This window comes from Bos javanicus, chromosome 29 (genome assembly GCF_032452875.1).
Source record: "Bos javanicus breed banteng chromosome 29, ARS-OSU_banteng_1.0, whole genome shotgun sequence".
Taxonomy (NCBI): domain Eukaryota; kingdom Metazoa; phylum Chordata; class Mammalia; order Artiodactyla; family Bovidae; genus Bos; species Bos javanicus.
In genome coordinates, this window is record NC_083896.1 from 22,775,381 (window position 1) to 22,919,559 (window position 144,179).

At 38.8% G+C, this 144,179-nt stretch overlaps 1 protein-coding gene and 1 long non-coding RNA gene across 6 annotated transcripts; one reads left to right on the forward strand and one right to left on the reverse strand.

The window, feature by feature from the left end:
• Window positions 1-4,464: 4,464 nt before the first annotated feature.
• ANO5 (anoctamin 5) lies at window positions 4,465-91,170 on the reverse strand. 4 transcript variants are annotated; one of them, XM_061406199.1, is made up of 22 exons: window positions 90,061-91,170; window positions 80,407-80,450; window positions 76,555-76,602; window positions 69,860-69,901; window positions 66,904-67,017; window positions 60,111-60,179; window positions 58,361-58,645; window positions 52,066-52,179; window positions 46,905-47,020; window positions 40,487-40,621; window positions 39,194-39,299; window positions 39,036-39,096; window positions 28,561-28,712; window positions 26,458-26,532; window positions 24,458-24,680; window positions 22,171-22,340; window positions 20,881-20,978; window positions 17,086-17,216; window positions 14,732-14,937; window positions 12,927-13,105; window positions 11,146-11,251; window positions 4,465-5,048 (listed from the first exon to the last, which is right to left on the reverse strand). In XM_061406199.1, exons 1-22 carry the CDS (start codon window positions 90,779-90,781, stop codon window positions 4,818-4,820), a joined length of 3,426 nt encoding a protein of 1,141 aa, XP_061262183.1. In that variant the 5' UTR covers window positions 90,782-91,170; the 3' UTR covers window positions 4,465-4,817. The 4 variants fall into 4 exon arrangements, with proteins under 4 accessions (XP_061262183.1, XP_061262182.1, XP_061262185.1 ...); XM_061406198.1 differs by having other exon boundaries at window positions 39,194-39,302; XM_061406201.1 differs by lacking the exon at window positions 69,860-69,901.
• On the forward strand, window positions 90,101-111,258 carry LOC133241107 (uncharacterized). Of its 2 annotated transcripts, XR_009734519.1 has the most exons (3): window positions 90,101-90,188; window positions 93,701-93,898; window positions 110,679-111,258. It is a non-coding gene; the product is annotated as an uncharacterized LOC133241107 (long non-coding RNA). The 2 variants fall into 2 exon arrangements; XR_009734518.1 differs by lacking the exon at window positions 93,701-93,898 and having other exon boundaries at window positions 110,684-111,258.
• The last annotated feature ends 32,921 nt before the right edge of the window (window positions 111,259-144,179 follow it).

Sequence of the window (144,179 nt, forward strand, 5' to 3'; positions counted from 1 at the left end):
TTTATTGTAATTCATACAGTCAAAGGCTTTGGCATAGTCAATAAAGCAGAAATAGATGTTTTTCGGGAACTCTCTTGCTTTTTCCATGATCCAGTGGATGTTGGCAATTTGATCTCTGGTTCCTCTGCCTTTTCTAAAACCAGCTTGAACATCAGGAAGTTCACAGTTCACATATTGCTGAAGCCTAGCTTGGAGAATTTTGAGCATTACTTTACTAGTGTGTGAGATGAGTGCAATTGTGTGGTAGTTTGAGCATTCTTTGGCATTGCCTTTCTTTGGGATTGGAATGAAAACTGACCTTTTCCTGTCCTGTGGCCACTGCTGAGTTTTCCAAATTTTTTTTGCTGGCATATTGAGTGCAGCACTTTCACAGCATCATCTTGAAGGATTTGAAATAGCTCACCTGGAATTCCATCACCTCCACTAGCTTTGTTCATAGTGATGCTTTCTAAGGCCCACTTGACTTCACATTCCAGGATGTCTGGCTCTAGGTGAGTGATCACACCATCGTGATTATCTGAGTCGTGAAGATCTTTTTTGTACAGTTCTTCTGTGTATTCTTTCCATCTCTTCTTAATATCTTCTGCTTCTGTTAGGCCATACCATTTCTGTCCTTTATCGAGCTCATCTTTGCCTGAAATGTTCCTTTGGTATCTCTTATTTTCTTGAAGAGATCCCTAGTCTTTCCCATTGTGTTGTTTTCCTCCATTTCTTTGCATTGATCGCTGAAGAAGGCTTTCTTATCTCTTCTTGCTATTCTTTGGAACTCTGCATTCAGATGTTTTGTATCTTTCCTTTTCTCCCTTGCGTTTTGCTTCTCTTCACAGCTATTTGTAAGGCCTCCCCAGACAGCCATTTTGCTGTTTTGCATTTCTTTGCTATGGGAATGGCCTTGATCCCTGTCTCCTGTACAATGTCACGAACCTCATTCCATAGTTCATCAGGCACTCTATCTATCAGATCTAGGCCCTTAAATCTATTTCTCCCTTCCACTGTATAATCATAAGGGATTTGATTTAGGTCATACCTGAATGGTCTAGTGGTTTTCCCTACTTTCTTCAATTTAAGTCTGAATTTGGCAATAAGGAGTTCATGGTTTGAGCCACAGTCAGCTCCTGGTCTTGTTTTTGTTGACTCAATAGAGCTTCTCCATCTTTGGCTGCAAAGAATATAATCAATCTGATTTCAGTGTTGACCATCTGGTGATGTCCATGTATAAAGTCTTCTCTTGTGTTGTTCGAAGGGGGTGTTTGTTATGACCAGTGCATTTTCCTGGCAAAACTCTATTAGTCTTGCCCTGCTTCATTCCGTATTCCAAGGCCAAATTTGCCTGTTACTCCAGGTGTTTCTTGACTTCCTACTTTTGCATTCCAGTCCCCTATAATGAAAAGGACATCTTTTTTTTGGGTGTTAGTTCTAAAAGCTCTTGTAGGTCTTCATAGAACCGTTCAACTTCAGCTTCTTCAGAGTTACTGGTTGGGGCATAGACTTGGATTACTGTGATATTGAATGGTTTGCCTTGGAAACGAACAGAGATCATTCTGTTGTTTTTGAGATTGCATCCAAGTACTGCACTTCGGACTCTATTGTTGACCATGATGGCCACTCCATTTCTTCTGAGGGATTCCTGTCCGCAGTACACAAAGTTTCATAAGCAAAGAGCTCTTCATAAAGAAAGAACTCTTAGCTCCTTCCTCCTCTTAGCCTCCTGTTTATCTTCTTTTTTCTTTTCCTTGATAATTTGCTTGATGGCTTAGTTAAAAGAAAACTGTTAAAGTCAAGGGATCATAAAATATAGCAAAAATAAGAGAGCATTCCATTTCTTAAGTTCCCACCCCCTTCTTGATGGGTTCCTGTAAAAGTAATGTTTTGAAGTGGATTCTGCTTCTTTTGTGCAAAGAAAAACTGATGAAGGCAAGGATTTGAGATGACATTTGAAGAGTTGTTTAAAAAAAATTTTTTTTTTAAATTTTGTACTTAATGTTATTTTGAATAAAATCTCAAATGATTTCTGGGACATTTATGAAAAAAATAAAACAGCTATGGGTTTGAGTGAATGATAAAAACATCTGCCATGCTGATAAATATCAACCTGCATTTGGTAGTTAGATGCTCAATTCAGCCCTCTCACAATAACTAATGGGTCTTCTGTGGCAAACTGAGAGGAAACCCGAGTTCCTCACCTCAGCTCAAGAAGAGGACTGACTACCATTTTGCACCTTAAAAGGAGCCCCTAGAGCTTCATGGCAACTTGAGAGGAAAGCCGAGTTTCTCCCTGCTACTGGAGAAGAATCCCGAATTCCCCACCTCCACTCTAGATGAGGCCTGATTCCCCTGCAGCGACGTGAGTGGAATCCCGAGTTCCCCGTCACAACTCGAGAGGAACCCCTAATTTCCTGCCACATCTTGAGAGGAACCCCGACTTCCCTGCTGCAACTCGAGAGGAACCTTGAGTTTCCCCTCACAGCTCAAGGAGGACCAACTCCCTGCTGCAACACAAGAGGAACCCTGATGTCTCCCTCACAACTCGAGAGGAGGACCGACTCCCCTGTTGCAAATCGAGACAGATAAGACAAATCTATCTGAACCAATTTGGCATCAGATTCTGTTTATTTTTTGGCTTCGGATTTAGTTTATTTTTTAGGAAAGTGACCGATACTTGTATTTCCTTTTAAAATGTGAGAAATTTCTTGGTAGAAAACTGAAAGGTGAGTACAAAGCATTTTAAAAGGAAAACATCTACCTCATAGGAACTATTTACTTACCTTAAAAACTACTTCCTCCCTTGTTGGTTTCTCTGTACATCCTAGAAACTCAACACTTGAGTTGGTTTCAGATTGCAGTGTTACAGATAACCTTGTGAATTAAATGTGTCTTTACTTATAACCTAGCTCTGCAAACACTCTTCAGCCATAATAATTAAAGCTCATATACAAGAAACCAATTTCCATGCTCTTCCTTATTTTTATTAGCACCCAGGAAGGAAGCAATATGAGCTGTACAAAATGTACACCACTGCAAGAACAGAGTTTGATTTGACAGAGAACTGCATCTGTGGCTAATTTCATAGAATCACTAACTGGTTCTCTCAAGCAGGAAAATACATCTCTTCCACAAGTGAAATCATTCTTCAATAATGAGAACATTTAAAATTATGCAAAACTACTCATAAAATCTACCTACTACCAATTACTGCCCATAGTGGGGTAACCATCTCATGGTTTTATAAAATTCATAATCTTCAGTTTTAAATGCTTAATACTGATCATTAGTTAATATTACCTTCCATATACTTAATATTGGAAATTTTATAAAAAATATTAGAATCAAATCATGAAATGCTACTTTGAAAAAAATCTTAAATGGTTTCTTGTTTTGTGTGCAATTACAGAACACTATTCTTTTGAAACTGAAGTGTAATTTGAAACTAGAGGTTCAAATGTTGTATAATGAAACATCTCTCTATAGTGTTTAAAATACATAGTAAGTATTTTTAAGAGAAAGAAGAACAAAAACTGGAGTACCTGTGCCATAGGCTAAAGCATTAGAGAAGTAATTCAATGAACATACTTTTTTTTTTCCACTTAGCTGTCAAATCCATCACTGCATTCTTACTTGGTTGATCCACATTTGGTGTTAACTCTGTGATTGATGTTAAACTAACAATTCCTCTGAAAGAAGCTCACATCTGAGATGTTACATCATCAAATCAACAGCACAACCACATTGTGTGGGTCAAAGGCACTGAACATTGTACAGCAGTGCATCAATAGAAAAAGTTGTAAACCCATTAAAAGACTTGAGACTGCTTTAAACAATGAGATACAGTTTCATAAATGACCTGTACCTAACTTATAGGAATAGTTAATGCTCAGATTCACTTCATGATGCAAAATAGGCATTGTGGATGAAAAATGGTTTTTAAAAATATTTCAGCGATTTTTTAGACTGAAGTCAGTAAGTTAATCAATATACATTGTCTTGCATTCTTAAACTATTAAGAAGACATAATCACTTCACTATATCTTTCATTTACTTAAAGACCTGAAATAATCTAACACCTTCTTAATGCTATTTCCCAGATAAGACGATTCAGTCTTAAAACCACTGCTACCAAAGTGTTATATTTAAAGAACTGAGTTATTAGTCCTTGGCTGAAATCCAGTCTCTTTAAAAATCAATTTTGTGTTCACCAGGAAGTACTATCTGGAATTTTGATGGAGGTTTACCTTATTCAGGATGATTTCAGAACAAAGCTCTGCCATGATATCTATCCAGTATTTTTAATATGTAAGTTTTCCTATCTTATCTGATTTTGGTTTTTCATCTGCATAGTCTAAAATGGCAGGATATATATATATATATATATGGCTCAGTAGACCTCTTCACTTCTACTCTTTTCGTCCCAATACTTTCTCTGATAGGGTAGAGATATAACACAACCCAAAAGAAAGAAGACCATGAAAATGTGCACATTCACTGGAAGGTGATAGGAGAGCCCACGTCCAGTGTTTAATTCCAAACTGCAACATCCCATGATTTTCCAATATTCTGATTTCACACATACATTTAACAATTATTTATAGAATCCCAGAAACAATATCTAGGGAGGGTCCAGCCAGTGAAGTAGACGGGTGTTCTTCCAACTTCCATGAAGCTGTACAAAGGCCTCCATAAAAGTGTACAAAAATCTGAGTTTAAAAAAAAAAAAAAAAGAAGAAGAAAGGGTAAAAGACACACGGCTTCTGGCTTCTGACTCCAAATCCAGATAAACTGTGAACCCAGACAGTCAACCAACCACTTGCTCATTGTGTTAATTAGGGTGTTGATTCAGCCAGATTTGCTTGGTTTTCCTTAATAGTGAAATGCTTGGCAAAATCAGTAGAAGAAGCAGAATTCAACCTCAAGTTCTCTTTTAGTTTGTTAAGTTCAAAGTCATGGAGAATCTTGACAGTCATTAACTTTTCTCGCTTGACTCTTTCCAGAACATCTTTTGGAACATCAGGGATCATCCAGGCCAAAAAAAATTTAATTAAAAACACAACATGCTAGAGGAAACATAAAAGAAAATCAGAGACACTGTTTAGCTATCAAATGTTCAGCAAAATGTCCTTACAAATCATTTCATTCATTCAATAAACTGTGCTTGACACAGTAGATAGAAGGTAAAGCAAGAAGATTTAGTCCTTGGTCTTGGAACTTTCCTATAAATCCAACATTAAGCAAATAAATAAATATATACTGCTGCTGCTGCTGCTAAGTCGCTTTAGTCGTGTCCGACTCTGTGCGACCCCATAGACGGCAGCCCACCAGGCTCCCCCGTCGCTGGGATTCTCCAGGCAAGAACACTGGAGTGAGTTGCCATTTCCTTCTCCAAGGCATGAAAGTGAAAAGTGAAAGTGAAGTCACTCAGTCGTGTCTGACTCTTAGCGACCCCATGGACTGCAGCCCACCAGGCTCCTCCATCCATGGGACTTTTCAGGCAAGAGTACTGGTGTGGGGTGCCATTGCCTTCTCTGAAATATATACTAAAATATGTAATTACAGAGATTCCAGTTGAACTTGGTTACTGAATATACTCTTCATCTATGCTTCCTCCTGAAAACCTAATCAAATATTTGTAAAGAAATTAATAAATTGTATTGTTCACAAAGAAACAAAAAAAAAGGAGCAAACAGTGAAAACAGACTGGAGAGTGAAGAAAGCTGGCACTTAAATTTGCAATTGATGATACCGTGATGGTAGAAACCAAGACAAAAGCTAATTTTGTCTTGAATCAAAAAAGTCAGGAAAGATGGTGCTAAGGACTGTGAATTCATAGTGTGGGTGGAGTTAAAAATAAGAGGATTATTTAAAAATCTGTAAAGGGGCAGATGAATTTTCAGAACCTCTCTCTCATCTACATTTGAGTATTACTTCTTTCCAACCCCCACCCGACCGCAACTGAGTGCTTTATTTTCTGCAGAAATTAAAACAGAAAGCTGTGCACTCAGAGGCAGCAGAGATGGCAGAAGATGAAGGTGCGGCATCATACTGAAGATAGGACAACTCAGTGAAGTTCAGCATTCTAAATCACGAGATCTCGAATCCCTCCTTCCCTTCTTGGCTTTCAACACAACCACGAAATAGCTCAACAAGCAGGAGGTGGAATGATTTATTTTTCCTCCAGAAAATATACCTAATCAGAGAAATTAGAATTATAGATATCAAAATTTTATAGGTCTCAAATGAAAAGGCCCCTTTTTCAGCCTATAGTGAAACCCACCCAAAATGATCTTCCTCTTGTATACACACAAAGCTCATGACCAGGTATCACTGTTTCGCTCTTAAATACGAGCAGATTTCCAAGAACAATCAAATACATAAGGAAGACTAACATGGAAGAGTAAGACGGAAATGGACAAACAGGATCTATTGTCCATTTAGGATATCTAAGAGGACATAGAGAGAATCATGGGAATGACAGACAGTAGCATAACAAGACAAAGACACAAACTGGACTATTGATAAGAGAGAAAATAAATGATAATTAGAATTTCAAAACAGTTGTTAACATCTGAATAAGAAAAGTCTCAAAAAGATAGGACAGAGAAAAGAAGGAAATTATCAAAGAAATAATACAAGCAAATTGTCTCAAAGGCTAATAACATTTGCAGATCCAAGGACTTTAGTGAGTGTCCAAAACAATGAATATTGGACAATATCACATGACTTTCTGGTGAAGTTTCATGAAAGAAGGTCTAGTGAGAGAATCCTCAAAATTTACTGACATATAAACAATCATAAACCAAGACTGGAAAATTAGAATGGTATTGTATCTTTATAGCAACACTGGAAGCTGACAAAAAACAGACCAATGTCTTAAAATTTCAGGAATATTTAAATAAAGTTGATTCAAAATTTTTCAGGGAAAATGACTTCTCCTCTTGAATACTATACCAATTAACTATCTATGAGAAAAAGAAGAAATTTTAATATTCAAGTTCTCAAAAATTGCCCATTTTCCTCAGAAAACTAATAAAAGATGTGCTTAATCTAAATAAACTAGTAATCCAAGAATGGGAAAAACATAGATTGAAGAAAATACTGTATTTAATATAAGAAAAGTTAAACTCCCAGAATGATGGTGAGTCAGAACCTGTAATGAAAATCATAAATAAACAAAAACAAAAATTCAAAAGAATTCTTTTTGTAATTTACCAGGCTGAAAGGTGATCTAAAACACTGATGGAAAATGTGGGATGAGGGTGACAAATTCGTAAAGAACTGAGAGGGGTAGAGATTTAAATTATATACATAACCTCAATAAAAATAAAATCAAACAAAAACTGATTGGAATTTGCATTTTCTTGCCTTAGACTTACCTAGCCTAATATTGGCCTTTACTAACAGGACTGGAAAGGTCAGTTTTCATTCCAATCCCAAAGAAAGGCAATGCCAAAGAATGCTCAAACTACTGCACAATTGCACTCATCTCACACGCTAGTAAAGTAATGCTCAAAATTCTCCAAGCCAGGCTTCAGCAATATGTGAACCGTGAACTTCCAGATGTTCAAACTGGTTTTAGAAAAGGCAGAGGAACCAGAAATCAAATTGCCAACAAATTGCCAAAAGCAAGAGAGTTCCAGAAAAACATCTATTTCTGCTTTATTGACTACGCCAAAGCCTTTGACTGTGTGGATCACAATAAACTGTGGAAAGTTCTGAAAGAGACGGGAATACCAGACCACCTGACCTGCCTCTTGAGAAACCTGTATGCAGGTCAGGAAGCAACAGTTAGAACTGGACATGGAACAACAGACTGGTTCCAAGTAGGAAAAGGAGTACGTCGAGGCTGTATATTGTCACCCTGCTTATTTAACATATGCAGAGTACATCATGAGAAACGCTGGGCTGGAAGAAACACAAGCTGGAATCAAGATTGCTGGGAGAAATATCAATAACCTCAGATATGCCTATGACACCACCCTTATGGCAGAAAGTGAAGAGGAACTCAAAACCTCTTGATGAAAGTGAAAGAGGAGAGTGAAAAAGTTGGCTTAAAGCTCAACATTCAGAAAACAAAGATCATGGCATCCGGCCCCGTCACTTCATGGAAAATAGATGGGGAAACAGTGGAAACAGTGTCAGACTTTCTTTTTCTGGGCTCCAAAATCACTGCAGATGGTGACTGCAGCCATGAAATTAAAAGACGCTTACTCCTTTGGAAGGAAAGTTATGACAAACCTAGATAGCATATTCAAAAGCAGAGACATTACTTGGCCAACAAAGGTCCGTCTAGTCAAGGCTATGGTTTTTCCTGTGGTCATGTATGGATGTGAGAGTTGGACTGTGAAGAAGGCTGAGCACCGAAGAATTGATGCTTTTGAACTGTGGTGTTGGAGAAGACTCTTGAGAGTCCCTTGGACTACAAGGAGATCCAAGCAGTCCATTCTGAAGGAGATCAGCCCTGGGATTTCTTTGGAAGGAATGATGCTAAAGCTGAAACTCCAGTACTTTGGCCACCTCATGCGAAGAATTGACTCATTGGAAAAGACTCTGATGCTGGGAGGGATTGGGGGCAGGAGGAGAAGGGGACAACAGAGGATGAGATGGCTTGATGGCATCACTGACTCGATGGACGTGAGTCTGGGTGAACTCCGGGAGTTGGTGATGGACAGGGAGGCCTGGCGTGCTGTGATTCATGGGGTTGCAAAGAGTCGGACACAACTGAGCGACTGAACTGAACTGAACTGAATGCTCAAAATCCTTCAAGCTAGGCTTCAGCAGTATGTGAACTGAGAACACCTGGAACCAGATGGAGTGTGAAATCAAGCTGGACTTAGGAAGCATTACTATGAACAAAGCTAGTGGAGGTGATGGAATTCTAGCTGAGCTATTTCAAATCCTAAAAGATGATGCTGTTAAAGTGCTGCAGTCAATATGCCAGCAAATTTGGAAAACTCAGCAGTGGCCACAAGACTGGAAAAGGTCAGTTTCACTCCAATTCCAAAGAAGGGCAACGCCAAAGACTGTTCAAACTACCACACAATTGCACTCATTTTACACGTTAGTAAGGTAATACTCAAAATCCTTTAAGCTAGGCTTCAACAGGATGTTAACCAAGAACTTCCAGATGTTCAAGTTGGATTTAGAAAAGGCAGGGGAACCAAGATCAAATTGCCAACATCCATATGCAAAAGAATTCCGGAAAAACATCTACTTCTGTTTCATTGACTATGTTAAAGCCTTTTACTGTGTGGATCACAACGAACTGTGAACAATTCTTAAAGAGATGGGAATAGCAGACCACCTCACCTGCCTCCTGAGAAACCTGTATGCAGGTCAAATAGCAACTGTTAGAATCAGAAATGGGACAATGGACTGGTTCAAAATTGGAAAAGGAATACATCAAGGCTGTATATATATTGTCACCCTGCTTATTTAATTTCTATGCTGGGTATATCATGGAAAATGCTAGGCTGGATGACTCACAAGCTGGAATCAAGAGCCAGGAGATATATCAATAACCTTAGATATGCAGATGACACCACCCTAATGACAGAAAGCAAAGAGGAACTAAAGAACCTCTTGATTAAGGTGCAAGAGGAGAGTGAAAAAGCTGGCTTAAAACTCAACATTCAAAAAACACTAAGATAATGGCATCCAGTCCTATTACTTCATGGCAAATAGATGGGGGTGGGGTGGGGAACAGTGGAAACAGTGACAGACTGGGCTTCAAAAACTGCAGACGGTGATTCCAGCCAGGAAATTAAAAGACACTCGCTCCTTGGAAGAAAAGCTGTGACAAACCTAGACAGCATATTAAAAAGAAGAGACATCACTTTGCCAACAAAAGTCCCATTAGTCAAAGCTATGATACTTCCAGTAGTCATGTACTGATATGAGAGTTGGACCATTAAGAAGGCTGAGCATCGTAGAATGATGCCTTCGAATTGTGGTGTTGGGAGAAGGCTCTTGAGAGTCCACTGGAGTGCAAGGAGATCAAACCAGTCAATCCTAAAGGCAATCAATCCTGAATATTAATTGGAAGGACTGACACCGAAACTGAAGCTCCAATACTTTCACCACCTAATGCGAAGAGCTGACTCATTTGAAAAGACCCCGATGCTGGGAAAGATTGAAGGCAGGAGGAGAAGGGGCAACAGAGGATGAAATGGTTGCCTGGCATCACCGACTTGATGGACATGTGTTTGAGCAAACTCCGGAAGACAGTGAAAGACAGGGAAGCCTGTTGTGCTGCCATCCATGGGGATGGCAGAGTCGCAAAGAGTCAGACACAACTTAGCAACTGAACACCACCACCAACAATCAAGTGAATAAGTGCCTTATATTTCTTAGTTGTTTAGTCGCTAAGTCGTGTCCAACTCTTTTGTGACCTCATGGGCTGCAGCCTGCCAGACTCCTCACTCCATGGGTTGCCACTACTTCTACTCGATGGGTTGTTACTTACTTCTCCCGAGGATCTTCCCAACCCATGGATCGAACCTGCATCTCCTGCATTTGCAGGCAGGTTCTTTACCACTGAGCCACCATGGAAGCCCTACATTTATTTATCTCTGCCTTATAGGCCTTAATGTCTCATGATTTGTGGTCCTCGGTTTAAACCTTGGTCAAACACCCTCTCTGTATTGGTTCTCTTGTCTTATATCCATAATCATACTAGCTATTCTACAAGAAAGGAAATGTAATGCAGTGGGAAGAATGGAGGTTTGGCAGTGAGATATCTGGCACTGAAACTCAGCTTTAATATTAGCTGATTATCTTTAAACCAACTACTTAATTTTGCTGACTGTGAGATTTATTTGTCAAGGGTGAATAATACAGCTGAACGTAGAAAGTTATTATTATAGCTTCTGGAACTGGTACATAACAGGTGTTTGGTAAAATTGGTGGATCCTCTGACCTCAAGGGAAGAGATCTTAATTTTTCTTTTCTGTGACCTTGGTATCTTCAACAATAGCAAGGAATAACAGGCAATTGCTGTACTTAAACTATTCCTAACTTACTTTTTATGACAACAAATACTTCCTTCAAAACACTCTAGTGAGATAATGCTAATTTTCTGCTCAACAGATACTCTTAGAAATATATGCCTGAAGGGTGAAAAGAGACTTACTGGCATGAAAGTTAAGAAAGGCTTACCTCCATGATTATGATGAAGGTCATCTTGGCAGCAAGGACGTGCCAGAACTGAATATTATGAGCATATTTGTCCTCACTGTCAGGAGGATTTCTGTAATCTCTGTATCTGAAAAAATGGAAGTCAATGCAAAAAATAAGCTACAACTACAAACAAAGAGACTTAGTATAAATTCATATTGTTTCTTGTAAGAGATCCTTTTAGTTGACCACAAAAGTCAAGTCAAAGGAAAATAACTGCTATTACCAAACATTTATTTTCCCTATACAGATAACAATCATAGCCATATGCTTCTAATGTATAGTATAGATGTAGCAGGAGACACAAGTGAAACTTCTCTCTTGCCATGAAGACAAGTTTCTCAGGAGTTAGCTAACTTTGCTCTTTTCATTCCCTTTCTTCCTATTCCTTAACAACTCAGTTCTACCATCACTCCACTGACACCAACTGTCTCTGGTCATTAAATTGAAGGAAAATTTTAATTCACATCTTATTTTATGTCTGTGAAGAACAGAACTTGACACTGTTGATCATTCTCATTTTCTTGAAACTCTGTTTTCTTTTGGTTTACAGGACACTGCATTGTTTTCGTGTTACTTATTATCCTTTGGGGGTTTCCCTGGTGTTCAATTTGTGAATTCATTTTTTTTTTCTATAATGTGTCTAGATATTGATGTTCTTCAAAGATTCAGTCCAGCTAGGAAGTGATGGCATCAAGAAATCTGACACTCGTTACGATTCTTCTCTATATAAATATGGAACAGGACTTCCCTAGTGGTCCAGTGGTTGGGAGTCTACCTCATCCATGGGGATACAGATTCTGTCCCTGGTGTGGGAGGATACCATGTGCCTCACGGAGGCTAAGCCTGTGTGCCCAACTACTCAGCTAGCCGCCTAGGGCCCGTGCTCTGCAACAAGAGAAGCCACTGCAGTGAGAAGCCGCCAAAGCTAGCCACTAAGCCCCACCTGCCACAACTGGAGCAAGCCCGCGGGCAGCCAACAATAAATAAAAAATATGGAATATAAAAAGGTTTTTGTCTACCTATGTTGCAGGTAGACAAAAACAGATATTGCTGTTTTTATTGGAATCCCAGATGAAGCAGTTGGTTTAAGGTTTAAGTTGATGTACCATACGTGTGTGTGTGTGTGTGTGTGTACACATATATATACACACACACACACATATATTATACACACACATGTATATACACACATGCATATATATACACACACACACACACATATGTGTGTATATATGTATAAATGATCTTTAAATCCTAAAGTAAAAAGATCCACACAGTTCATGAGACACAGAGTATGAAAAGAGCAGGTTTACAAATCCAATTTCACACTCCCTGCATCGAAGAAACCTTTCAAATGGGATGGCTAATGAACCAACTATATTGTTCTTTCTCTCTTCCTCTCTCTCTGTTTGAGGACACAGAGTTAAATTCAAGTAGGTTGAATGCACATATAATATGACCATGCTGTGTGATCTATAGACATGAAAGCTTGAATCAAGGGGACATTTGCTGGAGAAAATTTTTCCAATAAATTTAGAAAATAAGAAGCAATTCAAAAGTGACATTATCTTTACTGATAGTATTCTTTTACTTTTGAGTATTCTACTTTTTTCAAATCAGAACCATACAATGTATGAATTTTAGAACTGATGTACTTTATCCAAGATTTTTACTGCCCCAAGTAAATTTTTGTTAAGACATGAAGAAAACAGAGAACTTAAGAAATACATTTAAAAAGCAAAATGAAAACAAGAGAAAACCTGCAAGTGTTGTAGTCTCGTTTTTCCGAAGGTACAGTGTTGTTTGGAAAATCAGCTATGAGGAATACTGATAGGCTGTTATTGATATACCCACTCATAGGCCAACTTTCGTTTACTGAGTAGGCGTAGTGGTAAACTAAACGGGGAACCATATCCGACGTAAATGCAACAATAACAGCCTAAAGGACAAAGCAAGAAGAAAATCATGAGCTAATAAAGCAATTTTATGAAAGTCTAATTTGTATATCGTTCAGATCTTTGTGCCTTAAGGATGCAAAATTACTAGTATGCTATTACTAATCATGTTAACATATGAGTCTTTGACCTAAAACGTAAAATAGTTCATGTATGGTGTATGATCAGTGTTACAAGATTTCACAGCTAGAAAGAGTTACACTGAAAATTTAACCTCACTGTTTGTTTCCAAAAACACCATACCTGTATCTGTCTCTTTCCATCTTGCCTTGCTATTTCTTACATTTCTTACTATTTCATAATACAGTTCTCTCTTTAACCAAATTTAACTTGCCTGGATCAATTTCATAAGACAGGACCGACTCTGTGTGTGTGTGTCAGGGGGTGTATGGGGAATGAGGAATGGAGAAACAGAAGACCATGTACTGGTAAATTTCCCAGAGTTCAGTGCAATTAATTTCAGTATTTGATTCCGTAGGAATGCTATTTTCCCATCTTTTCCTAAGCTCTGGAATAGTGTAAATCTCATGTTTCCTTTGGGTAAGATGAGTCAATTTAAAATCATTTTGCTCTGCCTTTTAGTGATAGATTTTAAAAATATTTTAATATTGCTCCTGTAGCTACTGGTACATTCTCTGTTTTATATCACTTACTGAGCACATTTTGGCAGTTTTCTTTTCTAAAAAAGTGACAATTTCAAACAGATTTTAAAATGTATTAGAATGAATATATATATATAGCATTTTTATAACTTTCTCACCTCATTCTTTTTTGAGATTGTCAGAATTTTGTTTATCTTTTCAATGAACCAACTCTTGGTTTATTTAGCAATTATGTTACCTTTTATTTATTTTCTAATGTGATTATTTCTGCATATACCTTTATTCTTTCTTTCTTACCACTTTCTGTTGATTAGTTTTACATTTTTTCTTAGTTTCATATAACAGGCTCAGTTCATACTTTCCTTCTTTTCCACAATAAAAGCATTTATTGGTATATACTTTTTATAAATGTGGTTTTAGCTGATTTGTATGAGTTTTCATTTTAATTAAGTTCTCCTTGTAATTTCAATTTTATTTCTTCTTTGTGCAATAAGCTTTCTTGGAAGCATGAATATTAAGTGGCTGAATTTTTGGCTATCTTATTATCAAATTCATTTTTTATACTATTATCGTACATGAATATGCATTGTAAAATTTCAGCTTTTGGGAATTCAGTTTTATTATCATTTTTAATAAGTGCTCCATAAAAATAACAGGTAAATGTTATATATTCTATTTGTACTACATAACTTGATGTTTAATCAAGCTTTAATTGTATTACTTAGGTTCCTTACACCACTACTTATTTTCTGTCTACTCTGTCACATGGTATGGGTATCATGGCATTTTAATAAGCATGATTTACAATTTTCCTTATATTTCTAAGAGTTTGCATGTCACAGATTTATCTGTGTTGTTTAGCACATATAAGATTAGGGATGTTTTATCTTTAGGAAGGTCACCAAGATGAAATCAATGTACATACTGAGTTAAACATTATTCACAATCTCCCCATCTCCAAGAAAAAAAATCATCAAGTAGAGTTTCCACTTAAATAGGTCTACTTACATTAGTTGCAACAGAAAGGACAGCCATTCCGTAAAGAATATCTTGCCAAACACCTATGCTATGAGCCTTAGCAGCTACAGGTCTCCTGTACTGAGTCGTAAGCTTCCAGGCATCCACTCGAATCTCTATTATGTTATTCAAGAGCGCGAGAAGAGGGGCCAAAGGAAAAGAGGCCACAAATAACGTAACAAATCCAAACTGGATAACTGTGGGGAGAAAAGAGAAATTCACAAACTCATCATTGTGGAGGGGAAAAGGGGGAACAGTCGGCCTAACTCCCACCACTTCCTTCATTTTGAAGGGATCTACACCAGCAAAACACTCCAGGCCTCCTTCCAGCTGCCTTCTTCCCCTTTCCGAGATTGCTTGCTAGAATAGGACGGAGAAATTAGCCATGCACAGCTCAGTTCTATCCCTGCTGCTTCTTTTAAGATCTGCTTGTCTGAAGAAAGCATCTATTCTTATTAGATAAGATAAGATAGTCTTCTTATTCATAAAACACAGTCTTTTATTATTATGGCCTATGCTTAGGTCTGCTAGTCTAGTATTTATATTGGTATTGGCACATCTGTGGGGTAATCAAGCTTTCTATTTTGCTAACCTATGTACCTTATAAGATCAGAAATAATCACTGACTCATTTGTATGTTCTGAGTATATAAAAGTACTCAACTATAAGCCTTATGAATGAATGTATTATTTAAGATTTGAAAATGTTAATAGAGGAGAAGGTAGTATAAACAAGATATTTGAGAGTAAATCAGAAAATGAACCACATAAACATCAGAAATATATATATAAGTTGCATGTGGTCAAAGGAAATACAGATATCCTAGAATGAGGTATTTTTTAAGGTCCCAGTCCTCTATACTAACTTGACATCTTTCTAAATATGTTTTACTCTCTTTCCTCACTAAGGCTTAACACCTACATAAGCTGGCTTATTTCTCTATGTTTCTTCTTTTGTTTCCATCAGTGCTTGGGGTAAAAGAATCCACGTGGCTGGCAGACTGTACTTCCCACAGGAGAGAACCAAAAAACAATAAGACAAAGATGACTTTCCATTGTAGGAAAAAAGAAAAAGAAATCTTCCACTAGTCCTCTATTTTTAGATAGATCTTGAGTGTTTCTGGATTTCAGCATTTCTCATAATACTTTCTGATTAGCATCAGTCTTTCCATCTACTAATCCAAGAGAACAAACTGCCTCCTTCCTAACTTCTCTACTGAACCGAGAAACAGAAAATGAAGGTGAAGTATTATGCAGAAACAGCTTGAATTTCTAGGTTCAAATCTCAGATCTTTACTTATAATCTCTGTGGCCCACGGCAAATAACTTCTCCAAGCTTCAGTATTCTTTCAAATAAAACGCAGTGAATAATGACTGTTCTGTAGAATGTTTTAAGATTAGAGATACAGTATGTAAAACAATCAGAATAAATTAACTCTTAATTGTGTCTCAATAATTAATCTTGTTATGAAACACTGATTTCATCTTTTACTTTCAGTTATAACCTCTGACACATTTGTGCAAAAATTCACTTGAAACATACACAATTATTTAAAAATCACAGCCTTATGACTCCACAAATCAAGGACTGCCTAGTTTTATAACTGTAGACATCTTCCTATTTGCCCAAATATACCTATTTTAATTCAGGTATCATATGTACATATTTCAGTGGAGAATCAGTAACAAATTCAGGTCATCTCATTTATTCTACCATGACTTTCATGGGCCACGAAAATAAGCTGGGAAAACTGTCCTCTTTAATTTCACCAAAACAGCAGAGAAGGTCATTTGAGAGGAAACACTCTGAGTAGATTCCACAATCAGTCCTGGGGTTCTCTCTCTTAAAATTTCACCCCAAACTCTCTTCAATCCTTAGAATATTTTATGCGTTTCTTATGTCCGCTTTGGGTTTCCCTTGCATATCTACTTTTAGCTTCATTCTTTTCAGCCTGAAAAAAGGATATACACTAAATGTATGTCAGACTCTAGTAATGTTTTTCATTGTATTCCCTCTATGAGCAATCACCAAGGCAAAAAAAAAAAAAAAGCAGAAAGCTAAACTATTTTGAGACAAGTATTAAAAAGTGATCCTTACTTAATTTTGTTCAACAATACTAACATTAAGTTGATAGGAAAAATATCTCTGAGATTGCTGTTTTGAAACTAAATTTCATCCTGCATTATATTTGGGGAAGACAGAAATACTGAGCCAATATTTTTCATTCACTGTCCAATGATTTATTGAACACCTACTATGTGCAAGGTAGGAAGAAATATTAAGAGATGAAAAACACTTATTTTACTTAGCTTCTTTCAAGTTTCAAGGCAGAGGTTGAAAATTACCTGTTTCCAAATACTCATAGAATAACTCAAGAGAACCAAAAGTTTCAAGGTCATGATCCTGCTCCCATCGACTGTATAGCTTTTCAGAGTTGGTTCGGGCTTTTCGGCGTCTCCACCAATTCAGAACCAAGCTGTTGGAAGTGGTAAAAGTAAACATGAAATAGGACTTAAGAGAAAGGGGTCAGAGAATCACAGTATTAGATCTAAAAAATGGAGGTGAGGGAGGGCAAGTAAGTTTAGATCACAGAACAAGTAGAGCGAGACATGACTGCAACTAAAGTCCAAGTCAAAATCTAGTGCTCTGTTCACATCTACTTGCTAAGGATGAAAGATCTTTATTTGGATGATAAAGAAAGTAAGACAAGCCTGCCTCTGCAGGGTAATGTATTTACTCAGAGACAGCTCTTTAAAGAGCACATGGAGGAGAGGTCACCACAGGACTGTTTTTATGTATTTAATTCACTGACCTTAACGATGTTGTGATACTAAGGCCACTTGGGGGAATGAGAAATGGGTTACAATAGAAAATGTATGACAAGGGAATACAGAAGTTTATCTAACACATGACAATAAATATAATAATCCTAAATAAGATATTACCTAAATCAATTCTCTATATAAATATATAAGAATATATACATTATATATATATATAATTTAATATATCATGATATAATTAAGAAAAGACTTTTTCAAAATTAAAAACTCAATCCATGTAACACATCACATTAACACATTTAAGGAGAAAAGTATAAAATCATAGTGACTAATGCAGAAAAATGCATTTGATGTATTTCAACAACCTATGAAAACCTATTTATGATAGAAAAGAAGAAAAAGAAGAAAATTGCCTCAGTCTGATCAAAAGCATCTGCCAAAATCGTGAGCTAAACATAATTCTTAACAGGGAAAAATTAGCAGAATTCCCCTTAGAATTAAGATCAAAATAAGAGTGTATATTATAACATTCAAGACTTTATTGGAGATCTTAGCCAAACAATAAAATGAAAAAGAAAAGTCAAAAGAACTGGAAATGAAAGAGAAATCTATGATTACAAATAGTAATGTGAATGGACTGCTTGCCTAAAAAACTCAAATGAAGATAGACAAAAATTATTACAAATAATAAGCGTTTATCAATATATTGCATTCCTATATACATCCTCAGCGATCAATGCAAAGAAATAGAGGAAAACAACAGAATGGGAAAGGCTAGAGATGTCTTCAAGAACACTAGAGATACCAAGGGAACATTTCATGCAAAGATGGGCTCGATAAAGGACAGAAATGGTATGGACCTAACAAAAGCAGAAGATATTAAGAAGAGGTGGCAAGACTACACAGAAGAACTGTACAAAAAAGATCTTCATGACCCAGATAATCACCATGGTGTGATCATTCAACTAGAGCTAGACATCCTAGAATGTGAAGTCAAGTGGGCCTTAGAAAGCATCACTATGAACAAAGCTAGTGGAGGTGATGGAATTCCAGTTGAGTTATTTCAAATCCTGAAAGATGGTGCTGTGAAAGTGCTGCACTCAATATGCCAGCAAATTTGGAAACTCAGCAGTGGCCACAGGACTGGAAAAGGTCAGTTTTCACTAATCCCAAAGAAAGACAATGCCAAAGAATGCTCAAACTACTGCACAATTGCACTCATCTCACACACTAGTAAAGTAATGCTCAAAATTCTCCAAGCCAGGCTTCAGCAATACATGAACCGTGAACTTCCAGATGTTCAAGCTGGTTTTAGAAAAGGCAGAGGAACCAGAGATCAAATTGCCAACATCTGCTGGATCATCAAAAAAGCAAGAGAGTTCCAGAAAAACATCTATTTCTGTTTTACTGACTATGCCAAAGCCTTTGACTGTGTGGATCACAATAAACTGTGGAAAATTCTGAAAGAGATGGGAATATCAGATCACCTGACCGGCCTCTTGAGAACCTATATGCAGGTCAGGAAGCTTGGGGCTAGAGCACTGGGACGACCCAGAGGGATGGTACGGGGAGGGAGGAGGGAGGAGGGTTCAGGATGGGGAACACATATATACCAGTGGCGGATTCATTTTGATATTTGGCAAAACTAATACAATTATGTAAAGTTTAAAAATAAAATTAAAAAAAAAAAAGAATTGGACATGGAACAACAGACTGGTTCCAAATAGGAAAAGGAGTACGTCAAGGCTGTATATTGTCACCCTGTTTATTTAACTTATACGCAGAGTACATCATGAGAAATGCTGGACTGGAAGAAGCACAGCTGGAATCAAGATTGCTGGGAGAAATATCAATAACCTCAGATATGCAGATAACACCACCCTTATGGCAGAAAGTGAAGAGGAACTAAAAAGCCTCTTGATGAAAGTGAAAGAGGAGAGTGAAAAAGTTGGCTTAAAGCTCAACATACAGAAAACTAAGATCATGGCATGTGGTCCCACCACTTCATGGCAGATAGATGGGGAAACAGTGGCAGACTTATTTTTTTGGGCTCCAAAATCACTGCAGATGGTGATTGCAGCCATGAAAATAAAAGACGCTTACTCCTTGGAAGGAAAGTTATGACCAACCTAGATATAGGTTGAAAAGCAGAGATGTATTGAAAAGCAGAGATACTACTTTGCCAACAAAGGCCCGTCTAGTCAAGGCTATGGTTTTCCTGTGGTCATGTATGAATGTGAGAGTTGGACTGTGAAGAAAGCTGAGCGCTGAAGAATTGATGCCTTTGAACTGTGGTGTTGGATAAGACTCTTGAGAGTCCCTCGGACTGCAAGGAGATCCAAACAGTCCATCCTAAAGGAGATCAGCCCTGGGTGTTCATTGGAAGGACGGATGCTGAAGCTGAAACTCCAATACTTTGGCCACCTCATGCGAAGAGTTGACTCATTGGAAAAGAGTCTGATGCTGGGAGGGATTGGGGGCAGGAGGAGAAGGGGACAACAGAGGATGAGATGGCTGGATGGCATCTCTGACTTGATGGACGTGAGTTTTAGTGAACTCCGGGAGTTGGTGATGGACAGGGAGGCCTGGCATGCTGCGGTTCATGGGATTGCAAGAGTTGGACATGACTGAGCAACTGAACTGAACTGAACAATAGACACTACACTTTCCTTTACCACAATCCGGTGTCGGTAGATTGACTTACTGTGGGCAGGCAATTGGACCTGAGTTTGGTTCAGTAACAGATGTGTCCACGACACACAGATATCTTCAAAGAGTTTGACTTCCAGTAATTTTGAGAAATAAAATGCAACTATAGAATAATTTACAGGGCATATAACATTTAGATTCCCCAGTGAAATATTCACAGGAGACAGGGATAATTATCTTTCCCTAAACTACACTCAAGCAAACAGAGATGCATATTTAAAAGTCTGTATTACCTTTATATACATTTGACTGTTGATTAAAAGTGGAATAGCACTTAACATGTATATTACCCCATGTAAAATAGATGACCAGTGCAAATTCAATGCAAGAAGCAGGGCACTCAAAGCCAATGCTCCGGGACAATCCAGAGGGATTTGGTGGGGAGGGAGGTGGAAGGGGATTTCAGGATAGGGGGAAACATGTGCACCCGTGGCTGGTTCATGTTGATGTATGGCAAAAACCACCACAATATTATAAATATCCTCCAATTAAATAAATATTTTTTTAAAGTGAATTTTTTGTTGTTGTTGCTATTGACTTAGACATTAGCTAACAAAGGCACCATGATAATCAAAGAATTCCACCTTCTTTCAGAGGAAATCTCTCATGGTTACTTAAATCAAGACAAAACTTGTAAATCATACATACGGATAAATGGCCTCTTTAATGTTTCCAAAGATTTGTTTCCCAGTCATTATGATGGTCAACTGGGTTGTCAGTTCTACTAGGCAGCCTGCAGGATCACACTAGCAGGAAGAAAAAGGAGAAAAATTAAGTGAATGATGAAAGATGGACTTCTGCAACAAAAGAAATCTCAAACCAGAAGGTGAGAATCTGAAGATTTGCACTGGAACAGATATTAAATGATACAAAGGGATATTCAGGTCCAAGTTTCAAGCATGATCACAGTGGTGGTGGTGGTAATTTAGTCGCTAAGTCATGTCCGACTCTTGAGACCCCATGGACTGTGCCTGCCAGGTTCCTCTGTCCATGGGGATTCTCTGGGCAAGAATACCGAAGTGGGTTGCCATTTCCTTCTCCAGGGGATCTGCCCCACCCAGGAATCAAACCCAGGTCTCCTGCATTGCAGGCAGATTCTTTATCGACAGAGCTACTAAGGGAAGCTAGTAGATTCAGCTGTGAAATACGTTAAAACACACACACACACACACACACACACACACACACACGTTTCTGGGCCTTATTCTTAGAAAATTCCGAATCTTCCTATCTGTGTTAGGGCCGGAAGTTGTTATTTTCTTCATGTGATCTGGTTGCAAGCCAGATTTGGAAATCACTGAGCGGGTCTAATTCTACACCCATGCGGGGAGCCCTTTCTGCTGTACCTCCAGGAAGTTACCATTCATCCTTTGCTGGGAGCCTTCAGGAATATAGAACTTACTTATTCCAGTTCATAGCTCATATTTTATATCAAACAATGGGTACAATACAACTGTCTTTCCCCAAATAAACTGGAGAGTCTATCAGATAGCAGGATTCTAAGACCAATATGCTCCATGGACAGAGTCAGTATCTCACACTTTTCTTGAAACTTGATAAAATTTGAGTAAGTGTGGGGCACACCAAAAGGTACTGGATTAACAGTGAGCTGCCGCTGCTGCTGCTAAGTCACTTCAGTCGTGTCCGACTCTGTGTGACCCCAGAGATAGCAGCCCACCAGGCTCCCCCGTCCCTGGGATTCTCCAGGCAAGAACACTGGAGTGGGTTGCCATTTCCTTCTCCAATGCATGAAAGTGAAAAGGGAATGTGAAGTCGCTCAGTCGTGTCCGACTCTGTGTGACCCCATAGACGGCAGCCCACCAGGCTCCTCCGTCCATGGGATCCTCCAGGCAAGAGTACTGGAGTGGGGTGCCATTGCCCTCTCCCTAACAGTGACCTACTGAAGCCATAAATATTACCTCTCTAGAGAATTCTTACCTCTTCACTTCTCCACACACCAAACAAATATGTGTATTTTCCAGGATATCCCACAAATTTCCCTTTAAAGAACGCTACGTAGAAGCAGGATGAATAATAATTTACAAACTGAAACAGGAACATTTTCAAGGTAAGACTGCTCTCATACTCCTGGTGAGTCCGAGGAATTTCTGATTTAAAAAAAAACAAACAACAAAAACAAGGTTTAATAACACACCTTCCTGTTTCTTCTTAAAGTGTTTTACTCCCTGGGACAAGTGGATAGCTAGTCATATTACTCACAGTCTACTGAAATGCTCCCCACTCAGTTCATAACTGACCAATATTAAGTAGCCATGGATGTGTACTAAACTTTCCAGAACCAGCATTGCATTAATCTCATCACCAGAGAAGCCTGGGAAGCCATCATTAGTATGTTTAGAGGGGTGAAATACTTGCCTAGGGACACACAGTCAGAATACAGAATTCAAACCCTTATCAAACTGAAGCGCCTCCTGCTCATCTCCGTGATTCCCAGGATATCTGTGTGTGTGTCTGTGTGTGTCACTCAGTCATGTCCAACTCTGCAACCCCATGGACTGTAGCCCACCAGGCTCCTTTGTCCAAGGGATTCTCCAGGCAAGAGTATTGGAGTGGGTTGCCATTTCTGTCTACATATCACTACATGATATCCTGTAAATATTTCAGATCTCTCTTGTCTGTTTCCAATCCAGTTTAAACAAAGTAAATCATATAAAGGGCAGAGGGTGATTTCCACATTGAATTGTGCTTCCCTCTCATGAATTAAATGGGTTTATCAATTTTTAAAATAATGTCATGCAAACAGTGGCAGCGATAGTACACATTTCCCCTCTCCTTCATTTAAAGTGGATTATCATGATCTATCACTTAATGAACTCCAAAGATAAGAAAATGTTAAGAGTCTCTTCACACCACAGGAGAACAGCATGAGCCGTGAAAGAGTAAGGGACCATGTTTTTCTGAGATGGTATCTTCCAGGGGTATGAGCTGATCCAGCCAAAACCATGACATGTTCAGCAACATGGAAATGGTAACACATATTCTAAAGACACAGATAACTCCTCCACTTTACTAAAATTTAGTTGCATTCCTACAAAATCTCTAATGTGAGTACAGGTGATGAAAGCTAAGGTATTTTTAGGTGCTTGGGTTTTAGGTGCTTATACACACACACACACACACACATATGTATACACACATATATGTATACACACATATGTATACACACATATACACACATATATGTATACACACATATGTATACACATATACGTATACACACATATATGTATACACACATATGTATACACACATATATGTATACACACATACACACACACACACTGTTGTGAACTCCAAATTTGAAAAGAATATTTAATGGCAGTGACTTCCCAGTGTTTACCCTGCTGCTGCTGCTAAGTCACTTCAGTCGTGTCCAACTCTGTGCGACCCCATAGATAGCAGCCCACCAGGCTCCTATGTCCCTGGGGTTCTCCAGGCAAGAACACTGGAGTGGGCTGCTATTTCCTTCTCCAGTGTTTACCCTACTGCTGAGTAAATACTGTGCTGCCTTTTTTGTTACCATTGGTCCAAGGACAGTGCACAGATTTGGAGAAGAGGCAGAAGCTCTTGGAGAGTGCAGTCACAGAAGAAGCTGAGGCAGGAGCTAAGTCTCTGATCTCATCTCCGGCTTGCTGGGGGCAAGGGCAGGAAAACCCTGTGCTACTCTCCCCAACTGACCCTCCCATTCCACCTGGGACCTCTTTACCTTCCCTCATGGCTTTAGGAGAAATTTTCACAAGAACATAATCCAGGTCTTAAGAAATGGCAACTGAAAAGAAAAGCACTAACTTTTAGATTTATTCAGGAGGACCTGATTGATCTGCTTTTCTGACACAGGCTTTCAAAATTCAACACCTTCCAAAAGCCATATACAAGAAATAAAAATTATCTGTGTCTTGAGAAATGTGTGAGGATTTTATTTAGGCTTCAATTAATCCCATCAAGGAAGGATTAAGGCAAGAATATGCAAAGAAGATCTACAGAGGCCTAATTCCTTTTAGTTCTTCTTCCTGCTTCCATTATAATAGGCCTGAATGTAGCTGTTAGGGAATCCTGAAGTACCAGGCTATGCGTCTACCTGTAGAGCAAAACTGTCTTGAAATGTGCTTTGAAAAGTGAACTCCCTGGGGGCTGATCCAGAATGAAGGTGTAACATTGGCAGGAATTCTTTTTCAGAGTCATACTAATGATTTGGCCAGCTTACCCATTTTTGTAATCCAGGCAGATATCTTTTCATAAAAGAAATTCAAGATCAAGATGACAATAAAGTTCAAGCACGATCCAGAGAGAGATGTGGTTATCTGGGGAGTGAGGAAACTTTTGACATGCTTTAAGGATGCTTCACTTTCCATGAAGCTAGCAAATGTAGCAAAGACTGACAGGCGGTATACAATCACAGCTACCATACACGCGACAACCAGAGCCATCTGGGGGAGGGAAACAAAAACCGGTCACTCTGGTCTCTGTATCTGTGCGACACATACATAGCTGAAACACACTCTTCTCTTCAGCTCATATATTAAGTTTAGCAGATCTGATGTGGAGAGCAAGCCAACCAGTTCCTCTCACTACTGTTGTTGTTTAGTTGCTCAGTCATGTCCAACTCTTGCGATCTCATAGATTGTAGCCCACCAGGCTCCTCTGTCCATGGGATTTCCCAGGCAAGAATACTGGGTTGCCATTTCCTTCTCCAGGGGATCTTCCTGACCCAGGGATCAAACCCACATCTCCTGCTTGGCAGGCGGATTCTTTACCGCTGAGCCACCAAGGAAGCCCCCTCTCACTGTAGATGGTATAAATGGCAGGAAATGAAAACTAGGAAAGTAAAAAGGTTAGAGATAAGGCATATGGTAGCAGCTGAGTAAGTAGAAAATAGAAAAGTACTCATTGCTTATCCTCTAAGTCCACCCTCTTGAACAAGTTGGAAAATTAGCCAGCAAGCCAGCATCTGACTGTGGCCTTACCTGTTTCTGGGTAGCCCTCTAAGATTTTTCCTTTTTTTGCATTTTTAAAAGATTATAAAGAAGAAGACAATTATGTGTAAGAGACTATTTGTGGCCCACAAAACCTATAATATGTCCTTTACAGCAAATGTTTGGCAACCTCTGCTTTAGTTAAATATGTATTGTGAAGATTACATACTTCCTCAAGAAAAATATGTTTAAAAATTCAATTTTATTTCCCCTTACAATATTGCCATTAGCAGTCTGATATGCCTGGTAGTTCAGATATTTGTATAGATCCAGTATAAATTTTATAGCTTCCCATACTGCAAAATCACAAAGATCTTTATAACAATGATTGGAGAATTTTATTGTGAAAGTTGAGGAACTGAATAAAATTAAATGAGTACTAGAAATAAATGACAGTGATCTTACCACACTCTAGAATATTTTTCATTTAGTGTCCCCAATTGATTATAACCCCTTTTAATTCTATCATCTTTCCTAAAATGATTGTTATATCATCTAGGAAAATACATATTTAAATAGAAAAACCAAGCCTTTAATAAAAAAGGTTAAAGATTAAAAAAATTATGGGACAACATGGAGTAGAGAGGTTAATCAATAGTCTACAATTGCCAATTATTTATACTTCAACAGGCTAACATCTCAGAGAGTAACTTTGTCTGTTTCCTAAAATTAAAGGTTAACTGTAAGAGGGCATAGATTTGGAAAGGGAAGGCAGGAAATAGATTATGAAGATGGAGGAAGCTATTAGGTAAAAGACATGGAGAAAATCTGACTCCCTAACAATGGGATATACTAATTAAATTCTTTAAGTAGAAGATGTAACATTTTCTTCCATTATTTTGGCAAGAGAATGAACCTTAATGGTATTGTATAGATACTCTAGATGGGCATAAAGACAAATTAATAATTTTAAAAAAAATTACCAAATAGCTCAAATTGTTTATTATACTGTTCTGATTTCAAGTTATCAACGAAGAGCTGGGGGAGGAGGAGGAATAGGCTTTAATATAAAGCACCTTTCTCTCCCCACAACTCTTTTTCCAAGGTTTAATTATGACACATCCATGTAAATTACAGTTTATTTTATGTAAGTGCTCCATTCAAGATAAAAACAAAATACCGTGGAGGGGGAGGGAAGAGAGGGACGCGGGCCATTGCAGATGAAACTGTTGAAGTGACCCCAATATGATCTGAAATCAAATAGATGACAACGGTTTTAAAGAATGCTCACCCATAATGTCACTGTGACTCCCGATAAAATGTACCATGGAAGACGGCTACATAGAGGCAAGTAAGGTTCCATCTCCTGTAATTTTGAAGAAATCACAGCAAAATTAAAAATCTACCGTCAGAGTCGGGCTTCCAAGCCATAGTCAAAACCACAAAGCCCAGTTCAAGGCGCTCAGAATCAGTGGATTCACCGTAGCTCGTGGGAAGCTGTATGCTAGTAGTGGGTCCTTACGTTTAGGTAGAAACCTTTAAGGCTCCTAGATGGAATGTTCTACAAATGATAAGACTTTATAAGATATACATTATTTCCTGAGTGTTGAATTCTAGTGGTATTTAGGGCAACACAGACAGGAAAAACAAAGCCAAACCTGAAGGCTGCTGCTCAAGTGGATATGCTTTAATGACGCTAACATTTTCTAACTGAGTTAAACTGAATTGGGCAGGCTGCCCAAGAGCTCTACTGAACTTCAGGATGTCTGTGCATACATCTGATGATGTACATGTGTGTATCCAATGTTTGTGTGTTTGTATGTGTGTGCATATTTGTGTGTACACTTGTGTGGGTTTTCACGCATGTATGTGCATGTTCCTAACAGACTCAAATGTAAGAGGTTAGGTTGTGCTTTACGATTGAAGAAGCACTGCAATGAAGTTAAAAACAAAAACCTCATTTCCAAAACCATTAAAGCTAAGTGAAGTAGATGATTCACAGTGAACTAATACATATGTTTTTTTAACTGGTTTCAAATGTAAACATTTGAATACATCTTGGTTTCAATACATCTTGGTTTTAGGTCAATAGTTTTTGGCAAAGCCAACTGAACTGCTTTTATATTCTTTTCCTATCCCATGAAGTATGAACAGATATACATCAAATCATTATTAGGATAATATTTCTTTTAATATATTTCAATTAATTTCAAATTATTAATATATTTTCTGAGGTGATTTTTCTCTTCATTCATTTACTAAATTTTTTGTATTGTTTCAAAGAGATTTAATAAATCTTTAGTGAATGCCTGAACTGTGAGGATTTTGAGTGTTATACATAAGCATAGTGTCCTGAACAGAGTAGGGAACTGTACTGAAGAGATTTTAGAGGCTTTCTAGTCTCCCTTTAATATCATCAGGTAACATGGTGATTATAGAGTATGGCAAGGTAAGAACTCTAAGAATATGCGCCAAGAGTTACAAAGTACCTTTCATTTTCACATGAAACAAACATGAGTTAACAAGAAGTCAAAAAACTCAATTAACAACATACAGCCAGTTTGCCAGTTATCCCCAAATCTAGACTTTCCTTTCTAGACACCGGTGCAATTATCTTCCCATTACAGTCAATTAGTATGGAACAGATGGATAAACTTTGGTCTAATAAAGCAATCAATCATAAGCTCCTTACCTTAATACAATACCATTTTAATTTTCACACATTAACTTAGTATCATTTCCATATATGTGTGTGTGTTTCATATATATATATATACATACAAATTTATATATAAAGTCCACAACACACTATTTTCCATTTCATTTTATTTCCCTTAGCACTAAAACCAGGTATTCTATGTATGATGGCTTGGATCTGCTTCAAAATAATTGCAGGCGGCAAAAGCGGTAAAGAGCCTGCCTGCCAACGCAGGAGACACAGGAGACGCAGGTTCAGTCCCTGAGTCGGGAAGATCGTCTGGTGGAGGGCATGGCAACCCACTCCAGTATTCTTGCCTGGAAAATCCCACGGACAGAGGAGCCTGGTGGGCTACAGTCCACAGGATCACACAGAGTTGGACGTGACTGAAGTGATTTAGCACACACTCACGCATGCTCACTCTAGTGGCGGGGGGGGTGGGTGTGTAAAAGAAAAAAGTGCCCATGAATTAATAATCATTGAAGCTGGGTGATGACTCCGTCCTGGGACTCATTACTCTTTTCTACCTACTTTTTCATGTGTTCAAAATGCATATTAGAATCAAGTAAATAAGTTTATGTGATTTATATGTTGGAGAATATTCATATTTAACAGCAGATTAAAATACACATCATTGAGAGGCCACCCACAGTGTGTCCACTGAAATACACTGCCTATGTCAGTTTCCTAATATACCTGAGTCACTGCATTCAGTTTCCTTTTGGTACACATAGCTTCAAATTCAGGTCTTAGCTGGAGCTGCTGCTGCTCCTCTTCAAAGTCTACCAGGTCCCACTCATATTCCAGTCTGGCTTGTCGTCGCTTCCAAAACTCCAAAAACAATGTGACTATGGGCAAAGAAATATATAAAAACAAATGTAATAAGGAGATAGCACAATAAATGAATAAGAAGTCAGTACCTGGGTTTTCTTTCCTTTAGAAAAAACATTTTGGTTGTATGATGGTTATTCTGTTACTATTATGTTTGATGATAAAATTATAATACTATGAATTTTAGTATAATACTACAAAATAGTATTAAAATAACTCTATATATATAAATACAAATTAGTTTCTTAGACAAACACAGAAAAACTTTTTTAGGCACACTATTCTCTTTCTGCATTCAGATAACTTGAAATAATATTTGAATGTGACATTTTACTATCACCTTGATTTTGTTTACATGTGTTTTACTGAAATCATTCAAGCAACAGTACCACTTTCTCAGGTTTAGGGAAATTTAAGAAAGATATAAGAGCCATTTCACAGCACAATATCTTTCTTTGTGCCTCTCCTCTGTCTACACCTGTTGGTCTGTCTCTCTCTGTATATGAAAGTGAAGTCGCTCAGTCGTGTCCGACTCTTTGCGACCCTATGGACTGTAGGTCACCAGGCTCCTCTGTCCATGGAATTTTCCAGGCAAGTGTACTGGACTGGATTGCCATTTCCTTCTCCAGGGGATCTTCTTGACCCAGTGATCGAACCCGGGTCTCCGGCAATGCAGGCAGACACTTTACTGTCTGAGCTACCAGGGAAGCACCTGGTATATAATGTATATATTATACATATATACTATATATGTATATATCTATATTATATATACTATATACTATATATGTATATACTATATGTACATATACTACATACTATATATGTATAATATATAGTATTATATATAGTATAATATACAATATATATAGTTTTTTAAATAAACTATCACTTAAAGAATAATATATTTACAGAAAAGCACACACACATGATCAGCACCCCCAGAAACTCTCCCTTAGCACCCTAAGGCATAGATGTAACTGGTAAAACACACACAAACACAGCAGTTTCTTTAACCATTTGTCTATCAATGGACATTTAGGCTCTTTCCACTCCACACCTTGGTTAATGTATTAATAGAGAGTGTTGCAGTGAATATAGGAATGCTAACATCTCTTTGAGATCCTGATTTCAATTATTTTGGGTAAATACCCAGAACTGGGATTGCTGCATCACATGGCAGTTCTACTTTTAATTTTCCACACTGTTTTCCAGTTGTACCATTTAGCACTCCCATCCATAGTATATAGGACTTCATTATAATTCTCAACATCTCATTAACATGCCTTTTTTTTTATTTTGGTAACAGTCATCCTGACAGGTATGATATACCATCTCATTGTGGTTTGATTTGCATTTCCCTGAGAACTAGACATTAAGTTTTTTTTTTTTTTTCCTTCATGTTATCTGTTGGCCATTTGTATAACTTCTTTGGAGAAATGCCTATCCAAGTTCTTTGTCCATTTTTAAATCAGGTTATTCTTTTTTTTTCTTTCTTACTATTAAGCTATAAGAGTTCCTACCATTGAGCTACAAGAGTTCCTCATATATATTAGAGATTAACCCCCTATCAGAAACATGGTTTGCAAATATTTTCTGCCTTTCCCTGGGTTGCCTTTGAAATTTGTTGATTGTTATCTCTGCTGTTCAGAAGTGTTTTAGTTTGATGTACTCTGGCTTATTTTGTTTGTTTCTGTTGCCTGGACTTTGGTGTCATCTGCGTGAAATCGTTTCCAAGTCCAATGTGATAAAGATTTTCCTTATGTTTTCTTCTAGGAGTTTTACACTTTCAGGTCTTACGTTTAAGTCTAATCCATTTTGAATTGACTTTTGTGGTGGTATAAGATGTGAATGAGGGGCTTTCCAGGTGGTGTTAGTGGTAAAGAACCTGCCTGCCAATGCAGAAGATGTAAGCAACATGGGTTCAGTGCCTGGGTCAGGAAGATCCACTGGAGGAGGTCATGGCACCTGCTCCAGTATTCTTGCCTGGAGAATCCCATGGACAGAGGAGCCTGGCGGGCTACAGTCCATGGGGTCACAAAGAGTCTGACATGACTGAAGTGACTTGGCACGCACGCACACAAAACGCAAATGAAAAATGTTGTCTGTCACATCAGTAAACAAAGCACATTTCTGCCGTCAAGCCACCATAACCATCCAGATGATAAGCCTTGAGCAAACTCAGAATAGGAAAGAACAGAATACTGACTACTATAGAGTTAAGAAGTGAACCGAAGCAATGAGTGTGCATGCACAACTCAGTTGTCTGACTCTTTGCCACCCCATGGACTGTATGTAGCCCACCAGGGTCCTCTGTCCATGGAATTTTCCAGGTAAGAATACTGGAGTATGTTGCCATTTCCTTCTCCAGTGGATCTCCCCAACCCAGAAATCGAACCCACTTCTCTTATTTTTTTCTGCATTGGTAGGTGGGTTCTTTACCAGCTGAGTCACCAGACAAGAGAGCCAAGGTGCATGTCAAAGGAATGATTTCAGTGAATCCAAACTCTTGCATCTTCCTATATATAGAAAAGTACTAAATTCACTAATTTGATATATATTGCTTTCTTTAATTAACAGTAATCTTGGCTATTATAAACAGTGCTGCGATGAACATTGGGGTACATGTGTCTCTTTCCCTTCTGGTTTCCTCAGCATGTATGCCCAGCAGTGGGGTTGCTGGATCATAAGGCAGTTCTATTTCCAGTTTTTTAAGGAATCTCCACACTGTTCTCCATAGTGGCTGAACTAGTTTGCATTCCCACCAACAGTGTAAGAGGGTTCCCTTTTCTCCACACCCTCTCCAGCATTTATTATTTGTAGACTTTTGGATCGCAGCCATTCTGACTGGTGTGAAATGGTACCTCATAGTGGTTTTGATTTGCATTTCTCTGATAATGAATGATGTTGAGCATCTTTTCATGTGTTTGTTAGCCATCTGTATGTCTTCTTTGGAGAAATGTCTATTTAGTTCTTTGGCCCATTTTTTGATTGGGTCGTTTATTTTTCTGGAGTTGAGCTGTAGGAGTTGCTTGTATATTTTTGAGATTAGTTGTTTGTCCATTGCTTCATTTGCTATTATTTCTCCCATTCTGAAGGCTGTCTTTTCACCTTGCTAATAGTTTCCTTTGATGTGCAGAAGCTTTTAAGGTTAATTAGGAAAAGAGACACTGATGTATAGAACAGTCTTATGGACTCTGTGGGAGAGGGAGAGGGTGGGAAGATTTGGGAGAATGGCAATGAAACATGTAAAATATCATGTAGGAAACGAGATGCCAGTCCAGGTCCGATGCACGATGCTGGATGCTTGGGGCTGGTGCACTGGGACGGCCCAGAGGGATGGTATGGGGAGGGAGGAGGGAGGAGGGTTCAGGATGGGGAACACATGTATACCTGTGGCGGATTCATTTTGATATTTGGCAAAACTAATACAATTATGTAAAGTTTAAAAATAAAATAAAATTAGAAAAAACAAAACAACAACAACAACAACAAAAAACCCCAGTAATCTATTGATGTACCGACTACCTGGTCTTTCTTGCAAAACTCCTTTTCACCTGGTTCCTCCCTTATCTCTTTGGAGCAGTCCCTCAGAGCTATCTGAGAGTCTGCCTCCCAGGCTTGAAGTCCTCAGAAAGTCTGCTAAATGAAAAATAATTCTCAACTTTTAGGTTGTGAATTTTTTTCAGCTGACAAAGATGAGGATCTAATGTCATTCTTTTGCATGTCAATATCCTGTTTTCCCAGCACCACTGGAAGACTATACTTTCTTCATTTTGCTTTCTTGGAAATCCTGTTGAAAATTAGTTAACCATATACAAAGGGCTTTATTTCTGAACTCCATTCTGTTTCATTGGTCTGTATGTCCATCTTTATGTCAGTACCATACGGTTTTGACTGCTGTAGCAAACAAACAGTTTCTAACTGGTTTTCTGCCCAGAGCTAAATGCAGAAGCAGCAGACACAAACACCCATCTTCCAATATTTCCTTGAAAGAGATTAACTTGCAAACTTTAAAAGCTGATGCCTTAGGGTCCAACTTCTAAACAGCCTGCATCCAGGTGCTGACTAAGATCTTCCCATTTGGGACCCTGATGGGTCTTGTCACAGCCCCAAAGACTGGGAGCCACTGAGAACGAAGGAGGCAGCTTGGCCAATCACAGGCCCCACTTTTAAGGCTAGGAGAGGTAGTTATTTTACGTAATGCACAGAAATCAACACAAAGAGGCAAGCTAAATGAAAAAAACAGAGGAAGAGGTTCCAAGAAAAAGAACAAGACAAACAAACTTCAAAAAAAGACTTTAATGAAATGAAGACAAGTGATTTACTTGACAAAGAGTTCGAAATAAGGGTCATAAACATGCTTACTGAGGTACAGAGGACAATGCATGAATAAAGTGAGACTGTGAACAGAGACAGAAAATATAAGAAAGTAATAAAGAGAAATCAAGAGTATTATCAAGAGCATTAAACAGAGCTGAAGAACACAAGACTTTTATGGCAAAACTCAACAGGAGTGTTTGGCAGCTTACTAGATCAAACTGAGAAAGAATCAGCCAACTCCAAGAAAAGGAAGTAGAAGTCATCCAGTCAGAGGAGCAAAAATGAATTAAATAAAAATGGAAAATGATTTTTAAAAAGTGAAGTTAGCTTAAAGGATTTATGGGACAATGTCAGGCAGATAAGCATTTGCATTAGAGGAGGTCCCAGAAAGAGAAGAGCGAGAGAGAGAACATATTCAAATAATGGGTAAAAACTTCTCTTAACATAGGGGGAAAAAACCAAATATCAGATCTAGGAAACCCACTGAGTTCCAAAAAAAGATGGAAACAAAGAGAAACACACTGAGACACATTATAATTAAAACGTCACAAGTTAAAGACAAAGAGAGAATTTTATAAGCAGGAAGAGAAAACCAAGTTATGTACAAGGCAACACTTACAAGACTTTTAGCAGGCCAGAAGGGAGCAGCACATAGTTGAAATACTGGGAAAAAACAAAACAAAACCTGAGGATCGAGAATACTCTACCTAGAAAGTTTTCCAGACAAGTAAAAGTGGAAAGTTTATCACGACTAGAGTGGCTTTTGAAGAAATGTTAAAGGGACCTCTTTAAACTAAAATGAAAACGTATGAAAGTATAAATGTCACTGGTAAAGGTAGATATCCAGTTAAATTTAAAATACTCTAATGTTATAATGGTGGTGGATAAATCACTTGGAAATCTATTATGAAGGTTAAAAAGCAAAAGTAGTAAAAAATAACTCTACAACAAAATTGTGTAACTATAATAATTGGTTATATACAATATAATAATTGGTAAAGGATACACTAAGAAGATGTAAACTGCAACATCAAAACATAAAACAGGACAGAAAGTAAAATTATAGAGCTTTATATGTATTTAAAATTAATTTGTCTTAGCTTGCAATAGAATGATATAATTACAAGATGTTTTACCCCTTTGTAATCACACAGCAAAAACCCATAAAAGACATGCAAAAGATAAAGGAATCTGAGCATAACATTACAGACAATTATCACACCCCCAAAGAAGGAGGCAACAGAGGAAGAAAGGAACAAAGCAATTACAAAACAATTAACAAAACTGTTGCTGCAGAACTCAACTCCACCATTCTCCAGTTGTTTGGCATTTGAAGCAAACTGGAAAGGTGAAAAAGTTCTATAAGTGGGTGCCTCATGAGCTGACCACAAATCAAAAAAATTGCCATTTTGAAGTGTCATCTTCTCTTGTCCTATGCAACAATAATGAACCATTTCTCGATCAGATGGTGACATGTGAAAAAAAGTGAATTTTGTACAATTCAGTGACTGGTCTGAGAAGAAGTGCCAAAGCATTTCCCGAAGCCAAGCCTGCACCAAAAAAAAGGTCACGGTCACTGTTTGGTGGTCTGCTGCCCATCTGATCCACTACAGCTTTCTGAATCCCAGAGAAACCATTGTATCTGAGAATTATGCTCAGCACATCGATGAGACGCACCAAAAACTACACTTGCAGCCAGTATTGGTCAACAGAAAAAGGCCAATTCTTCTCTATGACAATGCTTGACTGAATGTGACACAATTAACACTTCAAAAGTTGAACACATAGGGCTATGAAGTCTCATCTGCCATATTCACCTGACCTCTTGCCAACCGACTACCACTTCTTCAAGCATCTCAACAACTTTTTGCAGGCAAAATGCTTCCATAACCAGCAGGCAGTAGAAAATGCTTTCCAAGAGTTCATCAAAATCTGAAGCATGAATTTTTACACTACAGGAATAAACAGTCTTATTTCTTGTTGGCAAAATGTGTTGATTGTAATGGTTCCTATTTGATTAATAAAGATGTGTTTGAACCTAGTTATAATGATTTAAAATTCACTGTCCAAAATTGCCATTACTTTTTCACTAAATTACTTTTACTGTTAAGCTAAAAGGACTTAACAGGCACTTACAGTGCATTCCATCCAACAGTAGCAGGATAAATATTCTTCTAAGAAGGCAATGGCACCCCACTCCAATACTCTTGCCTGGAAAATCCCATGGACGGAGGAGCCTGGTGGGCTGCAGTCCATGGGGTCGCTAAGAGCCGGACACAACTGAGCGACTTCACTTTCACTTTTCACTTTCATGCATTGGAGAAGGAAATGGCAACCCACTCCAGTGTTCTTGCCTGGAGAATCCCAGGGACGGGGGAGCCTGGTGGGCTGCCATCTATGTCGGACACGACTGAAGCAACTTAGCCGCAAGTGCACATGGAATGTTCTCCAGAAAAGGTCATATATTGCCATCACAAAACAAGTCAATAAATTTCAAAAGTTTGAAATAATATCAAGTATCTTTTCTGACCATAATGGTTTAAAACTAGAATTATATGAAAAATAAAAACTGGAAAATTCACAAATATATGGAGAATAAAGGGCATGCTACTGAACAAACAATGGGCCTTAGGAAAATGAAAAGAGAAATCAACAAATATCTTGAGACAAATTAAACTAGACATACAATATACAAAAACTTATGGGATACACCAGAGGCAGTTCTAGGAGAGAAGTTCAGAGGCATAAATGTCTTCATTAAGAAACAAGAAAAAGCTAAAATAAACAAGCCGACTTTAGACCTTAAGGAACTAGAAAAAGAAGAACAAGCAAAGGTAGTTGAAGTAAGGAAATAACAAAGACCACTAGAGTGTAAATAAACAAAATAGGGACAAAAGACAACAGAAAAGATCAATAAAAAGATAAATAAAATAAAAACCTTTAGCCATAATTACCAAGAAAAAAGAAAGATAAGGTTCAAATAAATAAAATTAGAAATTAAATAGGGGACATGCCCCTGAGGCAGTTGGTGATGCCTCACCGGCTTGACGGACATGAGCCTGAGCAAGCTCCGGGAGTTGGTGACAGACAGGGAAGCCTGGCGTCCTGCAGTTCATGGGGTCTCAAAGAGTCAGACAAGACTGAGCGACTGAACTGAACTGATGCACCTGGTATGACAGAAATACTAAGGATCGTAACAGACTACTATGAACAATTATATGGCAACAAAGTGGATATCCTAGAAGAAATGGATAAAGTCCTAGAAACATACAACCTACTGAAACCGAATCATGAACAAACAGAAAATATTAAGGATATCAAATCAGTAATTAAAAACTTCCCCACAAATGGAAGTCCAGGCCTCAAAGCTTTAATGGTGAATTCTATAATATAGGTAAAGAAGAAATAATCCTTCTCAAATTCTTCCAGAATCTAGAAGGGGAAAGAAACCTTCCAAACTCATTTTATGAGGCATCATTACCCTTACACCAAAGTCAAACAAAGACAATACAAGTAAAGAAAATTACACTTGATGAATGTAGATACAAAGAACCTTAACAAAACAGTAGCAAATCAAATTCAGCAATATATTAAAAGAATCATACACCATGATCAAATAAGATTTATTCCAGGGATATAAGGATAGTTCAGTACCCATAAATCGATCAACAGGGTATATCATATTAACAAAATAAATGATTTTGAAAAAAACCCATCTCAACAAATGAAGAAACAGAATTTAACAGAATTCAACATCCATTATGATAAAAACTCTCAAAATATGGGTATAAATACAATCTATTTCAATATAAGGCTATACATGACAGGTCCACAGTTACCATCATAGTCAATGGTGAAAAGCTGAAAACTTCCTTTATCATCAAGGATAAGACAAAAACTCCCATTCGTGCCACTTCTATTCAACTGAGCACTGGAAGTCTAGCCAGAGCAATTACTCAAGAAAAACAAACAAACACATAAATTAGAAAGAAAAAAGGAAAGAAGTAAAACTGTCTCTATTTTCATATAACATTAAGTTACAAAAAAATCCTAGTGTCTCCACCAAAAAACTGTTAGAATAAATAAATTTAGCCATGTTCCAGGAAATAAATAAATATATTAAAAACAGTTGTGTTTCTATACACTACTATCAGAAAGAGGAATTAAGAAAACAATCCCATTTGTAATAACATCAAAAAGAACATAATAGCCAGGGAGAAATGTAACCAAGGAAGTGAAAGATATGTACACTATATAATATAAGACATTGATGAAAGAAATTGAAGATAGAAACAAATGGAAAGATAGTCCATGCTCATAGATTGGAGGAATTAATATAAAAATGTCCATACTGCCCAAGTGATCTCCAGATTTAATGCAATACCTACCAAAATTCCAATGCTATTTTTAACAGAAATAGAGAATACAATGCTAAAATTTGTATAGGGCCACAAAAGACTTCAAATGGACAAAGCAATCTTGAGAAAGAACAAAGCTCTAGGCATCATATTCCTGATCTCAATATTACAAAGCTAATCAAAATAGTATGGTACAATTGGCATGTCATAAAAAGAAACACACAGACCTAGAGAACACAATCAAGAGCTCAAAAATAATTCCATGTATTATGGTCAATTAATATTTGACATAGGGCCCAAGAATATTCAATGAGGAAAGAATAGTTTCTTCTATAAATGGTTTTGGGAAAATTGGATATTTGTTTGCAGGACAAAACTGAAGAAAAGGGAACCATTGTGCAGGAACATAAATTGGCATACAGCCATTATGGAAAACAGTATGAACGTGACTTAAACATTAAAAATATAACTATAATGTGATGAAGCAATTCCACTGTTAGGCATATATCCAAAGAAAACAAAATCAGTATCGTGAAGCTGTCTTCACCCCCACATTCACCGCAGCTGCTGGGTGTTCCACGTATGGTTGCTCGTCTGTTTGTTATGACATGTAAGGTCAATGTTGGTGTACAAGTTCTCTCAGTGGAAAGAATTGAAAAGTATTACATATGTTGTAATTTGTATATATATCTGTCATGCATTTCTGATTCTAAAAGAATGACAGAGGCAGGATCTGTCTGGCACATGATGAAGAGATGTCCACTCACTAACTTAACCAAAGGAGGGTGGAGAATTGTGGGGGAGACCTCACTGTCCCATTTTCTCTTTGAGTCTGCACTTTTCTCTTCAGACAAGCAGTCAAGCAGAAGTGACAGAAACCCATAACCCTCTCTGAGACACACACGCCCTCACAAATGTAGGTGTCCTTTTGACTGAATCAAGTTACCCTGCTCCTTTGGCCAGTTTTTAAATGCACATACTTGTGCTTTGTTAAAGACTGTTTGTTAAACTGGGGAGAAAAAAGTCTACCTTTCCAGAGTCCCCCAATGTCTTAGAAGTCTTTAGGCCTCTTCTTGACAAGTTACTCTTACAGAAAATACTTTACTCACTGACAATGGGAGAAACTTCATGACACTTCTACTTCCCATGGGATACAAAGGAGAAGAGATACTGGGATTATTTCCAAAATTAAGGGGAATTCCACTTTATATGGGAGCTTTTAACCAAATAGAATTTGACACAGGGAACTTAAATTCAAATGTTGATATATGAGCCCTCAGAAATTTTTGAGTCTTGTTCAAGTTTGTGTCCATGACTCAATATCCTCCAGCCACCAAATACTTAACATTTATTCTCCTGAATTAAGCAATTATTGAGCTTATTTTTACACAGTGCTAAGAGAGAATGTGATCTGAATACATACGAAGTTTCAAAAATTAAAGTGTTTTTCAGAGAAATGAGTAGATGATTAATAGGGACCTTTCTGGACCAAGGACTAACAACCATGGATGTAGACTCCATTAAGGTAGTGATGCTAGCAGAGACATAAATATGTAAAATTACTTTTGGTTTATAAGGTATGCCAACTGTATATGTTATATGAATAGCCATGTAACACATAACACAGAGAAAGCTGTTTTTATGTAACTATTTACTTACCCCAAATTCCCATGAAAATGGCAAAGAACACTGTTGACTCGTTGTCAAATAAATGGGAGATCTGCAAAACAACAATATCAGAAAGACTACTTAGTATCAAATGCAATACAAAAGGAAGTAAACTGCAAGTCTTCAAGCATACCACAATACAGACATACCTTTGAAGCCAAACAGGTTGAATTTAGTCTCCAATAGTCACACAGTTCATCACAGAGTGGGCACATGATAATCTGACCCCCAATCTTAGGATCACAGATCTCAGAGCTGCTGAGGGAAGAGCAAAGTTGTTTGGTTTTATTTTTTGTTTTGTTTTGTTTTGGCCACGCCTTGTGGCATTTGTTGCTTAGTTGCTAAGTGTTCAACTCATTTGCGACTTCATGGACTGTAGCCTGCCAGGTTTCTCTGTCCATGGGATTTCCCAGGGAAGAACACTGGAGTGGGTTGCCATTTCCTTCTCCATGCCTCATGGCATAAAGAATCTTAGTTCCTCAACCAGGACAGAAACCATGTCTTGTATAGTGGTAGTGCACAGTCCTAACCACTGGACTGCCGGGGAATTCCCAAGAGCAATGCTATTTTAAAAGATGTGTTTGGTATCCACACATTTGTTTTCAAGGGGGAAAGGGGTATGCATGTGTGCGAAGTCACCTGAGTTGCTTCCAACTCGATGCGACCCCATGGACTTTAGCCTGACAGGCTCCTCTGTCCATGGGGATTCTCCAGGCAAGAATACTAGAGTGGGTTGCATGCTCTCCTCCAGGGCATCTTCCTACAGCGTCTCCTAAGGCTCCTGCATTGCAGGTGGATTCTTTACTGCTGTGCTACTGGGGAAGCCCTGAAAAGTGGGGGTGGGAGGAATTGGGAGGTTGGAATGACTCATAGACACTATTGATACTATGTATAAAATAGACAACAGATAAGAACATACTATATAGCACAAGGAACTCTACTTAACACACTGTGGTATCCTAACTAGAAGGGAAATCCAAAAGGGAGGGGGTATATGTAAATATACATATGGCTGATTCATTTTGTGATGCAGTAGAAGCTAGCACAACATTGCAAACTAACTACACTGCAATAAACATTAATTAATAATAAATAAATAGATAAATAAAACATTCCAAGCAAAAAAAAAAAAAAGTGATGTGTTTGGGTGCAAGTACAAAGCTATTCTTGTTGAAACATCTTTATACAATTTTTCACATATGGGACCAGGGCAATATAGCAGCAATTTTTGTAGATCAAATCATGCTTAAGGAACAGAATCTTTAGAGCCCATTCTTAAACAGACTTTCCATAAAGTATCAAGTGAGAGGTAGCTGTTGTGTTTGGGTCTTTTTCAGAAATATCAATTACCTGCTGTAATAAAAAACACTCTGACACAAATTTCAGAAAAATACAATCTTGGTTAACATAAGATTCTGTTTGGGCAGCTCAGGTGCACTTACCTGCCTGAGGTCTTAGGAATCGTCAATAAACCATAAATAAAACAAGCTAAGCCAATCACAGCTGCAAAAAACAGCATTTCTGTGTAAAATCCGAGAAAGACAAAATAGATGCCAATTTTTTCTCCATAATAATCCCTGTGAAAGAAGGTAAAAATAAAATCAGAGGCTGCAAGAATAATGCACTTCAGAGAGTCTTAGTTTTCCATTCAGACACATTTGTATTCTAGCTTTGGCCCCATTGCCTTCTAGCCCTGTAATTTTGATAAAGTTACTAAATGTTCTAAACTTTAGTTTCCACATCAGAAAACGCAGGATGATGCTTATCTATAGACTTGGTGTGAGGCTTGAAAGAGACAACACATATAAATAAGAAGCCAACTGAGTGGAAGTTAAGATTTATTTTTAAATAATCAGGTTATTTGAAAAACTTTGCAATTTTAAAGAGAGTTCAAATGTTTTGAAATAAAGTACAGAACATGCTTCTAGCAATTAACAAATCAAAATCACATTCACAATAACTGCCAAGACTTCTGCTTTATCTCTAAGATTGAAGAAAATACTCGGACTACAATGGACGAGGGTAGTTTTACGTATGAACTTTTATCTTCCTCTAAATCTGGACCTCTGATGGATCGTACACAACAGTAAGATGGGGTACAAACCAAGGGATAAAAAATGAGTATGCAATAACATTCCAAAGAATATACGGGCTCAGCTTTTGCTTTACGAGTTAAAAAATGACAGCATTAGTTAGCACAAATGTTCAAATTTTATAATCAAGTTGTTATCTTTTTTCTGCTATTGTTTTTTAAACTAACTCTTCCCTTAAGGAATCTCTCAAAGACCCAGAGAACAAGGTTTTTTCTGCCTCAGAAAACTAGACTTCTTTAAAAAAAAATTTTAAAAACACAAAACAGGTTAATCTTTCCCCTTATTCATATAGAGTTCAGCTCACCAAACATGTGAAGTCTTTCCACAGCTTCCTAGTCAGAGAAATGTAATTCTACTTGGACACTAATAGCATGGTATACATAAATCTATTATACCATTTATGATTAACTTGTAATTTCCACACTCAAAAAACCACAAATCTAAACATAAAGGGTTTAACTTTTACATAATACAAACTTAACATAAACTTAATTTCCCAATGAGAAGCTTTTAAAATATTTTTCTCACTCAATATTAATTTTATTGAACCTCCCATCCTTCAGTTTTCAAAATTTCTCATCTTTTCTAACAAAAAAGGGATCTTTCTGCTTGTACCACCTTCTATTCTTCTCAGTGATAATAAACATTTTTACATGGTTGTTTTTCCTTGTTCTGCTTTTCAAATTACTATAAACCTGAAATTAAACTATGATTCCATTGTATTCCCTTGTTAATTTACTTACAACTTCCTTAGGTTCACTCACAGAAGATGAGTAAACTTGCTTTTTCTCCCTTTTTTTTTTTTGCTGAAGAATATAGCAATTTTATGATACTGCATAACATCAAAATAAAAAGAATAAAAATATCTGAATATCAGTTTATGAGTTCCCTAGTAATTTTCTGGTTAGGTGCATAGTAGTAAGATTGATCTTTTACCTTAAAATTACTGATTCTATAATTTGAATATGTATAATATATAATTTATAACAGCAACAAAAATATAAACTACTGAGGATTAAACTTAAGAAGGTTTTATAACTCTACAATACCCTTGAAAAAACCCAAAGTAGGCTTAAACAAAGACACATCTTTCCCTTGACTAGAATGTCTCAAGATGAGACTACCAGCCTACCTAAGTTAATTTATAAACTTAATGTAATTTCCATAAAAATACCAACCATCTTTTTTAGTAACAAGACAGACAAGTTGAGATTCAAGTTTATATGGAAGGATAAACTTGTAGAATGTACAAAGAAACACTGACTATGACGAGTTATTAGCCCAACTAGATATTAAAATACACTAGAGCTAAACCATTACAATTAAAACAGCCTTCAAATCACTTCACTATACACTTGAAACTAACACAACATACAGCAAATCAACCATAATATAAAATAAAAATTAAATTAAAAAAAACAGCCTGCTACTGGTGCATGGATAGTTAGCAAGATCAACCGAATAGACAGAACATCCAGAAATCAGCTAGAGTACATAAAGAAGTCTAGCACATGGTAAAGGGTTTCCCAGGTGGCACAGTGATAAAGAACCCGCCTGCCAGTGCAGGAGATGCAGGAGACACAGGGTCGATCCCTGGGTTGGGAAGATCCCCTGGAGGAGTAAATGACAACCTACTCCAGTATTTTTGCTTGGAGAAGGCCATGGACAGAGGAACCTGGCAGGCTACAGTCCATGGGGTTGCAAGGAGTCAGACACCACTGAGTGACTAAGCATGTGTGATACAGGTGGTACCACAAATCATTGAGGCAATGATAAACGTTTTGATAATATTAATATTTTGGGGACAAGCAGATAAAAGTAGATCTATCCTTTGAATAGAAAGTGCATATTTAACTCTATAAGAAACCGTCAAAATTATTGTTTCAAAGCTGCTATACCATTTTGTATCACCATCACCAACCTTTGAGATTTCAAGTTGTCCCACATCCCTAACAGCCCTTATTGATGCCAATCTTTTCAATGTTAGCTATTCTAGTGGGTGTGCAGTGGTATTTCAATGCCATTTTAATTTTTATACCCTTAGTGAATAAAGATAGTATACATCTCTGGAGAGTTCCTTGGACTGCAAGATCAAACCAGTCAGTCTAAAGGAAATCAACCCTGAGTATTCACTGGAAGGACGGTTGCTGAAGCACCAATACTTTGGCCACCTGATGCAATGAGCCGACTCATTGGAAAAGACCCTAATACTGGGGAAAACTGAAGGCAAAAGGAGAAGGGGGCGGCAGAGGATGAGATGGTGAGATAGCTTGACCGACTCAATGGACATGAACTGTAGCAAACTGCAGAAGATCGTGGAGGACAGAGAAGCCTGGAGCGCTGCAGTCATGGGGTTGCAGAGAGTCAGAACTTAGCAACAACATCTTTTGACATACTTACTGGCAATCCATAAACATATTTCTTTGCTGAGAAATCCTTTATAATCTTTTTTTCCATTTTATTCTTATCATTGAGTCATAAAAGTTCCTTAAATATTTTGGATAAAAGTCCTTTACTGATATGTGTGTTGTGCAAGCATTTTCTCCAGCCTATGGTTTGCTCTTTATTTCTGTAACAGTGTTTTTTAAAGAGCATACAATCTAATATTTGAAATTAAATTTATGTTTTTAAAACTGTGCTTTTTGCATTTTATCTGAAAAGTCCATGCCTAACTCCAGACCACAGTTTTCTCCTATATGTTCTAGAAGTTTTGTAATTGTAGTCCTTATAATTAGTTCTCTTATCTATTTCAAGTTAGTTTAAATTTTTATACAGGAAAGAGTCAAGATTCATGTTTTTCATGTAGATAGCCACTTGTTTTAGTATCATATTTTGAAAGGACTATGCTTCCCCCAATGAACAACAGGCACTTTTATTGAAAATCTATCTCTCTCTCTCTCTATATATATATATATATGGATCTATTTCAGGACTCTCCTTTTATTAAATATTTTTCTTTGGAAATAATTTCAAATATAGAGGTAAAGTTGTAAGAATAATTCAAATAATACCTATGTACCCTTTAATTCTTTTATTATAAGTAAAATATTGTTCCATTGCATTTTTTTTAAATTTAATTTTATTTTTTAAACTTTACAAATTGTATTAGTTTTGCCAAATATCAAAATGAATCTGCCACAGGTATACATGTGTTCCCCATCCTGAACCCTCCTCCCTCCTCCCTCCCCATACCATCCCTCTGGGTCGTCCCAGTGCACTAGCCCCAAGCATCCAGTATCATGCATCGAACCTGGACTGGCAACTCGTTTCATACATGATATTATACATGTTTCAATGCCATTGCATTTTATCTCACTTCATATATTGCCCCATATATATGTGCCCCATATATATATGAACTTCCCTACAGCTCAGATGGTAAAGAATCTTCCTGCAAGGCAGGAGACCAGGGTTTGATCCCTGGGTCAGGAATCAAATGGAGAAGAAAATGGCAATTCACTCTAGTATTTTTGCCTGGAGAATGCCATGGACAGAGGAGCCTGGCAGGCTACAGTCCATGGGGTCACAAAGAGTCGGACACGACTAAGTAACTAACGCACGTGTGTGTGTGTGTGTGTGTGTGTATACACACTGTCCATGGGGATTCTCCAGGCAAGAATACTAGAGTGGGTTGCCATGCCCTACTCCAGGGAATCTTCTCAACCCAGGGATCAAACCCAGGTTTTCCACATTGCAGGTGGATTCTTTACCGTCTGAGTCACCAGGTAAGCCTAAGAGTACTAGAGTGGGTAGCTGTATGTATGTATATATTTGAGTTACTTACAAATAAGTTGTTTGAATATGTACTTCATGGTCCTTTACCTTAAATACTTCATTGTCTATTAGTAAGAATAAGGATACTGTCCTACATAATCACTGAGAAGCAACCTTAAGGATAATAAATGCTTTCTGCAATTCCTTTCTCTGTGATAACATGGTGTCTTCTTTCCTGTCTTTTTGATTTACCTGGTTAAAAACTTCACACCTACTCATTAATTCTTTATATAAATTTTGTTAAAATTTTAACTTTATTTTAAAGATTATTACTGAAATGGAAAAGCAGTACAATTTGCTATAAATGAAAAGCTATAATATGATGAAAAACTTTAAAAATTTATTAAATTTAAGTTAGATATTGCTATCTGATGAAATATCTGAGCTTCCGCTTTGTTCTAAAAGAAAATCAGAAAGTGCTAACAAGGTACTGATCTGAGATGTAATGTGTTTGTCTATATCAAAGGTTATAAGTATAAACCTTTGGGGAATATTTATAGCAGAAATATCTGTAGACAGCTAAGTACTCTCAATATATTTTCAGCAATGTAAAATATGTAAGCCTCATTCTGATAACCTTGCTGATTTGAAAGTATACTATGGAAACACTCTCTGAGGGCACAATGTCTGCAAAGGTTCTTAACAGCACTGACTGTAACAGTGAAATTTTTGAAACAGCCTAATCTTTTTCAAAAGAAAAATAGATAAAAGAGTTATGCAAAACTTATAATATGGTACTCTGTGTTCTGCTAAAAAGCAGAAGCTAGATCTGGGTGCATTCACAGGGAAGTATATGAACAATATATTATTTAGTGATAAAATAAAATCTTAGCAAAAAAGTAAGTAAAGATTCCCTTGCTCCAGGAAAAAAAAAATTGTGTATGTATTTTGTTATGCATGCACATAAAAATAAAGCTGAATGACTATCACCAAATCAAGCATAGTTACTTTGGTGGAGTTTAGGGAGGTAGAATTTCACTTAAAACTTTGCACACATCCTTATTGCTTAGAATTTTTTCAGATACATGTGCTACTTTTATAACGTAAAAAATTAAATGACTACTAATCAGAACAACTAAAATATCCATCCAATGAAGAGTTCATATAATGATTTATAGAAACCGTTGTTTATATGCTAGCTGTCTTTTATTTATTCTTAAAAATTTCCCTTCTTATTTGCCTTTAATGAGACTGCTGGAATAACATTTTAGTTGACCTGCATATACACATCCAAATCGGTCTTATAAAAAAGAGGCTGTGATGCTATGCAAGCAGAGCAGTTAAAACATAAACCATTGAGTAAAAATACAGCAATCAGGGGTTCTGTCATCTGATTGTTTCTTTACTGAAACCATAGCGGGAGTCTCCTAACACCCCGTATGTATGTAGCATTGTATGGTTCAAAGCAAGAACCTGCAACCAGACTCTTCTTGCACAGCGAATAAAACTAGGAATTGAAATAATAGAACAACTGCCTTCACAGCTGAGATCGATATATACAAACTATATACAACTTTTCTGTTATCTTCTAAATTCCTGGACCCAGAGAAAAACAAACACAAAATAAATATATTAAACACTAAGCGCTAACCCCATTCTAGAAAAAATATATATATCATTTAATTATCAAATAACCCCAAAGGGAAAGTACTATTGTGATTCCTATTTTACAGGTGAGTCTCCTAGAGGTTAAATAACTTGAACATGTTTATATGTTTCTAAGAGAAAGAACTTGGATTTGAACCTAATCTACCTAAATACTAAGGCCTAACCTCTGAACCATGGAGCTATCTCTGCATAGTGGTTAAGACCATTTTCATTCACAACAGCATTTTTCTCACAAATGAATGACTAAATGATAGTTTAGATACAAAACTGGGCAGATAGGAAATACAGTGGGTGAAAAGAGTAAAATGAATGGAATGTAATGCCATTGTGAATAAAAAGGACATAATCAAGTTTTAATCAGTTTGATTTTGTGTAAGAAACTTACCTAATCAAATTAAAAGGCTGCTCCTTGTAAAAATAAGAAAACCGAGCCCAGTTCCGGTAGAGTATGTTCCTTTGATTGACAGGATTAGGAGGTTCTGATGCCTTCCAATATTGACCCTACAGTAGGCAAGAAGAAATTACTGAACAGCAAAACAAAAGACACAGGATAATGAAGGAGCACTGCTTTTATAAGAAGGCGAGTGGATGAGGCAAATGTTCTTTTTCATTTTTCAATTTGGATTTTCATATTCCATCGATGTAAATTACTGTACCATTTAGTATATTATGGGCTCCCCTGATAGTTCAGTTGGAAAGAATCTGCCTACAATGCGGGAGACCTGGCTTTGATCTCTGGGTTGGGAAGATCCCCTGGAGAAGGGAAAGGCTACCCACTCCAGTATTCTGGCCTGGAGAATTCCATGGAAGGTACAGTCCATGGGATCGCAAAGAATCGGACACGACTGAGCGACTTTCACTTTCACTTTAGTGTATTATGGAGTGTAGTATATTTGCTACACTCTGTAACAAATGAAAATAACAGTGCTCTATTTATTAAATTCTCACACCTGGTTATCTAAAACCACAAGTGGAAGCCTGAGACTGGTTTAACTCAAGCTGCTCCTTTGATGTGGAATGCTCCTTTCATTCCTACTCAAGTTCCAATAGTCATAGCTCAGGGATTCCTACAACTATAACTGGCTGGGACTTTGAAAATAGGCTGACTGTTTGAAAATAGGCTGACTTTTTAATTTTATTGATGAAAAAAACAACCTCAAGCAAAGTTAAGTGAATGATCCAAAGTCACTGGCTATTACTGACACCCATTTCCCCAAAAAACTTAATTAAAATATATAAAACAGACTTTTAGCACTTCTCAGTTGAGTTTAGTCGCTCAGTTGTATCAGACTCTTTGGGAACCCATGGACTGCAGCACGCCAGGCTTCCCTGTCCATCACCATCTCCCAGAGCTTGCTCAAACTCATGTCCATTGAGTTGGTGATGCCATCCAACCATCTCATCCTCTGCCATCCCCTTCTCCTCCTGCCTTCAATCTTTCCCAGCATCAGGGTCTTTTCCAATGAGTCAGTTCTTCGCATAAGAACATACTGAAGCATACTGGAGAACATAAGCATACTGGAGCTTCAGTTTCACCATCAGTCCCTCCAATGAGTATTCAGGACTCATTTAGTTTAGGACTGACTGGTTTGATCTCTGTGCAGTCCAAGGGACTCTCAAGAGTCTTCTCCAGCACCACAGTCCAAAAGCATCAATTCTTCAGCTCTCAGCATTCTTTATGGTTCAACTCCCACATCCATACATGACTACTGGAAAAACCATAGCTTTGACTAGACAGACCTTTGTTGGCAATATAATGTCTGTACTTTTTAATATTCTGTCTAGGTTGGTCATAGCTTTTCTTTCAAGGAGCAAGTATCTTTGAATTTCACGGCTGCAATCACCATCTGCAGTGATTTTGGAGCCCAAGGAAATAGTCTGTCACTGTTTCTACTGTTTCGCCATCTATTTGCCAAGAAGTGATGGGACTGGATGCCATTATCTTAGTTTTTTGAATGTTTAGTTTTAGCCAGCTTTTGCATTCTCCTCTTTTCCTTTCATCATGAGGCTCTTTAGTTTCTCTCCTCTTTCTGCCATAACAGTGGTGTCATTTGCATATCTGAGATTATTGATATTTCTCCCAGCAATCTTGATTCCAGCTTGTGCTTCATCCAGCCTGGGATTGCACATGATGTACTCTGCGTATAAGTTAAATAATCATGGTGACAATACAGCTTTGATGTATATCTTTCCCAATTTGGAACCAGTCTGCTGCTGCATGTCTGGTTCTGTTGCTTCTTGACCTGCATACAGATTTCTCAGGAGGCAGGCAAGGTGGTCTGGTATTCCCATCTCTTTAGGAATTTTCCACAGTTTGTTGTGATCCACACAGTCAAAGGCACTTCAGAGCCTCAATATTATTTCATGCATAAGTTCCTCCCCCATTTTTAGGTACCAAGTAGCCTTAATACTGTTGGGGTTTATTTGCTAAGTTGTGCAACCCCATGGACTGTAGCCTGCCCGGCTCTTCTCCCCTGGGATTTCTCAGGCAAGGATACTGGAGTAGGTTGCCATTTCCTTCTCCAGGGGAACTTTCTGACCAAGGGACTGAACCCATGTCTCCTGCATTGGCAGGTGGGTTATCTACCACTGACCACTAGGTAAGCTCCAAGTAGCCTTATTTATATAAAGTTAATTAGGTTTTAGCAGAGCTTTGTCTAGGGCTTCTCAGATGGTGCAGTGGTGAAGAATCTGCCATCCAGTGCAGAAGATGCAGGAGATGCTTGATCCCTGTGTTGGGAAGATTTCCTGGAGTAGGAAAAGGCAACCCACTCTAGTATTCTTGCCTGAAAAATTCCAAGGACGGAGGAGCCTGGTGGGCTACAGTCCCTGGGGTTGCAGAGAGTAGAACCTGACTGAGCGACTGAGTACGCATGCAGAACACTATCTATATATATTTGTTCAATATTGTTTCTTTAACCGTTTGCCTAGAAAAGCAAAGTGTTGAAGACAACATGGAGCAAACACCTAATTTAAAATTAAACACATATGAAAAATCTCTGTATGATAAGGTATAAAATTTTATATCATCCAGATTCCAACTTTCATCTCCTGTAGCTAGTCCTACTGAATCTTGAGAAACGACAAAGAAAAAAGTAGCCTATTTGGATATCTTTAAAAAAAAAAAAAGAGTTTCTTTAAAGCACATAAGGGAAAAGTCTAGTACCTAAACCTGTATTGAGGAGAGAATAAAGAAAAAGAGGTAAAAATTAACAGTAAATGATAGCTCTCTCTAGCAACAGCCTAGCAAGACTGATTTTCTAGTGAGCATGGAGGACTCTACAAGAAGGTTAGATGTATGGATTAAAATTGCTGGTTACTGAAGACAGTCTGGTAGTTAGAAAAGAATCAATGCCCTGAAAACAAACAATCCTCAAAATCTTTAAGGGAAAAAAAAAAAAGCGACTTCCTGGTGGCACAGTGGATAAGGATCTGCCTGCCAAAGAAGGGGACAGCCCTTTGATCCGTGGTCCTGGAAGATTCCACATGTCATGGAGCAACTAGGCCCACATGGCACAACTCCTGAGCCCGTGTGCAGCAACTACTGAAGCCCGTGTGCTACAGCGCCCACAAGCCACAGCCACCGAGCCTATGTGCAGCAACTACTGAAGCCCGTGTGCTATGGCGCCCATGAGCCACAGCCACCGAGCCTGTGTGCAGCAACTACTGAAGCCCGTGTGCTATGGCGCCCATGAGCCACAGCCACCGAGCCTGTGTGCAGCAACTACTGAAGCCTGCGTGCCCAAGAGCCCGCACTCTGCAGCTACTGACCCCACGTGTTGCAGCTACTGCAGCCTGGGCGCCTCGAGCCTCTGCTCTGAAACAAGAGAAGCTACCGCAATGAGAAGCCTGCACACCGCAACAAAGGGTAGCTAGCCAAGGGTAGCCCCCGCTTGCCACAACCAGAGAAAGCCTGTTTGCAGCAAGAATGACCCAGCGCAACCACAAATAAATATAGATAATATTTTTTTAAAAGATGAAAGTCAATGAAACTCTGGTTTTTCTGCTTGCTAGGAACTGAAAAGATTTTTTAAAATCTTCAAAAAAAAAAGAATGAACCCATTGGTGGAGAAAGACATACAAAGACTGCATTGCAAAGTGTTTATTAAACTGCTATAGATCTCTCTACTTGATCAAATGTCTTGGCATTGTTTGAAATACATAATCCCCTAGAAGTTCTTGGGCCCAGTGGAAAAAAAAAAGTGTGTGTGTGTGTGTGGGGGGGGGGGGCATGGGGGGAGTTTCTCTAACACAAGTTAAATTTACCTCAATTGATACTTGTATTGCGAATTGCCACTCATTGTGGAGAATTCCTCTATACCCTTGTAGCTAACACAGGAAAGATAATCAACTAACCAATGTTAAACAGACTTAGAGTCAACAGCTAACACTTGAATAAATATTGACAGGATAGCTGAAAAGAGAGAGGTTGCCTGTTGGGCTTTTGGAAACCATGAGAGCAACATAATTTTCAAAAACATGGGCAATGATTCAGATGCCCCTTATTTAAACAGAAATACCTAATTCTTCTATATTCTAAAGGTATGTGTTTCTCAAAAAGAGATCATCATCAAAAAGCCTTTATAAGTGTGGAAGAGTTAAACAAGAACAAAGGAAAGCAAAGCTCCAGGAAATGATCCTAAGTAGTTCACATGAATTTAGCCAAATAATGCCTGCTGATAACAGGTGATGAAATTTAAACACTAAATATCCAAAAGGAAAGATTTCTCTCAGATAGCCCCAGAAACTAGGCTGTCTTGGTTGACAAGTCAAGCTGTAAGTTTGGTTGAATGGATGCATGATATAAATGTCACTTCTTTATTGAACTCAACATGATCTGCCAGGCCCAAGGAATCCTTCTGCACAATCTCAGTTATTTAAATCTTTCCTATGGACTGAAGTCTTTAGCTTGTTTTACATTTGTATTAATGCTTTACTTCCCAGAAATTCCTAGCCTGTGAGCCTGGATTCATGGCGTGTTCCAATAATACCTAACGGAATGCTCTGCAAAGATGCATGCTCTGTTGCTCAGTCATGTCTGTCTCTTTGCAACTCCATGAACTGTAGCCCACCAGACTCCTCTGTCCATGGAATTTTTTACATATAACTAAAACCAATTGTATATTTGATGCATGAATACAAGAATGCATACAATTTAAGTCCTTTACAACTTCAAAACTTTACAAGTAAGAAAAGATTTGATGAATCTGAATACAAATTTTCAAAAGCTATGTTCTAAAATATTCTTTTACTAATAATATAACTTCCATTTTCAATATGGGTTCTAAAGAAAACTCGTGCAAATGTAAAGATGTTTTAATAAATTTCCATTGAAACCTCAATGTAGAGAGGTTTTAACTATGTGTTTCAGCATAGTTCTCGGCTTGGACCTAGGGAATGCAAGGGATTTTCCCCAACATAAGTGAGATTAAGCAACCTGTCATGAAAGAGGAAACAAATGGAAGATTCTGTCTCCCAACAAGTAAGTCTCTGAATGCGGGAAAGCAAAAACAGGCTCAGTATTTCTAAACCAAGCATATACTTACATCATGGAGTGGAAAGGCAGATGAGTAAGTGTGAGAATTTAGCAGTCTTTCAATGCCAAACCTTTTCTTCCCGTCTTCCATGCCAAAAGGACACCGTGAGAGAATATAATAAACCTATGAGGTAAGCATAGATACACCTTTCAGAAACTTATGCTTTCCACATTTTTCAAAATCACCGTTTAACAATGTCTACTTTTTCTCAGGAGAAGGGCATGGCAGCCCACTCTAGTATTCTTGCCTGGAGAATCCCCACGGACAAAGGAGCCTGGTAGGCTACAGTCCATCGGGTTGCAAGAGTCAGACATGACTGAGCGACTAAACACACACACACACACACACACACACTTTTTCTCAATGCAGATACAGGCTCTGGTAATGGAAGGAATCTTCCCCTTGCTGTTTGGGGGAAGATGCAGAAGGTAGGATTGTGTAGTTACAGGTACTTCACCTCCTGGGTATGAGAGCTCCTTATTCCCTCAGGGAGAGGGAGAATGGCTTATAACTTATTTTTTCTTCTCACGTCCCAAGCTCCTCTGGGAGTACTTTGTACCAGAATTGATACTATAATTGGGGTTTTAAGTTGGAGTCTAATATCACTGCTCCTAACAGTTGAGTTAGGGTAATAGGGAGTAGAATTGACACTTGGCCAAGTTGTCTTGAATGCTTTCTAATTCATTACTCTGATGTTTTATACAGGGCCTTTTCCTAATATTAACATAAGATGATGAATTTATTAACTCAAGAAGATCATACCTCTCTATATAACTACTATGGGATCATTTATATATTTTTATCAGTCTTATCCTTTATAAAACTCTATATTTTCCTTGGGCTGTGTTCTTGTATATTTGTCAATTCAATCTCATCTGTTTTTTGTCTTTCAGAAACTTTTCAAAAGTTTTTTGAACTTTTGAACTTGAACAATCAGCTTTTCTGATTTTGGGCTTTTTTGCACTGTATAGATCTATTTCTCTTCTCCTCACCTTTTAAACATTTTATTATCGAAGGAATTGCTGATTACAATCTTGAATCTTTATCTAATCTGGTTATTCATTTTAAGGGCTGTTTAATACTTATGTCTGGTAAATAAATGATAATTTATGTGAGGTAGTTTTAATTTTATAAATAATGTGATAAATATTAGCTATTTTACATACTTTGGATTATTTCCCAAGGAAAGATTCACCAAAAAGAACTCCATATTGGGGAGCTAACAGAGTGCAATACTTTATTCTTCCAGATATTAAGACTTATAATAAAGCTATGTTAATAAATACAGCATGACATTGTCAAATAAAAACAAATTTAGACTTAGGAAAGACTTTGAAGGATTATAGGGAGAGGATGAGGCAGACTACTGCAAGAGAGATATGGGAACCTGGAGAAGTAAGCCAGGTTCACGAAGTGTCTTTCTTTGTGTTAAGGAAGGGCTAGTCTACATGCCAACGTTGGCTCAGGTTATGGGTACATCAAAGTTTAGGGACTTTAGGGGAAGAAAGAAGTCCAATTGAAGTTTGGTTAATTCACCTGGCAAGTACTTTGTTTCACGGGATTGATGAGGATAAATAGTTCAGGTAACAATTTATGAAACAGAAGAGGAGTGTGGAAGGCCTGTGTTTAAACTTTATTATCATAAAGTAATAACAAAAGGGAAAACTGTAAGGGTAAGTATAGATCTGAGAGTATAGATCTCAGCCACAATAAAGAATTCAATTTTGCCATCCGCTATAACACTGATGAACCTGAAGGGTAATACGCTAAGTGAAATAAGTCAGAGAAAGACAAATATGTAGAATATGATATGTAGAATCTAAAAAAAATAAAATGAAATGAATAAATATAACAAAAGAGAAACATTCAGAGAGAACAAACTAGTGGTCATCAGAAGGGAGAAGGATGTGGGAGGTGTGAGATAAGGAGAAGAAATAGGAGATACAAACTATTATATGCAAAATAAATAGGATACATGGATATATTATAGAGCACAGGGAATATAACCAGTATTTTATCATTTAAATGGAATATAACCAGCAAAACTACTGAATCACTATGTTGTACAAAAAACAGTGTCTAGGATATAGTAAGTGCTATTTAAATATTAGTGCTATTTAAATATCAGACTAGATCTGATAGATAGAGTGCCTGATGAACTATGGCTGAGGTTCGTGACATTGTACAGGAGATAGGGATCAAGACCATCCCCATGGAAAAGAAATGCAAAAAAGAAAAATGGCCATCGAGGGAGGCCTTACAAATAGCTGTGAAAAGAAGACAAGCGAAAAGCCAAGGAGAAAAGGAAAGATATAAGCATCTGAATGCATAGTTTCAAAGAATAGCAAGGAGAGATAAGAAAGCCTTTCTTAGCAATTAATGCAAAGAAATAGAGGAAAACAACAGAATGGGACAGGCTAGAGATGTCTTCAAGAAAATCAGAGATACCAAGGGAACATTTCATGCAAAGATGGGCTCGATAAAGGACAGAAATGGTACGGACCTAACAGAAGAAGAAGATATTATGAAGAGGTGGCAAGAATGCACAGAAGAACTGTTCAAAAAACATCTTCATGACCAAGATAATCACGATGGTGTGATCACACACCTAGAGCCAGACATCCTGGAATGTGAAGTCAAGTGGGCCTTAGAAAGCATCACTACGAACAAGAACAAAGCTAGTGGAGGTGATGGAATTCCAGCTGAGCTATTTCAAATCCTGGAAGATGATGCTGTGAAAGTGCCGCACTCAATATGCCAGCAAATTTGGAAAACTCAGCAGTGGCCACAGGACTGGAAAAGGTCAGTTTTCATTCCAATCCTAAAGAAAGGCAATGCCAAAGAATGCTCAAACTACCGCACAATTGCACTCATCTCACACGCTAGTAAAGTAATGCTCAAAATTCTCCAAGCCAGGCTTCAGCAATACGTGAACTGTGACCTTCCAGTTGTTCAAGCTGGTTTAGAAAAGGCAGAGGAACCAGAGATCAAATTGCCAACATCCACTGGATCATCGAAAAAGCAAGAGAGCTCCAGAAAAACATCTATTTCTGCTTTATTGACTATGCCAAAGCCTTTGACTGTGTGGATCACAATAAACTGTGGGAAATTCTGAAAGAGATGGGAATACCAGACCACCTGACCGGCCTCTTAAGAAACCTATATGCAGGTCAGGAAGCAACAGTTAGAACTGGACATGGAACAACAGACTGGTTCCAAATAGGAAAAGGAGTACATCAAGGCTGTATATTGTCAGCCTGCTTATTTAACTTATATGCAGAGTACATCATGAGAAACACTGGGCTCGAAGAAACACAAGCTGGAATCAAGATTGCTGGGAGAAATATCAGTAACCTCAGATATGCCTATGACACCACCCTTATGCCAGAAAGTGAAGAGGAACTAAAAAGCCTCTTGATGAAAGTGAAAGAGGAGAGACAAAATGTTGGCTTAAAGCTCAACATTCAGAAAACTAAGATCATGGCATGTGGTCCCATCATTTCATGGCAGATAGATGGGGAAACAGTGGAAACAGTGTCAGACTTTATTTTCCTGGGCTCCGAAATCACTGCAGATGGTGATTGCAGACAGGAATTTAAAAGACGCTTACTCCTTGGAAGGAAAGTTATGACCAACCTAGATAGCATATTCAAAAGCAGAGATATTACTTTGCCAACAAAGGTCCATCTAATCAAGGCTATGGTTTTTCCAGTGGTCATGTATGGATGTGAAAGTTGGACTGTGAAGAAAGCTGAGTGCTGAAGAATTGATGCTTTTGAACTGTGGTGTTGGAGAAGACTCTTGAGAGTCCCTTGGACTGCAAGGAGATCCAATCAGTCCATTCTAAAGGAGATCAATCCTGGGATTTCTTTGGAGGGACTGATGCTAAAGTTGAAACTCCAATACTTTGGCCACCTCATGCGAAGAGTTGACTCATTGGAAAAGACTCTGATGCTGGGAGGGATTGGGGACAGGAGGAGAAGGGGACGACAGAGGATGAGATGGCTGGATGGCTTCACTGACTCGATGGACATGCGTTTGAGTGAACTCTGGGAGTTGGTGATGGAAAGGGAGGCCTGGCGTGCTGCGATTCATGGGGTTGCAAGGAGTCAGACATGAGTGAGCAACTGAACTGCACTGATTTAAATATTTGTTATTATTAACAATACTAGTATTTTAAGGAAACTCAAAACTATTTTGCACATTTGAGGTGTCACTGTTGTAAGCATATACTTGCAAATATAACTAAGAAGAATACAAGTTTGGATACATGCATTTGGTATATGTCAAAATAGTAAGAAAGAGAGGAAGGAAGGAAAAAAGAGAGTAAAGAAGGATGGATGGATGTAGGAAGGAACAAACGAACAGACATTTCCCTGGTGCCAAATCTTAAAGCATTTCCTTCAGAGACTTATAATTATAAATTCTTTTTCTCTTCTCTCAGAGATGTATGCAAATCCTTTTAAAAGCTAAATAAACTTCTTGCCAGTTCTCTAACTCAGGAGTGTTTTTCTTAAGTTTTCTAGGAACCATCTCTCTCAAATGAAAACATCAAGGAAGGCAGCATCGCTGGTTCCTTGTCTCTATATGGGAGTGTAGTCTAGGCATCTGGTTCCAAGTTGTAGCTACCTGCTTCACATAGATATATGAGAAGCTTTATTATTATGAACACTTCAATTAGTAGATGAACTTAGAATAAATTATGTGGCAAATAGTGCAGCCAAGCCTAATAGAGGGGTCATCTGTGAAATACACATTGTGAGGCTCAAGACATAATCTGCTCAAGACAGATTATCTTGTTTATAAAGCAGACTTGTGAATTGAAACCTGGCTTTCTGATTTCATGCCATGTGCTCAACATCCCCTTAAATGTTGCCTCTTAGATCTGCTATTCCTGCTGCTGGTGCTTTTTAATCCAGGTAAGACAAGGGAGAGAACTTTTAGTTTGTTGATTTGCATTTTTATTTAAATTCTAGGTACTACATTTTGTTTAATATTCCTGTCAGTGAATTTTTCAAAAACCAGATCTAGGGACTAGAAGAATGATTATTTCAAAATCCTTCTTAGACACTTAGGAGTGGTGAATCTAAGTGAATGAAGTTGCTCATTCCTCAAGGAAAGAGTAAGTAATCTCAAGAAGACTCTTGTCTTTGTTAGAACCCTGGTGATTTCATTAGTAGGTAACAGATACATGGGGAAAGAGTAACAAAGAACCTGAATTTTTTTCCTCTAAAGTCAGATCAATAATAATAGGATCTCACACTTAGCAAATCCCTCATGCATTCCCAAAACTACTCAAAGTCATTCACACCTTAACTCATTTAATTCTCAGGGTAACCTATGAGGTGGGCATTACTGTTCTTTTAACAAAAACAAACAGGGGTAAAGAAACAGTGAGAGATTTTTAATGAGAAATTTAAAGATTCTAGGACTACAACCGGAGAGGAAATACTATTATAAAAAAGACTGAAAATGGTTTTAAATGAAAGGAAAAAGCTCTGATGTTTCTCAAATGCTGTCTATTGTGGACAAAATAAAATAATGCCTGCCATTTCAATATACAAGGAATGTTGCCTGCCAACAAGCCATTAACCACTGCAGCCATCCCACAATGGGCAATTCAGGACAGAGAAAAGCAGGATAGGGTCCTACATAGTTAAGAGGTATATCAAAGGAATAATTTCAACGAGCCCAGACTCCAGAATCTTCCTATACCCAGAAGAGCACTAAAATTATTAACTTGAGATATCTGTGTTTTGTGATTAGCAGTAATCTTTTAATGCTCCATTACATGTTTTTTGGTTTTTTTTTCCTAGCAAAAATTTCTTTTTATCCTGGGTTCTCCATGACCTTTTTGTAACAGTTCCTCAGAGGCTATAGTCTATGACAATGTCCCTGAAAAAAACATAATTCTCAATATTTAGGTTGTGCTTTTTTTACAGTCAACACCATATGTAAAGAAATTAAAACATTTCATTTCCATTTGGAATGACCAATATTTCTCCTAATGATTTTACAGAAATCTTACAACATCAAAGTCCTCTAGGTCTCAATTAAGTGATTCCCCCAATATTGCATGAGGCCTCTCTTTGCTATATTCACACTGTCAACTATTCACTTTTAAACAATTTGAGAAGTAGGGAGGTTGACAGGGTTAAGTGGTCCAAGATGGATATTCAAACCTGCCCAGTATCATGGAACACATCAGAGTTTACCCAGAAACACCTTGTAAGGCATAGTATTGCACATGTACACACATAAAAGCACAATTGAAGAGATGGACCCAAAGGTCTTCTCTACCTACAATTCTGTTTCTTGATGAGGATGGAAAGAAGCTTGACTCATCTTTAATGAGGAAGAGCTCTTGCCGATGTCTGCTGAACTGGACAGTGAAATAATCCGGAGTAGGATGCTTCACATCCCTTGGGAGCTTCAGAGGCTCAAGCATACAACTAAAAGGGAGTCTGTCAGCTGAGGGAATATCACTCTCCTTAACAGGCATTTTGATTCCCAACACTTCGGCATAAGTAACTAACACCTCCCAAGGGGCATGGATCTTGACAAAATAAGTCCTTCCATCTTCGGAGTTCTGTATAAAATGGAGGCAAAATAGTGGAAAGATTACTAAATTGATTAAAGAAAGAAAATTTTTATAAAACCCCAAATTAAAGATGTAACAGCATTTTCAATTTTTTGAAAAATTTCAGCAAAATTTCTAGAAGAGTAATGCTTAAAACAGTGGTACATACCTTCTTCTTGTTTAGTTGCTCAGTTGTATCTGGCTCTTTGTAACTCCATGGACTGGGACGGGATTTCCCAGGCAAGAATACTGGAGTGGATTGCCATTTCTTTCTCATATATATATGTGAGATATATATATATACATATATGTATGTATGTATAATATGTGGGTTTTCCTGGTGGCTCAGTGGTAAAGAATCTGCCTGCAATGCAGGAGGGGCACAGGTTCAATCCATGGGTTGGGAAGATCCCCTGGAGAAGGAAATGGCAACCTATTCCAGTATTCTTGCCTGGGAAATCCCATGGACAGAGGAGCCTGGTGGGCTACAGTTCACTGGGTTGCAAAAGAGTCAGATACCACTTGGCAGCTAAAAATAACAACACACACACACATACACACACACACATGTATATACACGCACATGCACGTGTGTGAGAAAGAAAGAGACATAGAAAAACAAAGTGAGAGTCTTTTTGAAAATATATTTCAGGGTCAATGTACACTAGCCTGATATCCATAGAAACACATGCGATTCTGGACAATCTCTTAAGTTTTTAACAACTAGCTATTAGCTCAGAACTGTGCTTAGGGTATATGAGAAATACACGCAAAGCATAAGGTGTACTTGCTCTTCTTACCCAGTTTCAATGTATTGCCTATACCCAGAAGAACTTTAGGTAACAACAGTTCATTACAAAGGAGAATAGTTAAGTTACAGATAGAATACATGGTATAATTCATATTTATTAGAGTTTAGTAAGAAAAAAATTCAGCAATAAATACAAAGTAGAGAATATTAATTTAGAACTAGAGTATTAGAGTTTCATGGACAGGGTTGGATCTGAAATAGGTCTTTAAAAGCAATTTGGAAAGAAATTCAATACAACAAGTAAATGGTAGGTTAGGGGGAAAAAATGTCATATTAATGAACAGAAAAATATGTCTAGGCCTTAACTAAAAGTTTGTGTTGCAAGACAGCCAGGTTAACTAGTTAAGGTGTTAGATTATAGGCCGCCTTCAAAATGAGACAGATATGAAACAAAAGCCATGTCTTTCCTTTCTCTGGATCCTGATGAGAACTATGCATGCCTATTTTTAAAGTGTTCCACTCATTACTCATCATCTCAATTTCAGAGCACTGACCTAGTTATTTACCTGAAATATCACAGGCCCTATCAACCCCAGTGTAAATGTCTGTAGGCAGAAAAACTTATTTTGCTCCCAAACACAATCTAGTCAGTCAAAGGTCAGAGTACAAGGAAACAAAACTTAAAAAACCAAGACTCTGGTATAGACTAATAACTACATTTACCATTTTATCTTCAATTTCCAACTCAAGACCAGTTTTTCTGAGATTTTGTTCAAATTGTCTTCTTCTTTCCTATGGAAAAACAAATCAGTAGAATTCTGTAAAATACTTTTATTTGCCCAGTGATAAACAGACTTGTTACACAATGACTGGGCCTTCAGACATTTCTTGGTTGTACATAAAAGCATTCTATATATTACCCCCATCTGAGTGCCATGAATGGCTTTTCACCTGTATTATAATTCATACTATAACTATAAAAATCAGTATATCTAGGAATAATCTCCAGGAAATATGCAGGACTACTCTCTGAAAAAAAAAATACAGAAAACTTTACTAAATTAACATAAAACATTTTGATAAACAGAGATATATTACATTTATAGTTGGGAAGACTCAATCCTACAAAGATATCAGATATTTTAAACAAATGACATATTTAATGCAATTTTCAGGCAAAATATCATCATGACTTTTTAATCATGAAGAATAGTTTCACTCAGAAAAAGTAAAATTAAATTTAATTCAATTAAGTGCAAATAATCATTACTTGTGAGCTTTAAAACAATAATTAACTGTTCAAAATGCTTTTGGCTTTAACTGTAAGTGTGAAAAATTGTAACTGTGATTTAAGTATAATTCAAGTATGAGTTAACCCTTATGCAAGTGTGAAAAATTGCAACTGTGACTTAAATGTAAAAAATTATAACATAACTATGAAAAATAGTAAATGAATTTTTAAAAGGTTTTACTAGGATATCACAGGACATATCTTCAAGTGGATATGTCCACCTTGAGAGATCTTCAAACTTTACAAGGAATATAATTTTAATGTGCTCTTTTTCTCCAACATCTAACATTTACAACATGTGAGAATATGTTTATGAACAATTCTCCCCTATCTGATACTTTTTCACAATTGCCCTTCTCCTATGTTACCAAAAGAAAAAGTAGGCTGCAATCCTCCAGGAAAGCAAAACAAAACAAAAAAATAAAGGGCAAGAAGGACATTCAAAGTACATTATCAGTATTAAAAAAGTGAGTAAGTTTAGTTCAGTCACCCAGTCATGTCCAACTTTTTGCAACCCCATGAACTGCAGCACGCCAGGCTTCCCTGTCCATAACCAACTCCTGGAGCTTACTCAAACTCATGTCGATGGAGTCAGTGATGCCATCCAACCATCTCATCCTGCCTTCCATCTTTCCCAGCATCAGGGTCTTTTCCAATGTGTGGAAAAGACATTTCCATCAAGTGGCCAAAGTATTGGAGTTTCAGCTTTAGCATTCAGCTTTAGCACTGATTTCCTTTAAGATTGACTGGTTTGATCTCCTTGCAGTCCAAGGGACTGTCAAGAGTCTTCTCTAACACCACAGTTCAATAGCATTAACTCTTTGGTGCTCAGCTTTCTTTATACTCCAACTCTCACATCCACACATGACTACTGGAAAAACCATAGCTTTGACTAGATGGACTTTTGTCGGCAAAGTAATGTCTCTCCTTTTTAATATGCTGTCTATGTTGCTCATAGCTTTTCTTCCAAAAAAAGGGAATACCTCCTCTCATTACAGTAACAAATGCTTTTGTGAGACATGTAGACACCAGTTCTCTGACTTCAGTAAAATTGAAAGCTGAGCTAAGTATTGTTAGGTGATAGACCATTAAATATTACTTTTATGACAAATCACTTTGTAATTTGCAGCTGTAATTCAGGAGTTCACCCAAAAAAGATTAAAGCTGCTAAAGCAGTACCATTTCTATTCCAATCTACTTATTTATCTGAACAAGCCTAATTTATACTAACATGAAAAAAAGAATATACTTGAAGGAGAAGCATCTCATTCTAGGAATAATTCTCATTCATCTACAAATAAAGAAAATTTGGTTGGGCTTCCCTGGTGGCTCAGTGCTGAGGAGTTGCCTGCCAGGGCAGATGACATGGGTTCAGCACCTAATCCCGGAGGATCCCGCACGCCACAGAGCAACTGCGCTTGTGTGCCTCAGCTACTGAGCCTGTGCTCTCGAGTCTGGGAGTAGCAACTACTGAAGCCCACGTGCTGCAGCTACTGAAGTCCAAGCACCCTGGCACTCATGCTCCTCAACAAGAGAAGCCACCGCAACGAGAAGCCTGAAAACCACACGAGTGAACAGCTGCTGAGAGCCGCAGCTAGAGGAAAATCTGTGCAGCAGCAATGAAGACCAAGCACAGTCACATATGAATAAATCAACAAAATTATTAAAAGAAAAAGAAGATATTGTTTAAAGCCCCTGCATTCATTTCGTTAACTGATGCATTTAGGATGAGTTTACTTTTGATGTTTGATAATTACTTGTCAAATATTATAGTATTTCAAGGTTTACCAATTATGCACTTGTACAACTGTATTAAAAAAAAAAAAAAACCCTCAAAAAACAAATGAAAAAGCTTAAGGCTTAGACCGTTCTGATAAAGAAATAAAAACCCTTCAATGTATATACACATTTGTTATAGCAAACTTGACTGAACAAACGATAGAAGCCTCTTTAAATATAAAACACATTTAAATTAGGAAAAAAGTACACAGAAAAAAGTGGAAGGAAAATTTTAGGTGGAAAAAAGTAAATTATGTAAAATTTGAAGTGTTAAAAAAGAATTTCTTCATATAATTCATTTTTTAAAAATAAATGATGATGGGTGCCAAATTGCCATGACATTTACCTTCTAGGGATATAAATTAAAAAGTGATTTAACTGGACCATTTACAGTACACTATAAATTCTGTCCTTTGTAACTACTGAATATATGATAAATAACTGTAGATGAGGAAGACTTGTAGATGAATCAGGCTTTGGGGAGAAGTCCAGGAGTTCATTTTAGACCTGTTGAGTCTGAGATTCTGTAAGACTTCCGAGTAGAGATACAGAACAGCCATATAGGAAAGAAGAATGAAGTGGAAAAGTAAACAGAATTAGCACCAACATGGTCTTAAATTTTAAAACTGTGAGACTGGATGTATCATCAAAGAAATCAATGTAGATTGAGACAAGAAGAGGATCAAGGACAGAGCCTACGGCACTATGCTAACAAGGGATCAGGCAGAAGAAAAGATTGAAAAGGGGTGGCTAGTGAAATAAGAAGAAAACTGAAAGAATCTGGAGACTTGGAAGCCACGTCAAGAATGTGCAGCATAGAGAAAGGAAAGCTAAGTGGTGGCAGATGCTGCTAACAGGTCAAGCAAAATGAGGGTTGAGACTTGAACACTAGATTCATTTATATAAAGATAAGCAGAGTGGGTGAGGTTAAGGCCTGATAGGAATGGGTTTAAGAGAAAACTGAGCCAAAAGAAAATCGAGAAATTGACAGTAGCTGGCAGGGAAACTAGGATCAAGAGAAGGTTTTTTGTTCTTGCTTTTTTAATTTTTATTTTTTAAATAAGGAACAATTAACAGCACATTCACTTGTTGAAAGAAATGATTCAGTAAAGAATGACACAAAATGCAGTTTAAGGGAGAAAGAATTATAAAAGCAACATCCCTAAGTAGGCATACTATAACAGGCTTAAAACGTATTCTTAGAGAAGCCTGCCTGCAAGGTTGGTTCTGGTGTTTGGAAACTGGTTTTGGGGAGTGTTCCCACCACTCTCAGAACTACTGAGAGTGGCTGACTTCACTTCACCTATGACACAGTTTTGTACACAGTTTTGTCACAAATGACATAGTTTGTACAAAACTATGTCATTTATACTGAACACCTGCTTCCCTTTAGGACTATGAAATATCGGTATGAGCTCAGCAGAAGGTGACAAGTAAAATCCTACAGCGCTGCATCATTAATGAGCTTCCCTAGCAGTCAACGGGAGAAGGCAATGGCACCCCACTCCAGTACTGTTGCCCGGAAAATCCCATGGATGGAGGAGCCTGGTAGGCTGCAGTCCATGGGGTCGCTAAGAGTCAGACACGACTGAGCAACTTCACTTTCACTTTCCACTTTCATGCATTGGAGAAGGAAATGGCAACCCACTCCGGTGTTCTTGCCTGGAGAATCCCATGGATGGAGAAGCCTAGTAGGCTGCAGTCCATGGGGTGGCACAGAGTTGGACATGACTGAAGTGACTTAGCAGCAGTAGCAGCAGCAGTCAACACTTCCAGTGCAATGTCACACATTGTCGCTAGAAAAATCAAGTGCATCCCATGAGTCCCCTCCACCTGGCGAGAACTCTTACAAGCTTGTATCTGATTTTCTCTGGATTTTGTCCCATACATTCTTTTCCTTTTGCTGATTTTGCTTTACTTATTTCATTGCAATATATCATAGCCATTGAGTGTGGCTGCATGCTGTGTTCTGTGAGGTCTTTTACTGAATCAGCAAACCTGGGGTAGTCTTTCTGATCCCTAAAAATGGATTCAGGACACAAGCAGAGTTCTTGGCTTTAGACAGAAGGACAGACAGCTCATCTGTGGTAACAGAAAGAAATGCAGATTACACAGATGAAGATACTGGTAGAGGGACAGACATGATAATGAAAATTAATAATTTCTCTTCTACTTGCTTCAGTTTTCTCAGTGACTTAGAAAAGTGGTCAGCCAAGCTTGAAAATAAGGAGGATACATCCAAGATAAGAGAGAGAAAAGGTTATAAAACAGTCATCCAGCAGATTGGGAAATCGAATAATTTAAAGAAGTAAAGTGTGACTGCCAGATAGCATTAAGGACCTAGTTGAGGTCCATTGGCACAAACACGAGATAAAGTCAGTAAGTGAGATATATCTCTTTCTTTCTGATGGTTCTAGCATGTAGTAGGTAGACAGCTGGGTTTAATGAAGTTGTTTTGCAAAGTTAAGTATGACTGAGAGAGGAGCAAGGGGTTCGATGGCATATGCCATAAAGTATAATTTGATATGAGATTTAAACTGAACAAGCATAAAAAAGAGCATAAAGATAAGGAGCAGCAGTAAGAAGATTAACATAATTATATTTAATCTGGTCCTGGTGAGTTGAAGGAAGAAGGGTATTAGTCAGACAGGTGGATACTTGGTATGAGATTGTAAAGAGTTGTAGCCATTAGTAATGGCAAGTTCTAGGGGAATGAAAGGCTGAGTTAGAGACTAAGATAACTGGAAAAGGGAGTTCAAGGAACACAGAGGCCAGGATGCCAAAATAATCATCTATATATGCACTGAGATTATAAATACTTAAAAAAGGAGCTTGGGTGTAGAGTAATAGTGAACCAGGAGCTAAAATTGTTGAGAAACTTTTTGTTAACAAAATCTTCCCTGTTGGAAGATCAGGGATGGAATAAGGGCAGCAACAATGCTGGGTAGTGATAACTCTGATGAGATTTAAAGCTCAGGAGTTTTAGGGCTAAGCAAGGGAGGACGGACTGGAATCAACAAGATACAAGGAGAGCAGGCATTCATCCATCTCCGGAAAAACAGTCTGCAGGGGAAAAACCGGCACCACTTAAGAGGGCTGCTGGGGAAGGCATCAAATCCCCAAGAGGAGCTAGGCTTGAAGAACATTCAGACAAGAGCTGAAAGTGGTGACAGTGAATGAATTTTAGTGCCCTAGTGAAAGAGTTTCCAGGGAAAGAGTAGAAGAAAAGGACAGGGAGGGATATGTACAGGAACTTACATAATATCTCTAGTTTTTTACTTTATGGGACATTTATTTCTGATGTTAAGCATGTTAGTAAATGTGTGTTTATATGCTTACCCATTGCTGTTGTTCAGTCACTAAGTCATATCCAACTCTTTGAGGCCCCATGTACTGCTGCTGCTGCTGCTGCTGCTGCTAAGTCACTTCAGTCGTGTCTGACTCTGTGTGACCCCATAGACAGCAGCCCACCAGGCTCCCCCGTCCCTGGGATTCTCCAGGCAAGAATACTGGAGTAGGTTGCCATTTCCTTCTCCAATGCACGAAAGTGAAAACTCAAAGTGAAGCCGCTCAGTCGTGTCCAACTCTTTGCGACCCCATGGACTGCAGCCCACCAGGCTCCTCTGACAATGGGATTTTCCAGGCAAGAGTACTGGAGTGGGGTGTCATTTCCTGCTCTGCCCATGGACTGCAGGACACCTCAAATATTTAATGGCTCAATCAGCAAAGAATCTGCCTGCAAAGCAGGCGACCCAGGTTCAATCCCTGGGTCAGGAAAATCCCCTGGAGAAGGAAATGGCAACCCACTCCAGCATTCTTGTCTGGAAAATCCCATGGACAGAGGAGCCCGGTGGGCTACGCAGTCCATGGGGTCGCAAAAGAGTTGGACACAACTTAGGGACTAAACCAACCAACCAATATTTATTAAGCATCCATTATTCTCCAACTACTCCTCTAGGCATTTGAGTATACAGTAACAAAAAAGACAAAGTCTTTGGTTTTGTGAACTTACTTTATGGTGTTGGAGACAGTAAACAAGTGGAAAAAAACCACAAATAATGTAAGTTTAGAAAGTGATAATGTAAGTTCAGAAAGAACATAATGTCAAGGCTATTTCAGATAGAATGGATTACTGAAAGCTGAAATGAAATTGAATACAAAAGATAAATATTATATTCATACATACACCTCAGATTCTGGTGGTCACATTTAAGAACAAAGGTGAGCTACAAAGAGAAGCCACTGTCCAAAATGTTAAAAAAAAAATTGAAATTACATATGCATTTTTGGGTTGCATATTTTGTAGTCTTTCCACTCAGTTTCTGCTTCCAGAAATACTCTGGGGCTGCTAACTTTTACAAAATAATTTCAGTGGAAACATCCCTATCAAATTATGGAATGTGCTTCTTTTTATTATTCCCATCTCTATCTCTCGTAAGTACTTACCGCCTTTAATTCTGCTTCTTTCTTTATGTCATCAACATAGGAAAGCACAAAATCAATTTTCCTAATCCCATCTCTGAAGAAGATAGAATCTTTGCTTTGTTCATCTTTTTTAAACTGCAGGAGACATGAATGGCACAGCTTTAAGTTACAGTTTTATTTTCAGATGGCAAAAAAAAAAAATGAAAGAAATTAAAATTTGGTCACCATCTAATTTCATTTTCAGAAAATGACAGATGAAGACAGAGCTTTCATCAATGGAAGATCATGCTTATTTTAGAAAGTCACATTCATAAAGAAGTTACATATTAAACAATGAAGACTCAAGATGAAACGAACCATATTGACTACATGCACTATAATAAAAATGTTACAATTATACCAAAATACAAAATGAATACATGTATACATTGATCCCAAAAGCATATTCAGAGAGAGACTTGTTACTTCATTAAGCAAAATATCAATTAGTCCAACAAATAATTCATGGTCACATACTATTTTAGGGGTATAATTAATTACAGACTAATTCATGAATTAGTGCAAGAACACTGCAAGAACAAAAACATAATTAATGTTCATGCTATGTTTTCATAAAATTGCTACTTTTTAATTAACTTTTTGAAGGGTTAAAATAAAATCAAGATGCAGCTGAAAATTAGAAAGCAAGTTAGCTTGCTATCTGGCTTCAATTCAAATACACTTGCACACAAATCTCCTTTTCAACATCAATTATTTAAGTGAGCCAAAATCAATCCATTGTTTAAATCTGTGTTATCAATTCTCTCAGTAAAATGATCAAACTTGCAAATTCACCCATCACATGTATAGTTCATTAATTCCTCCCCTTTCAAAACTACAAAAACATCAGAGCTTCAAAAAGAAGAGATTTTAAGTTTGACTGATTTGGTCCTCTTGGAAGTTTACATGTAATATGTAATAGTCAATATTTGGAACAGTCCACATATAATACTTAGAATGATGTAAATAGATGATACAGTGCATATCAGTGATCTCTCTAACCCTGTGATGCAAATTCATAATATAGACAACTTTCCAACTGCTTGAGCTAACTAGTGAATGGGGAACTGGGTGTTTAATTTTCATAACTGTATTTATTTCAGTGTATGAGTTTCTTTTATGGTATTCTATGCTGTTTTTCATTCAAGTCAGGCCAGGCAAATCACCCATAAAAAGGACTGGATATAGATCAGTCAAGTAAGAATAAGAAAAAAATCTCATGTTTGATCTGTGGTTTATGAACAGAATAACTGTATTTTAGTTATATGAATGCATAACTGGTATGTCTCAGAAAGAACTAGCTCCCAATGCACAGGAGGAAATGAGTGAAAAAAGAATGGAGAAACAAAAAATACTCAAGGAGTGTAGAGATTACATATCAAGATTTAGTTATTTAAATGTTATGTCTCAGTTTTTTGCACCCCAAAGGATACATAGTCATCTCTCTTCTCATAAAAGTAAAAAAAAAAAAACAAATGAAAAATTCAAACTGTCATGTTATAGATCTTGATTATAAATCACTAAATAAAAGTGAACAAAATGAAAAATTATTTGAGCTCTTGTAAGTTGTCACAGGATTAGCATATTTTATGAAGTTCCCAAACTGGGGAAGGGAAAATAATACTAATTAGATTAAATGCAATCAAAGCAAAAAATTAGAGGGAAAAATAATAATCTTTTTGCTCTAAGTCTGGGTCAGTCATATTTTGTCTGGTAGAGTTTTTTTTTTTTTTTTTATGACATACATTGGTAAGAATTCATATTTGAACAGCTAAATTTAGGTCCACAAAGAGAAGTTCTGGTGACAGAAGATGTGCATATAGAAATCAACAAAAATCACACTCAGAGTTTTTTTCCATTAGGGAACAAACAAAGCAGCTAGACTATTTAATCCAATTATTTCCTGAACGTTCAGTCGAAATGTGCTGTGCTTAGTTGCTCAGTTGTGTCCAACTCTTTGCAACCCCATGGGCTGTAGTCTGCCAGGCTCCTCTGTCCATGAGCATATGTAATTCCCTTCTCTCAAAAACCAAAGGCTACCTAGAAAAACCCACATTTCTATCATTATGTCATTCCCTAACTATACACTGTAAAAGTTTTTTTAAATACAGAGAAATCACTGGTAGCCCTGTAAACACTATGAGGAGAATCCCACGGATGGAGGAGCCTGGTGGGATGCAGTCCATGGGGTCGCGAAGAGTTGGACATGACTGAGCGGCTTCACTTTCACTTTTCATTTTCAGGCACTGGAGAAGGAAATGGCAACCCACTCCAGTGTTCTTGCCTGGAGAATCCCAGGGACGGGGAGCCTGGCGGGCTGCCGTCTATGGGGTCACACAGAGTTGGACATGACTGAAGTGACTTAGCAGCAGCAGCAGACGTCCTTAGCACTGTTCACAGAAACTGGCTGAAGTCAACTGGGGCAAAAAAACATGATAATTTTGTTACACGTAACTGAAAACTATGAAAACATCTCATTCTTTTGCAGAAAACATGACATTAAGATCATTGTTTTTTGCAGTGTGTGTATCTTTTTATTTATATTTGATTGTATTTGTATTTGTTCTTGGAAATGCCTGTTTATAGTGAGGCAAACATCTGTGTGGCTATTGAATGAGGTAGTTATTCTGAGGTTCATAAACCTCAGAATTCTTCATGGGAATTCATAAACTTCTGAAACTGTATGTAAATTGAAAGTGTGTAAGTGCAAGTGCGCGTATTTGTGTGTTTGCAATTACAATTTTTTAAGGAAGAGGTTCCAAAGCTTAAATCAGACCCCAAAAAGATTATGAATCACCATTCTAAAATCTCAGTTGTCTGGGGAATAGGAACCAATGACAAACACCCTCAAATTAATAGCATTCATTACAACAAAAATGACTCAGGCTAGCAACGTAGCCATCCAAAGCACAGGCAGTTATCACTCCACGCTGGTTACCAGAAGACGCCGCCTCAGGAACAAATTGAATCGCTTGGCAGACTGTGAAGCAATCAATAGAATGTTAGCAAATCCTGCCCAGAATTAAAGAAGAGTTCCCCCAAAACAGACATGCAAACAAACAAACCCCAGTATGATCGCTCAAGTGAATATGCATGTGTGTGTGTAATACTTGAGATTTGGAAGGTGGGAGAAGACAGTAAGAAGAAAAGAAGAACAAAAATAGGAAGAAGACAATAAATGAAAGAAAAATAGGGGACTTTGGAGTAAATTTCCCTAAATCCTTTTACAGTAACTTTAAATAATATACATTTGTGGGCCTGGATTAAGAAAGAAAGAACAGAAAAAATAATGAAGGAAAACATGAGAATGGAAATGTAAAGTAGAATAGATGTAGTAGAAATTCTGTTATGTATGCCTATATACATCAGGCAAAGAAAGCAAAATTATTACAGTTATTCTGGGACCACGTATGGTATGAAAAGCTCACCCAATAATGTAAAATATTTCATTACTGAAAAAAAATACTGAAATTACCATTACCATATAAGTGTGTGTGTAATTGCCTTTTTTTTAGAAAGAGGTTCCAAGCTTTAATCAGATCTAAAAGATTAACGATCTTTCATTACAATTAAAATATTTCACTATCAGAATACTGGGGGGAAAAAGTAACTTAATTACTTAAATGCTGAGTTGTCTTCAATCTTCGGTTACCATTATCTTTAGAATACCAAAGCAATTCACTACAAAACATCTGGGATAATCAATGATATTTGGAAGGAAAACAACCTATGGCACAAAAAGGCAAGTACTATATTTCACAGTAAAATGAAATTATAAATTATCTAATTAAATTATCAATAAAGAATTTCAGTTCTTGCCATACAAAGTTTTGTTTAAACTGTTGTCTTTCTGGAAAATGCTAAAGAGACCCAGCAACTGGTGACTAAGCTGGGAAAGTCTCAGCTCTGTAAACTGAACAACCTACTATGTATAGATGACTTAATACTGCCATTATTTAAAAAAAAAAGACAGATACATGATGGATGTTGGTCACTGTATAAAGCATATTATTTTGTGTTGGGCTGAAATATTTCAACTTAGCACTTTAATTTTCTTGGCATCTTTCATGAGATGCACAAGTTACTGCTTTTCTCAGATGTTTTACCAGAAGTCATCACAAAATTGTTAAGGGAAATGAAACACTCATACTCTAAGAAGCCACATAGGACCATATTATGACTTTCACGGGTCCCTTTTCTATTAAAATTTTTAATAAAAAATAATAATATGATTATACTTTTTTTTACTGATTTTAAAATATATTAAAATTAAAACATTTCCACGGGCTCCAAAAAGTATTTTGTGGCTCCCATGCCTGGATAATAAGTTGGCCCTGGAGTCATGGTTTAACTAGTACCACCACATTAAGAATGTTGAGTATGCAAGGTATAAAAATTTACCTAAATGACTGGTAAAAAGCCTTCTGTGATAAATACATCTAATGTCAAGTTACTTTGCAGCCTTTCCAATACACGATATCCTCACAATATAAAAATCAGTGAGCTCAGTATCAACAGCTGGTCCTGAAAAAGTACTGACTTAACATTTCTAAAAATTAATTTTAAATATATTAAATGAAGATCACCAAAGGACTTGATTACAAAATGATACAACTAACATTCCATAGACTAAAAATTTAGAATTAATAACTTTATTATACATTGCCATCATGTGCCGAATATGTTCACTTTTCATTACAAAATAGTAACACTAAACCTACTAAAAATGTATTTTTAAAATCATTCCTATTTCCTTGTACTTTGTAACCATTTGGCGTATTTACTTCTAGTTTTATCTAAGCACTGAATTTTTTAATATAATAAATGGCTACATGTAATCCACACATTTTTCTTGCCTTTTTAATAATATTACCATGATATTTAGTTCTCATATTATTATAAACTTACCATAAGCACAACTTGTATGTGTCTTTTCAATTCATTAAATTTAATCTAATTTATTTGTAAAAAGATATGTCAGAGCCTCTTCTCTATAAATAGCGTTGAAAACTTTTATTACTGGTGCTACACAGGAGTCGGCAATAACATCTTTCTTTCATTACACATAACTTGAACACCTTAAGGCCTAACTTTTGAATTGTTATGCCAGGTGCTTTAAATCTGTATATTTTTAAAATCAAAGATAGAGATAAGAGAGAGAGAGAAAGAGTAATGTCCAATTGGAAATGAAAAAATATATATATTTACATGAGGATCAAAAATATGAAGCATCTATGGGCAGATTTAACATATATGTATAATACTTGCACATTAAAAATGAAAATACTGCTGATATATACTAAAACATATCAAAACAGAGATATATTTTATGTTCATGTATTTTTGAAAAGGGTCAATATTGTTAAGATGTAAATTCTCCTGAAATTAATCTATAGATTCTAGGCAATACCAATCAAAACACCAAAAATAATTTTTTTAGACTTGTCAAGCTGATTGTAAAATTTATATGAAAAATGTAGATTTTAGAGTAGCCAAACAATTTTGATAAAGAAGAATAAATTGGAAATAATCTGATTTTCATACGTTTACTACAAAGTGAAAGCAGAGACATTATTTTGTCAACAAAGGTTCTTCTAGCCAAGGCTATGGTTTTTCCAGTAGTCATGTATACATGTGAGAGCTGGACTATAAAGAAAGCTTCAGTTCAGTTCAGTTCAGTTGCTCAGTCGTGTCCGACTCTTTGCGACCCCATGAATTGCAGCACGCCAGGCCTCCCTGTCCATCACCGACTCCCGGAGTTCACTCAAACTCTTGTCCATCGAGTCGGTGATGCCATCCAGCCATCTCATCCTCTGTCGTCCCCTTCTCCTCCTGCCCCCAATCCCTCCCAGCATCAGATTCTTTTCCAATGAGTCAATTCTTCGCATGAGGTGGCCAAAGTATTGGAGTTTCAGCTTTAGCATCAGTCCTTCCAAAGAACACCCAGGGCTGATCTCCTTTAGAATGGACCAGTTGGATCTCCTTGCAGTCCAAGGGACTTTCAAGACTCTTCTCCAACACCACAGTTCAAAAGCATCAGTTCTTCGGCACTCAGCTTTCTTCACAGTCCAACTTTCATATCCATACACGACCATTGGAAAAACCACAGCCTTGACTAGATGGACCTTTGTTGGCAAAGTAATGTCTCTGCTTTTGAATATGCTATCTAGGTTGGTCGTAACTTTCCTTCCAAGGAGTAAGCATCTTTTAATTTCATGGCTGCAGTCACCATCTGCAGTGATTTTGGAGCCAAAAAAAATAAAGTCGGACACTGTTTCCACTGTTTCCCCATCTATTTCCCATGAAGTGGTGGGACCGGATGCCATGATCTTCGTTTTCTGAATGTTGAGCTTTAAGCCAACTTTTTCACTCTCCTCTTTCACTTTCATCAAGAGGCTTTTGAGTTCCTCTTCTCTTTCTGCCATAAGGGTGGTGTCATCTGCATATCTGAGGTTATTGAGATTTCTCCCGGCAATCTTGATTCCAGCTTGTGCTTCCTCCAGCCCAGCGTTTCTCATGATGTACTCTGCATACAAGTTAAATAAACAGGGTGACAATATACAGCCTTGACGTACTCCTTTTCCTATTTGGAACCAGTCTGTTATTCCATGTCCAGTTCTAACTGTTGCTTCCTGACCTGCATATAGGTTTCTCAAGAGGCAGGTCAGGTGGTCTAGTATTCCCATCTCTTGAAGAATTTTCCACAACTTATTGTGATCCACACAGTCAAAGGCTTTGGTAGTCAATAAAGCAGAAATAGATGCTTTTCTGGAACTCTCTTGCTTTTTCCATGATCCAGTGGATGTTGGCTTAGCACCAAAGAATTGATGCTTCTGAACTATGGTGTTAGAGAAGACTCTTGAGCCTCCCTTGGACTGCAAGGAGATCCAACCAATCCATCCTAAAGGAGGTCAGTCCTGGGTGTTCATTGGAAGGACTAATGTTGAAGCTGAAGCTCCAATTCTTTGGCCACCTGATGCGAAGAGCTGACTCATTTGAAAAGACCGTGATGCTGGGAAAGATTGAGGGCAGGAGGAGAAGCAGATGACAGAAGATGAGATGGTTGGACGGCATCACACACTCAATGGACATGGGTTTGGGTAAACTCCAGAAGTTAGTATTGGACAAGGGTCCTGGCGTGCTGCGGTTCATGGTGTTGCAAAGAATCGGATACGACTGAGTGACTGAACTGAACTGAACTGAACTGAGAGTAATCAGGACAGTGTAATACTGTCAGAAGAACAGACATATGATGGGGCAAAGCAGAGTTAGAAATAAACTCACACCTACATGGTCAGTTTCCACAAAGGTTCTATGAGGAAATGATAGCACGTGCTACATATGCATAGTAAAAAGCAAATAAATTTAATTCTCACCACAAATCATCTACAAAAGTGAACTCAAAATGAACCCCAGACCAAAGGTAAGAGTTAAAAATATAAAATTGTAGAAAATCTGAGAAAATCTCCTCTACTTTGGTACAGACAAATATTTTTTAGAGCACCAAAAGCATGGTTCATTTAAAAAAAAAAAAAAGAATGAGAATCTGAACTTTGACATTTTGAAAATTTGTTTTTTTTTTAAAAACAGTGTTAAGTTAAAAAAAAAAAGGGGAAAGTCATAGATTGGGAGAAGATGTTTGGAATACACAAAATTGACAAAGGTCTTGCCTTCAAACTTTTTAAAAGCCAGTAAAAGATAATCCAGTTTCTAAAATACAGAAAAGATTTGAACATACAGTTAACAGAAGATGTATGATTGGTCAATAAGCCCATGAAAAGATGTGTAACATTATCATTCATCAGGGAAACGAGAATGTCCCCTCTCAATTTCCCTCATGGGCAAGGGGGTGATAATAAATATGTAAACGGTTCCCACAAAATAATCAAGGAGAAAAAAAAAAAGAAAACCTAACAGCTTAACAGAAAAATAGACAAGATATATAACAGATGATCCAGCAAAATAAATGAACATGACCATAAATGTAGAAAAAAGATAAGTGTCTCACTCATATTGAGAGGTATGAAAGTTTAAATTATCCTAGGATACAGTAGTAAATGAAAAAGCTCCACTATCTATATCTCTCTAACAGACAGGCAAACATCTAAACTCAGTAAACACTGTTAGTAAGGCTCTGGAGAAAGAGAGCACTTGTATATTTCTTAGAAATGCAAAACAGAAGGAAATTTGGTAATATATGGTAAAATTACATATGCCTTTATTTTTGATGGTTAAATACTATTTAGAAAGATACACTTGGCCAAAATATTATAAGCCTGATTCCCAAGGGTTAAAGACTAAAAAAAAGAAAAGATTTCCAAGATTAAAAACAACCCAAAGGTCCATCAATAAAAGACTGGATGAATACATTATCCTAAACCCACACAATTGAATACTATGTCACACACTAGCAAATGAGAGTGAAATCGATACACAATACAGAGGTAACTCCAGGATGTTTTTAAGTGAAAACCAAGGAACAGAGCAATACATAGAGTATGCTATCTTTAGTGTAAGAAGCAGGGGAAATGTAAATACACATATGTACTTAGACACGGACACACAGAAAAGTAAAGGATGCACGATGCACTGGAAGGACTAACTAAAAATGCTCACTACAGAAGACTTGAGAGGAGAAAAGAAAGAAGAAACTTTTCCTTGAAATGCTTTGATTCATAGTTTCAAACAGAGATGGATTTACCAGCAAATAATGAAGTCAAAGTTTCAGTGCCTCTTACATCAGTCCCTTCAAGCATTTAGGAAGAATTCTAGCAATGTGCTTGTTCTCACGGTCAAACATTTTTGTAAGGGTTTTAAAGTAAATTATTGTCCTATTATTCTTCTTAAAAAGTGACGCCAAAATAGCATATGCTTTAGGCTCCACTTAACCTTATTTGATCTATGGTTTTCAACTTGGGAATCAGATAAGTGTTTAACATGGTCAAAAAATAAACATAAATTAAAATAAGTTAAAAAAAATTTTTTTAATAAAATTTCCGGTATTTTATTTTGATCAACCCCACAATCTTCATTCTGGAACATAAAGATCAGTATGCTAGTGAAAAGGAAAACATTTGTATCAAAATAGTCAGTAAGAAAATAACTCTGTTTCCATATCTTCCCAAATGGTATCTTTTAGTTAGTAAGCAACTAATATAAAATTTTGAATGCCTTTATTTACCTCTTAATTGACATTCAAATTTGCTAAATAAATTGTACTTCTTCATGATTATTCTTAGGTGTGCAGCTACAGGTAGGACGAGAGATGTATGGAGAAAGAATACTAAATTAGACCTCGGAAACCTGAGTTCTAACCTAGTCCAGGATATGCCCCCTAAACATATGTTTAATTTTGGTCAAATCATTAAACGTCTCACACCCTTCATTTTCTCATCTCTAAAACTGGGAAAGTAAAATGCAAGCAAAGTGCTATGCTTTATGCACCATTCTAACTAATGTGCCTGATGACACCTTTTTCCCCACAAGCAATGGATTGTTTGCAAATAAAGCATCAAATATCATGTATAAGAACTTGAAAAATAACTGTGAACTAAATAAGAGTCATAAATGCTGATTATACAAAGATAACCCATCATGTCCATGCAAGAAAGTGCACTACTGATGGCTGCTTACCCGTGGTTCTTGACAGATGAGAAAACTGGACTCTCCGCTTCTCAGGTCCTAATAGCACCATGGAGAAGACACAGCACTGTTAATAATAAGGCAATGGAGAGCATACAACTGTCAACAACAAAAACTCTAGATTCTCTATGCAAAATCTAAACCTACAACTCAGGGGAGCTATGAAACACATGAAATTGTATGCAAAATTCTGTATATACATGGGGTTTCCCAGGTGGCGCTAATGGTAAAGAACCCACCTGACAATGCAGGATACATAAGAGATGTGGGTTCGATTCCTGGGTTGGGAAAGCTCCACTGGAGGAGGGCATGGCTACCCACTCCAGTATTCTTGCCTGGAGAATCCCAAGGACAGGGGAGCCTGGTGGGCTGCCGTCTGTGGGGTTGCACAGAGTCGGACATGACTGAAGCGATTTAGCAGCAGCAGAAGAGCAACTAAGCACAGCATGGATATAACTTTTTTTCTTTTAATTCTGATTTTATTTAGGTTCTTTTGTTTCCTTAGTTGAAACTGAAAGCTTGTAAATTTTATTTTATCTTTTCAAATATCAGCTCTTAATTTCATTGTTCTTTTCTATTGTCTTTTTAGTCTCTATGTCATTTATTTCTGTTCTGATCTTTACTTTTATGAAGAGCTTTTATCATAAATGGATGTTGAATTTTGTCAAATGGTTTTCAGTATCATATTCTTTTTATCTTTGATGTGATCATATGATTTTTGTCTTTCATTTTGTCAATGTGATGTATTATGCTGACTGATTTGCATGTATTGAACCATCTTTGCATCCCTAGAATAAATTTTCACTTGACCATGGCATATGATCCTTTTAATGCATTTTTGAATTCTTTTTGCTACAATATTTTGTTAAGGATATTTTTATATGTGTTCAAGAGGTATATTAGCCTGTAATTTTCTTTTTTTGTGGTGCCCTTGTCTGGTTTTTGTATCAGCATAGTTCTGGCCTCATAAAATGAATTTGGAAGTGTTTCCTTTTCCTCAATATTTTGGAAGAACTTGAGAATGATTGATACTAAATTTTCTTTGAATTTTTGGTAGAGTTCTCCAGTGAAGCCATCTGGTCCTGGAATTTTGTTTGTTGAGAAGTTTTTGATTAATTATTAAATTATATATCACCATAAGAAAGGCTATATATGACATGCCCACAGCAAACATCATGCTCAAAAGAAAAGCTTTCACCTTTTTCTATAAGATCAGGAATAATAATATGATGCTCATTCCTGACACTTTTAGTTAACATAATATTTCAAGTCCTAGCCTGATCAATTAGGCAAGAAGAATAAATAAAAGACCTACTACATTTAAAAGGAAAAGCAAAACTGTCACTATTTGCAGATGGCATGTGTTAATATAACCAAAACCCTGAAGACTGCCCCCCTAAAACTGTTAGAATTAAATATTAAATTTAGTAAAGCTGCAGGGTACAAAAATACACAAAAGTCAGTTGCACTTCCACACACACTAGTAAAGAGTTATCATAAAGAGAAATTAAGAAAACAATCCCATTTACAATTGCATCAAAAAGAATAAAATACTTAAGAATAAATTTAACCAAGGAAGTGAAAGACCCGGAACACACTGCTGAAAGACACTGAAGACACGTAAGCAGAAAGCTGCCTGTGCTCATGGGCTGAAAGCTTAACGGTGTTGAAGTGTCCACATCACACAAAGCAATCTACAGATTAATTCGACCAACCATAATTCCAATGGCATTTTTCACAGGACTGAATTAATAATCCTAAAATTTGCCTAAACCCACAAAAGACCCTGAACAACCCAACCAATCTTAAGAAAGAAGAACAAATGTGCAGGTATCATACCTTCCGATTTCCAACTATATTATAAATACATAGTAATCAAAACATAATAGTATTGATATAAACACAGAAATATAGATGAACAGAACAGAGAGCCCAAAAATAAACCCATTATATATGATCAATTAATTTATAACAAAGGAGCCAATAAAATACAATGGGTAAAGGATAATGTCTTCTTCAATAAGGGGTGTTAGGGACACTGGATAGTCACATGCAAAATAATGAAACTAGACCACTATCTCACACCATACACAAAAATTAATTTAAAATGCATTAAAGAATTGAGTGTAAGATCTTAAATCATAAAACCCAGGAAAAAAATTTAGGTGGTAAGCTCCTTGACATCAGTCTCAGAGATAATTTTTTGCATCTGACTCTAAAACCAAAGGCAGTAAAAACAAAAATAAACCGGTGAGATTACACCAAACTAAAAAGTTTCTGCATAGCAAAGGAAATCATTAACAAAGTGAGAAGGCAACCTACCAAATGGGAGAAAATATTTGCAAATCATACACCTGATAAGAGGTCAACACCAAAATACATATACATATATATAAAAAAAAAGCCATACAACTCAATAGCAAAAAAGCCAAACAATCCAATTGAAAAAATGGGCAGAGGATCTGAATAAGCATTTTCCCAAAGAAATACAGATGGCCAACAGGCACATGAAAAGATGTTCAACATCACTAATCATCACAGAAATGCATATTAAAATCACCGTGAGATATCACCTTACTCTTGTAAGAATGGCTACTATTAAAAAGATAAGGATAACAGTGTTGGCAAGAATATGGAGAAAAGGGAACCCCTATGTACTGCTGATGGGAATATAAATTGGTACAGATACTATGGGAAACAGTATGGAGATTCTTCAAAAAATTAAAAACAGAACTACCACAGGGTCTGGCAATCCCACTTTTGGTTATTTATCCAACAAAAAAGAAAATACTAATTTGAAAAGATACATGAACCCCTAAGTTCACTGCAACATTATTTATAATAGCCAACATATGGAAACTACCTGAAGTACCTGTGAATGGATAAGTTAATAAATAATATGGACACACACACACATAATGGAATATTTCTTAGCCATAAGAAAAAGAATAAAATTTTGCCACATGCTACATCAACGGAACTTGAGGGTATTATGCTAAGTGAAGTAAATCAGACCGAGAAAGACAAATACTGTATGATTTCACTTACATGAGGAGTCTAGAAAATAAAACAAACAAAATGGAACACAACTTACAGACATACAGAACAGATGGGTGGTTGCCAGAAAAGAGGTGGTTGGAGACAGGCAAAAGCTTGAAAGGTGTCAGGAGGCATAAAGAGTCAGTTACAAATAAGTCATGGGGATATAATATATGATACAGTGACTGCAGTCAATGGTATTGTACTGCACATTTGCTAAGAGAGAATAAACATTTGCTAAGAGAGAATAAATCTTAAATGCTATCATCACAAGAAAAAACATCTGTGACTCTGTATGATGATGGATGGTAATTAGACTTATTGTGATGACATTTAGCAGTAAGAACAAATATGAATCATTATGTTGCACACCAGAAACAAATATCAGATTATATGTCAATTATACCTCAGTAAAAAGGCACTAATCAGATACTGCTAACTCTACCAAAAATAGCCATCAAATATTATTCCTTGCATTATAGTCAAGCAGAGTGTTAAGCTAAATACTATTATCTTGCATATCAAGTCTCAGCATATCTGAGTTTACATCACAGAAAGCCTCAAAACAAATCCAAACTTATGTTTTCTCTCCTATAACACCCAGAAAGATTCAATATTAAGGTTATGTGAAACATGGAATTTGCTTTACTTAAGAATTAATAAGGTGGAGGACAAAACATGAAGAATGTACTATGAATAAATAACTGAAGTACAAAGACCCAAGTATTCATATGAAGTACATATCTAACCTTGCCTCAATTTTTGTTCTGACTTATAAAAAGCTAAAACATATATTTAACTTACCTCATTTGCTTTGGAATAACGTTCTTCTTTACTGAATCGTCTGTCTAAATTAAACAATAAAAAAAAGTCACGTTAAAATGGCCAACTGATCACAATACATTAAAACTCTGAATAGGGAGAATTCAAAATGTAAAAGATCATATTATCTGTGAACAGAAACAATTTTAATTCTTCCTTTCCAATTTAGATGTCTTTTATTCCTTTTCCTGCCTAACTCGTCTGGCTAGAACTTCTAGTACTATGCTGAATAGAAGTGACAAAAGCGAATATCCTTGGCTGATCAATAAAGTTAACGCATAAACAAAAGCTCCTTGAAGTTCCTAATAAGTATTAAAAGTATAAACGGGTTCTGAGATTAAAAAAAAAAAAAAAGTTGACAAATGCTATCTTAGCTATAAATTCAGTAGAAATGCATGCGCTATGGGAATGGTACAAGAACGCTCGTAACAGTATTACTGGTAATAACCAGAAAACCAAGCCTTCCCAGGTGCCTCAGTGGTAAAAAAAAAAAAGAAAAAAACGCCTGCCAACGTAGGAGATACAGGAGATGTGTGTTCGATTTTTTGGGCTGGAAAGATACCCTGGAGAAGGAAAAGGCAACCCACTCCAGTATTTTTGCCTGGATAAAATCCCATGGACAGAGGAGCCTAGTGGGCTACACTCCATGGGGTTGCAAAGAGTTGGGCATGACTGAGCATACAACACTCAGGAAACCAGCATCACCCCAAATATCCAGAAACAATACAGTGGATCAATACAATGTAGTATAATCACACCATGTATGGTGTTTAGCAATAAAATTGAATTAGTTTTAATTAGATGCAAAAGCATAAATCTCCCAGAAATAGTTAGCAAAAAGGCAGAAATAATTAGCAATATTTCAATTACATAAAGTTTAACCATGCAAAACCAAAGTATGTTACTTACGGATGAATACTTAAGGGTAGGTAAATGTTGGGATACAATTAATACAATTACTCACCAAAAAAACACTCCAGTTCCCTAAGCTCAGACTGCTGTCCTGTATTGCAAACCACACAACAAATATTTAGGCCCTCTCTGCACTGACCTGTGACAACCTGGACTCAGGAAATTGACATATGCTGCTACTCTGGCTACTGCTAATGCTGTGAATAGTAAACTGTTCTTTGTCTCCCATCCAGGTGTCTCATAATCTTCTACCAGTAACCATAAAATTGTAACAGGCTACTTTGTCAACTTTCAAATGCAGTCAAGTCTCAGACTTTTCACAGTTCTTGCCATTGATTGTCAGTACAACAATGATAATAATGGTGGTGATAATCGCTAACGTGCATTCATTCTCTATTGTTAAATTTACAGTACAGCAGAGGAGACAGAAAGAAATGCAAAAAAGGCAAAATGGTTGAGGAGGCCTTACAAATAGCTGAGAAAAGAAGAGAAGAAAAGGCAAAGGAGAAAAGGAAAGATATACCCATTTGAATGCAGAGTTCCAAAGAATAGCAAGGAGAGTAAGAAAGCCTTTCTCACTGATCAATGCAAAGAAATAAAGGAAAACAATAGAATGGGAAAGGCTAGAGGTCACTTTAAGAAAATCAGAGATACCAAGGAAACATTTCATGCAAAAGGGGTAAAATAAAGGACAGAAATGGTAGAGACCTAACAGAAACAGAAGATATTGAGAAGAGGTGACAAGAATACACAGAAGAACTATACAAAAAAGATCCTCATGACCCAGATAACCACGATGGTGTGATCACTCACCTACAGCCAGACATCCTGGAATGTGAAGTCAAGTCGGCCTTAGAAAGCATCACTACAAACAAAGCTAGTGGAGGTGATGGAATTCCAGTTGAGCTATTTCAAATCCTAAAAGATGATGCTGTGAAAGTGTTGCACTCAATATGCCAGCAAATTTGGAAAACTCAGCAGTGGCCACAGGACTGGAAAAGGTCAGTTTTCATCCAAATCCCAAAGAAAGGCAATGCCAAAGAATGTTCAAAATACTGCACAATTGCACTCATCTCACATGCTAGCCAAGTAATGCTCAAAATTCTTCAAGCCAGACTTCAACAGTATGTGAACCGTGAACTTCAAGATGTCCAAGCTGGATTTAGAAAAAGCAGAGAAACCAGAGATCAAATTGCCAACATCCGTTGGATCATCAAAAAAGCAAGAGAGTTCCAGAAAAACACCTACTTCTGACTATTTCACCTATTGACTATGTGAAAGCCTTTGACTGTGTGGATCACAACAAACTGAAAAATTCTTAAAGAGATGGGAATACCAGACCACCTTCTTGCCTCCTAAGAAATCTGTATGCAGGTCAAGACGCAATCGTTAGAAATGGATAGGGGACAACAGATTGACTCCAAATCGGGAAAGCAGTATACCTTGACATCAAGGTATACTGTCACCCTGTTTATTTAACTTGCATGCAGAGTACATCATGCGATATGCCGGGCTTGATGAAGCACAAGTTGGAATCAAGATTGCTGGGAGATATATCAATCACCTCAGATATGCAGATACCACCACCCTTATGGCAGAAAGCGAAGAAGAACCAAAGAGCCTCTTGATAAAACTGAAAGAGGAGAGTGAAAAAGTTGGCTTAAAATTCAATATTCAGAAAACTAAGATCATGGCATTTAGTCCCATCACTTCCTGGCAAATAGATGGGTAAACAATGGAAACAGTGAGAGACTTTATTTTGGGGGGCTTCAAAATCACTGCAGATGGTGACCGCACCCATGAAATTAAAGGACTCTGGCTCCTTGGAAGAAAAGCTATGACCAACCTAGACAACATATTAAAAAGCAGAGACATTACTTTGCCAACAAAGGTTCATCCAGTCAAATTTCCAGTGGTTATGTATGGCTGTGAGAGTTGGACTATAAAGAAAGCTGAGTGCTGAAGAGTTGATGCTTTTGAACTGCAGTGTTGGAGAAGATTCTGGAGAATCCCTTGGACTGCAAGGAGTCAAAAGAGTGAATCCTAAAGGAAATCAGTCCTGAATATTTACTGGAAGGACTGACACTGGGAAAGACTCAAGACAGGAAGAGAAGTGGAAGACAGAGGATGAGATGGTTGGATGGCACCACCAACTCGATGGACACGCATTTGAGCAAGCTCCGAGAGTTGGTGATGGACAGGGAGGCCTGGCATGCTGCAGTCCATGGGGTCTCAAAGAATTAGACATGACCTAGTGACTGAAATGAGAGGAGACAGACCCAAAACTGTGATAAATGCTATACAAGAGACTAAAAGAGCAAACAGAGAAAGTGAGAAAAACAAGGAGAGATGCGGTTTAGACGTAAGGAACTCAGAAAATCTGTCTGAGGGGGTAATAATTATACTTAGATGTGAAAGTTGAGAGGATACAAGAAACATGAGAACACGCAAAGGCTGCGAGACAGGAACAGTGTTTTAGGTGTTGAAAGAAACAAAGGCCAAGCTAAAGATGAGTAGGTAAATGGCAGACAGGTATAAGAAGGTGTTAGAAAGGCATAGAGTGGGGGACTATTTGTGGAAGTCCTTGTATGCCTAGATTTCTTCTTTGGTGAAATAGTAAGCCATGAAATAGTCTTTAAATAGTATTTACATTTAAATTTTATGAAAAGCACTAGTTACTGACTGGAGGATGTGTTAAAAGATAGTGAGAACTGAGAAAAGAAATAAATCATGAGAGGTTGCTGCAATAAATCACAAGAGATGTTGGGGGTCCAGCCTGCAGTTGGAAACACTGCAAATGAAGGCACCTAAGTGGACTGTAGATACCTCAGTAAAAATGGAAAACAAACTGCTATTATATTGCAGCTGTGCAGGTGGAGAGACAAAGAAGATGAAAGATTATTAGACTTGAGCAATTTGTGAATCCATTTACTGAAATAGGGAAGATTATTAATGGTAGGCAATTAATACAGCAGATGCTGCTGGCTCCCCACAAATATCCTTTCTCTTCCTTGTTCTTTACTAACAAAATACTAATTATATGGTGCAGCAATGAGCTCTCACAAAAAAAGAACAAAAGAACACATTTCCTAGCCTTCCTTGCAATCTAAGAATATGACATAAACTTAAAGCTGTGTGCTCTGCCATTCTAAGTCACTTCAGTCGCCTTCAACTCTTTGCAACCCTGTGGACCATAGCCCACCAGGCTCCTCTGTCCATGGGATTCTCCAGGCAAGAACACTGGAGTGGATTGCTTTGCCCTTCTCCAGAGGATCTCCCCGACCCAGGGATTGAACCCTCATCTCTTACTTCTTCATTGGCAGGTGAGTTCTTTACCACTAGTGCCATCTGGGAAGCCCAAATTCAAAGCTACCAAATATCACATAAATGGCTTTTATGTCTATATTATATTCTAAGATGTGCGTAAGCATTAAATGAAAATGCATGTAAATTGCCTCATGCAGCCAGTTGCTGGCATAGAGATCATGAATGTTATTCTTGTTGATACTGTTATTATTATTAGGATATATTCTATACTTTTATTAATTTTCAAAACTATTTCAAAGTCTTTGGATAAGTTGTTGAGTGTCAGAATAAAGATAAAACAATATATTTTGTATTCAGGTCTTTTTATTGCAGGATCTATTAAACAGTTAATGGCTAGTGTAAGCAAAGTCCAAAACTAACATGCTGTAGATATAGCCATAGCATTTAACTTTTCTGAGTACAGGTTTTCTCATCTAAAAGATTTAAAATATAAGTAAAAATTATCTGATATATATAAAATATCACACAGTATCATTATCAAAGGGTTTTACTCATGAATACTGCCTAGATGTACAGCTAAAAATTCCACAATGTCTTGACTACCTCTCTTTGGACTTTCCACACAAAAAAAAGAAAGGAAACTAATCTAGCAAACTCTTAGAATAAGTAGATAAAGAATAGAAGTCTAAGAAAATACATGCCTTGTCTCTCAATGTATTGTACTTGCACACTGGCGTAAGGAGGCTTTTATTTTCTTGAGGACAAAAATAGTCACTGTTATGCATAGAATTAAACACAGTTCCAAGCACAGAGAAAAAAATGTACACCTTAAGCTTGAGTTATAGAATATTTTATAATTCCATATTTTAGAAAAGAAAGTAGAAAAACTGGAAACACTAACTTTTACTTCCTCTAATTATTTTTGCTGTACTTAACATAAAACAAATAGTTTAAAAAATATTTTCAAATTGTTATCAGGACTGGATGCAAAGTGTTTATTTCAGAATGTGGAATTGAAGTGAAGTGAAAGTCGCTCAGTTGTGTCCGACTCTGTGATCCCATGGACTATATACAGTCCGTGGAATTCTCTAGGCCAGGATACTGGAGTGGGTAGCTGTTCACTTCTCCAGGGATCGAAGCCAGGTCTCCCACACTGCAGGCAGATTCTTTACCAGCTGATGATATAGTTCCTTCAGATTATCTCCAATCTATAATAGTTCTCTCATGCTTTTGCCTTTCAATTTGCTGATTCCTCACCCTGGATCTAACAACTGTTTCTTTTTTTAGCTAATTTTTGCTTATTTTTCCACTTTACAACAGTTTCGACATCTTCCTTTCAAGCCTCACCAGTAAACCTCCTCATCTGGCCCCTGGTCAGCCTCCTCCCTGCTCCCAGAGCACCCTGGCCTTAGTTCTCTGGGAAATGTAGCCCCATTCTGGGCTTCCCTGGTAGCTCAGCTGGTAAAGAATCTGCCTCCAAAGCAGGAGACCCAGTTTGATTCCTGGGTTGGGAAGATCCCCTGGAGAAGAGATAGGCTACCCACTCCAGTATTCTTGGGCTTCCCTGGTGGCTCAGATGATAAAGAATCCGCCTGCAGTGCAGGAGACCTGGGTTTGATCCCTGGGTCAGGAAGATCCCCTGGAGGAGGGCATAGCAATCCACTCCAGTATTCTTGTCTGGAGAATCCCCATGGGCCGAGAAGCCTGGTGGGCTAAAGTCCATGGGGTCGCAAGGAGTCGGACACGAATGAGAGACTAAGCACAGCACAGCCCTGTTCTCAGTCAGTTCAGTTCAGTCACTCAGTCATGTCTGACTCTTTGCGACCCCATGAATCACAACATGCCAGGCCTCCCTGTCTATCACCAACTCCCGGAGTTTACTCAAACTCATGTCCATCGAGTCAGTGATGCCATCCAGCCATCTCATCCTCTGTCATCCCCTTCTCCTCCGCACCCAATCCCTCCCAGCATCAGAGTAAGAGATCTAAGTAAGCCCTGTTCTACCACCCTCTGTTGCTGCTGCTGCTGCTGTGTTGCTTCAGTTGTGTCTAACTCTGGGTGACCCCATAGACGGCAGACCACCAGGGTACCCCATCCCTGGGATTCTCCAGGCAAGAACACTGGAGTGGGTTGCCATTTCCTTCTCCAATGCATGGAAGTGAAAAGTGAAAGTGAAGTCTCTGTCGTGTCAGACTCTTAGCCACCCTGTGGACTGCAGCCCACCACCCTCTATAAGATTGCAAACTCCCTGAGAAGCAGGTGGAGTGCACTTTGTAAACAGCATCCCTTTCAGAAAAGCAGAAACATTAAAGAAGATAGATGTATTTCCTCACACACCATGCTCCCTCTCTCATACAGCGCTCACTTATTTGCGCTCTCTCTCTCACACACACAATCAGATGTTTGCACATGTCAGAGACCCAGATACATTTCACACCCAGAGAATATAAGGTTGAAGAAACTGCATAATCTACAAACCTCTGTCAACACAGAGGCGTATCCGAAGAGGCAAGATTTGAAGCCAACAACTCTAGATCAGTTTCTTGCTATTCCTGCAACTTCCCCTCAAGTCAATAGAATTGATTAGGCCACTATTCCTGTGGCCTAGAAACCAGAACTACGAAAGGTTCAGTATAGATCACTATCTCTACTTTCTCTCTCTCTCTCTAGTCGCTAAGTCATGTCCGACTCTTGCGACCCCATGTACTGTAGCCCGCCAGGCTCCTCTGTCCATGGGATTTTCCAGGCAAGAATACTGGAGTGGGTTGCCATCTCTTTCTCCAGGGGATCTTCCCAACCTAGGAATCGAACCCAGGTCTCCTGCATTGCAGGCACATTCTTTACTGACTGAGCTATGAGGGAAGCCCTATCGATCACTATGGAGAATCATAAAATATGAGTCAAAATTTATGCCAGCCCAAAGACAGCTTTGAGTTTCACTGAAAGCACGTTAGTAATACACACTCAGTGAACCCAGAACCCAAAAATAGCCCTTGGATTTACCAAGTGGTCTTCTCAGTTTACATTTCTTCCAGGAGTATAAAATAACATAAACATAAATACGGCCACAGACAAAAAATAAATGAATATTTCAAATCAGAACTTGCTAACAATGTCGATCAGTCAATAAGTCAATTTCAGCAACACTGACATTTTGCCAGCAGCATATCTTTATATAATAATTTAATGTTCTATTACACATTGCCCTTATAATTTCACTTTAAAAATTATTATATTGTGGGAAAACAGTTAATTGGAGATCACTGATTGTTCCTGTGTTCAACTGTAAAGAAAATAAACAGAAAATATAACAAATCCTAGAAAAATCTATTATGTCTGAAAGGCACAGTGTAAATATTCTCTCTCCAGGGAGAAATTTTATCACATGTAAATCAACTGTTTAACTTTCTCTTCAAAGGTGATTTAGAAAATATATAATACACAGATTCAGGCTTACCTATATTGGGGAATTTACTCTAAGAAATCCATTTTATATTAAAACACAAGAATAAAAGTAGCTCTTAAAAATTCATGCTGTGGGGGACTTCCCTGGTGGTAGTTGTATTTCCCTCTGTATTTAATTATTTTTGTTTAAAAAGGGAGGAGTTGCTTCAAGTGATACCATCAATAAAATGGAAAGAGAACCCACAAACGGAGGAAAATATTTGCAAGCCATATACACTGAACATATAAAGACTTCTTACACCACAATAATTAAAAGGCAACTAACTAATTTTTTTAAAACAGGCAAAGGATTTGAATAGACATTTTTTCCAATGAAGATACATGAATAGTTAATAAGCACTGAAATAGATACTCAACACTTCTGGTCACTGAGAAAATGTAAATCAAAATCACATTGAGACAGCACTTCACAACCACTAGGGTTGCTATAAATAAAAAAGACAGACAATCACAAATGTTAGTGAAGACGTGAAGTAATTGGGGTCACTATATACTACTTGTAAAAATACGAAAATGAGGCAGAAAACAGTTCAGCAATTTCTCAAAATGCTCAATATACAGCCACCATATTATTCAGTAATTCCAATACTAGGTGTATACCCAAGAAAAATATAAACGTATTTTCATACAGAATCTTGCAATAGATGTTCATAGCAGCATCATTCACAGTAGCCAAGGAAGTGGAAACAATTCAAATGTCCACCAATCAATAAACAGATTAAGTATGAATATATCTACAATGGAATATTACTTGACAATAAAAAGGAATAATGCAATGATACAAGTTATAACATGCAAAACCAGTTACAGAAGATCACATATTGTATGAGTCTGTTTACCAGAAGTGTTCAGAATTGGTAAACCTAGAGACAGTAAATAGATTAAAGGCTGCCTAGAGCTGGGGGTACCTGAGGTGGGGAGAGGGTGAAGGGGGAGTGACAGCTAAGAGGTTTCTATTTGGGGTAATGAAAATGTTCCAAAATCAGATTATGCTGATGATGGCAAAATTGTAAATATACTAAAATTGGAACTGTACCTTTAAAGTGGGTGATTCTTATTGTATTTAAATTATATCTCAAGCTGTTAAGGGGAGGAGGAGGATGCATAATAAAATAAGGCATTTTATTTCTTTGGTGTCTTTGAAGACTAAATAGTATGACTTCTTAGATCATTTATCACTTTACAAAAAAAAAAAAAAAAAACCCACTGCTTCCATGTTCAGATCTAACACTTAACAAGACATGAAAGTAAAGTGTCATTGAGACAACTGAATATCATCGAAGGCCCTGGAGACAGACCTACGAAAATATGTGCATTTTCAAGAAATGTGTACTAAAACAGACCCACAGAATACGGGTTCGGGACGGCCACAAGGGGAGTTTCCAGAGGCTGGCCCTGTCTCTGTCCCATCCTGTCCCAGAGGGCTTGGTATTTTCCTGGACCCACACCTGTTTAGCTTCTGGCTGGTTCCTGGGGCCTCTGGCATGGCTCAGGAGGAAAGCCCAAGTATCACGGGTAGGGGGAGATGGGAAACCCCGGAGCAAAGGATGAACAAGTATTTCCCCAAAGAAACTAAAAATTCAACGAAACCTTGTGAAACAGCAGCCTCCCCACGTGCATAGGAATCGCAAACTGATGGACCTTAGGGTTCGGTCTGCTCCTCCCATAATTAACAAGGATCTCAAAGCTTGAACAGTAATTGGCAAATAGAAACAGGCAACAGGACTCCAGGGCCCACACCGGGAACTGCTGTCATGCGCGCTAAGCTTGGGCTCTCCCCTTGGTAGGAGGCTCTTTCTTTCCTCTGCCCAAGTTCAGAGGCTGGGGAACCTCGGTTCACCCGCCCACGCTCACCCACCCGGGCAGGGACCATGCGCCTGGCGGGCGCTGTCTCGCGCGGGGTGCAGCGCATCCACGAACGTCCCTGGGATCCGGGCGGCCGGGCCGCCAACGTCCCCCCGGGGTCTCCGCGCCACGCGAGCCGGCTCCCACCTTGCTGCACCATCTCCAGGACGTCTGGGTCGCCCATCTTCGCCAGCTCGTTGATGACGCTGCCCGAGGGGGAGACGGTCGACCACTGCGACGACTTTTGAAATGCGGTCTGGAAGCTGAATCTGACGGTGGGCCGCCGTGCTTGGGACGGGATCAAGAGGTCCTCTTTGTAAACGTGGATCTCCTTGGGTTCCTCCGGTCTCGGGGGCGCCAGCCCGTGAGGCTTCTTATCCTGCCGGTACTTCCACTTGTTCGGGTTCTTGATGCTCAGCTTCAGCGCCCTCTCCCGGTAGCGCCTCTTGGACCGCTCCCAGTACATCTCCTGGATCGTGCCGGGATGAAAGCTTCCCGGCTTCCACCAGTGCTGTCGGTTCTGGCCCTCCCGCGGCTCTCCCCGCCTCTCTCTCCTCCCCGCCAGCTCTCCGCCCCTCGACCCGCTGGGCTGCGGGCTACCAGGCTCCCTCTCGCTCCCGCCCCCTGCCTCACTCGGCCCGGGCTCCTCCGCGTCCCATTCTCCTTCCAGGCCCGCGGCCGCCTCCCGGCCCTCTTGGTCCGGCAGTTCGCTTTTCAACTGGTGTTGCTGGTCCCATCCCACCGTGTTGGCGCCCGTCCTGGGCTCCCGGTTCTCCTGGGCTGCCGCCTCCCCTCTCTCCGAACCACTCTCTGTTGCCAGCCGACGGGCGAACTGCGCCCTCAGCCTGTCGGTCAGGTCCTCGTCCATCTATCTGCCCGGCCCTCCGCCTAGAATGGGCGGCACTCGGAGAGAGCCCCCTTCCAGGTTGAGGAGTTATTTTTTGTCGGGTGAGAAAAAACCTGCCTTCCTTAAGGGGACCCCACCCCTTAAAAGGCCCGCGCGTGGCCCGTTCTGCGAGTTTCTAGCAGCCCCTCCTTCCGGAATCCTGCGCAGGTAGCAGCAACACGGTTGGTGGTGGTTTAGTATCTAAGTCGTGTCCGACTCTTGCTACCCCATAGGCTTCTCCGTCCATGGGATTTCCCAGGCAAGATTACTGGAGTAGGTTGCCATGCCCTTCTCCAGGGGACTTTCCCGATCCAGGAATCAAACCCCAGGTTTCCTGCATTTCAGAGGGAATCTCATCTCACACAGTTGGTGGAAAGTCAAGTTTGTCCTAAATTCGAATTCAGCCTCTGCCCCTTGGAAGTTAGATGGCATTGGTCAAGTTTCTTCAGGAGACATTGGCTTGTTTCTTCAAGAGAACCATTATTAGGACCCACCTCGGGGATTTGTGAGGGGCACATTGTACAGTGCCGTTGTAATGAGTTAAGAATTCAGATGCTCTCAAGACGAAGCCATTTTGCACTGAGCCCTGCTCCATCTCAGAGTTTCTTAGTGGCTTGAGCATTTCGACCTCAAGCAGAGTGAATGGTCACACTCTTCACAGGCTCCTCTGAATTGATTTATGTCTTTGAGACCTTAACAATACCAGCTCCCCAATAATTGGGAGATAAAAATTACTGTCTAAAAGAGGGAAATAGATAAGTGGTGATGAACTAAGGGTGAGGTAGAGGTCTGAGCTGAGGGTCTTGAGAGTGCTAAGGAGGGAGTGACTGAGTTTGGGGCAGGTATGGGCACATTTAAGAATAAGAACATAACCAAGGAAGACTTGAACTTTTTGAATTTTCATGTTACTCTATTTTTTCCCCCTTCTATTGACATTTTTGAGCCTAAAAGTATCTTTTACAGATGAGAAAATAGGCCTGCGAGAAGTGTTTTGGTGAAGTCAATGGTTAACTGTGGAACTGGAAATCATCTCTTTTTTTCCTATGCCTTGCTGTCTGTTCTCTTTCAGACTATAGGCAATTGCTTACTTGATGTGTTTTGGAATGGTGTTTGAAATGTTGGTATTTGTCAGGCAACCGAGGAGTATATACTCCTCGGTTCTGTCTCAACACAACAAAGATTTGGAGTGACGGACATTAAAGCCCTCAGCATGTCACAGCTCTTGGGTCTTAGACCGTGTTATAGCTCTCAGGTCTCGAACGGACTATGTTATACCTCTTAGACAAATCAGTGTTACAGCTCCGTATTACAGCTCTATTTTATTTAGATAATAACAGGAAAATCCATCCTCGAGGCGTGAGGGCATGTCAACCCAAAGATGTGCAGAGAAGAGCGCCCAAGCGCACGGGAGAGAGAGAGAGAGCTAGCTTTGGCTCCTCTTTTTATATGTTCCCCCCCCCACCCCACCCCCGACCTGTCCTATGTAAATTGGGCCAGCCAGGAGTGTTGTTTGTTTTACCTGAGGTCCTCACTCCAGTCCTCAGACCTTCCTTTGTTCTATATTCGCAGGCTTTTCTCTTCCTTATCTTTTAGACACCGCCATTCTGGACTCCTTTTCCCTATTCTAACTACCTAACAGTATTCATAAGTTAAGCCGTAGACTTACGTGTAATTATAATAAATTGGTGGTTACCTGACAAGTGTTGGTATTTACCTCTTGACTAATCATTGTTTAAGTCTAATAAAATGTTTACCATGTGATTTGTGTTCTTCCCATATACCAGCTACTCTGCTGGGTGCTGTGGGTATTGTGATTTAACACACGGTACAGATTTTGCTTTATGTAGATTAAATGAAAATAACAACAAAATAATTTTCCTATAATTTTATAGACTTGTATATTTAATATTTCTTGATTCTGCACCGTATTTGAAGTGACATGTGAAAAAGACATTTGATGATGATTTTGTGCAAAATTGAATATTTTGATGCAGATTTTGCTGATATTCATCTTCTCTAATCTTTGTTTACAAAAAAGTTGGATCTTTCTTGTGTTCTTTCGATAAAGGTATGTATTTTTTCCATAACGCCTGAGATCTTGAGACATTTTCTTTGTATTTGTATCACTGAAATTCTTTATCTTGCTTATCCATTCATAATTTTAGGATCTGTCAGTTTCTTCCATTGCTACACCCCGCCTCTTTAAACTCAATCTTCAACCATCAATTTCCAGAATTATGTTATGAATAATGAATACATATTATTTTAATGTAATTGAATACACAGTTAAGTGTTGTATTGAGAGCAGAAAGTGATCTTTTTTAGCCCTCCAAATTATTTCAGCCTTTGTTTCCAGATTATTCACCCTTCGTTTCAGTGTTATTGCATCATTTTGTAGTGCCTTTTTATTTTAATTTGCCTTTTGTGTCCTATCCTAAGGGAGGTCTGCAAGTGTTTAAATGACAATAGAAACATAGCTGTAAATACAAAAATTGTCATACTTTGGGTCCTAACCTGTCAAATGATTGCTTAAAATATTTGTTTGCCAACTGGTAAGTAGGCTTCCCTGGTGACTTGGTGGTAAAGAATCTGCATGCCAATGCAGGAAACATGGGTTTGATCTATGGGTTAGGAAGATCCCCTGGAGAAGAAAATGGGAATCTACTCCAGTATTCTGGGAAATCTCGTAGACTGAGGAGCCTGGTGGGCTCCATGGGGTCTGTAAAAGTGCCTGACACGACTTAGTAACTAAACGACAATAACTAGTAAGTAAAAGTGTAGATTCTCTGTAGAAAAAACTCTTTATGAGTGTCAGTATATAATACATGCAAACCTGGGCTGTGTGAAAGTTAAATGTATAAAAATGAGCAACAACTGCATGTATTTTTTTTATTCTAGCAGCCTCGTTAAATAGATGGGTTTAAGGCTAAAGAGGACAAGTTCATGAGCTACACTCTGGAAGCCAGGAAGGATCTTGGAAAGTCATGCAATGAATCCTTCTCCCTGCTGGTATTTAAAGCAAAGATATGGTGCCTGCAGGCTGTGGTCTGGATCAGTCTGCTTTCTTGGTATTTCTGTGCCAAGGCTTCAACTCCTACAGTAAGTGTTCTCCTTTTGGGCTACTTGGCATTCATTTATTTTTTAACTCCTAAAATTTTAAGTGATGCTAGTGGTAAAGAACCAGACTACCAATGCAGGAGACGTAAGAGACATGAGTTCGATTCCTGGGTCGGGAAGATCCCCTGGAGGAGGGCATGGCAACCCACTCCAGTATTCTTGTCTGGAGAATCCCATGGCCAGAGGAGCCTGGCAGTCCATAGAGTCACAAAAGAATTAGGTATAACTGAGGTGACTTGGCACACAGCACACAAAAATTTTACTTAGTCCATATATTTTCAGCATCATTACAATCCACATAAAATGGCCTGCTCTCAGGTATGAATCTTTGAATCAGGAGTCGAAAGAGCTGCATGTCTCTGTCCCTTAATGAGCTAAAGGGCATGATGACCTTGAACAGATGATTCTGCATCCCTCCTTCCTTGCCTGTGACTATTAAGGCTCTTAACCTGTTACACCCATCTCCCAAAGTTGTGAAAGTCAAACAAATCGTATGCATGAAAGGATTTTGGAAACAGTAAAAATGTAACAAACATGAGAAAGTTTTATTGACTGGCAGAGGTAGTTATAGATTTGACAGTAGGTAGGGATACTAGTTGTGGGGTGTTGTTTCCTCCACCCAACAAAAATGCCATTTCAACCATTTCTCTGAGATTTGCAGGCATTTTCTGACCCTACACAGATTCCTCACCACTAATACTGGTGTCAGTGGAGGGGGCCAAATCTCCTTATTTGTAATATTTAAATACTGCAATATTTGTTTCTTTGAATCCTGATTATTTAGGTCCTAGACTTTTTCAGTGAGCCCTAGCCCTATCTACTAGGACTGCCTACCATCTGGCATTCTTCCCTCTCCTAGAAAAACTCACTTTACAGGCTGGCCTCTGGGGCTATTATGATCATCAGAAACACCAGTACAATTTTGAGTACTCACATGCAACCTTACCATTTGCCAATGTAAAGACTCAGGGTGGCATGTCTACTGTGCCCTGTAACTAGAAAGATGCAGTTGGTTCCCAGTCTAGAGAGATGGGGAACTGTCTCAGCAAAAGATGAGAAACAAGAATGTTTTCATCTCTCTCATGACAGCTTGCAACAGCCCCTGAGATCATAAATGATGTGCTTCTTCTTGCTGTCTGCAATGATTTTTTTTTAAATCAGAGGATGATTGCTTTACAATGTTGTATTAGTCTCTGCTGTACTAACAGCATGCATCAGCTGTGAGTATTCTCCTAGATCTTCTCCCCCCTTGAGCCTCCCTCCTACTCACTGCCCCCTGCCACCATCCAGCTTCTCTAGGTCATCACAGAGCACCAAGCTTAGCTCTGCCAGTGACTTTCTATCACACGTAAGGGGACATCTAACCATCTTTCTTACCAGTAGGCTTGCAGCACTATCCTTACATGATCCAGGCCTAGTTCCCACCTCTGCTATCGTATTCTAGCCATGCTGTCTCGTTGCTGTTCCGCAAACTGAGTAAGACTTTTCCCATCATTTCCCAAGCACTTTGTACTCACTGTTTTCTTCTCCATAAAGATCTTTACACAGATATTTGATGGTTCACTCTCTTCCATCATTTTTCTATCCGAATGAAGAATTTTGCTGACCACCCTGAGTCAATAACCTCACATTACTATCCTCTTAGCCCAAAGTTTTCTTTAGAGCCATTCTTTCTGACTTTGTATATTTAATTGTTTGTGCATATTTATTTTTGTATAAGCTCCCTGGAGGCTGAGGTTTTCTCAGTTTTCTTTTCTCATATATCAATGGCACTTAGAATGGCATAGAAAGGTTCTCACAAATATTTGTTGAATGAATGATTTGTCAAAGGTTTATCATCACATTTCCTATTCCCTGAGTCACTAGCTGTCTTCTTCATTGCCCCTCACTTTCCTGCATCTGGGAGAATAATTGGATTACACACTTGCAGTGGCTTGTGGCTCAATGCCATTCTAAGAAATAATTTTCTAATTTTGAAAAAAAAAAAAGCTCTAAAATTTACATAAAGAAACAACTAGAATCAGCAGAGATAGAGACAATAGTCAGGACTTTGCCTCACTATCTGAGCACCAATCTCTTGGCTGCTCTTTGAAAATAGAATAGACCTTTGGCAAGCAGTGGTGGCAGCCACAAGGGGAGCCCAAGAATACTGGAGTGGGTAGCCTATTCCTTCTCCAGCAGATCTTCCCAATACAGGAATCAAACAGCAGTCTCCTGCATTGCAGGCACATTCTTTACCAACTGAGCCATCAGGGAAGCTCAAGAAGAGAGCAAAGAACCATCTGTGCTCTAGTGCTGCTGTGTTCCTGTATTAACAAGTTTCCTTTGGTGTAAAGCAATCACATCTTCTTGTTTAAATGCCAGATGCTTAGGATTGTAATTTGTCTTTGGCATATACATACACAGGAGATGAAAAATCAAATGAACCCATATGGTCTACACTGGCTGCATCAAATAAAAATCTGGATCTTGGACCTTGAATGGGGATACCTATATTACTATATTTCCCTTTCCTCTTTCACAGATAAAGTTTTCCATCAGGAAACCTACACCCACTGGCTCTGCATTTTCTTTACCATCATATCCCTTTAGAACCTCATCATGCCAATGGAAGAAACTGTTTCCTTAAAGGTTATCCTTCATTGCCTTCTATTAGCCATTATATCCAGCATGTCTCTCCAGATCTTCACAATGGACCTGTGCCACTCTGAGTCGCCATCCATAATTCTGACTCTCTTACTCTTCTGGAAACATGATATGTGAGAAAGAGCAGGCACGTTACAGTCAGAAATTCTGGATCAGGCAGACCTGTCCAAGTATGAAGTGACTGCGTAGCCCTTAGCTAGTGGGTTAACTTCTCTAATCCTTAATTTCCTCATCTCTATAATAGAAACAATCGTATCCACCCAACAGTGTGGTTATGGAAAATAATAGTGCTAAGTCCTTGGCACAAAGTATTCATTAAAAGGATGTCAGTTTTCATCTTTCCTTTGTACTTTCAACGATTTCCTTGAAATTGGAAGATGAACTTCTTTCAGCAAATTCTCCCTTGTTATTCTCGTTTACTCTTTTTTTTTTTTTTTCATTAACTATCTCTTCTTTGAGGCTCCCACTCAAATATCCAGCTCCACACTAAGTGCTCATTGGAAAGTTCTAAAGTCTTAAGTCACTTGTATGTTTTAATATTAGTCATCTAATTTGAATAAATGCAAGGCTAAATCAGTCTTCCTCCAAACTAATTCAACTTCCCAATTCTACCACTTATTTCAAAGTCATCAGGATTATCTCAAGCAGGTGATTAGTAATTATAATAGCCACTGTTATTCATGTAAGTATTAATTACTGTGCTTTGGATATACTACTACACTGATTCCTCATGATGATGTGAGGTAAGCAACTTATCATCAGACATCTCTGTGTGTATTGCACAGCCTGGCTCACCTTTTCTTTTAAAATTTACTGTATTGAGGTATAATATTTATTAGTAATTATATTAATAATTAAAATCATTAATGTTAAGTGTGCAATTAAATAACTTTATGACATAAATAGTTATGTAACAATCACCGCATTCACAAACTGGAACATTTGCCAAAACTATTCCACACATTTGAAGTCAATTCCTTTATCTAATCCACTAGCCTCTGGCAATTACTGATATTCTCTCACAATTTTACAGCTCACCTTTTTATTCCAGTTTTTACTATAGCAATTAGTTATGTGTATGTGTAGTTTGAAAGAAGCTTACTTTGACTCTACAGAGTATCTCATCCTTTCTGCCCTGGTTTTTCTCCACCACCATGAAGTAGGTTTCCTCCACCCCACACTATTCTGACACACGTGCAAGCCTTTAAGCAGGAGAATGTTAACACAACATAAGGCAACTCTGACCAACTGGGAATGAAGGATAAATACACCCCTTTTCCATTGTCCCTTGGAGAGGCAATTCTGAGGTGCATTTAACTTAACGCTTCAAGGGTTCTTCAGAGGGATCTACCTCCATTCGCCCTTGGATTGCCTTGTCTTCCTTTCATGTTTGTTCATGTTTGACTGTTCCCAGCCTTCCTTAAGATCATTTCCCAGAAAAACCTTCCTGTCTAGAAGTCTTACCTTGGGCTCTCCTCTTAGGGGAAACCCAAGCTAAGACAGAATTATTATTTTTATCCCCATTTAAAAAATATTTTGTAAACTAAGGCTTAAAAAGGTTATCAGTCCACAATTGCATAGCTATTAAAAGAGCAAGAGCTTGGACCCAGAATAGTCTGATTCCAAAATTTGTGTTCTTAATCACCACGTAGCTTTTCAAGGTGGAAACTAAAATCAACTTTGATTCTGTGCAGTATTTTCATAGTGTACATCTAAATTGCCAGCATTCTGATATTTATTCTTTTGAAATGTCTCACTCTTCAGTTACTGAAAATGATTTCACCCAGCTGGAAGTCGCACTGGGTAATTTCCTACTGCTTTCACTTCATAGCCTCCCTTTTTGCTTACTATGGCAGCCTGATAGTTGATTTTCTTTCTTCTCATCAGGCTATATTGTTCATGGTTAAGTGTGTTGGCTCTGAGGCCTGATGAAACTGATCTCAAATCTTAGCTGTCTCAGTCCTTAACCAAGTGATATTTGATGAGATTCTTAACCTCTCTGAGCCACAGTTTCTTTATTTATAAAATGGATAAAATAACTCCTAACTCACAAGATTGTTTAGGTTCAATAAATATAGTAATGCATATGTTTTCACTTGTTCAAATATTAAACCATGGGGTGCCGTCTTCACTTCATTGCATTTGTTATTATTGGTGTTGTTGAGCTGATTTTAAGTGGTAAAGTTTTGAGAAGCTGGAGCCTTTTATTGTTAAATATATATTCATTCCGGGATTTCCCTGGCAGTTCAGTGGTTAAGACTCAGTGCTTCCACTGCTGGGGGCATTGGCTTGAAGTAGTTGGGGAACTAAGATACCACATACCACACAGCACCGTCAAAAATTTTAAAAAAGTAAAAAAAAAAATTATATATATATATATTCATGCCTTTAATTTCTATGAAGGAATTTATTTTTATTAGTCTAATATTTTTATAATATATGAAGCAAACAAAAAATTTCTGAATTTTGAAATCATGTATGTCATGCATAAAGATGTCAATACAAATATGGCTTGAAGTAATGGAAGGAATTCTGAAGACCCAGCAGACTCACATTATTGATTAAAATGGTCCATTTTGTAGCATTCAGATGATCTTCTGTGCTGTGGCAATGAAATAAAAGCTTCCAAGAAATAGTAATTTCCCATTAAAAGATGATATGCTTGGATTTAAATATGCTGTCATCCAATTCATATTCCTTAAAATAAATGACAACCCCGATTGAAATTTTAAAGGAGTCCTTAAAACTTGGGTTAAATAGAAAATCAAACTTGACTGAAATACAGAAGCATCTAGTTAGTGAGAGCATACAATTTTGTACAATGACATTTGTCAAGCCTTTTATAAAATGTTTGTGCAAACTTTGTCTATTTTCAAAGTACCTAATTTGGTTACAATTTCAACCATAAGTACAAAGAAAATGTAATTAAAGTGTGTCCCTCCCTCAATGGTTACATCTGGCATTTTATGTACCTAATTAAATCCTCTTTCTAGTACTCCACCCAATGGCTACGTGGTTATAACCAGAAGCATAAGAAGCATCAAGAATATATTTGACTGTCCCCAAATCACGAGCAAGTTTGTAACTGAGCCTGCTGTGGTTTGTAATTTCATGTTTTAAGAAGAAAGTTCTTAATCACATTCTTTATTTAGTTCCCCCAAGCTAGATACTTATTTGTAGTTGCAAGCAGTCACTCCCACCCTGCTTGATTACATACCTGCTGTACATTCAGGGGAGGACTCTATCCCCAAATTGCCAGAAAAGTCATCTTCAAAGACAAAGAAATGGGAGTCTGTAAAAGAAAAACAGGCTGCTTCAAAAGTTAACTGATCAATATCTGTTCTACTGAGGTCAGAGAAGTTCCTGGAGATGGACAGAGAGGCAGAGAGCAGAGAGGTACTCTGAACAGATTTTTTATCTGTGATTATTCCATTATTTGTTCACTGATCTCACCTCTTGTTCCACAAGGACTCGAACTGTGTCGCTTACTCATTACTGCATCCACCAGAGGCAAGCATAGGGCTCGACATATGAATATTCAGATGAATTGATATCCCAGTGAATCTCTCCTTCATTGTTTTCCTCTCTGATCCTTTCCTTCATGAGGATTTTTTCTTTTCTAACTAGACCATAGTCATCTGAGAGCAAAGATCGTATCTCATATTTCTCCAAGATCTTTCCAATGGTATTCCATTCAAATCAGTGTCCATACCTGTAGGATGTTAAGCTGTGAACTTGAGAAAGTAAAGGAAACATAAGGAAGCAAGAATGACAGTGAACAGTTGTGATGAAATGGCAACCCACTCCAGTGTTATTGCCTGGAGAATCCCAGGGACGGGGGAGCCTGGTGGGCTGCCGTCTATGGGGTCGCACAGAGTCGGACACGACTGAAGTGACTTAGCAGCAGCAGCATGCATGGCACATCTCTGAGTATACATTGAATTACGTGCAAATCCCAAATTTGGTCTGTGAACCAAATTTGGTCTATATTAATTTCATATGGCTTCACCCAGCTACTGGAAAGTGAGAAAAACTGAGAAACCAAGGGAAAAACTCGAGGCATTTGGGTAGGCAAACTGAAGTCTAAAGTATAGCTCTGTTACTTACCAGTTTTATAATCTTGCACAAACTTCCAATTCTTGTTGGATTTCAGTTCCCTCAGTTGTGAAATGGGTCTATGTCTTTTTTTGGAGGGTTGTTGTGGAGATTAGGTGAGTGGAGAATTTAAGACTCTAACCTATTTTTTTTTTTAAACAAAAACCTATTACAGACCAATAAATGTATCTCCTCTCCCCAGTCATTTTGTGCAAGTATTGTAACATCTCTGTAACTTAATCTGCTTATCTGAAAAACAGGCGAAACAGATAAAGAGGGGTTCATGATCATAAACACTATATTATAATTTTAAGTTAGTTCCTAATTAGTTTTTATAATGGCTTTAAACTCAGCTCATTTAAAAATCAACAGTCTTTCATACAATATTGATGTGTGTGTGTGTGTCTGAGAGAGAAATAGAAGGAAAAGTTTTCTGTGTCTGGGCTTGGTTCACCTGTTTTTTTCTTCTCAGTGTATGAATGAGTGGCTATTATATGTCACCCTTCATAAAGCTTTGTGTGCCTAACCTTCATTTAGTTAAGCCTAAGGTGTTTATCTCTGAGTCAGAGCTCACATATCTGCTCAAACTATAGGGTTAGCTGTTTTGAACAAAAGAAGGTTAATAGTAAAAGAACATGTATCATTTTCTTCATATTTAGGGATCTTTCAGTCATTTTGTTCAACTAATTTTAGTTCTGACTCTGGTCTAAGGACTTTATATATCATTTAATCTAATACCTCGTACAATATGCACTCTTGTCCCTCTTCTCACGAGGAAACTGGGGTGCAAAGGGTTTCGGTAACTTGCCCACGGTTACACAACAGGTAAGGGCTAAAGCCAGGATTTACATGGAGGTAGGTAAGCTCGAGAGATTATGCTCTTCCTCTCTGCACTTTTTGGCTGCCTAATGGTTTACTAACTTCATATATTACAGCTGAAAAGCCTTACTGCCTAGCTAATGTGTTACAGCAAAAGTGATTACCAATTCGTATTATGTAAATGACCATGGAGGATGCCCTGACAAAAATAACTCTCTGCCTGCCTGTCATTGCTTCAATAAAGTTTCATTTATTTGTATCACAAGTTACCTCCTTTAAGATGTATGAAGGTTGGACTGGGGCCAGGAAGGAGAGAAACGAAGCCCAAGAGCATTGGAGATCTACTCAGAGGGCATGACTAGATTTGGTGCCTCAGTACGAGAAAGACAGAGGGGACAGAAAGGAACTTCCCTGTTAGGTAAATTGTCATCCCCATAAGGCCCTATTTGTGAACAAGGAAACTGAACAGCAGAGAGGTTAAGGACTTGCCCATGGTCACAAAGCTGGTAAGTAGCACAGCATGGATTGGAAATTGTGTCTAACTAAGCCCATGTTCAAGTGCTATTTCCTCCAACACCCTTCTAAGGAAGAGGAGAAACGGGGGAAGTGGTGTATCTAGGGACTTAAAAGGTGAAATAGAAGAGTTTGGAGAAAAACCTCTTTTTAAGTTTCTAAGGGTGACCTGTTCTTCAACCGTTTTTTCCTATTCTTTTATGAATTCATATCAACTTTTTATCCCTTATATTCTGCTCTACTCACTGTGTCGATTGCCTGTGTTGTACAACGTACTATGGTGGTGGTTTAGTCGCTAAGTTATGTCTGACTCTTACGACCCCATGGACTGTAGCCTGATAGTCTGTGGGATTCTCCAGGCAACAACACTGGAGTGGGTTGCCATTTCCTTGTCCAATGCATGAAAGTGAAAAGTGAAAGTGAAGCCGCTCAGTTTGAATGGCAGGAGAGGAGGTAGAAGGGGCAAGTAGGTGTGTTTTCATTAGACTCTAAGGGGTCACTTTGAAATGTGTGAATTTTACCCTTTCACTTTTTGTAGATTATCCTATTTTGTGTCTTTGGCCTTCAAACTTCCCAGTAAGGAAGAACCCAACTGAATCGATTACTCATCACCTTTGTTATTTGTATTAAGAAAATGTTTACTCATCTGATAGATAACCCTCAAAATCTTGGTCACTTAGTCCTGAGTGAAATGGAAGTACATTTCTTACTCCATGAAATTCCAAAATGGTGTTCCTGATCACTGTTAGGGAGCTCTATTTTACTTAATCATTCAGGAACTCAGACTGATAGATGATTCACCATCATCATCCTGTATCTTTCAACTTTGCCCTGAATCTAGATATCCAGACTGGAATATGTTAGGGAGTTGGGAGAGAGAGGTGAATGGGTGACCTCTTGAGAGGGTTTATGGGCCAGCTGGAAGCGATGTGCAGCATTTCTGCTCACAACTAGCTATATGACCACACCAAACTGCAAAGGGAAGTGGGAAATGCTGCCTGCACGGTGCCCAGGAATAAAGGAAACAGTTCAATCAACCTTGATCAGTGCAGTGAATTGTCTGAGGCTGTCTTTCTTGGTAAGTAGCTGAGCACAGTGTAACTGGCAGCTGTTTTAAGGCTTCCTACCTATGCTGTGTGTGTGCTGTGCACTAAGTCGCTTTAGTCGTGTCTGCCTCTTTGTGAGCCTATGGACTACAGCCCTCCAGGCTCCTCTGTCCATGGCATTCTCTAAACAAAAATACTGGAGTGAGTTGCCATGCCCTCCTCCAGGAGATCGTCCTGACCCAGGGATCGAAACCCAGTCTCCTGCATTGCAGGTGGATTCTTTACCCACTGAGCCACCTGGGAAGCCCGTCCTACCTATGAAAGGTGGATAAAGACCAAACATATTTTGAAAACCAAAGTTCAACTAAATGTAATTTTTTCTAGAAAATGAAAAAACACTAAAATTTTGGTAATACAGACTACAAAAATCGCCTTGCCCAACTGGGATTAACGAAAAAGGAAGGATTCTCAGCTGAAGGAACACTTCCATAGGACAGGTCATGGGTTGAATAGTGTCCTCACCAATAGGTATATTTAAGTCCTAACCCCTGATACTTGTGAATGAGACCTTATTTGGAAATAAGACTCTTTGTAGATGTAACAAAATTGTGTATCCTGGGATGAGATTGTTGTGGCTTTAGAAGTTATTTCACATGGGGCTTCCCAGAAGAATCTGGGAAGTGGTAAAGAATCTGCCTGTAGTGCAGAAGACACAGGTTCAATACCTGGGTTGGGAAGATCTCCTAGAGAAGGAAATGGAAATTCACTTCAGTATTCTGCCCTGAAAAATTCCATAGAGAGAGGAACCTGGTGGGTTATAGTCCATGGGGTCACAAAGAGTCAGACACGACTGAGCACAAGCAAGAGCTACATGGAAAGATAAAGCAGAAAGGAAGTAGATTTCCATGTTAATTTTATCCCTGGTCAGTACTTCCAGTGTACTCCCATGTCCCCTCTGTCAACAAGCTATCTTGCCTTCTCATTTTCAGGGATCCTCAAAGAGCACCTGTCAAACATGCTCAAAATCCATCCACTGTCTCTGTTCAGCCACAAACAACAGGTAGCGCCTGCTGTATCTCACTCAAGTCTCCCTTGTCAAACCCAACATTTCACAGTCGCTTGAGGGAATCTCAGTGCACCTGTGATTATACATGCATGTAGCTAAAATAAAGGTGTGGAGGTCCCTGGAGGTCAAAGCAGGAGTTTTATCTGTTTATTTGGCTGTGCTAGCTTTTAGATGTGGCAAGCAGGATCTTTCCACTCTGGCATGTGGGGATCTTTTTTTAGTTGCTGTATGTGGGATCTAGTTCCCTGCCCAGGGACTGAACCCAGACCCCCTCCATTGGAAGCTCAGAGCCTTACCACTGGACCACCAAGGCAGTCCCCTGCTGCTGCTGCTAAGTCACTTCAGTCCTGTCCAACTCTGTGTGACCCCATAGATGGCAGCCTACCAGGCTCCTTTGTTTCTGGGATTCTCCAGGCAAGAATACTGGAGTGGGTTGCCATTTCCTTCTCCAATGCATGAATGCATGCTAAGTCGCTTCAGTCGTGTCTGACTGTGCAATCCTATGGACAGCAGCCCACCAGGCTCCTCTGTCCACGGGATTCTCCAGGCAAGAATACTGGAGTGGGTTGCCATTTCCTTCTCCAATGCATACATGCATGCTAAGTCGCTTCAGTCGTGTCTGACTGTGCAACCCTATGGACAGCAGCCCACCAGGCTCCTCTGTCCATGGGATTCTGCAGGCAAGAATACTGGAGTGGGTTGCCATTTCCTTCTCCAATTTAATTGCTAAGTCACGTCTAACTCTTTGGAACCCCATGGACCATAGCCCACCAGGCCCCTATGTCCATGGGATTTCCCAGGCAAGAATACCAGAATGGTATTCCTTCTCCAAGGTAGTTGCCAACACTGGGTATTTTAAGGAAGGGAGGGGAATGATCCTCTGCTCAATTTTCTAGCAACTGAGTCCCATAGGGGCAGTGCCAATCCCTCAACTCTCACTAGGTCCCTCATGGTAGGGCCTCCTTCATACTCTGGTCCTAACTCCTCTCTTGCCCAGGAGCTCTCATATGACCCAAGAGGTGTGATGGGCAGCAAGCATGGTCCCAGTGCCTCTATTCTTTCCATCGTTTTTATTGACTTGACACCTCATTCTTGAAAAAAAGAAAAAGAAAAAAACTATTCTTCCAGCCACAGAGAACTTTTCTGCGAGAGAGGGCTGTCATCTAGCCACACACACCTTTACTCCAGGCAATACACAGATCTCATAAGGAGAAAAGTAGAAGGGAAAAAAGAGGATGATTGGTGTAGAGCATATTTGCAGCTGTCAGATATCACACCTCCTCTCCTGAGGTTGATCCTATTGTGCTAACGAGCCATCAAAGATTTTGAACTGGTAGTTCAGCTTATATGTGACTTGCTAACATATTTCCAGTGCCTAGGGGAAGTTCATGTCTCCTAGTCTTGGTGGGGTATTAGTTGATGAGATATTTATAAGGTATAGCTGGCAGACTTTGGCTTGGTTCAACCACAGGATTTGGGTTGAGGATGGAAAAAAAAAAAAAAAAACTAGCATCTGGTGATTGCAGGAGCCCTGTAAAAGAGGCTTCAGGAAAAATGCCAGCCTCCATTTATATCTGCTCATTTTGTCCCTATAGAGGCTAAAAGAAGGCTTAGTACAGGAAAATGGATTCCAACTGCAGCTTAGGAAGAAAGCCAAGGACAATAACAGAGGAAAAAGAGGATGAATTAGTTTGAGGAATGTGTTTAGGGTTAGAAACAGAGAACTAGAAGGTGTTGGGGAAATAACTGTGACATGTCAAATATATACACATATATATTCAAATATATATATTCACATATATATTTATGTCATGGGGTAGCTTAACAGAAATTTACTTTCTTACAGTTCTAGAGGTTAGAAGTCTAAGATAAGGTGCTAATAGGTTCGGTTTGGTTCAGTTTCTCTTGAGGCCCTTCTCTCTGCCTTGCAGATGGCCATCTTTTCTCTGTGTTCTCACATGGCTGTTGCTCAGCGCACACATGCCCCTGGTGTCTCTCTGTGTATCCAGGTTCCCTCTTCTTTCAAGGATACCAGTCATATTGGATTAAGTTCCACCCTTTCAGCCTTATCTTAACATTTTAACTTTTTAAAGGCCTTATCTCCAAATACAGTCACATCCTGAAGTACTGGGGCTTAGAGCTCCAACATATAAAATCTGGAGCAAACACAATTCAGGTCATGACAGATGTATATTCAGGATAATGAGCAAGCATGATTTCATGTACCGTTCAAGCACTAATTCATGTTAATCTTTCACTGTCTCTTAAATATTTGTTTGGTAGAAGTAAATAGTGCCTAGCCCTGGATGGTGTTTGGAATGAGTCAATACTTTTCAGCTTTTAAACCCTTATTACATTCATGTTTACAAAATACTATTTCAGTTCAGTAGTTAGAATTTCACATTTTCAGATATCCATCAAGTGATTCAATTGTTATTGAAAGACAAGACTTCTTGGACTTGTCTGGTTGTCCAGGGGTTAAGATGAATGCCAAGGCAGGGGGCATGGGTTCAGTCCCTGGCTGGGGAAGATTCCATGTACTGCAGGGCAGCTAAGCCTGTACGCTACAACTACAGAAGCCTGTGCGCTCTACAGCCCATGCTCTGCAACAAGAGAAGCCATCGCAGGGAGAAGCCAATGGATTGCAGCTAGAGAAAGCCTGCAGACAGCAACGAAGACCCGGTGCAGCCAAAAATATAAATAAACATTTTTTTAAAAGATAAGACTTCTTACCTCCCTCCATGCTAAAGTCTGTAGATGGCAGTTGCCTGCCCTTAGGAAAGAGCTTGTATGATTGACCTCTTCATCCCTCTGCCCTTCCCCTAATCCACTTGCCAACTGATGTTTCTGGTTTCCGGGGGCAAAGCTGAGGAGAAGAAAACTAGTAGAAGTGAGAAAAGGCCCTGTTTTAGTCAACTTGTGCTGCTGTTACAAACACCACAGACTGGGTGTCTTGAACACCTATCTATTTCTCACAATTCTGGAGACAGGGAGTCCCAGATCAGGGCGCTGGCCAGTTCAGTTCTCGGTGAGGGCTTTCTTCGTGGCTTGTAGACAACCACCTTCTCACTTTGTTCCCGTACGGCCTTTCTTCAAAGTATGTGGGAGGACAGAGAGAGATCTCTCCTCCTCTTCTTATAGGGGCACTAATCCCATCATGAAGTTTCCATCCTGCTGACGTAGTCTAAATCTAATTATATCCCCAAGGTCCTTCCTCAAAATATAGCCACACTGGGGGCTTGTGTTTCAGCATAGGAACTTTGGGGAACACAAATATTCAGCCCATAATAGGCAGAGGCATCCTGGCTAGGCTGGATGGATTTATGATCTTAGTTGCTAGCAAATGTTATTGGCTCCTTCAGTTCAGTTCAGTTCAGTTCAGTCGCTCAGTCATGTCCGACTCTTTGCGACCCCATGAATCGCAAATGCCAGGCCTCCCTGTCCATCACCAACTCCCAGAGTTCACTCAGACTCACGTCCATTGAGTCAGTGATGCCATCCAGCCATCTCATCCTCTGTCATCCCCTTTTCCTCCTGCCCCCAATCCCTCCCAGCATCAGAGTCTTTTCCAATGAGTCAACTCTTCCCATGAGGTGGCCAAAGTACTGGAGTTTCAGCTTTAACATCATTCCTTCCAAAGAAATCCCAGGGCTGATCTCCTTCAGAATGGACTGGTTGGATCTCCTTGTAGTCCAAGGGAATCTCAAGAGTCTTCAACACCACAGTTCAAAAGCATCAATTCTTCGGTGCTCAGCCTTCTTCACAGTCCAACTCTCACATCCATACATGACCATAGGAAAAACCATAGCCTTGACTAGATGGACCTTTGTTGGCAAAGTAATGTCTCTGCTTTTGAATATGCTGTCTAGGTTGGTCATAACTTTCCTTCCAAGGAGTAAGCGTCTTTTAATTCCATGGCTGCAGTCACCATCTGTAGTGATTTCGGAGCCCAGAAAAATAAAGTCTGACACTGTTTCCACTGTTTCCCTATCTATTTCCCATGAAGTGGTGGGACCGGATGCCATGTTCTTCATTTTCTGAATGTTGAGCTTTAAGCCAACTTTGTCACTCTCCACTTTCACTTTCATCAAGAGGCTTTTGAGTTCCTCTTCACTTTCTGCCATAAGGGTGGTGTCATCTGCATATCTGAGGTTATTGAGATTTCTCCCAGCAATCTTGATTCCAGCTTGTGTTTCTTCCAGCCCAGCTTTTCTCATGATGTGCTCTGCATATAAGTTAAATAAACAGGGTGACAATATGCGGCCTTGACGAACTCCTTTTCCTATTTGGAACCAGTCTGTTGTTCCATGTCCAGTTCTAAGTGTTGCTTCCTGACCTGCATACAAATTTCTCAAGAGGCAGATCAGGTGGTCTGGTATTCCCATCTCTTTCAGAATTTTCCACAGTTTATTGTGATCCACACAGTCAAAGGCTTTGGCATAGTCAATAAAGCAGAAATAGATGTTTTTCTGGAACTCTCTTGCTTTTTCTATGATCCAGCGGATGTTGGCAATTTGATCTCTGGTTCCTCTGCCTTTTCTAAAACCAACCAAGTATAATTAGCTTTGTAAACATATTTTTTTCAAATAGTACAACTTAGAGGGACAAAAAGAACTAATCAAATAACTTTAAATAATATTTTAGTAACTTTTGAACCATACCCTTATTCTAAAGACAAAAAGAACTATAAACTAATTTTAAGCTCTACTTGGTAAGTTTGCATTTCATAGTAGCAAGAGGGTCGCAATTTAGAAACTACTTTTTTGTGTATTGCAGTGTTAAGCTAATGAGTAAAGACACTGATGACCAGAGTTGTAGATCTTGAAGAAGGGAGATACCAATATGGAATAGAGAAAGGCTACAAAGAACTTCATAGTATCAGATTAGAATTTTCCAGGGTTGAAACAGGAAAAGTACAAATGAACTTGGACCATCTTATGGTGCCCTAAAGCTGAAACTCCAGTACTTTGGCCACCTCATGCGAAGAGTTGACTCATTGGAAAAGACTCTGATGCTGGGAGGAATTGGGGGCGAGAGAAGAAGGGGACGACAGAGGATGAGATGGCTGGATGGCATCACTGACTCGATGGACGTGAGTCTGAGTGAACTCTGGGAGTTGGTGATGGACAGGGAGGCCTGGCGTGCTGCGATTCATGGGGTTGCAAAGAGTCGGACACAACTGAGCGACTGAACTGACTTTAAGACAGTGCTCAAAAAAAAAAAAAAAGGTGGGATTGTGTCCAAAGGACAAAGGGCAAGCCTGAAGGGGCTTTCAGCGGCCAAAGCTGGCACAATTGAAATTTCAAAATAAAAAAATTATAGTAATGAATTGTAACCCATTGATAAGTAAATGAGAGAGAAAGGAAATCTTTTAATAGTAGAAGAATGCCAACTACTAAAAGTAGAAGGGATGATGGTATTAGAAAGTCACCGTTTTGTGATTATGATAGCAATAATTGATTTAGACATGAACCATCCATCAAAGAATGATAGAACCATAACATAAATTTTAAAGGGAAATAGGATATGTACATATCTCAAAGTATTTTACCAGAAATTACTTACTAGTCACCAAAAATGGGGCATCTGATGTGATTCACTGAGGAGAAAACATTACTTCATTAGTATCCCAGACAAAATTGTACCTTGAATTGAATTATAAGAAGAAAAAAAAAATACAAATTGTTGCGAGACATTATACTTAAGTAATTAACTTATGGTCTTTCAAGAAATCAGTGTTGCCAGAGACAAAGAAAGCCTAATAAATTGTTCTAGATTAAAGGAGACTAAGGGCTTCCCTGGTGGTTCAGACGGTAAAGGATCTGCCTGCAATGTGGGAGACCTGGGTTCGATCCCTGGGTTTGGAAGATCCCATGAAGAAGGAAGTGGCTACCCCCTCCAGAATTCTTGCCTGGAGAATTCCACTGATAAAGGAGCCTGGCAGGCTACAGTCCACGAGGTTGCAAAGAGTCGGACACGACGGAGCAGCTGTCACATAAAACATAAACACATTATATTATTCAATGCTGGTTAAGTACTTAAGATGGACTCTGTGGGAGAGGGAGAGGGTGGGAAGATTTGGGAGAATGACATTGAAACATGTAAAATATCATGTAAGAAACGAGTTGCCAGTCCAGGTTCGATGCACGATACTGGATGCTTGGGGCTGGTGCACTGGGACGACCCAGAGGGATGGTATGGGGAGGGAGGAGGGAGGAGGGTTCAGGATGGGGAACACATGTATATCTGTGGCGGATTCATTTCGATATTTGGCAAAACTAATACAATTATGTAAAGTTTAAAAAATAAAATTAAATTAAAAAAAAAAGAAAATAAGTACTCTGATACACCAATGATGTGTATGTCTTGATGGATGATTGGCTGGATGGATGAATTGAAAGACAGGTAAAGAGCAAAATATCATCTAACCTGAATACTTTCATTTCTTAAATGTATCCTAATAAGAGCTGTTTTTACTTTTCTTGTATCTTTTTAGAAACTTTGATTTTTTTTTCTAAGATAAAATGTACAACTATTCCTTTTCTCTAAGGGCAGTTTTGAATTTCTTTTCTCTAAGGGCAGATTTGAACAGTTGCTAATCCAGGAATGAAAGGCGTGCAGAGTCAAGGGAGAAGCAGCGAAGAAACAGTAGTGCAGCCGTGGAGCAGGGTCCTGACTCCTTCTCAAGGGAAACACAGAACAATGTCTTCAAGCTCTTTGTGTAACTAAAACTCAACAAATGGAAGATGTCAGCATTCTTCATACCAGAGAAGACCACCCGAGGCCAGACTAAAAGAACCAGAGAAGTTCATCAAGAAGATTGCCTGAGACCACAGGAAACTCAAACAGGAGCTCTGTATCAACCTAGAGGGGTGGGGTGGGGAGCGAGATGGGAGGAGGGTCAAGGGGGAGGGGATATATGTATACCTATGGCTGATTCACGTTGAGGTTTGACAGAAAACAACAAAATTCTGAAAAGCAATTATCCTTCGATAAAAAATAAATTAATTTTTTTAAAGAAAAAAAAAGAAGAAGATTGATTTGTGCCCACTCAAGAAAATTTAGAAAAGATGAAAAATTTAAAAAGAAATTACCATCTATCTGTAACCCTACTATAGAAATCTAACAACCATTAATAAAAGAACATTTTAAAATTATATTGAGAACATATTTTTATATAGTTTTATTTCCTATTTAAAAAATTTAACATTATGTCATAATGTCACATGTCACTTAATAATTTCTGAATAAATTTTAATGACAGCATAATATTCAGTCTATGGCTGAAACAGCGGTTTATTATACCATTTTCTTTACTATAAGGTATAAGGCTTGTTTCTACTTTGCTACTACTGTGTTTCTCTAGCAAATGTCTGTACATTCATATTTTACATATCTCTCATTTTCTTAAAGTATACTTAAAATGAATTTTCAGCTTAAAAAAATCTCTCTGTCTAAACACGTGCATCTTCATATTGTTTTACGGAATTTGTTTTTTGGTATTTGTCTGTTTTGTTTGACCATTATAATGCCCTTGCCAGTGGTGTATGACAGCGTCTGTTTTACTATGTACTTACTAGCATGAATACTTCAGTTTTGGTTCTGTTATATACATATTATATATATATATAAACAGCAGACAAAGTGAGAGAGTTAGAGATACACATCAATATATCATACTAAAGGTATAAAGCTGGACCTGTAAATGGAGATGTAAATAGAAATAGAGGCACAAGTTTAGAGGGAGGGAAAGAGGAGGGGAAGGAGAGAGACACAGAGAGGATAGCAATGAAATATATGATGTAGATATAAATTTCCCTTCATTTTAAGATTCCTGAGAAAGAGACCATCTTTTCTGGTTGACTTTTATTATAATTCTTCTGATAATAATATGATTCTCTAGGTTAACGTAAATACTTGTTCTCTTAAAGTAGCATATGTGTTCTATAGAGAAAGAATTTTTTAAGAGTACATATACTATATTATTTTAATTTAACTTTTTCTTGCTCCCTCTAGTGAGAAAATCTATTTATGTATGCTTTGTAAAAATTTCTGGCTTCTTTTTCAGTATTTAGTGCCCTCTGGTGTTTGAAAAGAAGGAATAACAATATATTTTACCTCCAATTTGTTTCCTGCTTATTAGGAATTTCTTGGTAGAGATGAATTGTGTCAATACAGATTGAGCTAATGTTTGAATATTTTCATATTAACTTCAGAAATAAAAATGAGTGATAGCCAGTTATTTTGGGAGCATTCTGGCATTAAAAAGCATCTGGCATTTTCATCTGGCAAATGACAGAATGAAAATTGCCTGGGAAACTTAGTTACCGGAATAGCTCTCCTTTACAAAGTCATCAGTTGAAATATTCACATTCAGTCTCTAAAAGTCTTTTTCTTAATAATGTGGCAATAATGTAAGAATGAAAGCATCAAGAGGGAAAGGGAACTACCAGGGAGAAGAAAGAAGGAGAAGGAAAATAACAATTTCTATTTGTTGTCAGAGCTAAGCTAAGTTGCTTGAGTCATGTCCGACTCTTTGTGACTGCACAGATTGTAGCCCACCAGGCTCCTCTTTCCACTGAGTTTTCCAGGCAAGACTACTGGAATGGGTTGCCATTTCTTCTTCTAGGTGAGCTTCCCAACACAGGGATCGAACCCGTGTCATCTGTGTCTCCAGCATTGGCAGGCAGGTTTTTACTTCTAGTGCTACCAGGGAAGCCGCTACCATACCATTCCTAGGGGATTTGCCTCGTTTTTCCATCTAATGTAGGGAGTCTGCACTCATCACCTTTGTAGCTTTGGGTTATTTCATTAATTTAATGTGGGCTTCAGTTTTTATCTTCACACTGAAATTTACCCAGTTCAGTAATTTTGAAACATTTTGAGAGGGAAGATGAAGACTAGGCACTTATAAAACACATGGAAGTCTAGTGTAAAACACAGGGAAAGTCAAAGTTAATCTAGTTCAAATGGAACACAGAACTTAGAAAGTGTTTGGTTCCCTGCCAGTTGACTTCTAATTTACCTCCTAGTTGACCTCTGGATCACCTCTAAGGCTTTCCAAGTTCATGAGGAACACATTTTGACCAGTAAGGGCAGCAAAAGGAAAATTCACAAAATGCCTCCTCTTCATATGTGGTTAAACGTTTCCCTCAAATGCAGTAAGTCTGTTCTCTGTACTGATTTTGTGTTTCAGAAACTAGTGATATTTCTTTCATTTATTTATGTACTTAACAAATAGTTAATGATAACCTTACCTTATGGTGCTTTTGAATTGATGCTTTTGAACTGTGGTGTTGGGGAAGACTCTTGAGAACCCTTTGGCTTGCAAGGAGATCAAACCAGTCGATCCTAAAGGAAATCAGTCCTGAATATTGATTGGAAGGACTGATTCTGAAGCTGAAGCTCCCATATTTTGGCTACCTGATGCGAAGAACTGACTCACTGGAAAAGATCCTGATGCTGGGAAAGATTGAAGGAGGAGGAGAAGGGGACGACAGAGGATGAGATGGTTGGATGGCATCACTGACTCAATGGACATGAGTTTGAGCAAGTTTCAGGAGTTGGTGATGGACAGGGAGGCCTGGGGTGCTGTGGTCCATGGGGTCACAAAGAATTGGACATGACTGAGTGACTGAACTTAGACCTTATGGTAGGTTCTGGGGACAGAATAAATTTGTATGTTCCTTGTCCTTGCAAGTACATAGTCCTGTAGGGAAGATAAAGATTAATGAAATGATAATATAAAAAAGCATTTATATCAGGGGCTTCCCTGATAGCTTGGTTGGTAAAGAATCCACCTGGCAATGTAGGAGACCTGGTTCGATTCCTGGGCTGGAAGATCTGCTGGAGGAGGGATAGGCTACTCACTCCAATATTCTTGGGCTTCCCTTGTGGCTCAGCTGGTAAAGAATCACCTGCAATGCGGAAGACCCATTTTCGGTCCCTGGGTTGGGAAGATCTCCTGGAGAAGGGAAAGGCTACCTACTCCCGTAATCTGGCCTAGAGAATTTCACGGACTATATAGTCCATGGGGTTGCAAAGAGTTGGAAACAAGTGAGTGACTTTCAATTTCAATATAAAAAATATAACATTATGAAGGTGACACATTTAATGAAGGAAAGGTCAATGTTACCAGGAGAACATATGATTGGAAGATTTGATCTGGACAGAACTATCAGGCAGGCTTTCTAGGGGAGATGAGTGTAGTGGGAGCTAAAGACAAGCTGGGAGTTATCTGAGTAAAACAAAGAAATTGGAGTATCTCATGCAGATACACAGGGTGTGAAGGAGTGTGACACACTGATTGACTAAAGATGGTTAGTGTGGCCAAAACAGAGAGAACAAGGCCAGAGGAGGGATGGTATGAGTAGGGGCTGGGACAGAATCATGTAAACTGCTCAAGGATTTTGATCTACATCTTAAGAGAAAATGAAAGCTAGTCAAGTGTTTATCCAGACAAGACATCATTGGATCTCTCTGGCTATAGCATAATGAATATATTATTCTGTTGCCTTGGACTGGAATGTGTCTATGGAGATAGCAAAACTAGATATATTTAAGAAATTCTTAAGGCAAAAATTGACTCAACTAGGTGATGGACGGGAGAGGAAAGAATCAAGGATAATCCCAGATTTCCGTCTTACTCAACTGAATGGATGAGACGTGTATCACTGAAAGAAGGATAAGGCTGTTGGAGAAGGTAGGCGACTCATGATTGTGATTTGGATGTATTGTGTTTGTTTTGAGACAGTTTGCCAAGTTGACTATTGAAAATTCGTACTTGAAATACAAGGAACCAATCTGAGCTGGAGATAAGATATGGGAGTCATCTATGGTTAGGGAGGAATAGACATATGGGCATAGATGATGCTTCCAAGAGAGAGCATGAAAAATGACAATATAATAGTGTCTCTAATAGAACTTCCGAGAGCTTAAACATTATACAGCTAAGTAAAAGAGACAAAAAGAGTTCAAAGGTAACAGCTGTAGCTACAACCAAATCACGATAATATCGAGTCCTGGGATCCTGAGGAAGAAAGTATCTCAAGGAGTGCACGGAAGAATCAAACAATGCCGAGAAGTTAAAGAAGATAGGCCTGTAAATACCCATAGGATTTAGCAATAGGAGGTCCTGAGTGCATTTTAGGAGACCTGTTTTAGCAGAATGATAGAGGCAAAAATCTAGACTGCTGTAGTTAGAGGAGTGAGTTGGAGGTGAGTTGAAACATTTCATTATAGAAGTTTGACCTTAAAGATGAGTCAAAAGATACACTGTTAACTGGTACAGGATGTAGAATGAAGAGAATTTCTATTTTTATTTTTTGGCTTTGTCACCTGGCTCATAGGATCTTAATTCCCTGATCAGTGTTCAAATCTGCACCCTCAGCAGTGAAAGCACAGAATCCTAACCAGGGAATTTCAGAGAGACTTGAGGATATTTAAACACTAATAGAAGAATCAGAGAGATGTTGCAATATATAAAAAAGAAAAAGATTCAGGGGGATAATTCAGTCATGCCATTTTCCAGAGAAGAGTGATGATGATGAGATTGAAAGCATAGACAGAGGTACTGACCTCAGGCAAGCGGCTGCACGTCTACTTCAACCAAGGAGAGACACTATTAGCTTAGTTCAGTATATACGGCAAATGTGATTATTTGGTGGGAAGTGACAGGAGCACTTGTGCACGCGTATGTGTATATATACATATATTTATATATAAATATACATAATTCTTGTGCTTTCTCGTAAATGGTGATAATGTCTGCTCAGTAAAGAATCTGCCTGCAGATTTTGCCTACAGGGTTCGCTCCCAACAGGATTCGACGGGCAGAGTCCTGGGCTCGCGCGGCTCCCCTGGCCTTTCGTGGGGCCCAAGCAGAGGGGTGCGGATCTAATAAAAAAAAAAAAAAAAAAAGAATCTGCCTGCAATGCAGGAGACCCAGGTTCGATCCCAGGTAGGGAGGATCCTCTGGAGAACAGAATGGCAACTATACACACTGCTAAATTTTAAGAAGGGCACGTTAAGATTTGAGGTTAGATTAGCAGGTCAAACTAAAGGAAGAAGACTGAACTGACCAGACAAATGTAGAAGCGTGTTTTGACATTGTTGAGCATGTATCACGGTTGGTTACCATGAATTTTTGGGTATCCAATCTGCTTTCCTTGACTGACACACCTTTATTTTGTTTTGCGTTTTATCAAAGTGTTTAGCTGAAATGTAATAAGAAGTCAATGAAGGAAATAACATTTTGTGTCTATTCACAGTCTGCATGGTTTCTGCCCATTCACTGTATATAATGACATTTTGAAATTCCCTGGAGCCACTCCTGATGTAATTGAATATGAACAAATGTAAACTTGGAGGAAACCCACTTTCTAGGGGCTGGGGAAAGTTATTTACAAAGCTGTCTTTATCTAAAGTAGAAAAACTGCCTCAGCATGGGAATTCTGGGGGAAGCTTCTGTTCACCGATCACTGCTGAAGCCAGGCTCTGGGAAAGCCACACTCACTCCCTACCGGAGTTGAGGGCAGCAAAAGCCTGCTGAGAAAGCACAGCGTAACCGGGACGAGGACGAGAGTGCATTTTACGACGTTCCTTCTGCAACGTCTCGCCAGCGCCCTCTACTGATAAAATTTAATACTGTGTCCTCTGACAAAGGGAAAAAAAAATGTTTAAAGAGATCAGCTCCATTTTCATATAGCAAGAAATGCATTATGAATTTGGCCCTGAAAATAAATATATTGTTAACCGGAAAAACAGCATAAAGCTATATGATGGTTTATTTTACTATCTGGGAGGTTAAGGGACTTACCTAAGTTTACACAATGAGGAAATGGGACCAGGTCCTCTCAGGTCTTCCAAAGCCCAGTCCAGTGTAAAATATATATATATTACACCATGAGTTCATCCAATTTAAAGCTGTTTTCCCCCTTCAAATTATGTTCTTCTGAAAGGATTTTTCTCTCTTTAAAGTGATAATAACAAAAATAATGGCTGTATGCACTGGGCAGAAACTATGTACTCAACAGAACCTGGTGAAAAGGTCAAATTATCCTTATTTTAACAGATGAAAAAATGTAGGCTTAGGGAGGTCACGTGATTTGCTTAATGTAAGACGCTAAGTGCCAGGGTTGTTTTCTGAGTCCCAAGCCTGACTTCTAACCTTTATGCTAGTTGAGTCAAATGTTTTCTTCATTACAGTCAAGAAATTCTAACTTAAGTGGAATGGGATTGCTCCTAGGATTAGGGGAGAGGAGATAATTATAGAGCAATTACCGGAAGGAAGAGCCATCTATTAAGTGAAAAGTACACCAGCATATTTGGAGTGCCTACTTGCATACTCAAGTAGGGGAATCTGAGGTGTGGCTTCCCAGGTTTTAGTGGTAAAGAACCTGCCTGCCAATGCAGGAGTTGCAGGAGAGGCTGGTTTGATTCCTGGGTCTGGAAGATCCCTTGGAGAAGGAAATGGCAACCCACTCCTGTATTCTTCCCTAGGAAGTCCCATGGACAGAGGAGCCTGATGGGCTACAGTCCACAGAGTTGCAAACAGTCTGACACAGTTGAAGCGACTTAGCACAAGTACAGTCTGAGGTGGAGGGGTTGTTGACAGGTATCCGTGGAGGAAATAATGTTTTTCTGAAAGCTGGGAAGAAACTAGAAGGCATTGGGCAGCTGGGATATTGGGCTAGGACTGCAGGGGGCAGGAAGTCTTTACAGATCATCAATGCTTCTTTCACAGCTGGTTAAAAATACAGCTTTCTGCTTACTCCCTTCCCCTGTGCTGATCCTGTGCTAAGTTGATAGAATGTGTGTGTGTACACGTGGGTGTCAGTATTCCTTTCTCCTGCTTCTACCGTCTGGGGTTCAGGAGCCACCAAGTTAGCCCAGCCCCTCATTTTACAGATGAGAAGCTGAAAGCCCGAGAGCAGACAAGATTTACCGCACACAGTGGAGGGAGGGAGGGAAACTTGGCATTCTCCTCCTCTATTTCGGGCCTCACAAACACAGATGCTAATGAATAGGATACAAATTTTGCTGAATTGTAGAGTTTCTTCTCTGCTTTTTTGGCTTGCTCTTTTAGCTGTATACTATAAATTATATTTTTATATTTGGAAGTGGGTAGCTACATCATTTAAATGAAGAGAAGGGTATGGATCTTGAGCAACGACTGTGGTTTTATAATGCCACCACTAATCACATCTTTTAGTGCAGAAGGACCTGGAAATTTTCCCAAGTTGTTCTGAATACATGCAATGTAGATATAACCTTTTTCATAGAGCATAACCACTCAAATGTGGTTTCTTTTGAGTCCTTGGATAGAGAATAAATTTTTAGTGTGATGAATGAAATATCACTTGAGGTTGGGAAAGGAACCCTTAAATATTCTTGAATCAGCTATGTTTAAATCAATCAGTCCAGTAAAGGCAGATCTCCAGTTCAGTACTGATTGGCAGACTCAGATTGGCTGCTTCTGAGCCTCTGAATTTCTTTGTGCGTGTTTGCTCAGGGAATGCAAAGAGATTTTCTTGTGAATTTACAGGAAAAAAATGCATAAATATTGGTAACCATATTTACAATAGAAAGAGAAAAACTGTTTCATACAATAAAAAATACAGAATTCTATAGAAATTAGAGTTCTACAAAGCATTTTGAAGACTAATAGAACTGGGAAATATCTTAGATATATTCTCATCCAGCCTCTTAATGTCATAGAAGTTGACCTTTTCTTTCAATAGATAATTATGCCTTCAGAGGGTCTTTTTTTAAAAAGATTTTTTTCCAAACTTTAAACTTTTTATTTTGTGTTGACGTACAGTTGATTAATGGGCTTCCCAGGTCATGCTAGTGGTAAAGAACCTACTTGCCATTGCAGGAGAAGTAAGAGACATGGGTTTGATCCCTGGGTCAGGAAGATCCCTTGGAAGAGGACACAGCGACCAACTCCAGGGTTCTTGCCTGAGAATCCCTATGGTCAGAGGGGCTCTGGGGGGTTACAGTCCATAGGGTCGCAAAGAATCAGACACGACTGAAGTGACAGCATACACACACAGCTGATAAGCAATGCTGGGGTAGTTTCAGGTGAACAGCAGAGGGACTCAGCCATACGTATTCATGCACCAATTCTCCCCTAAAGCCCTCTTCCGTCCAGGCTGGCATATAACACTGAGCAAGAGTTTCACGTGCTATACAATAGATGCTTGTTGCTTATTCATTTTGAATGTAGCAGTGTGTACATGACCTTCAGTTCAGTTCAGTTCAGTCGGTCAGTCGTGTCTGACTCTTTGTGACCCCGTGGACGGCAGCATGCCAGTCTCCCTGTCCATCACCAACTCCCAGAGCCTACTCAAACTCATGTCCATCATGTCAGTGATGCCATCCAACCATCTCATCCTCTGTCATCCCCTTCTCCTCCCGCCTTCAAACTTTCCCACAGCATCAGGGTGTTTTCCAATGAGTTGGTTCTTCACATCAGGTGGCCAAAGTATTGGAGTTTCAGCTTCAGCATCAGTCTTTCCAGTGAATTTTCAGGACTGATTTCCTTTAGGATTGACTGGTTGGATTTCCTTGCAGTCCCTTCAATAATGCAAGATGTACCATGTAGATCTAGAGCTGAAGTCGTAATTACAAAAAACACCAAATCAAATCCACAACTTAGAGCTAAAAGGGACCTAAACCACACCTTGTCTCAATTTCTCATTTCTAAATTGGGAAAGAGAGCACTGTTGAGATGGAGGCCCTTTTCAGCAAAACCATGATTGTTTCTGTTTGTCTGTTAGTAGCGTTGATGCTTGCCAGGTGCAGGACTTAAGGCCCCACCATCAGTGAGCTTCACTAATTTCTTTTGTAAAATTGGGATGATAATTCTTTATAGGATTTTTGTGAGGATTAAATAAATGAATAGTTAGAAAAGTAGTTTTTAAAATGTGAAATACTATCTATTCATATAAGTAAATATGAGTACACAATATACTAATATATAAAAGTAATATACATATTGTTGTTTTTCATTATTCAAAGAAAAACACCCAGATAAATTTAATCACTATGTAGAGCTCTTACTTTCAAGGAAGGAAGCTCAATTTTTAGAAGAGCTGACTTCAAAGAAAATGAAGCAGAGCAGGGCCCTTATGGTCCTTACCCGAGCTCCCCAACCCCTGACCCCATGTCCTCTGCCTGCCTTTAGTCTGTGGAAGCTTTAGTTAAAGAATAAGTTTAATCAGAGTAGTGAAGTGAAAATATGCAAAAGCAAAGGAAAAAAGTCAGAGACCAAATAACAATAATGTACTCATTAAGCATAGCAAGGACCTTTAGTTCTTTCTCAAGGGCTATAGATAATATTCTGAGTCACATCCTGTGACTGAAACCCCAGGTAGAGAAGTTACCTACCTGATGACCAGACTGTACCCAGGAAATGAGCTGCCACAATTCCGAGAACTGACCGTAAAGAAATGGTAACAAATCAACCCTGGAACTGAAGATTAACTGTACCTAAAACAATCAAGATGACCAATTAGAAGATGACTGTTACAACTGACTGTCCTATTTCTGCACGTACCCCCCCTTTTTCTGTCTATAAAAGTTCTTGCCCCACTGCTTGCCAGTGGGGGTGTCGGCCTTTGGACAGACGTCTTTCCTCCCCTCCAGTTGTGGCATCTGAAATGAAGCAAACTTTCCTTTCCACCAAACCAGCCTGTTTAATGAGTGGCAGGAAGCCGGACCCCACACTCCTTTTGGTAACAAAAACAGCCAGCATTTAAAGCAAATTTATAACAAAGTTTATGTTGTAAATTGATAGGAATCAGCATTGCAGTAGTGAAAAGTCTCTGCTCTGTTTTGAAATGTACTAAAATTTCATCTGTTTTAGTAATTGCAGACTATGGGTCTCTTTTAAATTATGTTATCAATGATCTGTTATGCTTAGTGCACCTTCTATTATCACAGAAAAATTTGTCAGAGAGAACATTGTGATGAAAGCAGCATGAAATGTCCAACTTGGGAGAGCTGGAGAAGGAGCCTCGGGGAGATTTGCCCTCTCCCCATCACTCCTACCTTTGTCCTTCTCCCTTAAACTATATTATGTTATTTATTTTTAGCATTTATACCCATCTGATATATATTTACATACTTTTTTTTTTGTCTGTATCCTCCCAAGAAATGTAAGCACCATGAGAAAGTAAAAGATACAGAAGAGTGTCTGGACATACTAGGCAGCAGGTAATCATTTACTGAATGAACATCAAAAGTCAGAAGATGGGAGAAACTGAGTTTTTAGATGTAAGCACTAATCATTTAAAACTTTTTTTTTTTTTTTTTTTGAGATTCCAAACACAGTCTCTACTTTCTGTGTTTTTGCTCTTTCTGAAACTGCACAACTCAGATGGGACTTGAACCCAGACACAATCCAGATTGGATCTTGAACTCACGGGCTGCGACTCCAACCCACTGTCTTTTAATTGAAATCTTGTACACCTGGTCCCGGGACTTAATGAAGTTCAGATTCTTTAGGTCTCAGCACAGAAGGAATTCAGCAAGAGACAAAGTGATAATGGATTAACAAGTGGATTTGTTTCGATAGACACACATTCTACTAGACAGAATGAAATCAGTTTCAAAAGGCAAGAGTGGGTCTGGGAGAATCGCACTGCACACGGAGTGTGGGCCACCTCACAAGGCTAGAGGCCTTCAAACATGAGGTCCGTAGTTTTTATGGGCTGGGTAATTTCACAGGTTAAGAAGTGGGTGGGGATTTCTAGGAACTTGGCTACCCCCCACTTTTTAGCCTTTTATGATTGACCTCAGAACTGCCATGGCACAGAGGGTAACATGCATTACCCACCCTTTTGAGTTGGACCCCAACAAGGGTCCTCCTGCCTGGTGTCATTGGAGCCAATACAACGAGACCAAGATCATTAGATTCAGAAGCAAAGAAAAGCGTTGCACGCTGATCAGCAAATGAAGAGGATGAGTTCGTGCTCTAGAGCAGGAGCCCCCAATCTCCAGGATCCAATGCCTGCTCATCTGAGGTGGAGCTGATATAATAATAACGGAAATAAAGTGCACAATAAATGTAACACGATTGAATCATCCTCAAATCAGCCCCCTGGTCCATGGAAAATTTGTCTTCCAGGAAACCAGTCCCTGGTGCCAAAAAGTTGGGAACTGCTGCTCTTGAGCACAGGTTTTTTGAGAGGCCGTGGGAGGGACTGCTTTATAGGGTTTGGGGCAGGGCGGAGGGGCGGAGTTCTCGCAGGGCTCCATGGGAGTGCTGCTCAGATCCTGCCAAGTCCTGGGCTAGTGCCTCTGCCCAGGTCCGCCACCATCTTGAACTGAGCTGTCCGAGTTGGGTGCAGACGTTTCCACTTGGAACCCTGGCCTGAAGTGTCCAGTGCAACGCCTTCACATTGCAGTTCCCTAGGAGCAAGTGAAACTAGATGAAGCAGAGGGAAAAAAAGGTTAGACTGTATTTTATTATTCAGTTTCTATTTTTATTTCTCAGGAACTATTAAGGGGCTTTGCTGGCGATAGATACTCTGGTTATTGTCTTGTCCTATGTGATGGTCATGGGCCATCCCACTGCCCCATTTCCCCTTACTGTCAGCTCTCAAGAGTTGGAGTTGGTAAGTCTAAAGGAAACACAAGAAGGAAGTGACTAAAGATTAAACTAGGTGAGAGGTTTCACCAGGCAGAAACGCTATTGAAGAGATCAGAAACAGAGCAGAGAGCTACTTTACTGAGAGTGAGGAACTTGGATTAGAATTATGTGCCTCCCGTCATGTGCCTCACATTTACAATTAGGAGAGAGGATAAATTTTCAGGTGAGGTTAGGATGGAAACTTAAATGGTTGGCTTTTCTTGCCTTTCTTTGTTAACGTGCAAGAATTGAATGTGTTTCTCCTCATCCCCTGGATGGCTTGAATATTATGTCTTCTTTTCCCTCAAAGAAAGAGGGATAAATTAGAGTCTGAGTTTAATGAGCCACTAAGGTCAACAGAAGTAAAGTCCAATGCTGTAAAGAGCAATATTGCATAGGGACCTGGAATGTTAGATCCATGAATCAAGGCAACTAGGAACTGGTCAAACAGAAGATGGCAAGTGTGACCTTTTAGGAATCAGTGAACTAAAATGGACTGGAATGGGTGAATTTAACTCAGATGACCATTATATCTACTATTATGGGCAAGAATCCCTTAGAAGAAATGGAGTAGCCATCACAGTCAACAAAGAATCCGAAATGCAGTACTTGGATGCAGGCTCAAAAATGACAGAATGATCTCTGTTTGTTTACAAGGCAAACCATTCAATATTACAGTAATTCAAGTCTGTGCCCCAACCTGTAATGCTGAAGAATCTGAAGCTGAATGTTTCTATGAAGACCTACAAGATGTTTTAGAACACCCCCAAAAGATGTCCTTTTTGTTAAGGAGGACTGGAATGCAAAAGTAGGAAGTCAAGAAACACATAGAATAACAGGCAAATTTGGCCTTGGAGTACAAAAAGAAGCAGGTCAAAGGCTACTAACAGAGTTTTGCCAAGAGAACGCACTGGTCATAGCAAACACCCTCTTCCAACAACACAAGAAATGGCTCTACACAAGGACATCACCAGATGGTGAATACCAAAATCAGATTGAGTATATTCTTTGTAGTCAAAGATGGAGTCAGCAAAAACAAGACTGGGAGTTGACTGTGGCTCAGATCATGAACTCCTTATTACAAAATTCAGACTTAAATTGAAGAAAGTAGGGAAAACCAGTAGACCATTCAGGTATGACCTAAATTAAATCCCATGTGATTATATAGCAAAAGTGAAAAATAGATTCAAGGGATTAGATTTGATAGATGGAGTGCCTGAAGAACTATGGTCGAAGGTTCATGACATTATATAGGAGGCAGGGATCAATACCATGCCCAAGAAAAAGAGATGCAAAAAGGCAAAATGGTTGTCTGAAGAGGCCTTACAAATAGCTGAGAAAAGAAGAGAAGCTAAAGACAAGAGAACAAAAGATATAAGCATCTGAATGCAGAGTTCCAAAGAATAGCAAGGAGAGTTAAGCCTTCCTCAGTGATCAATGCAAAGAAATAGAGAAAAACAATAGAATGGGAAAGGCTAGAGATCGCTTCAAGAAAATTAGAAATACCAAGGGAACATTTCATACAAAGATGGGCACAATAAAGGACAGAAATGGTATGGACCTAACAGAAGCAGAAGGTATTAAGAAGAGGTGGCAAGTATACACAGAAGAATGATACAAAAAAGATGTTCATAACTCAGATAATCATGATGGTGTGATCACTCACCTAGAGCCAGACATCCTGGAATGCAAAGCCAGGTGGCCTTTAGGAAGCATAACTTCAAACAAAGCTAGTGGGGGTGATGAAATTCCAGTTTAGCTATTTCAAATCCTAAAAGATGATGCTGTGAAAGTGTTGCACTCAATATGCCAGCAAATTTGGAAAACTCAGCAGTGGCAGCAGGATTGGAAAAGGTCAGTTTTCATTCCAATCCCAAAGAAAGGCAGTGCCAAAGAATGCTCAAACTACTGAACAATTGCACTCATCTCACATACTAGCAAAGCAATGCTCAAAATCCTCCAAGCCAGGCTTCAACAGTAGGTGAAACATGAAATTCTAGATGTTCAAGCTGGTTTTAGAAAATGCAGAGGAACCAGAGGTCAAATTGCCAACATCCATTGGATCATAGAAAAAGCAAGAGAGTTCCAGAAAAACATCTATTTCTGCTTTATTGACTATGCCAAAGCCTTTGACTGTGTAGATTACAAAAAATGGTGGAAAATTCTTCAGGAGATGGGAATACCAGACCACCTTACCCACCTCCTGAGAAATCTGTATGCAGGTCAGGAAGCAACAGTTAGAACTGGACATGGAACAACAGACTGGTTCCAAATAGGAAAAGGAGTACATCAAGGCTGTATATTGTCTCTCTGCTTATTTAACTTATATGCAGAGTACATGATGAGAAGCACTGGGCTGGAGGAAGCACAAGCTGGAATCAAGATTGCTGGGAGAAATATCAATAACCTCAGATATGCAGGTAACACCACCCTTATGGCAGAAGGTGAAGAAGAACTGAAGAGCCTCGTGATGAAAGTGAGAGAGGAGAGTGAAAAAGTTGGCTTAAAACTTAACATTCAGAAAACTAAGATCATGGCATCTGGACCCATCACTTCATGGCAAACAGATGGGGAAACAATGAAAACAATGAGATTTTATTTTTGGAGGCTCCAAAATCACTGCAGATGGTGACTGTAGCCATGAAATTAAAAGATGCTTGCCCCTTGGAAGAAAAGCTATGAACAACCTAGACAGCATATTAAGAAGTAGAGACATTCCTTTACCAACCAAGGTCTGTCTAGTCAAAGCTATGGTTTTTCCAGAGTCATCTGTGGATGTGAGATTTGGACTATAAAGAAGGGTGAATGCTGAAGACTTGATGCTTTTGAACTGTGGTTTTGGAGAAGACTCTTATGAGAGTCACTTGGACAGTAAGGAGATCCAACCAGTCTATCCTAAATGAAATCAGTCCTGAATATTTATTGGAAGGACTGATGCTGAAACTCCAATACTTTGGCCACCTGATACAAAGAACTGACTTATTGGAAAAGACCCTGATGCTGGGAAAGATTGAAAGTGGGAGGAAAAGGGGACGACAGGGGATGAGATGGTTGGATGGCATCACCCATTGGATGGATATGTGTTTGAGCAAGCTCCGGAAGTTGGTGATGGACAGGGAAGCCTGACGTGCTGCAGTCCATGGGGTTGCAAAGAGTTAGAGATAACTGAGCAACTGAATTGTACTGCAAGTCAACTGAAAAAAGTGAAAAGGAAGCGTAGAGTTTCTTGAAAAAGGCTGAAAGAATGGGAGATACAGAAGGCAGAGAAAGGCTTCCCTCAGATAATTGCTTAGAAAGTGAGGGAGGGGTTGGAGCCTAGGCTGTGGAGATCCAGCCCCGGACTCCTGGTACTGCCCTGGAGACACTACAGAGGTTCTGAGGAGAAGGGCTGTGGGAAGAGTCCAGAGAGGGCAGGTTCACTGCCCCTTTGCTTCCCTTGGCTAAGTAGGTGAAGATGGTGAAGATTCTTCCCTTTATCTTCATTATGTTAAGTCTAGCAAGTGGTAGCTTTTGTCTTCCTTGAGCCAAAGTGTTCATGGAGGTAATATAAGGGGCAGAGCTTAATGGCAAGGTGCCTGTGAGAATTGGATTAAGAGGATCTCGCTGTCCCATCCCACCCCAGGGAAGGTCAGCCTCTGGACTGCCTGACCATGTTCCCTTTCTGGATGTTTTTATCTCATGACCTGAATGGGTGGGTCTCTGTTCTATTCTTTTTTTTTTTTTTTTTTTACTAAATCTAATTTTATTTTATTTTTAAACTTTACATAATTGTATTAGTTTTGCCAAATATCAAAATGAATCCGCCACAGGTATACATGTGTTCCCCATCCTGAACGCTCCTCCTGCCTCCCTCCCCATACCATCCCTCTGGGTCGTCCCAGTGCACTAGCCACAAGCATCCAGTATCAGGCATCGAACCTGGACTGGCATCTTGTTTCATACATGATATTTTACATGTTTCAATGCCATTCTCCCAAATCTTCCCACCCTCTCCCTCTGTTCTATTTTTTTGAAGTGCTACTGTAACTGAAAGTGAGGTTCTGCTGCTCGCCTCTCAAAATCCAATAAAGAGGCCCAATTTGTGGAAAGGAAAGTTTGCTTTATTTAGGATGCTGAGTTGGGGAGGGCAACGCCTGTCCAAAGGTAGACTCTCACCTCCCCCGAAAATCAGGGGACAATAGCTTTTATAGACAGAGGGAAGGGGCTACAGGCAGAAAAAGCACAATCAGTTCTGACAGTCATCTTGAAATTGGTTATCAGTGGTCTGATCATCAGTGTCATCTTGACTGTTTTAGCTGCAGTTGGTCTTCAGCTCCAGGGTCAATTTATTTCCATTTCGTTGAGGCCACTTATTGGAATTGTGGCAGTTTGTGTCATGGCTACAATCTGGTTGTCATGTAGTTAACTTTTCTACCTGGTGGGGGTTTCAGTATCGATAAGACAACTCATAGGATATGGCTCAAAATATTTACAGCCCTTGAGAAGAACTAAAGGTTCTTGGCTATGCCTAATGACTACGTTATTTGGTCTCCTTTCACTGTTTTCCTTTGTTTCTGCATTTTCTCACTTCTCTGATTAAACTTATTCTTTGGCTAAAGTTTTTGCACAGATAAATGGCAGGCAGAGAACACTGGCAAGGACCATAGATCTTGCTCCATTTCAGTATTATTTAGTCCAATACTTGTAAGGATTCCTAATGTAACATAACTACATTTTGAATTTAAGCAAAATATATTGCTAGTATATTAATATCCTTATAACTGAATTTTCCTGCTTTTTTGGCTTATGACTGCAAGAAGCACTAAGTATACTAAAATAGTATACTCTGTGTCCTGAAGGAAACAAGAGAACCCGATTCGAGTTCTGCAGTTTACCCACAGTGAGGCCAAGACAAATGGCAGCCCCCTCTAGGCCTCAGATTCTCTCTTAGTAAAAACGTGGAGCATGGGCTGGTTGCTGGATACAGCTGCAGTCAATTTGGATCCTTTGATTCTTCCATACAGAATCAGTTATGCAACTATTACCCACAAGCTGCCAAATGGGCCAGCTAATAAAGACGAACAGAATATAATGGCATTTATAATTACCCTGGGGATCAGTTCAGATCAACAAGAGAGTAGTAAATCTAATAGAACTGAATATTAGAGAAGTTGTTAATTTGCTGGCCTCTGCTGCTGTGCCCTTTTTTTTTTTTTTAACTTTTAATTTTATATTGGAGTATAGCCAATTAACGATGTGGCAGTGGTTTCAGGGGAACAGCAAAGGGACTCACTCAGTCATATATATACATGTATCCATTCTCCCTGCTGGAGAAGGCAATGGCATCCCACTCCAGTACTCTTGCCTGGAAAATCCCATGGACGGAGGAGCCTGATAGGCTGCAGTCCATGGGGTCGCTAAGAGTCGGACACGACTGAGTGACTTCACTTTCACTTTCATGCATTGGAGAAGGAAATGGAAACCCACTCGTGTTCTTGCCTGGAGAATCCCAGGGACGGGGGAGCCTGGTGGGCTGCTGTCTATGGGGTCGCACAGAGTCAGACACGACTGAAGCGACTTAGCAGCAGCAGCATTCTCCCAGCTGCTGTGCCTTCTTGATTGAGGTTTTGAGTGATGGAAAAAGGAATGAGCAAAGCAAGCCAGGGAGGTAGGAGAAGTCAGGCCAATGGGGTACAGCTGCTGCCTGCTTGCACCAGGATTGTCTGAGCTTGTTATGTAAAAGATATCGTCTTAGCTACACCTGGAAGCAGAAGGGCTCCTTTTGAGTATGGTATATAGTCATACTAGATGAGAAGAGTCAAAAGATTTGCTTCGTTATTATTAAAAAAAAAAAAAAAACAGTTTTACTATGTAATCAGTATTTAACTATATGCTAGGATCAAGGACTTTTGCTACCTGAGCTCATTTCATTAGGACTTTAAGTTCTGTAAAGTATGTATTTTTTTGTCACTCAAATGGTTTAGTGACAGGGAAGCTGAGATACCAAAAATATAAATTATTTTCCCAAGTTGATCCAGGGGTTTTTGCATTAAATAAAGAATCTATCATTTTGGGTGGAAATATAAATAAAATGGCCCTCACATCCCTCGTCTATCCCCGCTTCTACTCTCTTTTTATCATTGCATTTGGAAATGAAATCACATGATGAACTGTATGCAAGCAACACCTGAGGTGGGGAAAGTCCCAAAAGGGTAACGATTTGAGAAGGTTTCTGTGAAAGTGGAAAGGAGCAGACTTCTTGATGTAGGGGTGGGGAAATGCCACAGCCAATTATGTAGGCACATGTAAGACTTAGACTTTTTCCCCCATACATTTCTAAATCTGTATCTTTTCATCTTTGGTCAAAATCCTGACATCAATCCCAGTGGCCAGACAATGGTTCTCTTCCACTTGAGCAATTTTTCCTACAGTGTGGAAAGGTTTTGATTATAAAGTCATCCTAACACTTGAGGGGAGAAGGCAGTGGCACCCCACTCCAGTACTCTTGCCTGGAAAATCCTATGGACAGAGGGGCCTGGTAGCCTGCAGTCCATGGGGTCGCTAAGAGTCAGACACGACTGAGCGACTTCACTTTCACTTTTCACTTTCATGCACTGGAGAAGGAAATGGCAACCCACTCCAGTGTTCTTGCCTGGAGAATCCCAGGGACAGAGGAGCCTGGTGGGCTGCCGTCTATGGGGTCCCACAGAGTAGGACACGACTGAAGCGACTTAGCAGTAGCAGCAACACTTGAGGAAAGAGGAGTGAGACAATATTCTAAAGAGACAAAGTTGGCTTTCTGACTCTGTGGACTCAAAGCAGAATTTTTTTCTCACAAATACCAATCTCCCTTCCACTGCCTTCACTTCACATTGATTAAAGGGCTGGAAATAATTTTACTCTTCACTAAGTCCTAGTTAAAAAGAGAAATTCAGTATTGCATATTTGCAAGTTGCTAAAAGTATATATCTTAAAAGTTCTCATTACAAGAAAAAAAAAAATACCGTAACTATGTGTGTGATGCTTGTTAACCAGACTTTTTTGGTGATCATTTTGTGATATCTACAAATATCAAATCATTATGTTGTACACCTGAAACTAATAGAATGTTATGTGTCAATTATAACTCAGTTTTTAAAAGGAGAGAAATTTAGAAGTGGGAGGCAGGCAAAATGTTGGTTAGTGCTAGAATCTAAGCCTTGAAATATAAACCTTAAGTGAACGTTCCCAAAATAAATCCCAGGAAGTACTAGTTTCACAAGTTGCTCTCCAAATTAAAGGCTCTGTGGTCAGATTCCTTTGGGGATGTTACATTCTCTGCCAGCGTCAATGAGAGGTTACTAGCATTTGGGGGCAAACAATTCTTTGTTGTGTGGTATTGTCCCAAGTACTGCAGGGCATTCAGCATCCACACTATCTGGCCTTCAAGTGCAAGGAGCATCCTCAGCTGTCATGATGATCAAAATTTGCCCTAAAACATTTCTAAATGACCCTTGATCAGATCAGATCAGATCAGTCACTCGGTGGTGTCCGACTCTTTGAGACCCCATGAATTGCAGCATGCCAGGCCTCCCTGTCCATCACCAACTCCCAGAGTTCACTCAGACTCACGTCCATCGAGTCAGTGATGCCATCCAGCCATCTCATCCTCTGTCATCCCCTTCTCCTCCTGCCCCCAATCCCTCCCATCATCAGGGTCTTTTCCAATGAGTCAACTCTTCGCATGAGGTGGCCAAAGTACTGGAGTTTCAGCTTTAGCATCATTCCTTCCAAAGAAATCCCAGGGCTGATCTCCTTCAGAATGGACTGGTTGGATCTCCTTGCAGTCCAAGGGACTCTCAAGAGTCTTCTCCAACACCACAGTTCAAAAGCATCAATTCTTCGGCACTCAGCCTTCTTCACAGTCCAACTCTCACATCCATACATGACCACAGGAAAAACCATAGCCTTGACTAGCCGGACCTTTGTTGGCAAAGTAATGTCTCTGCTTTTGAATATGCTATCTAGGTTGGTCATAATGGGAAATAGATGGGGAAACAGTGGAAACAGTGTCAGACTTTATTTTTCTGGGCTCCAAAATCACTACAGATGGTGACTGCAGCCATGAAATTAAATGAAAAAAGTGACCCTTGATGGAGGGTACCAAATATCACGTAGAACAAACGTAGCTCTCACCTCATGCAAATTCACAGAGCTTTTTTTTTTTTTTTTTTGGTATATTAAAGATTCTGGGAAGAATTCCTTTTAAAAATAGTTTTCATTTAATTCAGCGTATCCCAAATATAGTTTCCCCTCTTTTCTCGTTTACTCCCCACCCCCACCCTTTGTGTTTTCTTTTTTTAGAACACGAAGTGAAATTCCATGAAATGCCTTTTGAAAAATACTGCTTTAGCAAGAAGGACCAGGACAGGAATATTACAAGTGAAGAGATATTAATGATCAGCTAATATCTGTTGTTGTTGTTCAGTCCCTAAATTGTGTCTGACTCTCTGTGACCCCATGGACTACAGGCTCCCCTGTCCTTCACTTTCTCCCTGAGTTTGCTCAAATTCATGTCCATTGAGTCAGCGATGCTAGATGCTCTCTCACTATCTCATCTTTTGCACTGCCTTTGCCTTTTACCTTCAGCCTTTCCCAGCATCAGGGTCTTTTCCAATGAGTCGGCTCTTCGCATGAGGTGGCCAAAGTATTAAAGCTTCAGCTTCAGCATCAGTCCTTTCAATGAATATTCAGGGTTGATTTCCTTTTGTATTGACCTGTTGGATCTCCTTGCAGTCCAAGAGACTCTCAAGAGTCTTCTCCAGCACCACAATTCAAAAGCGCTCAGCTTTCTTCATGGTCCAACTTTCTTATCCATACATGACTACTAGAAAAACCATAGCTTTGACTATATCAACTTTGGTCAGTAAAGTGATATCTGCTTTTTAATATGCTGTTTAGGTTTGTCATGGCTTTTCTTCCAAGGAGCATGCATCTTTTAATTTCATGGCTGCAGTCACTGTCCACAGTAGTTTTGGAACCCAGGAAAAGAAAATCTGCTTCCACTTTTTCCCCATCTATTTGCTATGAAGTGATGGGAACAGATGCCATGATCTAAGTTTTTATAACGTTGAGTTTTGAACCAGCTTTTTCACTCTCCTCTTTTACCCTCATCAAGAGGTTATTTAGTTCCTCTTCACTTTCTGCCATGAGAGTGCTATCATCTAATACCTGGCAGCTGCTATTCACCCCTAAATATGAACTAAATATGACCAGTTTGCCACACAGCTTGTGGGATCTTAGTTCCCCCACCAGGAATTGAACCGTGGCCACCTCAGTGAAAGCTCCAAGTCCTAACCACTGGACCACCAAGGAGTTCCCTAAAATTTTTGTTTTGAATGTAATTACCAATCATGATATTTTGAGCCTTTGGGACCTAACCATCTGTTTGTCTGTGAGACCAACTCCCCAGGTGTCAGGCTAGCTAGCTTTTATTTTATTTGATGCTGATAGAAGCTATTACGCAATTTGAGCTGTTCAGGTCTCATTCCACTAACATTTCATTGCAAAATGAGAGGGATGGAATATTTGCTGCCAAAAGGAAAACAGATGTGATACAACCTCCCTATGCACTTTACTTGTGTTTGGGCCATAGATAAAGTCTCATATACCAACTGTGGACCCTTTAACTCACCTATGTTTTTAATTAAAAATATTAAACTAGGTAAGCACATGTGCGTAGACATCTAATTTTGTATTAGTCAAAGGAAAAAAAAATGCATTTTTCTGTATTTCAAACTCTGTATCTCACTGATGGAAGAAACCAGCTCAGACAGTGATCAGTGGCAGAGATATGATTGGAGCCTGGAGTCCTCACTCCCAGGCCATAATCTTTACGCTGCTCTATTTTGTTATCTCTAAATAAAAGAGCTACTGAGATGGGGGAAGAGAAGTAATTGCAATGGACAGTGAGAGGTGGATGGAGGAAAGAAATTGAGCTTGAATTGGAGGGAAAGTTCTCAGAAAGCCCTTATTTAATTGTTCGAGTGCTTAAAAAAAAAAAAAAAGAAAAAGAGAGAGAGAGAGAGAAAAATAAACTAAACCCAACAAGCCAAAGGACATATTCTACACCAAATATATATAGCAAAGTAAACTTAACAACAGCTTTGGTGAACCGTCAGTGCCCAAGGCCACTGTTATCAAAGAGCTGTGAGCCCAGACAGCAAGTTCAAGTTTCTTGGGGGCACATCATAACAGACCAAATAAAGCTTTACTTAAAAAAAAAAAAAAAATCCAAATGCAGTTTAAAAGGAGGTTTAAATTTCCTAAATTCTAGCCTGCTTTCGGCAGGTCTTGATAAGATTATATGGTCTTCTCTTGAAAGACCTCAAATATTCCTTTCATCCCTTTCTTAGTCACTCATAGTACATTTCTCTTCTTCCATTTGACTGATTCGGTTTTCTGGATACTGCTTGCTCTCTTGTGCAGCTGTGGCAGTGGATTCAGAAATGACAGAGTAACTCTAAACTGTATTCTTTTGATAATTTTTCTTCATTAAGAAAACTCTCTACGTGTACTACCCTCATGTTTAAAGCCTCAAATGATAGGAGCTGTCTCATTATAAGCAATTAAGTTGTGAATTACAGTTTTCTTAGCATACTTTCCCCAAGCATGTTATCTCTTTTTATGTCAAAATAACAAGATACATAGCTTGGAAAGGGTTTGGGGTTTGAGGATGTGAAACAGTCAGTGGCAGTTTTTAGAGAAAGTGATTTTTAAATTATGTGTCAAAGCAGAAGTCCAAGAGTCACATACCTGGTAGAACTGGAACACAAAGCAATAATGAATGAAACTGGCCAAATATCTAAAAACTAGATGCTTGTGCCTGATGATAATAAACAACAGACAGCAGGTCAGTGTGGAGTCCTGGTAACTGTGGAAAACTCCGGTGGGTACACTTCATCTGGGGAATATTGATTCACAGTTGGCTGTCTTTCAAGTGAAACTAAATCTAGATTTTAAGTACTGGAAACCATCTCACGAAGACATTAAGTGGATGAACACGTCAGTGATAATGGACTGAATCTCACTGGTTCTTGGCTTAGGCTTAGTTCTATCTTCGAATCGGGCTTCCCTTTCAAACTAGACTCCTCCAGGAGCAGGCACCATTCAGATGCCTTTCCTCTCTCTGGAATTGGTTTTCAGTGTGCAGGGATCAGAAGTGTTTTAGCTTCTAATTCTAACAGTTAAAAGAGCCAGCAGGGGGAACCCACAGACTGTATGACTTAAAAAATGAAAGGAAGAGATTTTTAAAAATTGGTGATGGACAGGGAGGTCTGGTGTGCTGCGATTCATGGGGTTGCAAAGAGTCAGACACAACTGAGCGACTGAACTGAACTGATACAATAGAACAACTTTTAAAGCAATTTTGGGGACCATCCTCCAGCTTTCTGGCCTCCAGTTTGAGTTTTTATCTTATATACCACCCCTTGTTTAAATATTGTTATGTAAATCATCATTTACATAATTGGAAACATTGAAGCAAAATCTTTTCCAAACTTTGGTCAATACATGAAATGTGGCTTAAATGCCAAAAGTAATAATCATTTCTTCATCTGGACTGATGCTGAAGCTCCAATACTTAGGCACCTAATGCAAAAAGCCAACTCACTGGAAAAGAAATGCTGGGAAAGATTGAAGGTAGGAGGAGAAGGGGACAACAGAGGATGAGATGGTTGGATGGCATCACCGACTCAATGGACATGAGTTTGAGCAGACTCCGGGAGACAATGAAGGACAGGGAAGCCCGGTATGCTACAGTTCATGGGGTTGCAAAGAGTTGCAACAAATCTGAATTTGTCTAAGTGCTTCCTCAGTTGAGAGAGTGGGTGATGTGTCTCTAGTCTTATTCATTTTGACACTAATGGATTGATATCAACTAGCATTTTATTCGGAGAAGGCAATGGCTCCCCACTCCAGTACTCTTGCCTGGAAAATCCCATGGATGGAGGAGCCTGGTAGGCTGTAGTCCATGGGGTCGCTAAGAGTCAGACACGAATGAGCGACTTCCCTTTCCCTTTTCACTTTCATGCATTGGAGAAGGAAATGGCAACCCACTCCAGTGTTCTTGTCTGGAGAATCCCAGGGACGGGGGAGCCTGGTGGGCTTCCGTCAATGGGGTCGCACAGAGTTGGACATGACTGAAGCGACTTAGCAGCAGCAGCAGCAGCAGCATTTTATTATAAAAAAAATCTAGCTATGTATAGAGCATTGTATTCTGAGGTGCTGCAAAATTTTGTACTATTAATTTGCTGTCCTCAAAGAGTGTTAGGGATGTTGAGGCTAGTTCTGAAAGAATGTGTGTGCATACACACACACACACACACACACACACACACACAGACACGCAGAAGTGGCTAACTTAGTATGATCTATCCCATGGAGAAGTCTTATGCAGAATTGTTGCCAGCAAATACTTTTAAAATATTATCCTGTTATGGCATATGTAAAAAATGATAGTACTTGAAGGCACATCGGGGATATTGAATAGGTCTGGTTGCATAAAAGATAAACAGTTCTGGCTTCCCCAGGCCACACCTGGCCTTGAAGAAGGCTTGTGGGGATGGGTATGTGGGCAGACCCTCAGTCCACTGGAGGCATGGCAGAGTGCTATGAAACACTGGCTCAGGATCCTCTGTTATAGGTTTGTAGAGAGAAATGAGATAAAAATAGAGCCAACTTCAGGGATGGTTTCTCCTGTATATTTTCACTTTTTCCTCACGTTGACTTACATCATGAGAAACGCTGGACTGGAAGAAACACAAGCTGGAATCAAGATTGCTGGGAGAAATATCAATAACCTCAGATATGCAGATGACACCACCCTTATGGCAGAAAGTGAAGAGGAACTCAAAAGCCTCTTGAAAGTGAAAGTGGAGAGTGAAAAAGTTGGCTTAAAGTTTAACATTCAGAAAATGAAGGTCATGGCAACTGGTCCCACCACTTCATGGGAAATAGATGGGGAAACAGTGGAAACAGTGTCAGACTTTATTTTTCTGGGCTCCAAAATCACTGCAGATGGTGACTGCAGCCATGAAATTAAAAGGCGCTTACTCCTTGGAAGGAAAGTTATGACCAACCTTGATAGCATATTCAAAAGCAGAGACATTACTTTGCCAACAAAGGTCTGTCTAGTCAAGGCTATGGCTTCTCCTATTGTCATGTGTGGATGTGAGAGTTGGACTGTGAAGAAGGCTGAGTGCCGAAGAATTGATGCTTTTGAACTGTGGTGTTGAAGACTCTTGAGAGTCCCTTGGACTGCAAGGACATCCAACCAGTCCATTCTGAAGGAGATCAGCCCTGGGATTTCTTTGGAAGGAATGATGCTGAAGCTGAAACTCCAGTACTTTGGCCACCTCATGCAAAGAGTTGACTCATTGGAAAAGACTCTGATGCTGGGAGGGATTGGGGGCAGGAGGAGAAGGGGACACCAGAGGATGAGATGGCTGGATGGCATCACTGACTCAATGGACGTGAGTCTGAGTGAACTCCGGGAGTTGGTGAGAGACAGGGAGGCCTGGTGTGCTGCGATTCATGGGGTTGCACAGAGTTGGACATGACTGAGCGACTGATCTGATCTGATTAGCATTTGTCAAAAAATCAAATCTTTTATGATTTTTCTTCATTTAGACAATATAGGATAAAATGAAAGATTTGGTTTTTCAGAAATATTCTCTTTTCTTCTAGAGTTCTAAAGGCAATGTCTCTTATCTTTAGAAAAGATGAACTACTTTCCCATGTATGCATTCATCCTACCATACGGGCTGGTTGAGGCTTGTTTGCCTCACTCACTCAGGTGGCATTAGCGGTAAAAACTGCCTCCCAATGCAGGAGATGTAAGAGACACAGGTTTGATCCCTGGGATGGGAAGATCCCCTGGAGGAGGTTTGGCAACCCACTGCAGTATTCTTACCTGGAGAATCCCATGGACAGAGGATCCTGTGGGCTACGATCCATAGGGTCAAAAAGAGTTGGACATGACTAAAGTGACTTAGCATGCATGCAAGCAATGTTGTGGAGGAAGAGAGATCAAACAGGAAAAAAACAGAATAAGGCCATTGTTAACACGATTATTATTTCTAAATTAAAGCCTAATTAATACCCTCTCTGAGCCATCCACTTCTGTACTCTTTTTTTTTGTAATGGCTGCTACTACTTTGGAATAGAATAATGTTGAGTTATAATCAAGCATATTGAAGCCTAATGATAGCGTTATTAGTGAACTGAGAAGAGAATGGAAATTTTCATCTTTATGCAGAACAGCACTAAATGATCACATTGTTGAGCAGTGACTGTCCTTGGCTCCTCTCCTTCATAGCTAATCGAGTTAGATTACAGCTATTAAACAAATATGCTTCTACGCTTTGGTCCTCACCACAACATTCTACAAACAAAATCAGAGGTAGAAAGGTGAGGAACCTCTCTTTCCAATTTGGAAAACAAAAATGTAATTTTGGATTTTTGATGGTTAGCACAAGCTGCCAAGAATTCTGGTTATACCCTAGTTTGAATTTAAAAGGGTGAGATAAAGCCTCTTAGGAAAAGGGCAACGTTACCATAATGATCCATAGCTCTGCTTCATCCTCCCCTGGCTCTTCATTCCTCTTCCCAACTATATCTGTTAATATGCTATGGTTTTAAGAAGGGGATTATATTAGCTAGAAGTAACTTAAAAATTGTTTTAATTTGAAAAATTATAAAACCTTTAAGAATGTTTTCAGTCTGAGTTAGACTGGTGCCTAGAAGATACTGCTTAAGTGTTGGAAATGCTGTAAAAACCAACATAATTTTCCTATATTTTTCCAAGCAAATGTGGCTGCCAGTCTTAAAAATTCCCCCAGAAATCTAGAGCTCATAGGTCCCAGGGTGAGAGGTCCTCATTGTTGTAACCAGGACTCCTGAGCAGTTCTCTGCATTCTGTTTGAAATTTTATTTGAACAAAATCTTTCTCAGTGGCCTCTAAACCACTCTCCCTGTGAGGTCAGGATACTTGCATTCCAGAAGAGAACTCTGCCTCATTTACTCTCCAATGGACTATTTATGTCAGCTGTCCTAAAGCTCCTCACTTGAAGAATTATCACTTATTTCTCTTGGATCATCAGTCAGGACAGATTGACAGCAAGATTTTATAATTTCTGAATCAAAGGAAAAAGCAGTCTTCATAGGACTGATTGAAAAAATAAACAGAAAGATCAATTGTAGATAAATCGGAAAGCAGTAATTACAGCCTTTCCTGGGTGAATTGAAAGCCATTTGAGATATTTAAGTCTGTGGGGAAGAAGGGTGAGAGGTAAATGAATCCCAGCTTAGCCTGTCTACCAATCCATGTAATAATTCCCAACTTGAGATCCACAGGCAACTATGTAGGTGCTATCTACATTCCTTCAAATATATATTTTTTAACCTAGTAAGAATTGCACATGTTCTGCTATAATGATACCCCATAGGTTAAAGACAGAAACCATAAGCTTTGGTCTGGGAGTCTGTTTGCTGAATTATTTAGTAATTTATTTTAACCTGTTATCTGTAGCAGGTTAGAAGGCCCAATTGACTGTTTTGGCCTTGATTACAATGGTGCAGGAAGAAATAAAAAAAAAATTCAAGAATTTATTAATGATAGAAAGAGTGAGAAGTCCTTCACAGTATAATAGAGTTAATAAAACTAGTTCTGAATAGCTAGTTTTTAAATAGTTATTTAATATAATAAATAATATAATAAATAACACTTAAAGTTTTATGAATTCTCATTTGTGTATTCCAAAGCTCCAGTTAAATAGATACAATAGAATGAACCCTGAACACTAGAGAACAGAAATCATTCTCCAAAGGTGAAACAGATACTGCTTCTCTGACCACTATTGCCACAACTTGGTACCAACCCTTTCTGGAAGGTACTGTATTATTCTCATGGCAATGTGGTTACAATTGTAGTCTTCAAAGATTTCTGGGTTTCAAATACTGACTCTAACCTGTATTAGCTGTGATTCTGGAAAAGTTATTTAATCTTATTCTCTACACCTGAGTCTTCTCAGCTTTTTTTTTTTTTTTTTAATGTGAATGAGAAAATGGAAATAAGAAAATTATCTTGGATGGGAATAAGAAAATTATCTAGTTTGTCGTTGTTGAGACAACTACTGAGTTAGGTAGTTATGAGAGGGTCTGGAATAGTGAATATTCAATAAGTGTTATCTATTATTACTACTTCGGATAAGATTGATTCACAAATCCCCAAATCCACAACTCTTATATGGTAGATTCTGGACTTGGATCCAGGTCTGTGTGACAATAAAGATCTAAACCAAAGTCAAGTTTCCCTATTCATGCATCTATGTTCTAACATATAATGCAATTAGAGAATAATTGGAGGCTGTTAAGCTGTTAATATTTATTGCTGAAGGTATGTGAGATAGAAATTCAGAGAAAGCAGTGTCTTTTTTGTATGTTTAGTATGGATGAGGATATCAAGGAGGTCTTTGAACCATTAGGCGGCATTTCCAGGACTCTGAAGAGCTCAGGCACCACAGTCCTTTATGTCTCCATGCAGAAATGAATTCAGCAAAGGTAAAGTGATAGATAAGTGGTTTGTTAGAATAGGATGCTTTTAAGGTTCACAAATGGGCAGGCAAGTGTTGCACTGCCCTGAGTACTCAGTGGGTTACATTTTTATAATCAGAGGGAGAGAGGGGTTGGGGGGAAAAGACCTTCTTTGTCTTTCTTGAGTAGACATCACATTCCTCCCTCAGGTAGGGCAGGGAAGTTTACTTTCCCTCCATATATGGTTGGGCCAGGACTGTCATCGTACTTTGGACAGTCTCCTCAGGTCTCAGTACAATGAGAATCTTTCATTTTGAAAAGTCACCTTCCCATAAATGATCGTTTTTTGTGTGCACAAAGCTTGTTTTGGGGGGTCATTAGTAAACTCCAGGAATTGGTGATGGACAGGGAGGCCTGGTGTGCTGCAGTCCATGGGGTTGCAAAGAGTTGGACATGACTGAGCAGCTGAACTGAACTTAATGACACCACTGGGTAGGTTGTAGGCCTTATTATCTACTATTGTTTTATTGTTTGGGAAGCACTGTGCAAAGAATATGTCTTATGGGCCAAAGAACATGTTTTGAGGGTTACTAACTCATTGAATTGACTGGGCAGGATGTAGGTCTCTTGCCACCATTTTTTTTTGTTTGGGGGCATGTCTTCTGCTTCTGTTGCATGGTTTTGTTGCTAAGCAAGTTAGCTTTATTTTATCATTAAGCAAGCAGCCTGACTTTGATGCTAAGCAACTTGTTTTGCTTTGTGAGTCAAGCAAGCCCACATTGTTTCAGAATTTTCCCATTACTTTCTTGAGTCTTGATGTGGTCCCATTACTTGATGAAGAGTCTTGCTGTGGTCTCCCAAAGCCCCCTAAATTTACCTCTCTATCTGCAGTTCCCTAATGGGGTTTCTAAGCTAACTATTTGATCAATCTATAATGTCTCTAGCACCTTCATGAAAAGAACAGATGTTTGATAGGCACGGAGAGGTCAGGTCAGGACTTATTCCAGGCTGAAGGACTAGCAGAGGAAAGGCATAGGGAAAACAGACTTGGCAGTTACAAGGACAGAAGGAGACTGGCCTCCTGAAAATCCACTTTTGTCTTTACAGACAATAAGAAGATGATCAGATAAATAAAATGGGATCCAACTAGAGAGAATCTTCAATAACAGGTAGAAGAATGTGGAATTAGTGTGATAGAGACTATGGAGTCATTGTAAATGATTCAGTGTGGGATTAAATTGATGAAAATCATGTTTCAGAAAGATTAACCTGGCAGAAAAGGAATGAAACCATTAAGAAGATTGCTGCAGTGATGTAGGCATGAGATGACAAGGGCTTAGACTTCAGTGAAAGTGAGAATATGGCAAGAAAATGATAAACTTAAAATTATAAGACATGATTACCTGTAAAAAGGCAAAGTGACTTGAGGCCTGCTGTCAGAAAATGAATGTAATGGTAGATATGATTTGCAATCTTTTGTGTTTAGTTTTGCATGGCATCTTGAAAAACAGGTAATTTTGGATAGACAATAAATTTCTAGCTACTTTGCAATATTTGGAAGGTCTGGTAATGCATTAGACTAGAGTAATGGTAGCCCAGTTAAAATGAGTTATGTGCTCTGAACTCTATCATATCCTCCATCTGCCACACTTCTAAAACTTGTTTAGACCATGTGAGCATTTAATTTTGTGACCCCTTCTTTAAACTTTTGGTTTTGATGTTTGGAATGATGATGTTGGTGATGATAAGATATGAATGGTTGCTAAGAGGAGCTCACCTTTCTCAACCTCCATTTTTAGATTCATCTTTCTCTCCTGCTACCATGTCTGGGATTTATAATGCTGACCTACCTTTTCAGACATCTCAAGTTTGAGACTAGGCTATAGCTATTAAACCTATGCTAGTTTTGTGTGTGTGTGTATATATATATATATATATATATATATATATATATATATATTTATTTATCAAAACAAACTTTGCTTTAATCTCACTTGATCCTAGCACGCACTTCATGAACTGCTTTCCCCCCCTCCACCCACCCTGCTTTTCTAGACAAGGAAATGAGAGACATTAAAAAGTAGACTGGTTCAAGGCAAAAAAATTAGCAGATCACAAAGACAATAGGTCATAGATTTGTCATCAGTTCAGTTCAGTCACTCAGTCGTGTCTGACTCTTTGCGACCCCATGAACTGCAGCACGCCAGGCCTCCCTGTCCATCACCATCTTCCGGAGTTCACCCAGACTCACGTCCATCGAGTCAGTGATGCCATCTAGCCATCTCATCCTCTGTCGTCCCCTTCTCCTCCTGCCCTCAATATTTCCCCGCATCAGGGTCTTTTCCAATGAGTCAACTCTTCCCATGAGGTGGCCAAAGTACTGGAGTTTCAGCTTCAGCATCATTCCCTCCAAGGACATCCCAGAGCTGATCTCCTTCAGAATTGACTGGTTGGATCTCCTTCCAGTCCAAGGGACTCTCAAGAGTCTTCTCCAACACCACAGTTCAAAAGCATCAATTCTTCGGCGCTCAGCCTTCTTCACAGTCCAACACTCACATCCGTGACCACAGGCAAAACCATAGCCTTGACTAGACGGACCTTTGTTGGCATAGTAATGTCTCTGCTCTTGAATATGCTATCTGGGTTGGTCATAACTTTCCTTCCAAGGAGTAAGCGTCTTTTAATTTCATGGCTGCAGTCACCATTTGCAGTGATTTTGGAGACCCAAAAATAAAGTCTGACACTGTTTCCACTGTTTCCCCATCTATTTCCCATGTAGTGATGGGACCAGATGCCATGATCTTCGTTTTCTGAATGTTCAGCTTTAAGCCAACTTTTTCACTCTCCTCTTTCACCTTCATCAAGAGGCTTTTTAGTTCCTCTTCAGTTTCTGCCACAAGGGTGGTGTCATCTGCATATCTGAGGTTATTGATATTTCTCCTGGCAATCTGATTCCAGCTTGTGTTTCTTCCAGTCCAGCGTTTCTCAGATGTACTCTGCATATAAGTTAAATAAGCAGGGTGATAATATACAGCCTTGACATACTCCTTTTCCTATTTGGAACCAGTCTGTTATTCCATGTCCAGTTCTAACTGTTGCTTCCTGACCTGCATACAGGTTTCTCAGGAGGCAGGTGATGTGGTCTGGTATTCCCATCTCTTTCAAAATTTTCCACAGTTTATTGTGATCCACACAGTCAAAGGCTTTGGCATAGTCAATAAAGCAGAAATAGATGTTTTTCTGGAACTCTCTTGCTTTTTCGATGATCCAGTGGATGTTGGCAATTTGATCTCTGGTTCCTCTGCCTTTTCTAAAACCAGCTTGAACATCAGGAAGTTCACGGTTCACGTATTGCTGAAGCCTGGCTTGGAGAATTTTGAGCATTTGTCATAGAATATAGTAATTATTGAGAAATAATTTTAAATTTACTTATGAATTTGCTTGATACTGAATATTTAAAAGATGCCAAGCCCTGTGCCTAATGCCTATAAAACACTTAGAATGTTTCCCAGCACATATAAGAAGTCAGCTAGTATTTGGTTACTCAGTAATTAAAACAACACAATGATAATAGTGTGGGAAAGATGAGACAAAGGAATACAAAACAAGTGATTACAAGATAGAATGGGAAAGTGTTTATCAGGAATCTAGCATGTCATTTTGTATTTTAGAACACAATTATTTTCAGTTCTGGCTGAGCCACCCTTGTCCTGTGGCCTACTCAGTTAAAATATGTGGGGGAAATGTAGAATTCCTTAGATTTACTGAGTGAGAGACAGTTGGGGAAGGGTAGGAAAGAGTTATAGACACGTTTGTCGTATGATTCTCTGACTTACCTATTTATTTGATAAAGTTTTTTCAAAATCATAGGATGTGATGTTAGGGGATCCTTGATTCATATCATCATTAATCAGTTGATGATATCAGACTTGGAATAATTAAGAGACTTTCTCAAGGTCACAAATCTAGTTAGTGCATAACTGGAAATAGAATCCAGGGCTCCTAAGTCACAAGCCATAGCTTATTCAGTTAATTCACATTTCTTAACAATGTATATGTCAAATCCTAAACTGTCTGTTATGCTTTTACAAATGTTTATGAAAGTAAAGGAAATGAAGGAAAGTTCGTCTCTATTGTATGTCATCCAGAAAATTCAACTTTGATAACCTTAGTCCTCTAAGAACTTGGCACTTTTTACCATCTGAAATGCAAGAGCAGCAAGTGATCTCAAATGCTAATCTGAGCACTGACTTCTGTGTTGATTATGAGGATGACTTATTAATAAAGGACCACAATCTTCAGTGCTTTGTTTTCAAAGCTGAAATAAAGATGGAAAATTGCAAACAAACTTTCCTCCTTCTCTTCCCATCATCAGAAAATTTTAAATTAACATTAGGGGATAATCATACAGAATTTGCTGTTGAATGCCTGCCAAAGAGAGAGAAGATAAAACATTTCTTTGACAAGACTGTTGAACATGGCAAAAGGATGCGGATTTTCCTGCATGTTTTTAGAGAGCAGTGAATTAAAGTTACTTATCTTAGTGTAAGAATTGTCCTGTGAGCTCACTAGCTCTAACTACAATGCTTAGGTGACAATAGATATCCAGTAATATTTGATGATTTTTACTTCCAATATGCCTGAGATTATTGTCTCTGTCTTGGTACTTTTCATCCTATATTGCCTTATAATATTACTTTGTCTCAGTATATGCTGTAAGCTACTTGAAGTTAGGGACTTTATCTCTTTAATTTTTATATCTGTAGACCTAACAGAACTGGTCACATATTTTCATTTAGTAAGTACTATGGGAAGAAGGAAGGAAAGAAAAAGAGAGGAAGAAAGCAATTATATCCTAGGTATCCAAAAATTGAATTCAGTACTTTACAG

What these genes read in the sequence shown, in the direction of transcription:
- ANO5 (XM_061406198.1), bottom strand. Translation starts at nt 90,781, where the DNA reads ATGGACGAGGACCTGACCGACAGGCTGAGGGCGCAGTTCGCCCGTCGG. An exon ending in TCCTGAGGCGGCGTCTTCTG is followed by an intron (nt 67,018 to 69,859) that starts GTAACCAGCGTG and finishes TGTCTCCTGCAG; the next exon opens with TTTAAAAAAGATGAACAAAG. An exon ending in CTGCCTTTCCACTCCATGAT is followed by an intron (nt 47,021 to 52,065) that starts GTAAGTATATGC and finishes TGCCTACTGTAG; the next exon opens with GGTCAATATTGGAAGGCATC.